Source organism: Manis pentadactyla, chromosome X (genome assembly GCF_030020395.1).
Source record: "Manis pentadactyla isolate mManPen7 chromosome X, mManPen7.hap1, whole genome shotgun sequence".
Lineage (NCBI taxonomy): Eukaryota > Metazoa > Chordata > Mammalia > Pholidota > Manidae > Manis > Manis pentadactyla.
Genome location: NC_080038.1, coordinates 64,473,557 through 64,596,355, shown reverse-complemented (window position 1 = coordinate 64,596,355; position 122,799 = coordinate 64,473,557). Strand labels below are relative to the sequence as shown.

At 44.9% G+C, this 122,799-nt stretch overlaps 2 protein-coding genes across 5 annotated transcripts; one reads left to right on the top strand and one right to left on the bottom strand.

Moving 5' to 3' along the window:
• Positions 1-17,527: 17,527 nt before the first annotated feature.
• On the bottom strand, positions 17,528-110,844 carry NHSL2 (NHS like 2). The gene is made up of 8 exons (XM_036890960.2): positions 110,208-110,844; positions 38,278-38,433; positions 35,371-35,498; positions 34,871-35,066; positions 32,823-32,954; positions 29,287-31,611; positions 27,692-27,824; positions 17,528-26,839 (listed from the first exon to the last, which is right to left on the bottom strand). Exons 1-8 carry the CDS (start codon positions 110,248-110,250, stop codon positions 26,515-26,517), a joined length of 3,438 nt encoding a protein of 1,145 aa, XP_036746855.2. The 5' UTR covers positions 110,251-110,844; the 3' UTR covers positions 17,528-26,514.
• Positions 38,474-43,160, top strand: RTL5 (retrotransposon Gag like 5). 4 transcript variants are annotated; one of them, XM_036890967.2, is made up of 2 exons: positions 38,474-41,096; positions 42,572-43,160. In XM_036890967.2, exon 1 carries the CDS (start codon positions 38,840-38,842, stop codon positions 40,505-40,507), a length of 1,668 nt encoding a protein of 555 aa, XP_036746862.2. In that variant the 5' UTR covers positions 38,474-38,839; the 3' UTR covers positions 40,508-41,096; positions 42,572-43,160. The 4 variants fall into 4 exon arrangements, with proteins under 4 accessions (XP_036746862.2, XP_036746859.2, XP_036746861.2 ...); XM_036890964.2 differs by having other exon boundaries at positions 42,359-43,160; XM_036890966.2 differs by having other exon boundaries at positions 38,474-42,117.
• Positions 110,845-122,799: the final 11,955 nt, after the last annotated feature.

Genomic DNA, 122,799 nt, shown 5'->3' with positions numbered 1-122,799 from the left:
GCACAGGTGTGCTTTCCCCTGCGGTTTTGCATTTTTAAGTTTTATTTTGCCGCGTGGGTCCCAAAAGATAGTGTAAAAGGCTATCACCAACCCTCTGCCTCTTGCAGAACCCTGTCGTGGAGAAAAATTGGAAGCAGTCTAAATGTCCCTCCGTAGGGTATTGCTTCAATAAACAATGATTAGACCACGCAAAAGAATATGCGCCATTTAAAATAACCAGTGTATTGTGACAACATGGATAGACCTAGGGGCTATTATCCTGAGTGACATAAATGAGAGAAAGACAGATACCACATGATTTCACTTATATGTGGAATCTGAAAAACAAAACAAATAAGCAAACCCAGAAACAGACTCACAGAGAACAAACTGGTGATTGCCAGAGGGAAGGTAAGTGGAGGATAAGGAAAATGGGAAGAGGATCAAGAGGTAGAAACTTAACAGTTATGAAGTAAGTCATGGGGAGGAAAGGTACAGCATGGGGAACGTTGGGGGAGCGTTGTGTATTTTCCTCGGTCCTTGTCCCCGCTACAACAAAGAATTGAAGGGCAGAGACACAGTAGTGAAGCAGAGTAAAAGTTTTATTTCAAGTTACTTAAAGAGAGAAAAAGTACAGCAGGCAACCTCAGCAAGGAGAGGCACCCTGAAAGATTGGAGAGAGAAAGTTTAAGATTAAAAGGTTACACACTTAGAAAGTGCAGGCGACCTCACAGAGGAGCACCCCGAAAGGTTGGGGGTTCCCCCTTTTAAGGATTCTTTAGGGATGTGACTAAGGGCTGGGGTGCAGACTTGTTAAGTGGTCTTTGAATACTTAGAATTAACACAAGCAACTTTCTGCTCTGATTTCTCCCAAGGATACTGGCATTCTTGGTCTGGGAACATATCAAACAAGGCTGCCTGCCCAGCCCCCAAGGTGGGCTGAGTTATTGTTTGCTAGAGAGTAAATTTAAAAATCTTACTTCTCAACTTCCTAGGTATTAAAATGCAATCTTTAAGATGGAATCCTTCCTGCCTTTTACTATGTTGTTCACTGCTGGGCCTGCATGCTAAATTAGTAGCCTTCGTTGCAAACTACTTGATTAGGGCTGAAGGAGAAAAAAAAACAGCATATAGGTAAGTTAAAAAATAAGCTGGGCCTGTGTGATTAACACAATAAAGACATGGGCTATGCTAAAATACCCTCCTTTATCTGGGGAATATTCAAACATTCCAGGCTAAGTTACTCCTGGCTTTTGAGTTTTAATTGATTAATGCTGGGTCTTTTTAGGGGACTTTCCTGGCCTTTTTCTCTTTCCACCCCGCTCATATCTATTTTTCTGCCTAACAGTATGGTCTCACATTCATGGGCTCACCCACAGCCAGGAGGCCCAGAAGGCCCCTTTACTTCCTGTCTTCCATAGGGAACAGCCTTTCCTGCAATCACTGGCTGTGCCCATCTTGGAGTGGGATGAAGCGGAGTACAGGTCCCAGTGAAGAGCCAGCGTTACATGGCCAATGTGCCTGGCAAATGCTTAGTGCTTGGAACATTGTGAGAGCTCTGTGTGTTCCAGCAGATAACACAACAATAATAAGCAAGCCTGTGTACTGGTTGAATTTACCCAAAGTGGTGCCTAAAAGCCAATAGCTCAAAGGAGAAAAGGATGGGCATAGATCTGCTGAGGGTTTCAAGATCAAATCACTTTAAGACAGTGAGATACAAAATCCTGCACCATCTCAGCTATGCAGTATGCATCACTAAAAAGGGAGGGAAATACGATAAAATCTCAAGTGGTAGTTCTGGAATGTGAGTTTAAAGCTAACTTACATTTTTTTCCTGTTTATGTTATATTCTGTTTGAGTCAATCAGCATATATAATTTTTTTAGTCAGGAAAAGAAGGCAAGAAATGTTCTTTGTAAAACAAACAACAAAAAAAGCCTAGCTTCTCTACAGGGTTAAGTCTGAACCAGCTTGTGGAGCCCGACTGGGGGGGAGTCTTTGGGGCAGAGTAATGAATGAGGCAGGGGGGCAGTGAGGAGAAAACTTCAGCCTTGAAACCATGGAAACGACTGCGGGAGTGTGCACAGTGAGTCAGAGCCGGGAATGACTGCCAGTTGGCTTTTCTATTAATTATCTCCTCAGACTGAATCTTCCACGCATTTCTTAAACGAGGAATATCAAGAAGGGAAGCTGGCAGCCCCCATGAGGACAGAGGTTCACCAACCTTGACGCGGACTCGCTGTTCCGCCCTCACCTGCTCCACAACCAAAAGGGCTGCGGTTTCTTTTGCATCTGATAACCCAGAAGAACTTATTCTGAAAGAGGAGCTTGAAGCAACAAAAACACAGAGATCTAGTTGTTCTCATTCCAAGCTGGTCCATGCATGTGGAGCTCTAGGCCCCAGACTCTGGGGCAAGGGTAGACAAAGGTCATCTCTGGCAACTGAAACCAGGAAAAATCAGTGCATGGTGGATGAGATCAGCCACCTGCAAAAGCAGTCACCCATCCTGGCAAATCAGTGCTGGTATATCGCTGATGGGATGGATGTATCTCCTGAGCACAGTCAGTGGCCAAAGAACTTCCTATCCCTCTTCATGCTGTTGTAACATGTCTGGCATTAGATAAAGGTTTGAACAACTGGTTTTTGTTCAGAAAGTGGCTGAAAAGGGGAAAATTCCGTCGTTTGTCCAGCATTGTCTAAGCAAAAGAGCTTCAGTTTCTGGAGATGCATGAATTAATCTTCCAGTTTCTAGTGAGGTGCATTTTTTTGGAGGCAGTGTTCATTGGAGGCTGCGGAAAACAACCATCACAAATGGCATATATAGAATGAGCCAGGCACTTTCCCTTCTTGATCTTTTAGTTTTCACTACAGTCTTACTTGCAAAGACTCACCATTGCCATATTAGAGCTGAAGGAAGAGGCTCAGAGAAGTTAAGAAGCATGTTAAAAGTTTCACAGCTAGGGACTGTGCCAGGGTTGGGCTGTGAACTCAGGTCCATCTGACTTTCAGGCTGGCACTCTCTGCATGATGACACTGCCCCAGGCTTTGCCATCCCCTAAATGAAATCCAAGAATACCCAGTTCCCTTTGTTCTGAATGCATGTTCTCCAAGTCTGCTTCCCAAGGACCTGAGGCCTTACAAGGGGTCACTCTGCCCAAGAGGTGCTAGGGCCAAGTTCTGCCCCCACCATAGGACAGAAATAAATTTGCCCCTGGTTCTGAGTAATCTGGAAGGTGATCTCCTCTGGCTACTGTGCCAGACCTCCCAAGCCCAGAAGCACAGAGGCAAGGAGGGGCAAGGAGAAGGAACAGGGTGGGCAGAGCATTTTAGCCAAGGCTGGGGTGGGGGTGGGGGTGGGGAAGAGATATTCTGAGTCCTCACCCTCAGGAATTGTTCCTCATGTTAAGTGGATTCAGCCTCCTAAACAGCTCTTCCTCCCTGCCTCTCATTATTCTACAGTGAATAATGAACTCTGGTTAAGAGTCACCAGTTGTCTCTTGCACTCATTCCCTTCCTTCTTCCCCACTGCCACAGCCTTTTGCACGTTCTCTGGACTATCAAAACAGCCTCCACGTTGGTCTCCCAGCCTCCAGTCTTACCTCCCACCAAACTACCCTCCTCAGCTTCTGACAGAGTGCTCTCAGAAACACAGATCTGACGATTGCTCCCCCAGTTAAGACCCTTCAGTGGCTGCCCACTGTCTGAGAAGCTCCTTAGACTGGATGCCCAAAGGCCTTTCTGCTGACATCTGCAGTCTCATCTCTTGCTAGTCCCTGTTGGTTTCTAGTCATGCTGAGTTACCATTTACAGGCCCTTAGACGTACAGTGCTCTCTTAGGACTCCATGCCTTTGCACATGCTGTTCTCTCTATCTGCAATGCTGTTCCCCCATTTTTGATCTAGCTAACTCTCATTTACCTGTCAAGACCAAGTTCAAATGCTACATATTGAGAATGTACAAGCCTTCCCTGACCTTCTTCTCCACCTTCTTCCAGGCTGGGCTATGTACTCCTCTGCACTCCCAAAGCACCCTATTCTCATCTCTAGCATATGTATGATTTTGAGTAGTCGTCCATGCCATAGATGGGCCACAGCTTGTGTAACTGTTCACTCACTGAAAAACATTTGAGTTGTTTCCAGTTTGGGGCTATTACAAATAAAGTGGTTGTAAACATACATGTACAGGTTTTTGTGTGAATACAAGTTGTCGATGATTTCCACGAATGTAATCGCTGAGTTGTATGGTAAGCATGTTAAGTTCTATAAGAAATTGCCAAATGCTTTTCCACAGTGGCTGTACCATTTCAAATTCCTAGCAGCAGTGTATAGATGACCCAGTTTCTCCACTTACTCACCAGCATTTCCTGTTATGGTAATTTTTTATCCAGCCATTTCAATAAATGTGTACTGATATCTTCTTGTGGCTTTAATTTGCATTCCTTTCATGGTTAATGATGTTGAACATCTTTTCATGTGTAAAATTGCTGTCTTTGTATAGTCTTTGGTGAAATAAATGTCGTATCTTTTGCCCAGTTTCTGATTGGATTTTTTTTTACTGTTGAGTTTCAAAAGTCCTTTATATATTCTAGATATGAGTACTTTGTCAGATACATAGTTTGCAAATATTTTCTCCCAGTCTCTAAGATTCTCTTTTCATCCTCTTAAGAGGATTTTTTTTGCAGAGCAGAAATCCTCAATTTTTTTTCTCTCAATCCAGTTGTTGTCCTAAAAGTTCTGTTATCTCACAATGCTGTAGGTCAGAAGTCTGGATTGGACTTGGCTGGATTCTCTAGTCAGCATCTCACAAGACTAGAAATCAAGATGTCAGCTGGTCTGGGTTCTTATCTGGAGCCTCTAGAGAAGAAATTGCTTCCAAACTCATTCGGGTGATTGATGGCCATGTCCTTGCATCTGTTGGACTGAGGACTCTGTTTTCTTGCTGGCTGACAGTCTTGGGCCACTCTGTTTATCAAGGCCACCTGCATTCCTTGACACTTGACCTTTTCCATCTTCAAGTCAGTAATGGTGTGTTGAATCCTTCCCACATTTGCAATCTCTCTCAGATCCTCCTATTACCAGCCAGAGAAAACTCTCTGCTTTTAAGACCTCAGTGTGATTAGATTGGACCCACCAGGATAATCTCTCTTTTGATTAATTCAAAGCCAACTGATTAGTAATTTAAATTACATCTCCCAAATTGCTTTTGCCTTGAAACTTAACATAATCATGGGCATATTATCAGATCATATTCATAATTCTTGAGATTAGGGCAGGGAGTCTTGTGGAGCCATTTTGGAATTCTGCCTTGCACAATGTTAATACTTGACTGGATGCCACACATTGTGAATTTTATGTTGCATGTGCTAGATATTTGTATTCCTTTAAGGATTCTCGAGCTTTGTTCTGGGATGCAGTTAAGTTACTCGGAAACACTTTGATTCCTTTGAGGCTTATTTTTAAGCTTTGTAAAGTGAGGCTCAGAAAGCCTTCAGTCTGGTTCTAATTCGACCCCATTACTGAGGCAATAGCCTTCTGAGGACTCTAATCAATTCTCCATGGGTTGGAGTTTTTCAGCTCTTATTAGTGGGAAGATGAACTACTTAGAGCCGTATTTGAGCTTCCGTGATTGTTGCCCCTGCTCCTTTCAGGCAGTTTTCTCCAAACTGATCAGTATTCATCTGAATGCGTGAGGAACACCACCTGCAGATCTCCAAAGTTTCTGTCTTTCTGTTCAGTGCACTTCTCTCTGGAATACTATCCTGATAACTCTAGCTGCCTTGGTCTTCCTGAACTCCCAGCTCCTTTTGCTCAACTCAGAAAGTCTATTGGGCTCTGCCTGGGTACCCCCTTGCTGCACCATGGCCTGGAAACTCTCACACAGGGAGGTAAGCTGGGGCAATTGTAGAGCTCACCTAGTTTGTTTCCTGTCTCTCAGGGATCACTGTCCTTCATTTTCTGATATCCAGTATCTTGAAAACCATAATCCATAGCTTCGTATATCCTTTTTTTTTTTTTTAATTTCACACAGGAGGAGAAATCTGGTCCCTGTTACTCCATCTTGGCCAGAAAGGGAAGTTGTGAAGTTCATATAAATGGAGCCATATAGTATGTATTCCTCTGTATCTGGCTTCTTTTTTGAGTAGCAGCAGTTTGTTCTTTTTTCATTACTGGTAGTATGCCACTATATGAATATTTTCTATTTTAAATGGCTGCATAGAATTCCATTGTATGGATTACATCCTAATTTATTGAACTGGTTTACTATTGATTTACATTTAGAGATTATTTCTGGTGACTTGCTATGGCAAATAGTGCTGCAATGAACATCTTGGATGTACATTTTGCACAGATATGAGCTATCTCTAGGATAAATTATCACACGTGGAACAGTTGGGGCAAAGGATATGTGCATTGTGAATTTTGATAGTAATTATCAAACTTTTCTCCAAAGAAAGAGGACCAATGTTCCCAATGACCATGTATAAGGGTGCTTGTTTTTCCACCAACCTGTTATTCTTAAAAGAGCTGCCTGATCTCTTAATTAGCTAATAGTGTAACAAGATCTTCCTATAAAACTTCTCTGTCTCCAGGCCACAGGACTGCCTCAGGAAGGGAAGTTGCCATCTAGGAAGGGTCTCTGATTACTTCATAAATAAACCTCCTTTGAATCCCATCCAAGGCCTCTGGCCTAATAGTAAATTGGCTTTATAGGGAACAGTGCCATGGCAATGTTCCAGTGTGGTAGTCTTTGCTCTACTCTGTTGAAACGGCATTTCTTAAGCAAAGTAAATTAATTACAAGCCTTTGGGGGGGCTTATGTCCTTTGGGACTAGGAATACACCTAAAATATTTCAAGATAATAGATGCTTTTAGCAATGTTAGACATGTTACTCTTTTGTACCCTTAACAAAATGCTTTCTCTAAAAAGGCTGTGAAGTTCATGTGGTCTGATGGGTCATTTTGGTGTCTCAAAGTTTTGCCCCTTCTAACTTAATGATGCTAAAGTATTGCTAGGTGTGCTTTAAGATGTTAGTTAGCATGCACCAGGTAGTAATCAATGTTAACTGACTTAAAACAGTACAAAAAATGAGATACGATGTATCTGTGTATGTGAGTAAGTATAGTGAGTATAGTGAATTGTGGCACTGGAGCCCAACTGTCTGGGTATGAATCCCAATTTTGTCACCTACCAGCTGTAATGTCACAGGTAAGTTATTTAACATTTCTGGACCTCATCTGTAAAACAGGGTAATACTAGTGTCTTCCTCATAAGGTGTTGGTGGGATTAAAATAATTAATTCAAATAAAGCACTTAGAACCATGCTTGACACATGGTACCTGTCAATAAACATAAATAATGATGTTTGAATGAGTCAGTATTTTTTCTTTTTTGGTAAAATGTATCAATTAACATAATCAGAGTTCTTTGAGGTGATGTCCTGGTGGATGGTGAGGTGTTTTATGGTGTAAGGTGCCTTCTCCCAGCGAAACCTGTGAAAACCCCAAACAGTTATTCCAAAAATGAAGAAGCAACAATCACACGCACAGAGACATGTTCATAACAATGAGCAGCTTATGCAAGGCTCAGAGAAATTGCCTCTGGGATGGAAACGCCACTGTAAACTTTCATTCCAGATTCTTGCCTGTGGTGGCATATTTACCCTAATTGGATACATGAATTAAAACTAGTTGGAGGGGCAGAGCTAGGGCTGCAGCTGGAAGCTGGAGGGAACTGACTGGAAACATGAAAGCATAAACAAACAGGAGTCAAAGTTCAGGGACAGACTAAAAAGAAGGACTAGAGGTGAAATGGATTTTGAGGAAAGTTTACACATCCATCTCCCTTTAGACAGTGAGCAACATGAGAGCAGGGGTTCCCTGTAGGAATTATCTCTTTAAGATGGAGATGATTCAATAAATATTTGTTGATAGAACTAAATGGAATTAAAATTAAGCATGCCAGGGATGGCGTAGAGGATTTTAAAATGAGCAGGAGAGAACAGGCAGAGTGGATTTCTATAGGGTATCTGGGAAAAGTACCCCTGAATGCAACAGAGACAGATGAATGCATGGAATTGGCAAAACACCATTAGAAAAAATCAGACAACAAAATAATGCAGAGAATTTGGAAAAACGATCTATAATTATATCTCACTTCTAACAGTGACACCATCTTGTAGTGGTTGAGTTGTGGTTCTTGTCCATATGTATATTACTTGTCATTCATTAATTAATTCAGCAAATGTTTACTAAGCACGCATGCCAGGCATGTTCTGTACATGGTTGTACACAGTTGCAATTATAATTTGCATACCAGTTTGTAGCCTGCCTTTCTGCTTACTGTAGCTTAAGCCAATGTTTTCCTCAGTGCATTTTGCTGGGCACAAACCACCCCATGACGAAACACTTACATGACTAAGGCTGGGGAAGACAGCAGTTTAGAGACCTTCTCTTGGCAGTTCACAGCTCAATTTCCTTGCTTGGTTGTTCCTTCTCTACCAATGTCTAAACATTGGATAGCCCCATGGCCCATCCTGGGCCTTCTCTTCACTGTTTACTTTTGCTCCCTAGGTGAACTCATCCAGTCTCAAGGCTTTAAATTGTCGATGTTCCAAGGACTCCCAAATTTCTCTCCAGCCCTGACCACTGCTCTGAACTGCCAGTCTGTATATCCAGCAGTCCACCTGGCCTCACCACTTGGATGTCTAGTAGGCAACTGAGATTGAATATATATAAAGCATAATCACTCATTCCTCTGTCCCTCCCAAACCCATTCTTTCTGGAATCTTCACTCTCCTACTAGATGCCACCACCATGTATTCAACTGTTGAAACCTAAATCTTGTGAGTCATTCTTGACTCCTCCCTTTTGCTTGTCACCCACTCCCATCCCACCAGCTAGTCCAGTTGGCTAAGTATTCCAACTATATAACTCAACCCCTTCCACTTCTCCCCATCTCTGTGGTCTCCAGGCTAGCCCAAGTCACTGTCCTCTCTGCTTGGCTTGCAGCCCTAGTCTCTTCATTGGTCTCCTGCCTTCATTCTTGCTTCACTTCAGTCCACTCCCTGTAGAGCAGCCAAAATAGTTTTTTAAAAAGCGAATCATGTCAGTGACCCTCCTCAAACCCTCTGATGGCTTTCCCTTGCTCTTAGAATAAAATCTAAACTCCTTACCGTGGTCACTCTGCTTCACTTGGTATTCCCCCAGCCATGCTGGGCTTCTTTCTGTTCCTTAAAAGCAACAAACTTTCTCCCTCCTTGGGAGGGTCTTTGCATTTGGTGTCTACCTGCCTACCTGGAAGATTCTCCCTTCAGGCTCCCTGAGGTCTCAGATCAAAAGTCATCCTAGAGGAACCTTTTGTGATCAACACATCTAGAGTGACTCTCTTCCTAGTTCCCATCTATCATGTCATCCTGTTAATTCCGTGCACAGCACCACCACAGTGTGAAGTAATCTGGGGTATGTGTATTTGTTTCTTTTGACTGGAATATAAGCACCATCATGGTAGGGATCTTATCTCTCTGGTTCACTGCTGTATCCCCAGCAACTAAGTGCCTGAGATACCCAGTAAATACTTGTTGAAGGAACAAATGTGTAATAAAGTTTCTGAGAAATCCAGTAGTAAAGAAACCTTCTTAATCTGGTATTTAAAAAACACTCATTAGTAATGTCCTATGTGTTTTTGGAAAAACTTCAAGAAATGCTAGCAGAAGTATTTTTTTCATTTTGTAGAATAATTGAGTGAAAATAACAGAGGTTCACATTCAGACAGATATGTGCTCAAATCTTGGTTCTGCTCCTTACTAGCTCTGTGATCTTTGGCAAGTTAATCTGTTTCTCTGAGCTTCAGTTTCTCCATATTTAAAGGGAAGTAACAATGAAAGACTTTGGAGGTGGTTGCATTAGAGGAGGTAAAGTAATGCACTTAGAATAATATCTGTCAAAAGTATCACTCAATAAATGTTAGTTTCCTTCCTTATTATCATAATTACGATTTTTATTTAGTGGTGCTTAACAAAGTTGATTCATTGGTTTGCTTGTTGAGGGATACTTGAGTCACATCCAGAGTCATTCATATAGACTTTTCCTTCCTTTGCATAGTTTTCCTAGCATGGTTTCCCAGAAGTAGGATTACTGAGTAAAATAGGGTGAGCACTTAACATTTCTGGAGGCATAGTGCCAGATGTTATTTTAAAGGGATGGTATTTATTCACAGTGTTGGCAGCCAGTAACCATGCGTCAATTTGGTATTCTTTCCAGTGACAGATTGTAATTTCTTCTACCTCCCCTCAATTTTTGCCACTATAATAGGCAAAAAATGGCTATTCAGTTTAAAAATTTTTTGTATGCCTTCACCCATTAAGGGAAAGTAGACATTTTCCCATATGTTTGTCTCTTAATTGTGTTTCTGCTCATCTGTTTGTGCCTTCGCTCATTTTTCTCTCATGCGAGTATGTTTTGGTCATGGCTGCAAAGACACAGACTGCTTGCCAGCTCTCAGCCCTCCTCTGATGTGTCCTGCAGGGTAGGGATGGGTACAGTTGGTGCTGTTGTCCACATTCTTTTGGGAATTTGGGAGCTGTGTCTCTCTTACTTTGCCACCTGCCCTGTTTCCTAGAGAGTTTTTCCTGCAGCCCGTCCCTCAATCTTGGTGTAAAGCAGAATTGCATCCTGGGGCTTAAAGAAAATGTTTTTATTGTAAAATATAACATTCATACAGAAAGGTGCTTAAAATAAAGGTACAGTTCATTTGTACACTTGTAAAAACAATTACAAGTGAACACCAGTGTGACCACCACCTGCATCAAAAAATAGAACTTGGCCAGCACCCCTGTGTCCTCACCAATTGCAACTTACCTTTCCTACAAGGAGCCGCTCTCTTAACTTATTAAAAGTTGAAATACAGTTGATATGCAATATTATATTGGTTTCAAGTTCCCTTTTTATCACAACAATGTCCTTGCTTTTCTTTATAGTTTTAGCATCTACCCGTGCACTTGTAAAAAAGAACTTAGTTGTGCTTGCTTGAGCATGTTGCATAAATGGAATCATCATACTGTATGTGTTCCTTTGCAGCTTGCTACTTCTGCTCAGCGTGATGTATGTATATGCTCTGCACATGCTGCTGCATATGGCTGTCGTTTAACTGTTATTGCTTCTTAGTTTTCCATAGTTTATTCATTTACCTCTTGATAGGTTGGGTTGTTTCCAGTTTGGGCTGGTATGTGCACTGCTGCTATGAATCTTCTGTGTATCTCTTGGGAAAGATATGTACACTTTTCACTAGCATATATAGCTAGAAGTGGAATTGCTGGGTCCTGGGGGATGTGTATTTCAAGTTGAATAGATAAAGACAAACTATTTTCCAAAGTGATATAACCCATTTAGATCCCCACCAAAAATGTATCAGAGTTTCTGTTCCTCCACATCTTCTTGAACACTACTTATTGTCAGACTTAAAAATATGTCACCAGTCCAGTGGATGTGACATGGTATGCCATTGTGTGTGTGTACATGTGTGTATTTTACAGCTTTATTGAGGTATAATTGATGTACAACAAACCACACATATTTAAAGTAACAGCTTGATGAGTAAACACTCATGAAATCAGAACCACAATTGAGATAATGAACAAACCCATGACCCCCCAAAGTTTGCTTGGGTCCCTTTGTAAAATCCATCTCCCTCATTTCTCATTTCTCTGATGATGGATAAGGTTAAATATCTTTTTCCATGCTTATTGGATATTTGGGTTTCTTCTTTTATCATGAGCTCATACAAATCTCTTGCCCATTTTTCTATTGAGTTTTCTACCTTTTAATGATGAATTTGTAGGAGTTCTTTGTATATTCAGAATACTAGTCTTTTGGTGGTTCTATGATATCTTTTCCTTTTCTGTGGCTTGCCTTTTCACTTTTTAGATGGTTTCCTACCTAATTTTAAAGTAGTTGAATTTTATCTTTTCCTTCATGATTAGTGGTTTTATGTCTTAAGAAATCCTTCTCTGCTCTGAGATCATGAAGATATTCTCTTACATTATCTTCAAAAAAGCTTTGCATTTTTGCTGTTCATATTGAAGTTTTTATCTACCTGGAACTGATTTCTTAGTGTGGTATGAGGCTCATTTTTTGTGATGTGACATAAATAAATTAGCACATTAGGCTTCTCAATATTTATTGAGCCCCTATGGCAACAAATAAAATGAGGAGTAAAGGGCTATGAGAGAAATTTACATGGTAGAATGTGCAAACCTTACTGGATGTAGGAGAGAAGACACATCTAGGAAGATGTGTGCAAACGAGTACGTAGTGATGTGTTTCACTGAGGTAGTAATCACAGGGAGAGGAGCAGCGCACATGGATGAGACCACCCAGGGAAAACCTGTAAATGAGAAGGGGAAGAAGGCCTGGGACACAGGCCTGAGGACACTGATGCTTCAAGGAAGAGCAGATGACAAAGCAAAGGGAATCATGAAGGAGCAGTCAGATAAGTGAGTGAGGAAAGCAGGAGAGTGCAATGTCGGCGAGGCCAAAAGAAACTTTTGGAGAAGGGGGTCAATAGTACCAAGTGCTTCAAAGGTGTGAGTTTAAGGACCAAAAGCACCACTGGATCTTTTGACATGGAGGTCCTAGGTTCTCAGGGCAGTGGACCTATTGGAGGGATGGGAGCAGAAGTCAGATCAGGGAGGGTTGTGAGGGAGCAGAACGTGAAGAATGGAGTTGGTCAGTGCAGCAACTCTTTCATGATGTTAGTTTTAAAGAAAGGAGATGAGGCTCATCATGGTAGCAGGAAAGTGACTTGAGGTCCAGGAAGAGTTATCTTTCAGCTGGAGAGATCTAGTCCAACCAGAAGGAATGAGAAGAAAAGAATCCCAGGGCACTGTGTGCACACCATATTGCCTTGTTATTTCTAGAGAGAGTGACCCCTCTCCCAAGAAGGCCATACCACCTCAGCTGATGGCTTTACTTCCTATTTCCCTGAGAAATTAGAAGCAGCCAGATGTGAACTTCTCCAGGCTCTGACAGTCCACACGAGTCCACATATCTGTGCCCAAATACACGGCCTTCTGTCTTGTTACAATGGAAGAACTGCCCTCTTTCCCGTAAAAAGCCAACCAACACTTCCTCCTGTGTTCAGGGTATTACTCAGTCTCACCTTTTCACAGGCTACTGCTTCAACAGTATTCCTTCACTACCAAACTGTTTTCATGTGTATACAAACAAGAGCCCATGTCGCCCACCCTAAAAACCCTCTCTCAACTCTGTTTCCCCCACCAGTTAATGCTCCTACTTCTTTGATCTCCTTCGCAGGAAAAACTCTCACAGGGCTTGTCTGTAATCATTCTCTCCATGCCCTCTCTTCCCATTCTCTATTCAACAAACTCCAATTGAGATTCCATTTTACAGCTCCACTGAAACCACCCTCATCATCTGCCCAACATCCAGTGGTCACTTTTCAGTCCTCATGTTGCTGAATTTCTCTCAGTAGCACTTGACATAGTTGATCACTCTTTCCTTCTTTTAAAGCCTTCCTTCTTGGCTTTCATGACAACACATTCTCTGGGTTTTCTCCTTCTGCTCTGCCTCAGTTTTCTTGGCTGACCCTCTTCTTCTACCCAGCTTCCAGGTGGAGGGGCCCACAGCTCTGCCTTGATTCTCTTCTCTATGTTCTCTCCCTGGGAGAGCTCATTTGGGATCCTGGCACCAGACACACCCATCTGCTTATGGCTCCCAAATTTCTCTAGCCCTGCCTTCTCTCCTAAGCTCCAGGTTCATATAACCTGCTGTCTACTGGATATTTCCATTACATAGTTAATAGGAGTCTCAAACTTAAAGTGTTCAGAACATAATTTTATTCCCCTCAGCCCATATGTCACTTCCTGACAAGTGCCTTTCCCCGCCACCTTTCCAAAATAGTTTTCCCCTATTATTTTCTATCATAACATCCTATTGTACTTCCTTAGTAATTTAAAATATTCTTGCTGGTTTGTTTACTAATGTGTTATCTGTCCCCTCCCACTAGAAGGCAAGCTCCTTAAAGACAGGAACCTTGACTGTTTTGCCTACCATTATAGTCCCAGGTTCTAGCACAGTTCTTGTCATAGTGGGTGCTCATTAGTATTTGTGGAATAAATGTTCATTGAAAGGGAGAAGTTAGAGATACAGGATAGAGAGGGGATAAAGAAGTGTGCACATATAGGTGGGATTGTGGATTTGTTGTTAAGACAGTAAGGGACTTTCTATCTGATGGCTTCTATTTCCTTTGGGGAGCAGGAGGTAAAGTCATCTGTTGGAGAGGTGGCAGGAAGGAGGGACTAGTAGGGGGTTTGGTCCAAGGAGAGTGGAGGTTTGAAGTTGTGAAGAATAGGAAAAAGAGCTAACTGTGAAACCAGAGAAGGATTCTTTTGAGTAAACATGAAGACCACTGTTCAGTAGGAGAACCCCAGTTTGTATGACTGTGTGTGGTCTTCTGCCACTCGGTGTGGGGACAAAGAATGTGGACCACTGGAATCGTACAGGTGGGGTTGTGCCCAATGGGTTGGAGGAAGGACAATGGAACAAACATAGTTGAGGATATTTGCAAGAGAGTCGTCAAAATTCTAGACCTGAACTAATTGGGGGAGAAGTTAAAATAGAGAGAAGGGCTGAGAGATCAAGAAAAACTGGACTGAGCACCAAGAGAGTAGGGATTATGCTTGTCATACTCAAAGCTATACCCCCAGGATTTAAAGCATGCCTGCTGTTATGTCTGCTAAATATCCAGTGAATGAATGGGTTAAGTTATTAGAGGTCTTGATAAAGTTGACCAGTGTAATGGAGTAATCAAATGAGAGCATTGGAAAGATACAAGGTTGTGGGGGATTGAAGATTTCAGTGATTTACCAATTCTGGAGGATAACAAGGTCCATTTGTGACCCTGAGTGTGGGTGACTAGAGCAGAAAAGATCATCAGAAGGGAGTAGGCCAGAGAAATGAGAAGCCAGGAATTTGCAATGGGTCTTTTACAACAATGTCGAAGTGACCCTGGTTTTTGGCGAGTCTAGGGTGGAAAGACAATGAGGGGAGTGACTGAGAGGCTCAGCATTCATGGTCTGAAACATGCACTAGAAAGTGAGGAAGGGACCCACTCCACCTCCAGAGGCAGAAAGATTTGGGGAAGGAAAGAATCTCTGAGGAGAAGCGTACAGGAGAAACGGGGTTCTCAGGAGAGATCAGGGTCTGTTAAGGAAAGGGTTGAGGGGAACTTTCTGTTTGGGTTGTAGGGGTATTTATGAATCCCTAGAATTGGGGTTCCACTGGATACAGCTGAAAAGGATGGGAAGGAGGGGAGCAGAGATTCAAAGCAGTTTGAGGTAAGTACTGAGAGAAAAAAACATGGCCAGCGCTCATATCCAGGGTGTTGGCTCCTAGATAATAGGAACATGAGGCCCAGTGGTCCTTGTCCCCAGCACCACCAAGTGAGCTAGTCTTGGCAGATGCCCAGCTCTGTGAAGAAAAACAGGGTGTCTGTGTTGGTCACTATGCTACCCTTGAAACCTGACACTCTGCCAGGCATGTAGAAGGAGCTTGTTACACTTTTGTTGAGTGGATAAATAAAAGAAGTGGCCAGATGAGCAAACTTGTCTGGCCCATCATAGGTACTTGATAGGTGCAAGTGCCATTTTATGATGGATTCTTACCCTTTGCATATGTGGCATGCCCTCTGTTAAGGAGCATTAATGAGACTTGTGAGACACCAATCTAATGATGGCTACTAGCAGGTATCCTGAGCTGGTGACTCTAATTTAAGAAAGCTATGACCCTAAGCAAATGAACTGTAATCTGTGTCAGGTAAGGAGTGAGAATCAGGAAATATGAATTTATAGGTATTTAACCAGTACTGTTCTTGGGAGAAAGACACTTGTGATGGACACAGAACTGTGTGGCCCAGATCCCCCTTTGAGGGTGGTCTTGTTACCCAGCTGCTGGAAGGGCTGCCAGCAAAGATGCCTCGGACGGACAGGATCACCTTACCCAAGGTCAGGCCCCTGGCAGAGTGGCCCACAGCCTGTGACTGACTGAAATAGATGTGTGTAGGTTCTTGCCTTTGGCTCAGCGCACATCAACTCTGATGGGTCACTTGAGTGCCAGAGCTTGCCATCGAGTCGGCAGGGACTTTGCAGTGCCTGTATTACTGGCCTCTCTCCTGCTGCCTAAGCCTGTCCCCTTCTCTTCCACAATGTCAATCCCTAGGGCACCCCTATAAATACCCTGCATACCCAACTCTACCCCAGAGTCTGCTTCCTGGCAAACCCAACCCACAACGACACCTCGAAGCAGGGGCCACAGGCTCAAATGCTTTCAGGGGCCTGGTAGGTAATAGAAATGAGTGAAGCCAGTTAGGATTAACATAACAGGGAGTGATGGGGAAGTATGTAAATTAGAGAGACTGTGCCCCATCTAAATTTTTAAAAATTGACAAACAACATTGTGTACTCTGGGCAATGTGTGTGAGCTCAGTCCAGCCTACTGGCTTCCGGCTTATGACCTGTGCTTTAAAGGTATACTCTCTCTTTGGTTAATATACCAGACCCTGCCTTTGATATGAGTTTTGTGAGTTGGTTCAGTGTGGGCTGGTCCCTACAAGCTTCCCCAACTCATGGTGCTGTGGCACAAGGAGGCTCTGACCCTGACAGCATGAACACTACACCCTGAATTGCATGGTCCTCAGAGGCACTGTTGGCCGTGAGGCCCACCCTGAGCCAGCCTCTGTCTCTGACCTTTATCTTAAATCTTAACACCTGCTGTTGCCTGAGCTTAGCCCTGGCCCCTCTGCCTTCCCTTGTAAGCTTTCTAGGTTGTTTCCAGCTCTGTTGTGTCTTTTTGGAAGAGCAGCCCAGTGGTGCCAGGAGACCTGAGCTAACATGGGGTCTGAGTGACAAGGACACTGGCTCCAAGAGCCTCAGCCATAGAGGTCTCAGCCAGTTGGGACAGAGGACAAAGCTCATTTTGGATGGGAGTTGACCCTTGAATACAGTTGTCACTACCTGCATGGTAGGCTCATACCCATTTTGAGGGATGGAAGTGATCTGTGCCACATCTGGTCTGCGTTGTTTGCTCCCAGTCCAGACTCACTCTGGTCTGCCCTGCTGGGTGGCTCCATTGAGCCAGAGAACAAAGAGGAAGTGCTTGCCCTGGGCGCAGTTGCTAGGGCAATCTCCTCCTCTCAGGAGCCTGGCAACTGCTGCCCATTTCATCAGAGCCTTGCTTCATCTGCAGTACCCTGCGGCCACCACGAGTGGTTGAATTTGAACCCTTTAGAAGAAGTCTTCCAACACGGATTACCTGCCCATATGGCTCAGGCTCATGGCTTGGTGGGCAGGTTTCTGTAAGACTCAGTATCCCACTTATCTAGTTTGGGCTCTCAGGGGTTAGTGAGCATCAGCTCCTGCGTGTGAGCCCCACACTTGTGTGGTCGGTGAAATGTGCTCAAAACCTGGGCTTAGTGTAGGAATAAAGGCATCATTGCTGCAATGAAAACCAGAGGGTGAAATAGAAAACAATTTTAACAGAAAAAGTTTATTTTAAGAAGACACAAACAGCTTTAGCTATATAAAGAATACAGTTCAATTGCTGGTAACAAGCCAGTAAGGAATACTTTTTAAAAAAAAGAAAAAAAGGACACATTCCTATCACTGGGAGAACTGCCTTATCTCTGCCTTCTAGTTTAGGACATGGGTCTGCAAAGTCCTGCCTCCCTTTTTTTCTCAAGTGCATCATTGGCGCTCAGTAAGCACTGAATGGTAACATAAAGCCCTCTGAACACTGAACATAACAAAAGTCCATCTCCTGACTACGCATAGTAGGACCAGCCAATCCTCCTTCTTCACCTTGCTTTTGGTGAGTGCCGTACTTTAGCTGCTTTTAGACTTCAAGGCATGAGCCTGGTTCCTTTCCTAAGTCTGGAAATCCTAAACAAAAGGCAGAAAGGAAGTGTCTCGTGGATACTTCTAAATAGGGAAATAGTGAAAGTTACTCGTGTCTCTGACTTTTTAAAATTTAGATTTCAGTAAGTGGGTAGATCCCTGGGCTCAAATGATGGAAAGTAAGAGAAAGGTACTAAGAAGCAATTTGCTTAGACAGGAAAAACTGCAACCTGAGAAGCATGTCCGAAGCAAATTAAAGTGCTAGCTGTCTGTTATGCCAGGCTGTGCAGAATTGCCACAGGGGAGCTTCTTCAAATGGCTTCCTGGGAGAAACCAGCACCAGCCCATGGAAAGAAGATTTCAAAAGACAAGAAGAAAGAAGTGCCTCAGGAGCCCCCACCATCCCTTCTCCTTGACCAGCCCCATCAGACCTGGCCGTGGACCAGAGAATTAATGAGAGCACTGGGTGGTGTGTGTGTGTGTGTGTGTGTGTGTGCGCGTGCGTGTGTGAGACACATTAGTCAGCGGTGCCTCCACAGTCCAGGTGGAGAACCCATGCTCGCATACCCAGGCACATACCTGCTCATTCACTCACAGCCACCAATGTTTACACGAGCAAATGTGAAAATGTGAATCTGAGCCTGAGAGGTAGAGATGGGAGCCAGATGGAGAGATAGATGTGAAGAAGCTTTAGGGAATCCTTTTAGAGGTTCAAGGAACAGCAGGCAGTGGTGTGCTGAATGCCTCTGGTTGTGGTGCTACATGGGGCGTCCCAAAGAGTCCATCCTGGGGCCTGGGGGCCCAGGAGGCAGGGGGTTGAGGCAGGGAAAAATGATGGCACACAATATCTTCTGTACGTCTTGATTTTCTTGCTGGGGTTGAGTCTAGAACAGGTCCAAATTGCCTAAGAAAATGGACACATGGGTATTCTGGATTTTAAAACCAGCCACTGGAACCAAGAGAGCTGGTGATTACACTGGGCAATTGTAGACTAGACTGGAATCTCATTGGCCTGGGCCATCAGACTTCCCAGGGACAGCCCTAAACTGGTGATGGCAGTATGGGGCAGGGTGGGACAGATGACCCCAGAGCAGGGCCCCCCGACCATAGTTTGGGGGAGTAACGATGGGATAAAAGAAATAAGAAAACTCCAAAATTCATTCTTCCCTGCCAGCTTGACCCAGGAAGGCAGAGGCACATTGGATAACTAGGACAAGAGAGCTGGAAAAAAGAATGAGGCTTTCTACACTGAGGTAGTCAGTAGTCAGTGAAAGATAGAGAGAGAATCCAGCAGGAAGGGCAACCTACCAAAGAGTAATGGTTGGCATATGCTGCTCCTGTCCTCCCACCTCTGTGCAGGCTGGTCTGACAGTGCAGTGGATGGAAGCGCAGTGAGCTACGTCATCCAGTACACAACCCAATTGTCATATGCAGCTGGTCACAGAAATGTCTGTCCCAGAAAACAGTCTGGACCAGGGGTAAGCTATGACAAGTGGGCTGAATGCAGCCTGCGGTTCTGTATGACCCAAGAGCTAAGAATGGCATTTACATTTTTAAAATATTGTCAAGTAAACAAGCAAACAACAAAGAAGAACATGCTACAGAGACCATGTGTGACCCCCAAAGCCTAAGATAGTTACTATCTGGCCCTTTACAGAAAAAAGTTTGTCAACCCCAAGTCTAGAAGGGGGTGGTGGTAGAAATCCCACCAGTCTCTGAGAATTCCTGAAAAGGGAAGCCAGAGGGGGTCTGGGAGAAGCAGGGGAACAGTGGAAATCACTAGGAATACCACTCCCTGTGACTAGCACAGCCCTAACGTGGCACTGCCTGCAACTCCACACAGCAGTGAGCTCTGCAGGAACCAGGGGGCTCAAGAACAGCTAAAGAGAGAGTCACCCAAAGGAGTATTAAGCAAAGAATGTCCTGGAAAAAAGACTGCATGCAGAGCTCAGAACTATTTAGGGAATTCTGTTATTTGATAAGATAGAGATAGAGTTTGAGCCCAGGGACTGACAAAATATCAAGTTAAATGAAGTTCTAGAACACAACTAAGTATCTCATGAGCATGTAACAGTCTGAAAATAAGTTTAAGAAGGGAAGGATAAAGCAGATTCTAGGAAAGCCTATATTGATTTGCCCTACTTTGCACAAACACCAATTACAAAATTTTACACTAAAAAATAAAGTGAGATATCAGGGGATATTGACAAGAGGATTCTTCATTTTTCAGAAGAAGTCACCAGCAGATTCCCTTACATAGGAAGCTTTTCTACTAAAAAATGGAATCTAATCTGTAAAAATTCATTTTTCAAATGACTTTAAGAGAAATCATCTGTTGTGGAAAGTAGGGTACATATGTTGAATTTGGAGGGAAATGAGTATTTGTAAACTGAAAATCAGATTTGTCTTTTAATTCATGAACTAAAGAACCCTTGAGCATTTTTCCTCAAAGCATATATATTATTACCCTCTAGCTCCATCCATGTTTTTGCAAATGGTAGGATTTGTTTTCAAAGCATATATGTTATTAAATGTAGTTCACTGAAATACTTGGGAAATTCATACGTCATAAAAGTAAAAGCCAGCTATGGGTCTTCTATAAAAGCAGTGGTTTAAATAGAAAAAACACTGGGTCCAGAGGCAGGAGACCCGGAATTAAGGCCTGGCCCTGCCACTGCATGACCTGTGTAAGGTATTTGACCTTTCTGGGCCTCAGTTTCCTCATCTGTAAAATGAGAGGTTGGTCCCTTCCACCTCTAATATTCTGTGACTACAGATAAATACAGAAATAAGATAAATACAACAACCCAGGAATAAGAAATATCCCCCAAAGTAAGCTTTGCAGCCAGTAGAAAAAAGTAGCAATGAAATATAATAAAAAGAGTTAAATTTTAACTACTAGCCAGAGTAAATATATCTCCTTTAAAAATTAATGAAAAGGTTTGTACTTTGTAATTGATCAGGAGAGGGAAGAACATACAGATTGATATCTCTTCACCACCATATATACAGAGGAGGAAATGAGGCTGAGGGGACTTGTACAATGAGCACAATGCTGTGTTTGCATGCATAACATTTTATAAAATTGGACATTAAAAAAAAGCTCAATACCAGATAAGGAACACATTTCTATAAAGCTTGGCATTAAAGAGAGGCTGAGAGGGGTTAACTGCTTGTTCCAGTTCAGATTTTGTTTGTGGATTTGATGATGTCAGATGATTGGGCGAAATCTTACAATCAAATTTACTTCTGCCAGAGCCTTCCTGGAGAGTGGCCGCCATGGTTAAGACAGGTATTTAAGGGTTGGCAATACCAAACAAAACGTTAACACCTTTTCCTTTTTCCTATTTGTGAATTAAAACAAAACTTTTTAAAAACAAAACACAGGCCAGATGTGCTGGCTAAGCCAAATCAAAGGTTTTTCAGGTTGAGCAAGTAGTTGATTTAGTGAGAGTTTCTTAACACCAAGCAAACATATCTGACCATGACAATATACATCACTTGGCCAGAGACTGATCACTGTAATGATGACAGCAGACATGATGGGAAAGGTTGGAATCAGTTGGAGAATCCTGGTTACAGTGAGTCAGAGATCTGAAGAAGAAACATCACTGGAAACACACACACGCACATCCACTCCAGAGAAGCTGCTGCTGGTGCTCCTGCGACCACACTTTGAAAGTCACTGGCCTAGATTCTGGGCTTTACTGAACAAAGTACACACCTATTTCACATAATCCATTACTTATGCAAATCTATTTTTGCCAAACTTACTCAAGTGCCTCAAATGTGTGTCCATGGCCAATTATCACTGTATTCCTCTGTACAGCTCTTTCAGAGTATTCTAAATTTTTATTTCAAGTCATTGTTTAATTCATGATAATTTTTGCTGCCCTTTGACAAAGGCAACTCTTTGTACCTCTTTCCCACCCTCTTGTCCTTTCAAATCCCTAGTTATCTTAGTCCCTTAGAGCTGAAATACACACAAAGGCTTTGGAGGGACTGGGTGTTCTGCTATATGGATCTGGTCTTATTCTCACACTATGCTGAAGTGATAGCACCAAACATAGATAAGGGTGGTGGGGAAAGCAGAGGCTTGCTTATGTTCAGTGAAGCTGTACCTCCAATAAGTTTAATAATCACCACCAATACCAGACAGCTGACATTGATAGGACATTGATTGGACAGTTTCACCTTTGACAAACAGGACACATTTTCACAAACTTTAAATCTTTATGTTCTTTTACTCAAACAATAAGTAGTATTAATTCCATTTATGTAAAAATATTAATGTACAATATGAATTATCTAGGACTTCTCAGTGGCTTTCAGTGGCCATTTCTGAGAGTCCCTTGGTAGTAACCACATTGAATGGCACTAGATAGCAGGACAATTTAATAGACCCTTGGCAATTTACTAAAATAATTTCAGCACATTAAGGTATTTTCTATATTCTGGAGTTAGCTTTCAGGGAATTTAGCCTTTCCATGGTGAAAAATACATGTCTGAAACTAATTGATGCCTAAAAATCTACAAGAAGAACTTCATTCCCTTGGTTTAAGGCTTTTCCCCTGTTAAAATGCAAGCAACCCTCAAAAGAGATAGCATTAAGCCTTATAATCTCAAAGTAAAGGAATTTATCCCTTTCCTGAGAGCATGCTTTTCTTAGTGAGCAGAAGAACAAATTAGGAGGCACTCAGGAGAGTTGGTGCTGGGAAGCAAGGTCTGGGGAGAATGGACTAGAAAGGGAGACCAAGGATCCCAGTTCATTCACTATTTTGCTGAATAGCTGTCTTTGTCCACATCTTTACTGAAATGGGTGCTAACTTGCCACTTGGACCAGGTTACTTAGAAATCAAGCATGTTTTCTAGTACTACTGAAGATTCTTTGATATATAGGCCAAAAAGCTTTATAGCAATGGAAAACAAGTTAGCAATAAAATGTCTGGTGTGACACCAGATAGGTAGTTAGCCCCTAAATCAAAGAAACCACACTTAATTGCTGGAAGCAGATAAACTGATATCACTTCAGAAGAGTGCAAAGCACAGGGCCAGGATGAGGGGAAGGCACTTGCATGACCTCAAGAGCACGTGGGTTCCTCCTTAAATTTTATACCCCACGTACCTCCCTCGCTTCATTCTAGTCCTGGCCCTGACAAATCAAAGTGAAAGCCTACCACTCTGTTGTAGACTCGGTGGTGATGGGAGGCTGCACTGGAGGGGAACAGAGCCTTGACCATGGAACTGTCTCTTTAAGGACTAGTTCGTGTATGAGGCAGAGGGCTGGTGCGTGGACAGACCCGCTCACACTCATAGGTATAGTGGGATCACAAGCCAATGCTTGTTGTTTAGAGTGGAAATGGATGTCTGCTGAAATGCTTGTTGTAAGAGCCTTGTAGAATCTCCTCTGTCTTTGTACATTCAAGGTGATGTCTCTAAATCAACAAGTCGATTTGTGGTCATTAAGCTAACCTGAACTATTCTGCTTCCCAAAGGGTGAGCTGTCAGTTAGGGATGCAGTTTACAGGAGAGTTGGGGCTGAGGGGCAAGTTAGGGCCAGGTGGGAGGCCCAGGTGAGAGACTGACGCAGGCAAAGGAAAGGAGACCCCAATGACGTTCTCTACCCTCAACATCTGAACCACAAATATGGAATGGATACTCACCAAGTGCAAAGCACTTTTAGCTTCCCAGTTAACCTACCTGGGATGGCTCCCCCTCCTGACTAGACTGAAGTCAGTCCAGCAGAGCCACCTGCTCCTATTGGTTTGAATCAGAGGAAACAAAGGGCTAGAAACAATTTGAAATTGGAAGCTGACCTCCTGGGGCCAACTCCATTTCACTGAACCCCACCTGTAATCCACCTTCAAAAATGGTTATCATTATTATTCGCACTAGCAATAGTGGCAGTAGTAGGTTGTCTAGAAGTCTCCCTGGAGGGCCCTTCAGCCTCTCTTCTTCCAGTACGGCCAGAGTAGGTGCCAAAGGCAGCAAACGTTGTAGTATGTGCCTGGGTGGGAGAGAGAGCTGATGTTATGATAATCAAGGGGAGGAGAGAGGTTGAGTGTTAGGAGTAAGAAAGATGTTCAGTGTTGTGCTCATCAATGACTGGTAGAAATTCTACAGTTTGCTTGGTTGTTTGGGACTAGGTCCACCTGTTGCAAACATTAAATGAATATTTCCAGCCTCAGTGTTACCTCTGACCATACGATCTCTGCCCTAAATCTGCCTCTGCTAATGGGAATACCACTGGGCATTTGAGGGCCATAGTGATGATGCAGAAGATGTTCTAAAAATTCCAGGCAGACAGAGTACAGTAAAGGAAAACAAGACTCAAGGTAATTGAAAGACATAAAGGTATCTGGAAATTCAGCTTTCGAATCTTTTGGGAAAGCCACCAGAGGTAGTAGGGTGAGGGGAAAGACAACAACCACTAGAAGTAGCAAACAAGAAGCTTCCCAGAAAATCAGCATTAAGTTACAGGTCCTATACTCTGTGTGAATCTCATATTTGGCTTTAGAGTTCAGCTCTTTGTAATGGCTCCTAGGAAGAAGGCCCTGGCAGAAACTTGCCTCAGAGACAAGTGGATCTTGATTTTCATAAGTCATTTTGTTGGGCAAAAGTACAAAAACGCCTTCATTTCCCTATAAAGGAAAACGTTTCCATCTTTTGGAATTCTGAGTCTGGGGCAGACAAGTGTGGCATTCATACATAAATTCAGGCCGGGAATGAATCTATTTTACTTTGGGCAACCCCCTGAAATTTGGTCAGGACCTTGAAACCAAATAATTCTAATGCTTTCAAAAGCAACTGGGCTTTTGCTGTTTATTATTTGAAGTGGCTTCTCCCTATATCAGGGGGAAGAGCTGATTGCAAGGGAGTTGGTGGGCCTGGCCTGTACTCAGAAGTCTAGAATTCAGAACTGTACAAACCAAGGGCCTAGGCCTGGGCTTCTACATGAGAGGTCCAAGTCCTCTCAGAACTCAGAGTGGTTTTTGAGCGGCTCTATTGGCTGAGCTAAGAGCTTACTTCTCATTAGTGAACACCACCTATCAAAATCAAGATCTGCTTGTCTCCAGGGCAGTTTTCTGTGTCCTTGAGGAGGTTGACCAAGGAATCTGTTGCGTGGGAGGTGAAGGAGGAAGGGGTCAGGGAACCCTCTTTGTGAAGCAGGCTACAATTTCTTTTGACTTTTCTTTTTTCCTCTTGGGAAAGGTGAACAATTAGCCCTCCATTATTGATTACCAGTTTTCTTGTTCAATGCCTTGTCTGTTTTTTTTCCCCAACCTTCTGGAAACCATAAAAATCAAATGAATCACTGCTCTTGCACTGCTTAGAAAACTGAACTGGCAAAAATAGTGCTTGCAAGCTTTATGAGGGGCAGATCGCAGTTTCCCATTTGTTTGGGGCTCTCTTGGTGTCCCATTTCCCAGTGATTACACTCTCCCCCAGCATGGTTAATTGACAGTTGATCAAACAATAGAACCTAAGTGGCAAAAAGTAGCCCTTTTTATGTGTGTTATGTGGGCCACAGCAACTTGGCAAGGCTGCCTTTTGTATTCTGGGTATATCCTTTGAGTCTGTACATTCTTGTTACTCTAGAACAGAGTAAGACCTCCTTTGAACGAAACCAAACAACCACAAACTACAATCTGAACTCAATGGTGGGGGCAAGTTACACGTACTCTCTCTCCTCCTTGAGCCTTTAATGGTGCTGTTCCTTCAGATAATTACATCCTGCAATGAACGTTGTATGCAAAAGAACCAGAGTTCTTAGAATGCAGCATTACCTGGGCACAGATCCTAGTATCATCAGTGACAGACACTTGAAGGACCTCAAGGCGCACGTGCAGGTTACTCTGGATAAACTTGAGTGAGCAAATGGCTGCCTCCTTTGTTGGCTGTGCTTGGTTCATCCAAAGGAGTCCAGTCCTGACCTTTTCTAGCTAAGGGATGGGTTGATGGGGTCCATATGTTTATTGAAACTCATCACCCTGGTCTCCGTATAGACAATCAAACCAAAAAAAGGCAATGAAGTTCAGGACATTCATATTTTACACGACAAAAACTATCCAATCAACCCCATGCTGAAATAACTGCACACCTACAAACCTCTCAGAGGCGAGAGGTGAACTGTGGTTGGGGAGGCATTAGAGTCTTTCTGTTTCTCCACACAGGGCCATGGAGACCTCACCAGGGAAGTGAATCATGAGCCATGAGCAACCGCACTCTACACCTCCCAGGTTTGGAAGCCCCCCGTCTGCTATCACACTGTGCCCCTCAGTGAGAGAAGCCAGCATGGAGCAGCCTGGTCATTGATTGCAAAGATGGCACACGTGCCCTTGCGTCTAAGCATTTCTTCTCAGTACACACCACTGGGGGAAAATAAAGAGAAAATCAGTAGTCAGGAATGGCAAGATTGTAGGTATGAAAACGTAAAATGTCTGAAGATGATTAAAGTGCCTGATTGTAGTTCTAGAGGAAGTGGCCTCTCTCCTGCTCTCCAGAGTGTGAGTTAATATAAAAGAAATGAAGACTCTTCTGTTATTTCAGTGGTTCCTTTTTAAAAACCTTACTCTGCCCCCTTCTCTATTCAAGTTTAGTAGCCAAACCCTGCTTGCTGAAGTCAGGGCTTAGGGACTGGGGTTACCAGTGCTTTCACAGTCTTTTGAAAATTGTGCAATAATTCTCCGAGCCAGTGGGTTAGTGGTCTTCAGCAGTTCGGCTGCTGAGGGGCGGGACCTTGGGGTTGCCTTGCTTCCCTTCTTCTGTAGCAAGGCCTTGAAATCATCATTTCTGCCAGCATCTAGGTTGGCACTGCCACCTGACCCTGCAGAGGCAGCTGACTCACTGACTGGAGAATCAGCCGTGTTCTTTATTGGTGAGTGGGAGCTTGTTCTGCTGCCACCAGCAAAGGCCTCACCAGGCTCCTTCCAGCCAAGCAGCTTTCTTTTGGACCTAAATAAGAGAAAGTTTGCTTTGAGTGAAATCTTGCAGCAGACATTTCCTAATGCTTCCTGTAACTACATGAATGCCCGTGACATGATCTGGGGACTGCTATGCAGCTGCCTTGCAAACAGTCATACTTACCAGCTTTCTCTCTCACCACCTAGTCCTCAGAGTCCCTTCTCTGGGCCCCCATCCCTACATGCCTTTCAGGGCCCACAGCTGCAGTCACTTGGCCTGTGCCTGTAGCTTCTGTCCTACCCAGCTTCTGGGACCAAGGATGAATTTGAGAAGTCAAGGCTAGTTGGTCAGTAACTCTGAACCAAGGCAGCCTGGGGGCTGATCTTGTTCTGAACTGGTGCTTTGGCTCAAATAACTGGGATCTCTCTAGTTATTTCCTCACTGAGCCTCTAATTGGTGCCCCTGTCTGCTAGCTGGGTCTCCAAACGGTCTCTCTTTGCCTAAGCTCCTGCTTTGATACTAGGCCTGGTGCCCCACTTCAATTCCAGGGCAGAGACTCTTAATGTCTCCATTTTGCAGATACAAGGAGTTCTGTGAAGGGTTAAATGTGCCTGACTGTAGACAGGGCTGTGGGAGAGCAGATGGAGCCACAATAAGCCATGCAGTTGCTAGGAGACGAGGGGCCTCTCACTCAGCACCTGGTCCTCCCTTCCCAGCCCCTCCTCCACTTTACCAGAAGATGTCAGTGAATTGGAGATGTGAGGCCCTGGACTGCATTCACCTACATAGGTATCTGAACTTAGTCCCCAGTTTAAATTCTAATGGCTTCCAAGAGGTAGCAGTTTTTCTTCTGGTATGAAAAGGGAAGGCAATGACAAGAGGCATAAGGGAACTGGTCCAGACCTGTGTATCACAGTAAATAAATCTTCAGTTGTGCGTGAAGCTACAAACACATCATCATCTTCTTCTGCAACCCATTCAGCTGTTTTATCACTGATGATGGTTTTCTCTTCAGGGCTTGGTTCCATGGAACTCTCTAGGTATAAGAACCAGAAAGAACTGCTTTGACCACAATAGTTAGGACAGAGTACATTCTCATTAGAGTTTCATGATGTTCAAAGCAACTTTGAAAGGGCAGCAGGGCAGAGACTCTTAATGTCTTCATTTTGCAGAGGAATGTAATGTTCAGAAGGCCAGTGTTTTAGCCAAGGTGGAGTGAGTGATAGAGACTAGCCTGGCTCCCTGTTTTCTCAGGCCTTTTCCATTATAACAGGTTGCCTGCATATTCTCTTCTTTTAAATGCATCATTAAAAAAATCAAGTTGCTGAGAGCAATCTAAAGCAATGACTCAACCAGTGGGTGGGAGTGGGACCTATCTGAATCTCAGAGGGAGCCTGTGGAGTGCAAGGAAGCATAGTCTAAAATTACTCATGGTTTTGATTTGTTTGCTTGCTTTTGTTATGATTTAATGTATGATGAAAGCCTAAATTAGTTTGAGGAAGGCCATAAGATTTTGATGTTTGGTGGGTAGGGTTCAAAACAGGGTGAGAAATGTGGCCAAACCTAGAGGACATTATGCTAAGTGAAATAAGCCAGTTACCAGCAGACAAGTCCTGTTCAATTCCACTTACCTGACATCCCAAAAGGAGTCACATTCGCAGAGACAGAAAGTAGGAGAGTGGTTGCCAGGGACTGGGTGGGGAGCAATAGGGAGTTACTGTTTAATAGGCACACTTCTGTTTTATAAGAGGAAGAGAGCTCTGGTGATGGGTGGTGGTGGTGATGGTGACACAACACTGTGGATATATGTAGCACTACTGAACTATACACTTAAACATGGTTAAGATGGTCAATTTTGTTATTTTTTTTACTTCAATCAAAACAAAAGAAAACAGGAAAACAGAAACAAAACAAAAAAGTATGAGCAAGATTGTCTAGCTTAGTCTTATTGTTCCAGGAAGAGCCTAGCCTCCAACCATCCAAAAAGCGAGCTCCCTTTCTTCTAGAAAGCACTAAGGAAGGCTGCTGCTGGTGACATAGTCCATTGCTTCAGGAGCCTGCAAGCCCACCAAGGTGCTGGAACTCATGCTGGGAGTCCCATGCACAAAATGCAATGCAATGTGGCCAGTAAAAAGTGCTGTATGATGAGGTGGGGAGAGTCCTTAGTGCAGGCAGTGCGTGCCTGACTAGGTAGAGGGGCTCCTAAGGTCCTCGGGTGCTAAGACCAAGTTTAATTTCATTATTTCAGCACTGGGGGTTCCAGGCTGGACTGGCTCAAACTGGGCCTGGGATACCCACCCCTGGGTCAGTGCCCATCCCAAGAGCAGTGAGGCCTCTTGAGAGTAACCCCAACCCTCAAGGGGTGGCCCCTACTGACTTGGCCACCCTAGTGTCATCAGGATCATTATCTGGGGGCATTTTCTTCTGTCCCTGGCACGCCATCCTCACCCTCATCTCTCCTGAGGCTGAAAGGAAGGACCAGCAGACAGTTTACTAACCCAGAGGGCTTGCCTTCCTTTCACCATCAGCATGCAGCATTGAAGTCATCCTCGTACCAGATGATCGCAAGTGGTCGCCAGCTAGGGGACACTTGGTGTCTTCCTCCACGGTGATGATGGGGCTGAAAGGCAGCCTTGGTTCGGCCACATAGGCCTCCATTTGAGCTGTGGGTGAGGTGAGAGGTAGGTACAGCACGCTGGGCTTTTTTGGTACCGGAGGTGGAATCTTGCCTTTCTTTTTCTCAGCTTTTACTTGGCTCTGGAGGCTAATTCTTTCAGGCAGGGCTCTCACCTTGGGGCCCTCCTCCTCCATAGTTCCCTGTGGAGACTGCTGTGTTCCTGAGAAGAAAGCACCAGAAGAACTGGGAAAAGGCGTGAAAACAAGAGATGAGGGTGCTGGCGACTCCCCTGGGCTCCTGCCCTCAGGGAAGCTGGAGGACTTTGGTTTCCACACCGTGTAGATGTCTTGAGGGAGTGACCTCATGTGTTGAGTTGAGCTCTTGGGGGTCATAACCAAGGTAGGCGAAGTTAGTGGGTACTCCTCTGGGACAGATGGTGGCTTATGGACCAAGCTTGGAGGTCTTCGGGCCAGTGGAGGCTTCTCAGCTATGGGAGGTTTCACTTTTCTCTCTGGCAAGGTGAAGACTTCTGCTCCTGATTCGTCGGTGTAGTCAGGGGTCTCGATGTCATCTTCTGGCTCAGACTTGCTGACTGACCTCAGGCGAACAGAACGTAGGTCAGACTGAGTAACCATGGGCATGATTGGCTGGTTGGGGCTTGTTTTCTGGGCCAGCTTGGCCCCAACATTTGCATCTGAGTGATGCCGGCTCACCTTGGTTTTGCTTTGCATGGAGATGCTTATCCCAGACAGATCCAAGTTGGTTGAAGAGGTCAATGGTAGGTCAAACGACAGACGTGACTTGGACATTTTTTCCATTGGTGATGTTGGAGGCAGTGATGACTTCCTCTCAGGTACCGCTGGACGCACCCGGACACTGCTGCTTGAAGGGGGCAAGTGGCCCAGGGTCAAAAACATGGAGACAGTGGGTGTTGGTGTCTCTGATTGGCTGGAGTATCCACTGGAGGGTGACATCAGTCCAGTGGGCCTTCCTGGGGAGGACACTTCCCTGGCCTCCACCTCCATGGAAAGTTGGGAAGGTGTGGTGGCTCGGGAGGCAGAAGGGGAGGCAAGGGACTCAGAGCTTCCCTGAACTGGAGTGCACTCAATGACTGTGGTGCCTGTGGCAGTGCTGGAGCTGGACAAGGACTGGTAGGTGTCACCAGACTTCCAGTCAGGAAGATACCAGTGATGGGAGAATTGTATATCTTCTGAATCTTTGGACATTGGCACGGTTGGATGATTCTGAGCATCTGGGTGGGATAAGTGATGTCCTTGGTGTTCCAAGGAGAGGCAAAGACTCCTGGGCCTCTGGTCCTTGGGGAGTGTGGACCCACCTTTTGGCAAGAGGACTGGCTCATCCTTGACCAGTGAGACACTGCGCATTGGTGGGGAAGGCTTCTTTTTGGCCTTCTTGAGTGAGATACTCTTGGACCTCTGCCTTCTGTGCTGGGCCTCCTGTGGGACACAAAGGGAGGCAATGTTGTCAGCACTGTGACAGCCCTCAGAGCTTGTACTGCCATAAGGCAGGGCACAGGCTTCACTGGCCTTCTGCTCTTCATCATAGTCCACATCCAAGGTGCCTGAGTCTGTGGGCACAGACAGTGACCGCTCTCGAAACCTGCTGGCTGCACCTGGGCCTGTCTCCAGCCTCGAGTTACCCCGAGTCAGAAGGCCAGTCTTGGAAGCTTGTTCCGCAACTTGCCTTTGTTGAGCAGAGTGCCCAGAGTAGCTAGCTGACCCACTGCATCCTGCTGGGCTATCACGTGTGACGAAGAGGGTAGCAGCCTCCTTGGGAGCCAGAGGTGGCAGTGTGTGCAGAGAGAGCCAAGAATTACCAGAGGAAGGATTTTTGCCATTTTCATGGACTTGATTGCTCTGACTGGTGGCACTTGGAGTCACGTAGGTAAAAGCATCTCCCTTCCAGGAAGCAGAGAACATTGATTCTGCTGGTCCATTGCAAGAACTGGAGACACTGTACACTATTCTCATGTTCGCCATGCCAGGAGGGTTTGTGCCACCACACACCTGGAGAGGTTCTTCTGGATCACTAGAAGGATTTCTCAGGACTGGTGAGGTGAGATTTGGGAACCGAGTTTCCTGGCCAACTGCAACTCTTCCATGAACACCTTCTGGCACCGAATGACAGAGCCTGATGTCTGAGGTGGCCGAGTGGACTACACTGCCTGCTGGGCTGTTGCTGTGACCTGGAGGAGGTAGACACAGAGCATTAGTGAGGCAGCCAGGGATCCCCCTGCAGCTGTCTTGAGACAGGAGCACCAAATTTTGCCAAGAGGCATTTGCCAATATCCCGGGCAGAATTCTTGGTTCTTCCTTCCCATAGATGAGGTGCTGGGGACGTGGGGGCCTTGCCTGTCACCTCATGGTGAGTCACAGGCTGCCCTTGTATTGCCCAGCTGGCTGCCAAAGACTTCCCAGCTTTTGATTATTCTTTTCAGAGCTGAAGCGGCATGTGGGAATCTTGGGTTTTTCCTGCAGGTTCATCCCAGGCACATGAGCCCATCTCAGACCTCAGTGTTCATCTCTCCTGAGATGAGAACAGAGGCTTTTGAACTGATAGCAGGCAGAGCCGAGAGACTTCCAGCTCGGCAGTATATCTGCAGTTTGCCACAGCTGTAAAGCTCAGAGTCTAAATGCATTTCAGGCATTTGTCACTGTTTAGCTTTATAACATGAGAAACTTAGGGTAACTTAGAGATGTGAGGAAACCATTCAGATGTTCAAAAGCCCCCAAGATTTTCTGATATACACAATTATTACTATTAGAGCATTCTTATTATTATTGCTATTACTAGTACTGCTATGATGATTTGTAGTAACAGCCACAATTTGTTGAACAGATACCAGGTACCAGGCACATATTAGGCAAATGACACACAGTAACTCTAATCCTCATGACCACTGTATCGGGTTTGTATCATTATCCACACCTTACAGGTGAAGAAGTGGAGGCTCAGAGAGGTTATGTAATTTGGCCAAGGCCTCACAGTTAGTAAGTGAAGAGGCCATGATTTGCGTCCATATCTCTCTGGTTTGTGCTCTTTGGGTGGCATTCATTTAATGGCAGAAATGGTTCCAGTAAGATGGTGCTTTTAGTGATGACTCCCCCCTTTATCCATTTGCCTAAATTTGACATGTATGGTTACATCCCATTTGTAATGAGCAATGATAACATAATGAATTTATTAGCCTGGGAGGCCTGTTCCCCATATTCTGTTGCTCCCCTTGACAAAGGGCCCTTGGTTATCCTTACTTACCACATTGCCTTTTTCAGGACCTCTGAAGCCCCCACTCTCTGAATTAGTCCTGTTCCCCATCATCATGCCACTGCCTGGGGGTCAGGAATGTGGGGAGTGAGCAAGGAGAAGAGTCTGGGGGATAGGCTATGTTTGGGTCACCTTGGTCTCGCTGGGAAAAGTTAGAGAATCCAATAATGGTCCTCCTCCGCCTCAGGGTGGACTTGGGGTTCACGGCTGTCTCTGTGTTAAACAACGAATGTCGCAAACTTGCGTGTTTATCAAACTGCTGCCCTGTAGCCAAAATAAAGACACTTGGGTGCATCCTGGTCTCTACTTAGAGTACAGAGAAAAGTGGCCTGAGGTAGAGGGAAGGAATGACAGCAGCAGCGATGAGCATGAACAGCACCCAGGCAGGTGGCCCTCCTTCCCCAGCCCTCACAGCTTGGCTCCAGGTGCCCACAGCCCCAAGGCACACATGCTGGCTCACGTAGTCCATGCCCTGGGCTACCTGGGAGACTTCAGTGGAGAAGTGCTGTATTTTCAACCCCAGTTACATATCGAAATCAACTGAGTAGCTTTGGAAATACCTGGACCCCACCCCAGAGCATTGAAATCTCAGGTAGAAGTAATTTATTGAGCTCTTCAGGCAATTAGTTCTTCAAATGTATAGCCTGGGGTGAGAGCCACTGGTATAGAGAGATGGGTTGAAACTAGCTGTGGCTTGATGGAAATCTTTTCCCAGAGAAAGCCTTTATGTGGGCTGGTGAGGACACTGTCTCCAAAAAGCTGCCCCTGCCCCATAGCCCCCCTACCATCCAGGAAGCAGCCGGATAGTCTGTTCTCCAGTCACCTGATCACATTTCCTCATAGTTCGTTCTCTGTGATTGAGATCTATTTCTCTTAAAGCTGTAGGTCAGTCTTTGCTGTGTGGACTTGCTGGGGAAGGGGTGGGGTGAGGAATGCTGCTCCCCCACTGTTTCTCATTCAACAGCTGGTTAACCAAACCCCCACCCCCAGCCCCATGGCTGTGGCTGTCCCATTTACCACGTGCTCCCACGACCCAAGCCAGTGGCTCTGTGGACAAACTGAGAGCCAGACTCAAGGAGAGTAAGACAGAAGTGTGAAAACAAAGTGCCTGCCATCACTGTGAATCTCTCCTCTCAGCTCATTCATCTTGGTACACCTCCCTAGGCTCCAGGCTCTATTTCCTGCTTCTGATTTCCTGGGATGACACCAATGGCACCGGATGACAGCATATCCAGGGAGCATTACCACATGTGGCCAGAACTATCCGCATCATTGTCATCCACTTTTCCAGCATACCACAGGCTGGCGCTGGCTCACAAGGGACCTCTGGTCCCTCTGGCTTCTGAGGTCCCGATTTGATTAGGTCGCTGGCCCTGTCTCCTTCCGAAATGACTGACCCTTCTCCTCTTCCACTTATAGCCCGTGGAGTGTGGAGCATGAGTTAATAACAGGCATGGTGGAGAGTGCTACATGTCCCCAAAGTCACAACCAGCTGAGCTACAAACATCATTTTCCCTGCTTTCAAGGTAGCACTGGTCCTCCTTTGCTGTTTTTTGTGTTTTTGTGGGGTTTTTTCTTTGCCTTGGTCCCTTTCTAGTCCCTCCTTGAACACATGCCACACAGTTGAAGAGGCTCAGTTCACTAGAAGACCGAGTGTCTCCTTGAAGTGCCACAAGAGTAGCTTTGAAATACCTAGATCCCACCCCAGAGCATTGAAATCTCAGGTAGAAGTAATTTATTGAGCTCTTCAGGCAATTATTCAGTCTGTACCTTGGGTATATTCCCTCCCTTTCACCAGCAGCACTCTGAACCTACTTTGCCCTCCAACTCCTATCTGTGTTCTCCAAACCCAGCTTCTGGCACAAGGAGTCATCTTTCCCGAAAGCAAACATAACTCACAATGTTTCCACATGCAAGTTCATAATGTTGTAGAGTGTGCTGTTAAGAGAACCTTGTTTGCTATCCAACACCCTCAGTTAAGGTGGCAGTGCCAGCGGAGCGTGAAGGCGGAGCAGCCAGAGCCCCTGCCTCTGCATGACCTTGACAGCACATGACCTTGACAGCGCAGGTGAGCCTGTAGCAAAGAAAGCCTTGCTCCCTCCCCCAGCACCCAGTGCAATTGGAAAGGATGGCCTGCAGTTGGCGTGGAGGGAAGCAGAGGTGGTGCTAAGCAACTCTACCAGAGATGTTGATGGGCACAAGGTCAGAGTGCGTGGAGCAAGCCTGAAGCCACCACTTCTCCTCTAGGATAGGCAGAGGGTAGGGGCTATTCCAGGCAGCTTGCTTGTCGGCTGCGGTTAGCAGGCTCAGGGGGGTCTCAGGGGCCCTCACGTCCTGGGTGGTAGTCTCCTCCTCACTCAGCTGCCGTTTTGTAGGCTGTTGGGAAAGAAGGGGACGGGAAGGGTGTGTTTCCTCCTGGAGATGAGCCGTGCCCACAGGATGGTTGTCTAGGCGGGCTGGTTGGGGCTTCATCTGGGAGGCAGGAAAGCATGGACACTCTGCCAGGCCAGACACCTGCTGAGCAGGGCCCATCTCAGTGGGGCCTCAAGGTAGCTCTGCTGGTAAGCAGAGGTGAACAGCAGCTTCCAGTGGGTAATGTAAGCAGCTTGAGGTCCCCTGTCACTGGGTACAGGGTGAGCTCTGCATGCTGGCCCTCCCAGGTGGGGGACAGGCAACTCACCATCAATACAAACTCCAGATGCCTGGCAGACTGGGGTCTTGGGCTGGGACTGGACTCAGGGGCCTCATCAGCAGAGCGGAAGGTCTGCCCCAGATGTCTGGCCTCCGAGTACTGTTCCTCATATTCTTCTGAAAAACAGCACAGTGGATACACACTCTAGGGGTCCACAGCCAAGCGCCTGGCTGGGGAAGGACCATGAACTGGGGCTCCTGCTCTAACTGCCAGCCTCACTTGCACTGTTTCTGTAGAATATTTCCTGGCTTCTGACCCTCTGGATTCGGAAATGGAAAACTGCCTACTTCTGGGGACTATAAGGGCCAAGGAGAAAAGAGAGTCAATAAATTCGAGCTGCGCCAGTTCTGGGACCATGCCCTTGTCTCGATAGCCCCTACCTTACATGCTCAACAGAGAGAAGAGGCTCAGGATGCAGCCACCTCTTGCCACTTCAGCTGCAAGGTCCTGTCTTTGAAACCCTGTGACTCTTCAGGCTTTCTGCAGCCTTACTGGGGAGATGGCCTGTGTGACCTTGGCATTGAGTGCCAAGAACTCTTACTTGAGCCTTTGAGGGCCTGTTTCCCTGCAGGGTGGTGGGGAGGCTATGGTGAAGGAGCAGGGAGGCAGAGGTAGTGATACAGAAGGAAGGAGAAGTTTGGGGGCATCGTCAGGGAATAAGAAGGCTGCGTAAGATTTGAATTGGCTTCAGTTAAGGGAGGAATTTGAAGCATAAATGAGGGGGAAGTGGGAGCAAAGAACCAACAGGCAGGGCTTTATGCACATTTGGACAAAGACTTTGGGAATCATTGAAACTTGGAGTCAGGAGGGGCCTCAAAGGTTTTCAGGTCCAACATCCCCATTTTGGGTTCAGATTTCCTCCTCAGCAGACCTTCCAGGTGCTTCTTCAGCTTTTGCTCACACCTGCAGAAAAGGGGAGCAGCCTTTCTCCCAAGGCAGCTCATTCCATCCAAGAATGGTTGGGGCTGGCAGGCGTGCCAGAAAAGTTCTTTCTTCTTATGAGGGGAAATCTGCCTCCCTCTAGGTTTCCACCCACCACTACTAATTCTGCAAATGGTGGCAACAGAGTACACTGACTCTCCTTTTTCTGCACAGTAGCTCCTCTCTTATGTGAACACAAGGCTCATGGTGTCCCTGGGAATCATGCTTCCATAAGGTTACCACTGCCCTGATAGGGATGTGGGGGTTATGACTGTAGTCCAGTTGTATGACCCTTCTGCAGTTTTCTATTTTCTGTAAGAGTTAACCATCATTGGTATGGATAAACGGGAGCTGGTCAGGCCTCTTTTCACATTTAATGTTCCCTCAACAAATGTCTGCTGAGCATCTCTTGGGGATCCAGCCCTGTGCCACTACCCAAGAGTAGTAAGAGATGAGAAACTTTACGCTGAGAAGTTCAGTCTCGTTATGTGAATGAACTGTATACCCAGGACTAGCAGGTGAATGAGTAAATGACTGAGAAAGCAGTTCAGAACAATGCAACTCCTCTTGAACTGGGTATGATGCAAAGTGCAAAACCCACCTTAAAAGTTTTTTTATGGGTGAGGTAAGAAGAGAACTTTGAGGAAAGTGTAAGAACTGGAGTGAGGACAAAGGAGGAAGAGGTAATAGCCCTGGAAAAGGGGCCTGAATGGGACAGTGAGAGCCTGGAAGATGTAGGGACCTTACAACCAGCACTGAGGTTTTATTTATATTACTTTATTGAGATGTAACAGGTCAGTGAATTTTGAGACATGCATGCATGCCCCTGGTGACCCTCCACCCAGATACTGAAGCACCCAGGAGTCTCCCATAGCACTGAGTTTTCATCCCTTTGCCACTTACATTGGATAAATTCCTCTGGTCAGTGTGTATGTTTTCCATATTGTAAGGTCCTATCAGGGACCACATTGTTTTTCTTTTATATTAACTTTAATACCATGCCTAGATCAGCCTGTATTCCAGAGGACCTGCACTGGAAGTTGATGCTGCATCCTACCAGGGTCTTTCCAACTGCAAGATACTCTTGCTAAGCAGTTTGCATACACCCCATTTAAATTCTCACAAAAGGGTGCCATGTGAGGAATTGGAATCCCCATTTTTAAAGATGACTGATTAAGCTGAAGCTCAGATAGGGTGGGCAATCTGCATAACATAACACAGCTAGTTAGGTGTGGGATTCTAGTTAAGAGTCTAGCTCTGTCTCATTTCAAAGTCTGGGTTTTCTCACTCTGCCTGTTGTATGCAGTTTGACTGCTCAGGCCCTATGACAGGGCTGTTTCTCCAGATAATCAAAGGATGGACCCAGCTTGGCATGCAACATGCTCATCAGTGTATTTCAAGGACCCTCGGCTGGGAATTGGGGATGGGCAAACTGTGGGTGCTGTGTATTGGGCTTACTTTGGTGAGGCAGTAGCCACCCAGGGGACATGTGGACAAAGCTATGGCAGGAGCAGAGTGAGTGAAGCCCTCAGTGAGAGACCCTGCGGATTGTCTCCTTTGTCTTTGGGTGCCAGGATTCCAAAGGCATGGGGGAATGTCTGACAGACAAACAAGGTCTGAAGGGTATGCGGGCTCACACTGGGGAGACTCATCCAGCTCTCTTTGACCATGGCTTGACTCGTCGCCCTGCCTCAGCCTCAGCCTCTGTCCTTTTTCCCCCAAGGACTACTGAACTAAAAAAAAAAGGTGGGGGTGGGGGTGGGCGCTAAGCAGCCATAGCAACAGAGCCTTCTAGAATCACTAGTCTGGAAGGTGAAAGGTGAAAGGTGGACAACGCATGTTTTGTTTCTCGGTAGGTTTTTAACATTTCTCTCTTTTTTTTCGCCATCCCTGCGCTCTTTCTTCTTCGCCTCCCTCCTGCCACTGCTCCCGTAGCCGGTGGGCTCCGGCTGCAGCCCCCCGCCCTCTCAATACCTTGCAACAGGCTCTGGAGATTGAGCTGCGCCTCGCGAAGCAGCTCCTCTACACTCGGACGCCTGCCCGAGGAGAGGAACACGTTCACTGGCTGTCGCCATGACGACCTCGAGTGGGCAGTCGCTGTCGCATTTTCCCGACTCGAGTTAGCTGCAGCTAGGGAAGGAGAGAGGTAATGAGAGGCGCGGGCGAGGAGGGCGGCGCGCGGCGGCCAGTAAGCACCCGCCGTTCCCCGACACCCGCCCCGCCAGGGGCGGGGAGCGGGCCCAGGCTGCACTTAAAAGGCGACTGCTAAGCAGTCGCAAGATTTTTCCTCGACAGATCCTGCCGCAGTCTGCTCCCTTTCGCCCGCCACCGCCAGCCCGCGTCCTCCGCCGGCGCCTCCCGGTTCCCGCCGCCGCCCTCTCCGATCTCCGGGACAAGGTAACGCGCCCCGGGCCGAGCCTCCGGGCCCTCGGTGCTCGCCCTAGTGGGTGTGGCTCGGCCTCTGCCGCGCACCGCCCCGGCCCCTCGCTCCCTGCCCCCACCCCCGCCTGCAGCTCCGGCGCCCGAGTTCGGCCAGATGTCCGAGGCGGCCGGAAATCTCAATAGCCTCCGCATGGCAAACGTGGCCCTGAGAGAAGAATTAAATGCCCTGCGCGGGGAAAACGCCAATTTGGGCCTTCAGCTCGGAAGGGCCCTGGCCGAGGTGAATTCCCTGCGGGGCAATGTCTCGAGCTATAGCCGCTGGCCGGTGCCGGTGGTGCCGGTCCTTGCCGAGGAGAACTTTGAGTTCCCGCTCAATGAGATTGACGCGGACCCTGAGGGAGATCTGCCCTTCTTGTGCTGGCCTCCCCCGCGCTCCGAGCCCGAGTACGCCCCCGACGAACTGCTGATTAGCGTGATCCAGGATTGTGGCACCTCCGACGGGTCAGCCGACCCTCCCCCGCTGCCCATGCCGCCCGCGCCGGCGCTGCCCTCCACCGCGTCCAAGGAGCTGTCCCGGCAGCCGCCTCTGCCGCCGCTGGAGCGGCCTGCCGTAGGGCCCTTTACCGGCGACCCAGTCTACCTGGCTGAATTCCTGATGCAGCTAGAGACCTTCATAGCTGACCACGAGGATCATTTTCCCAGGGGCGCTGATCGGGTGGCCTTTCTGATCACCTTTTTCACTGGTGTGGCCAAGGACTGGGCGGTCTCGGTCACTCGGGAAGGAAGCCCCCTGCATGCCAACTTCCCACGCTTCCTGGATGAAATCCGGAAGAAATTCCAAGGCCCCATCCCGCGAAGTGTGGCCAAAAGGGCCATCCGCAAGCTCAAGCAGGGAGACTGTACCCTTGGCAGCTATGCAGATGCTTTTCAGTTCCTGGCCCAATTCTTGTCTTGGGATGACTGCCGCCTTCAAAATCAATTCCTTAAAGGCCTGTCAGAATTCTTCCGCAAGGAGCTCTTATGGTCAACTGAAATGGCCGACCTGGACGAGCTGATTCTTGAATGTGTGGAGATAGAAAGAAAAGTGCGCGTACCCAAGCCGATGCCTCTCCCTGGGGTTCGCAATGTCTTTTTCCCTTTTGCGGCAGACCCTAACATCATTGACAGTGATGACGATGATGAGTACTTAAGTGGGGAAGATGAAGAGGCACGCAGGGTCCGACTTTATGACAAGGACCAGCGGAGACGCGTGAGAGCTGTTCAGCGAGAGGAGAAGGAGGAGGATGAGAGGAGGAAGAAGAGGGAGGAAGAGATGAGGAAAAAGCAGGAGAAGATGAAACAGAAGGACGATGACGAGGAGGAGGAGCAGGAAGAAGAGGAGGAGGAAGAGGAGATGAGGAAGAAAAATGAAGAGGAAGAGGAGAACAAGGATGAGGAAGAAGATGAAGAGGAGGATGGGGCCCAGGAACCAGAGCAGGAGCAAGAGTTGGAGGATGAGACCCAAGATGACGATCTAGATGAGATCATGGAGATGGAGCCCACCGTTGCCCACGCTTCATCCCAGACTACTGGCTACTATCATGAAAATTTCCTAGATATATCTCCTCCCATAATACAGCCCAGCAGACGGAGGAACCAGAACCGAGTCCCACTTCTGGAGGGCCTTCCAGGTACCAATTCACCATTCTACAGTTCTCCACCACTGATTCGCCGCGCAGGTCGCCTGGGGCAACGGCAAATTCGAAGACGGCCCCCGGTGCTCTTCCGCCTCACTCCCAGACAGGGGGGCCACCGGGCTGCACGCGGCCGAATTCGTGTGTGAGCACTGGGGCGAGATGGCCACTCAGAACACACCCTTCCACTGCATCCCCTGTCCCTGCTATCGCTGCCACACTTGCCCTGTTTGCTGACCAGTCCTTAGGGGAGTGCCAGACCTGCAGAACCTGAAAAAGACCTGTAGAACCCCAGAACATCTTGCAACCACGACCAGAGTGACATGTGCCCGACCAAGGCCGCCTGGGAAAGGAAAGTGATCAACAAAAGCTGTCCTGTTGGCATACACTCTGCTCAGGCCTGCCACACGCTGGAGAGCAGATTTCTGGGCCTGTTCCTGTTAATGAACTGGTCGCCCTTTTGTAACCCCTCTAGTTGTTCCTAATCCTCACTTCTCCTGCGTTTATTAGCCCTGTGTTCTACGGTTGTGTCCTCTGACTGGCTCACCAGGACTTCACCCAATGCCTCTCTGAGCTGCCCCAGTGAATGAAAGGACAGGCCACACCAAACTCCTAAAGCCACCGAGGCCCCTTACACAGAGAACAAAATGGTATCAAGAAATGTGCCTAGAAGCCTGTACTTGCTTCAAGCTACACCTCCAGCAGAAGGGCCCGGAAGAGGCTCCTACATCTAGTCCAGTGAGTGTGTTCAAAGCCACATTTCAAATTGACAGCTTGGCTGAGATTTGTCCTTGACTGACTGGGCAAGCTGGTTCCACCTTCCCACAGACTTCTGTATCGGGGACCTTGGACCAGCTTGCCAAATCTGGGGCCCTCTCTGACCACACTGCCTCCTGGGGCATCACCAGTGGACGGAGCCCAATGTCACAGGCTCTACCCCTTTCCTAGATGTTGCCTAAAGGGTAGACAGTTGGGTGGGGGAGGAGGAGGAGGAAGAAGCAGCAGCAAGAATTCAGTTTGACATTATAATGAATGATTCCTCCTGAGGGACGGTGTTCTCTACCCCGTGCCAGGCCTTAGACTGCAGCCCTCAGCCAAAGGTCTTTGCAGGAGACTCGCCATCCTTGGGTTCCAGAGGCCTAATTGGCTTTGCTTTCCCAGACTGCCAAAGAAAGAAGGGCCCAAGGCCTGTTCTTTAACTTTGATTTAAAGGATTCCCTAGTTCTGAGAGGAGGGAGGAAGGTTCTCTCTACAGAGACTGTACCCACTGCAGCCTTGCAGCCAAGATGTCCTCATATCTCTCACATGGGGGCCAAGCCATGGCCTGGTGCTGGGCCTTGGTTAGATGGTGAGGCTTGAGAGGGTGACTGCCTCCTAGGACTCCTGGGACTAGGGGTATCTAGTACCTTATAAAGAGTCCCACTGCTTGCCTTGGGTCCAGACAACACTGCTTCTGCAGTGAAATACACACTATGTCATCCTGGCCACAGAAAGCCAGCCAAATCCACTGAGCTGCCCTTGACACTGAGCTTCCCGCACAGTGCCTAGTGGCTGGGCAGGTGCAGCCAAAGTGTCTGTGGCCAGAGGGAAGAAAACAGTAAATTCAACCTCTGTTCCTCACTGAGTCTGACAGATAACCTCAGCCCAGCCTTAGGATTTTGAGCCTGGAGGTAAGAGGAAGGAGCTGGAGGAAGAGGAGTCACAGAGACACCCAGTCCCCTGGCTGGTTTCTCGTGAGGTCTCTATTCATCACTGGGAGGTAAGAGACCCTTTTCTTTATCACACATTGCTCAGCCTTGGGGTCACTGGGGCTGGGTATCTATAACCTGTTGCTACCTTTTAAAAAGCAAGCCCCCACCTTCCACAGAGAAAAGTAATACATAACTTTATAGAAAACTTGGAAAAGAGAGAAAACTATAAAGACAAAAAAACCCTAAACATTCAGAATCCCCCGACACAGATGCAAGTACCGTTAACACTTTGCTGCCTTTTTTTCATAGTGTTTCCTTGCGGCATCTTTTCAAAGCTGAGATCATCCTGTGAACTCTTGATCAGCACCATTTAAAATGGCTGCCACCTATGCAGTCGTGCATACTAAATAATTTATTGAAGCATTCTTCTAATTTGCTGGACATTGCAATTGCCTAGTTTTCTCCATCCCTGCCAGGTCAGGCATGAACAACCCTGTAAAGAAAATTTTGTTTGTTTTTCAGCTATATCCTCAGGAGAGAGTTCCAGAAGGGGAACTACTATTCTTCAAGGCTGTGGACCCTGTTTGCTGATGTTCAACATGCTGGCTCTGCTGCCCATGTCCCTGCCAGAGAAGTGCAAAGGACAGGTGCCTTGCACCCCCACCTCCAGGGACCCCTCAGCAGGACAGCTGCCCGTTCCCATGGTGCTTCTCACCCTGAGCCCTTGTATCCTCAGCTGGGGAAAGAGTAGATGAGCAGTGAGCTGTTTTCTGGCCCTATGGTGGCAAGGGGGCTTGGGCTCCCATTTGACCCTCTTCCCCACTTTCCCAGATCTTCAGTATTTGTTATGATGTAACAGCCACGAGAGCTGTAAGAGGAACTATGGGCTTTGGGTGCCTGCTTGGGTTGAAAGAGGGATGGGGGATGGGGGGAGAAATGCATGCAGGGGTTTGAAGGCAGCCCAAGGATTCCCAGAGACTCGGGAGGAAACCCGTTTGAATTAAATGTGTTATTGTTATTGTGATATTGTTGCCTTACTGTGTTGTGAAGATAAGAAATTGTTGTGTATGCTAAAGCTTTCTCCTCAATAAAAATATAAAGGGTGTGTCAAGCCTGTGTCTGTCTGGGTTAGTGAGCAAGCATAGATGGGTAACAGTAGGCATCAGTTATTTTCCAGGCACCTTGCCTGAGTTAACCCTATCCTGAAGCCTTGCAATCCTGGGGCTTAAGGGAGCTACGTAGGGTCCTCCAAATTTGCAGATGGCAGAAAATGCTGGGAGGGAAGTGGAGGGACTACGCATCTTGAAAGACAGCATTTATTCTCCATTTACTGGGATATAAAGGTATAAGTGGCCCAGTCCTACCATGCTATAACAGCGCCTAAACACACACACACACGCACGCACGCACGCACGCACGCACGCACGCGCGACAGGGACAGGGAGGGAGGCCGGCCGAGCAGAATGAGGAGGGAGGGCCCTTCTACTTGTTGACACTAGGTGGTGCAATGGGACCCTAGTGAGCTGCCTGGTGAAGATTTTTTGACATCCCCAGGGCAGTCCACGCAGAGACCCTCCCAGCAGGATTTCACTGCTCCTTGAAAACTGCGGGGTCAGAAGAAACTGAATCCCATTCTGGGATTTGCTCAAATTCCCCACCCGTGAACTGGAAACCTTTTTCCTGGGACTGTGGGTGGGAACACGTATTGAGTGTGCTGTGCCAGGCACTTGATAGCCATTCTCCCATTTCATCTTACCCTCATCTTACAGATGAGGAAACTGAGGCTCAGAAGTCACTGGCCCACAGCTTACAGATGTTAAGTGGCTCTTCCACAGCCCCATGGCTGCCTTGTAGTCAGCTCCAGGGACACTTTCCCCCTCTCTGCCCCTAGTGTCTGGCCCCCCATCTGTCTCCTGGGTCTGCTTTGTCCTGCCCACACTGCCCTCCACCCCCTGCTCGCTTCCAAGAGTGCTATGAGAACAAAGCCCGGTTTCAGAGGCACACTTGCTTTGTCCCTTTCAGGGGAATGGAGGGAGAGGAAGGAAAGCAGTGTGTTTCTGACCATGTGCCAGGCACTTTGACCCAGCATCTCATTTTATTCCCATAACAGCTCAGTAAGGCAGGAAGACCTAAATCACAGTGATACTAGGCTCCATTGGGGACTCAGGTCTTGGTGACTCCCAAATCCAAACTCTCTTAACTCTACTACACTATGCTGCTTTCCAGAAAAGCCCCCCAGTGAGCTCAAGCCTCAGCCTGCCTGGATTTGGGGTCATCGCCAAAGCAACCAGGTGTGCATCAGGCACACCATCCCTGGGGTGGTCTGGGAGAACTAGCCAGGGGGCAAGTCTGCCCTGCAGGGAAGGGCCTGCAGAACAAGGCAGGCTGGTGGCACTGCTGAGGTTATGGCAATGAGTATGTATGAGTATGTGGCTGACTGCCCCTTCTGGGGAGGGACAGGGCTGAGGGGCTGTATGCTGCATTCATGAGCACTTGGGCTGTTTTGCTTCAGGGGCTCAGAGAAGGTCTCCAGCACCCCTGGAGTTTCTCATGCCATCACAGGTGGGAATAGGTGAGCCCAGACTGTGTCATGGCCCATCAGAGCAGGTGGGAGAAAGTAAGAAGCAAAGGGTGAGCTTTTCTCCAACTCTGTAGCCAAAAGCCCTGTAAGTATAGGGAAGAGAGCCCTGGATTCCATCCAGTCCAGCCCTGCCATTGACTCAATTTGGGACCTTGTATGAGTCTCATTCCTGCTCTTTCCACAGCTTTCTCATCCCTCTAGTCACTGTGAAGTCCCTGAGGCCCAGCACACGTCTGGGTGCACAGCAGGATCTCAACCCTAGTTTGGTATCTATATGAAGAAGGGAGTGAATAATGGGCAGCTGGATGGAAACCTACAGGCACCCTGCTAAGGGCATCTGCAGTTGGCATGAAGCTTGGGGGACTTGAGGACCTCCTCTAAAATGGAATCGGGAGCCCCCAAATCTCCCCAACCTGGAAAGATGTGCTGAAATGGCCTTTACTAGGTTTTACACGTGTGATTGTGAAATCAGTTTCAGAAAACCAACTGCAGAAGCCTGAGTAGGGGGAGATGTGGCTCTGAAGAAATCTGCGAAAAAACCATCTGAGAACTGATTTGATGGGGGGTCAGGATGAATCAGCGGACTGCAGTGGCTGCCATAGATGCTAATGCCTTCCTGGGCTGCTGCGACAGAGCGGGATGGGGTCCTGGCTGCCCAATGGCAGGTGACCAGATTACACCTCTCAGAAGCCCTGCACATTCTGGAAGCAAGGAAATATTGTAATACAATATTTGGAATACAATACAAGGAAGGAAGAAGAAAGGTAACGAGTGGGGGCAGTAAAAGGGTGAGAAGTATGGTGAGAATCATATAAACCCTGTTCCTGAGGGATGAAGGCAGAGAAAATCTTGCCCCTGAAGCGGGCCCCACTATTCCCCTTATTCAATCTGTGTGGAAACTAGCAGCTCAAGGTCACTTGCTCCATTTGTGGAGTTTGTGAACTTCAGCAGTTTGACATCCAGAGCTCTTCACCTCCACCCTCCATTCACACCCACACTGATGGAATCAGCATCTCCAGAAATTTCTATTTCTAAAAATTAGCTTCCTAGGCAACTGTAATGCCCAGCCCAGCCCAGCTCAGTGCTGAAAATAGCCTTGGGGACTAACTAGCCCAGGTGACATTTAAACAGCCAGTTTGGTTCAGAGCCTTCCCCATAGAGCTCCCTGGAGCAGGAATCAGACTGGAGATCCCAGAACAGCAACATTGTAAGTGATCGAGAAATATCTGTGCAGTGATCCCCCAGCAGGTTCCATGGTCTGGTGAGAGCTCCCTCCTCCTGGACACTTGCTCAGAATGCATGAAGCTTGGAGGACTATCCCTCCTGAGAGGCGGGTGCCATAGGATGGGGAGAAGTCTGGCTTTGAGAAACCAGGTCCATTGCAGCCTCAGCTTTTACCCTTTACTGCCTGAACTGACTCAAGTGGGGCCTTGGCCCCAGTCAGGGGTAATGGCAGGCATTAACAAGGCAAAAGGCTACCCCCAAATTGGTGGGGCGGAGGCTCCACCTCCAGCTAGCACTTCCTGCATCCTGCCCAGACTAGGAAAACTCTGCAGGCCAATTCTCTCCAGGGATTCAACAGACACACAAACCCAAAGCCTAGGGTTCTTGGTTGCCCTGGTAACTGCGGGACTTACTTGGAGGAAACCAGTTTATGAAAGGCTTAGGAGGGTGGATATTTCCTTTGACAGAGGGCAGGCTCTGACCTGCTCCTGGCATCCCCTCTCCCCTTCCTGCCTGCCACACATACAAATAGAGCTGGGGCCTCTCACCTCAGCAACTCTACTGGGGTAGGAATACCAGAAAGTAGGAGCCCTGGCTTTTTATTGTGCTCTTGCTGTGGGCTGTTACTATGAGAAAGAGGCTAAGATGGAAGGTGTTAGTGTGTGAATTCATGGCAATTGTCCTTCGGCCCAAGGAAGCCTTGCCACCTAGGACCCATATACAACCAAACTTAAGGAGGGCTAGTGTCCCCTGCAATTGCAGTCCTACCTCTTCCTTACCACTTATGATGGAGATATGAGCAAGAGAAAATATCCAGCAGTTCCAGGCCCTCCTCATCTCTCACCTGAACTACTAAAGGAGCCTCTCTCCTGGTCTAGACAGCCTTTAGCCTCTACTCCTTCTCATCAAGCCACCTTCTGCAAGCTTGCAGGATGGGGGCAGCCGTGGTCCTTTGAACACACCAGTCTGGTCCTATTGCTCCCTTACAAAAACCCTCCCTTCAGTGGCTCTCCTTCCTCTGACCCCACTGCTCTGTGAGGCTTGACTTCTACCTGGGAGCAGAGGCTGGTTCATGACTCCAAATGAGTTTGTTGCTGCAAGGCTGCTGTTCAGTGTGAGAACATGCACTTGACCCCTTTGCAGGTGGGGCTTCTTTGGCAGCAGTGGCCTTTGGGAGGAGCACTGGCCTCCTAAGATCTGGCTGAAGGCTGAAGGGAATGGAAGTGGAGCTGGGAGCAACTCCGTACACATCAAGGTGGAGGCATAGGCAGTAGGAGCAAGTTGGTGAAGAGAAAGCAGGAGCTTGTAGAACTGGTTGTTCATTCCCAAATGAGCACTTTGCTGGTGGTCTCCATCTCTTTGGGAGGCCATCACTCCCTCTCAGTGGTGTGGTGAAGAGTGATCTCCACTGGGATTGACAGTCACACAGACATGGCTTTGAACCCTAGCTCTGCCACTTCCTTGTTGTGTCCCTTTTTGTGCTCATTTTTACCTCCCTAAGTCCCCATTTCCTTTTTCTAAAAATAGAGACAATAATAGTATATATTAGTGAGATAATTGATGTGAAACAATAATAACAATAAAAATAGCTAATACTTACTAGCTCTTACTGTTTGTTGGGTACTAAGTGCTTTACAGTTATTAACTCATTGAGTCATCCATTACAACAAGCCTATAAAGTACGTAGTGTTATTATTCCCCATTGGCATGGAAAGTTTAACTTGGCAGTGTCATGGGACTAGCAGCTAGCATGTAAGTGCTTTTGAACTCTCCAGTAAAATAGGGAATGTTCTGTGGATCACAAATGAGTCCAGTGGAACAGGAGTGTGCCAAGATCAAGGACAGGGCTCTTAATTTCTTTTAGCTCACAGATTCCTCTAGCAGTTTGTTGAAACCTCTGGACCCCTTCTCAGAATAACGTTTTCAGGTCCATAAAAGAAAATACACAAAATTGCAAAGGAAACCAATCATACTGAAGTAGTTATAAAATATTTTAAAGAAATTGTGATCTAGTTATATGATTACTTACATAATGCATTAACACATAAGGTTTAATGGCAAGTCTATAGATAAGAGTTTTAAAGTGATGGTGAACATAAGCAACTTTTTTGAGATACAACTATAATGTGATATGAAAACATTTGTGATTTCTATTGGGGATAAAGTCACAGATACTGCTAATACTATTATGGCTTGTTGCCTACATTCCTAATTCAAGGAAACGCTAAATTTCTGTTAGAGGTTAGTGGAAAAAAGATCAAATGATTTTCCCATCTAAGTTCAGAGACCCCCTAAATTTTCTCCACATACCTCTTGGGGGTCCAATGGAGCTCAACTTAAGGAGCCCTGCCCTTGGGGGTTGGAGAAAAGACAATAGCTGCACTGTCAGCTGTGAGGAGGAGCTGGTGGCTGGCAGAAAGACAGGTGTGTGGTTTCTCTTTCAAGAACTGTTTACAGAAATGGTGAAGTCTGGCAGCTCCCTCTTCCTCTTGGTCCTGAGTCAGCAGCTGAGGGTGGGGCTGAGGCTGTCATACTTGGTTTGAGTTTCAAGCTCACCACACACCTATCTCTAAGAGTTGACTTGTTGCCACTTCCTAACAGTGAAATCTTGGTGGGTATTGCTCCATTTTAAAATTTGGACCTGCTCGCACACACAGATTTCCCATTCATCTGGAAATAATTTTTAAGAGGACATTTCATTGGCCTTAAGACATTTTCTGAGCTAATGGATGCTTCTACTCCAGCACTCCAGCCAGGCTAAGGGCTGCCAGAGAAAGGGGGAAAGATGAACAGCTGTGCCTTGCACCCCAGAACACCAGTCAGACTTGACACTTTCCCAAGATACCAAATGCTTTTTCCTGACTTCCTGATTTTGCCACCTGTCAGCTGAGACCCTGCCAACCAGGGCAGCCAGGTTCTGGGTGCCATGGCCAAGGAAACAAATGGTCAAAACAGCAGTAGGTCTCCGCTTTTCTAATTTGCCTCTGTTCACATCGAGAACTCAAAGAGAGCATTGTTCATAAAGACCAGGCCCCAGGCCTACTCACAGTGCCTTGACTGGGGGTGGGGAGTCACAGCCGGCCAGGGTCCACTGCTTTCTGCTCCTCCCAAGACCCCCATATTTACTCAGAAATGAGTAATACTTGGCTGATGGCCATGTGCTAAAATGGTTGCAGCTTAATTTCCAAAGCAAGAGAGTACAATTGTGATAGCCTTATGAACTATAGTCATTGGTTAATAAAGAGGCTGGCTGGTTCAAAATGAATTTGCCTCAGTTAGTCAAGGGAACAGAAAAATATGTTTTGGGGGTTCAGGCAGAGAGCTTCACACACTGGAATGTGAATAACACTTGTTTTCTTGAATATTAAAAAAATATATGTATGTTCTTAGGTTGGCCAAAGCTCCCAAACATAGGCAGAAGGAGACTGAGGTCCAAATGAGAATTCAAAAAAACTTTGGTTAGCTAGATTGACCAAAAATAAAACAGAAAACTCCAATGACTAAAATGAAACAGGGGACATTGCAATCGACCTTACAGAAATACAAAGGATAAGAAAGGAATACTATGAATGACAATCAACTATGTAATTTAAATGAAATGCCTAAATTCCTAGAAAGACACAAACTATTAAAAATGACTGAAGAAGAGGGGGGCAGAGCCAAGATGGCGGCATGAGTACAGCAGCGGAAATCTCCTCCCAAAACCATATAAATTTTTGAAAATACAACAAATACAACTATTCCTAAAAGAGAGACTAGAAGATACGGGACAACAGCCAGATCACATGTACACCTACGAGAACCCAGCACCTCACGAAGGGGGTAAGATACAAGCCATGGGCCAACGGGACCTGAGCGCCCTTCACCCCAGCTCCCCAGCAGGAGGAGTTGGAACGGGGAGGGAGAGGGAGCCCAGGACTGCTAAACACCCAGTCCTAGCCATCCGCACCAGAGCACAGACACACAGTGAGTGGAGTGCTGGGTATTAGGGAAACGGTACAAAAAAACCTGCGAGCAGGTCCACGCAGCCAGCGCCCCTGGGACAAAAGAAAAGTGAGTGTTTTTTGAAAGTCTTAAAGGGACAGGGGCCTCACAGCTGGGGTCCCAGAGCACACAGCCTAGCAGCTGGGAGTCCTGGGGAACTCCGGGCGCCATAACCTCCTAGGCAACAGTGCAGCTCTGAGAAACCCTCATGGCGATAAACAGCCCCCCACCCGTTACCCCTCCTGTGCGGCCCCGCCATAGCAGACCAGCACCCTGAGGCTGGCCGCACCCTCAACAAGGGAGCTTTCTCCATACTGGTGGGAAAGAAACAGAGACCCTGACTACGTGTAACTGCCCAACACAAGCCGCTAGGGGTCGCCGTTGCCCCAGGAAAGAAAGTCCAGGAGCAAGTGGAAATGTTCTTGGTTCTCCCAGCTGACAGACGAGCCAACAGCATACCCCTGCAACTATCGACATGAGAAAGCAGAAGAATTTGATACAAACCAGACTAACCCAGACTTCCTCCACAACCTCCCTTGAGAAGAAATCTGGGGAGATATATTTAACCAATCTTCCTGAAAAAGAATTCAAAATAAAAGTCGTAACCAGGCTGATGGACTTGCAGAGAAATATGCAAGAGCTAAGGAGGGAGAATACAGAAATAAAACAATCTCTGGAAGGACTTCAAAGCAGAACGGACAAGATGGAAGAGACTATTAATGGACTAGAAATCAGAGAACAGGAACGCAGAGAAGCTGATGCAGAGAGAGATAAAGGGATCTCCAGGAATGAAAGAATATTAAGAGAACTGTATGACCAATCGAAACGGAACAATATCCACATTATAGGAGTACCAGAAGAAGAAGAGAGAGAAAAAGGGATAGACAGTGACTTTGAAGAAATAATTGCTAAAAATTCCCCAAGCTGGGGGAGGAAATGGCCTCTCAGACTACGGAAGCACACAGAACTCCCATGACAAGGGACCCAAAGAGGGCAACACCAACACACATAATAATTAAAATGGGAAATATCAAAGACAAGAATAGTGTATTAAAGGCAGCCAGAGAGGAAAAAAAACGACACCTACAAAGGAAAACCCATCAGACTATCATCAGACTTCTCAACAGAAAACTTACAGGGAAGAAGAGAATGGCATGATATATTTAATGCCATGAAACAGAAGGGCCTTGAACCAAGGATACTGTATCCAGCACGATAATCATTTAAATATGAAGGAGGGATTAAACAATTCCCAGACAAGCAAAAGTTGAGGGAATTTGCTTCCCAAAACCCACCTCTATAGGGTATTTTAGAGGGACTACACTAGAGGAGCACACTCCTAAAGAGAGCGCAGAACAAAACACCCAACATAAGAAGAAAGGAGGAGGAGGAATAAGAAAGGAGAGAAATAAAGAATCAACAGACAGTATGTATAACAGCTCAATAAGCAAGTTAAGTTAGACAGTAAGATAGAAAAGAAGCTAACTTTGAACCCTTGGTAACCACGAATCTAAAGCCTGCAATGGCAATAAGCACATATCTTTCAATGATCACCCTAAATGTAAATGGGCTGAATGCACCAATCAAAAGACACAGAGGAATGGAATGGATGAAAAAGCAACACACATTTATATGCTGCTTACAAGAAACTCACCTCAAATCCAAAGAAATGTACAGACTAAAAGTCAAGGGAAGGAAAAAGATATTTCATGCAAACAATAGGGAGAAAAAAGCAGGTGTTGCAGTACTAGTATCAGACAAAATAGACTTCAAAATAAAGAAATTCACAAGAGATAAAGAAGGACATTACATAATGATAAAGGGCTAAGTCCAACAAGAGGATATAACCATTATAAATATATATGCACCCAATACAGGAGCACCAGCATATGTGAAACAAATACTAACAGAATTAAAGAAGGAAATAGAATGTAATGCATTCATTTTTGGAGACATTAACACACCACTCACTACAAAGGACAGATCCACCAGACAGAAAATAAGTAAGGACACAGAGGCACTGAACAACACACGAGAACAGATGGACATAATAGACATCTACAGAACTCTACATCCAAAAGCAATAGGATATACACTGTTCTCAAGTGGACATGGAACATTCTCCAGAATAGACCACATACTAGACCACAAAAAGAGCCTAGTAAATTCAAAAAATTGAAATCCTACCAACCAACTTCTCAGACCACAAAGGTATAAAACTAGAACTAAATTGTACAAAGAAAGCAAAAAGGCTCACAAAGACATGGAGGTTTAACAACAAGCTCCTTAATAATCAATGGATCAACGACCAAATTAAAATAGAGATCAAGCAACATAGGAAACAAATGACAACAACAACACAAAGCCCCAACTTCTGTGGGACGCAGCAAAAGCAGTCTTAAGAGGAAAGTATATAGCAATCCAAGCATCTTTAAAAAAGGAAGAACAATGCCAAATGAATGGTCTAATGTCACAATTATCGAAATTGGAAAAAGAAGAACAAATGAGGCCTAAGGTCAGCAGAAGGAGGGACATAATAAAGATCAGAGAAGAAATAAATAAAATTGAGAAGAATAACACAATAGCAAAAATCAATGAAACCAAGAGATGGTTCTTCAAGAAAATAAACACAATAGATAAGCCTCTGGCCAGACTTATTAAGAAGAAAAGAGAGTCAACACAAATCAACAGTATCAGAAATGAGAAAGGAAAAATCACGACGGAACCCACAGAAATACAAAGAATTATTAGAGAATACTATGAAAACCTATATGCTAACAAGCTGGGAAACCTAGGAGAAATGGACAACTTCCTAGAAAAATACAACCTTCCATGATTGACCCAGAAAGAAACAGAAAATCTAAACAGACCAATTACCAGCAACGAAATTGAAGCGGTAATCAAAAAACTACCAAAGAACAAAACCCCCGGGCCAGATGGATTTACCTCGGAATTTTATCAGACATACAGGGAAGAAATAATACCCATTCTCCTCAGAGTTTTCCAAAAAATAGAGGAGGAGGGGATACTTCCAAACTCATTCTATGAAGCTAACATCACCCTAATACCAAAACCAGGCAAAGACCCCACCAAAAAAGAAAACTACAGACCAATATCCCTAATGAACGTAGATGCAAAAATACTCAACAAAATATTAGCAAAACGAATTCAAAAATACATCAAAAGGATCATACACCATGACCAAGTGGGATTCATCCCAGGTATGCAAGGATGGTACAACATTCGAAAATCCATCAACATCATCCACGACATCAACAAAAAGAAGGACAAAAACCACATGATCATCTCCATAGATGCTGAAAAAGCATTCGACAAAATTCAATATCCATTCATGATAAAAACTCTCAACAAAATGGGCACAGAGGGCGAGTACCTCAACATAATAAAGACCACATATGATAAACCCACAGCTAACATCATACTGAACAGCGAGAGGCTGAAAGCTTTTCCTCTGAGATCGGGAGCAAGACAGGGATGCCCACTCTCCCCACTGTTATTCAACATAGTACTGGAGGTCCTAGCCACGGCAGTCAGACAAAACAAAGAAATACAAGGAATCCAGATTGGTAAAGAAGAAGTCAAACTGTCACTATTTGCAGATGACATGATATTGTACATAAAAAACCCTAAAGACTCCACTGCAAACCTACTAGAACTAATATTGGAATTCAGCAAAGTTGCAGGATACAAAATTAACACACAGAAATCTGTAGCTTTCCTATACACTAACAATGAACTAATAGAAGGAGAAATCAGGAAAACAATTCCATTCACAATAGCATTAAAAAGAAGAAAATACCTAGGAATATACCTAACCAAGGAAGTGAAAGACCTATACCCTGAAAACTACAAGACACTCTTAAGAGAAATTAAAGAGGTCACTAACAAATGGAAACTCATCCCATGCTCCTGGCTAGGAAGAATTAATATCATCAAAATGGATATCCTGCCCAAAGCAATATACGGATTCAATGTAATTCCTATCAAATTACCAACAGCATTCTTCAATGAACTGGAACAAATAGTTCAAAAATTCATATGGAACCGCCAAAGAACCCCAATAGCCAAAGCAATCCTGAGAAGGAAGAATAAAGTGGGGGGGATCTCGCTCCCCAACTTCAAGCTCTACTACAAAACCACAGTAATCAAGACAATTTGGTACTGGCACAAGAAGAGAGCCACAGACCAGTGGAAAAGAATAGAGACTCCAGACATTAACCCAAACATATATGGCCAATTAATATATGATAAAGGAGCCATGGACATACAATGGGGAAATGACAGTCTCTTCAACAGATGGTGCTGGCAAAACTGGACAGCTACATGTAAGGGAATGAAACTGGATCACTGTATAACACCATTCACAAGAGTAAATTCGAATGGACCAAAGACCTGAATGTAAGTCATGAAAACATAAAACTCTTAGAAAAGAACATAGGCAAAAATCTCATGGACATAAACATGAGTGACTTCATGAACATGTCTCCCTGGGCAAGGGAAACAAAAGCAAAAATGAACAAGTGGGACTATATCAAGCTAAAAAGCATCTGTATGGCAAAGGACACCATCAATAGAACAAAAAGGTATCCTACAGTATGGTAGAATATATTCATAAATGACAGATCCAATAAAGGATTGAAATCCAAAATATATAAAGAGCCCACACACCTCAAGAAACAAAAAGCAAATAATCCAATTAAAAAAAGGGCAGAGGAGCTGAATAGACAGTTCTCTAAAGATGAAAGCCAGACAGCCAACAGGCACATGAAAAGATGCTCCACATCACTAGTTATCAAAGAAATGCAAATTAAAACCAGAATGACATATCACCTCACACCAGTAAGGATCGCCATCATCGAATAGACAAACAGCAACAAATGTTGGTGTGGTTGTGGAGAAAGGGGAACCCTCCTACACTGCTGGTGGGAATGTAAATTAGTTCAACCACTGTGGAAAGCAGTATGGAGGTTCCTCAGAATGCTCAAAATAGAAATACCATTTGACCCAGGAATTCCACTTCTGGGAATTTACCCCAAGAATGCAGCACTCCAGTTAGGAAAAGACAGATGCACCCCTATGTTTATCGCTGCACTATTTACAATAGCCAAGATAAGGAAGCAACCTAAATGTCCACCAGTAGATGAATGGATAAAGAAGATGTGGTACATATACACAATGGAATATTACTCAGTCATAAGAAAGAAACAGATCCTACGATTCGCAACAACATGGATGGAGCTAGAGGGTATTATGCTCAGTGAAATAAGCCAGGCGGAGAAAGACAAGGACAAGTACCAAATGATTTCACTCATATGTGGAGTATAAGAACAAAGGAGATAGAGGAGGGGCGGAAGATGGCGGCATGAGTAGAGCAGCGGAAATCTCCTCCCAAAACAACATATATCTATGAAAATATAACAAAGACAACCCTTCATAGAATAAAGACCAGAGGACACAGGACAATATCGGGACCACATCCGCACCTGAGAGAACCCAGGACCTCGCAAAGGGGGTAAGATACAAGCCCCAGCCCGGCGGCAGCCGAGCGCCCATCCCCCCCAACTCCCGGCGGGAGAAGAATAGGCAGAGCGGGAGGGAGACGGAGCCCAGGGCTGCCGAACACTCAGTCCCATCCATCTGGGCCAGAGTGCAGGGCCCTGGATACTAGGAAAACAGGGCAGCAAGAACAGTGAGCGGGCACCGGTGGCCTGGCGTTGGAGGACACCAGAAAAGCGAGTGACCATTTTTTTTTTTTTTTGCTGTTTTGTTTTGGCGAGCACTTTTTGGAAGTCTTAAAGGGAAAGGGACCCCAATACTAGGGAAACAGGGCAGCAAGACCGGTGAGCAGATGCCTGAGGCTGGCGCCGGAGAATAAAGAAAAACGAGCAGCCACTTTTTTTTTTTTTTTAATCAAAAAAAAAATTTTTTTTTTTTGTGGTCATTCTTTTGTTTTGACGGGTGCTTTTTGGAAGTCTTAAAGGGGCAGGGGGGGGACACTTAATTCAGAGGAAGGGAATCGGGGATCTCTGGGCACCCTAACCCCTGGGCTGCAGGGAGCAGGGAGGCCCCTTACGGAGATAAAAAGCCTCCAGGCAGCTCCCCCTCCAACATGACTCCACCACTTTGGAGCAGGGGCCCGAACCAGGCCACGCCCACAGTAACAGTGGAGATAAACTCCATAGTAGCCGGGCAGGAAGCAGAAACCCTGTCTGCGCACAGCTGCGCAGCACAAGCCACTAGAGGCCGCTGTTCTCCCAGGAGAGGAGGGCCACAAACCAACAAGAGGGGAAGTCCTTCCAGCCGTCACTCGTCCCAGCTCTGCAAACTATTCCTATCACCATGAAAAGGCAAAGCTACAGGCAGACAAAGATCACAGAGACAACACCAGAGAAGGAGACAGACCTAACCAGTCTTCCTGACAAAGAATTCAAAATAAGAATCATAAACATGCTGACAGAGATGCAGAGAAATACGCAAGAGAAATGGGATGAAGTCCGGAGGGAGATCACAGATGGCAGAAAGGAGATTGCAGAAATGAAACAAACTCTGGAAGGGTTTATAAGCAGAATGGATAGGATACAAGAGGCCATTGATGGAATTGAAGCCAGAGAACAGGAATGCATAGAAGCTGACATAGAGAGAGACAAAAGGATCTCCAGGAATGAAACAATGTTAAGAGAACTGTGTGACCAATCCAAAAGGAACAATATCCGTATTATAGGGGTTCCAGAAGAAGAAGAGAGAGGAAAAGAGATGGAAAGTATCTTAGAAGAAATAATTGTGAAAACTTCCCCATACTGGGGGAGGAAATAATCGAACAGACCACAGAAATACATAGAACCCCCAACAGAAAGGATCCAAGGAGGGCAACACCAAGACACATAATAATTAAAATGGCAAAGATCAAGGAGAAAGAAAGAGTTTTAAAGGCAGCTAGAGAGAAAAAGGTCACCTATAAAGGAAAACCCATCAGGCTAACATCAGAGTTCTCAACAGAAACCCTACAGGCCAGAAGAGAATGGCATGATATATTTAATGCAATGAAACAGAAGGGCCTTGAACCAAGGACACTGTACCCAGCACGACAATCATTGAAATATGATGGTGGGATTAAACAATTCCCAGACAAACAAAAGCTAAGGGAATTTGCTTCCCACAAACCACCTCCACAGGACATCTTACAGGAACTGCTCTAGATGGGAGCACTCCTAGAAAGAGCACAGCACAAAACCCCCAACATATGAAGAACGGAGGAGGAGGAATAAGAAGGGAGAGAAGAAAAGAATCTCCAGACAGTGTATATAACAGCTCAATAAGCGAGCTAAGTTAGGCAGTAAGATACTAAAGAGGCTAACCTTGAACCTTTGGTAACCACGAATTTAAAGCCTGCAATGGCAATAAGTACATATCTTTCAATAGTCACCCTAAATGTTAATGGGCTGAATGCACCAATAAAACGACATAGAGTAATAGAATAGATAAAAAAGCAAGACCCATCTATATGCTGCTTACAAGAAACTCACCTCAAACCGAAAGACATGGACAGACTAAAAGTCAAGGGATGGAAAAACATATTTCAAGCAAACAACACCGAGAAGAATGCAGGGGTTGCAGTACTAATATCAGACAAAATAGACTTCAAAACAAAGAAAGTAACAAGACATAAAGAAGGACACTACATAATGATAAAGGGCTCAGTCCAACAAGAGGATATAACCATTCTAAATATATATGCACCCAACACAGGAGCACCAGCATATGTGAAACAAATATTAACAGAACTAAATGGGGAAATAGACTGCAATGCATTCATTCTAGGAGACTTCAACACGCCACTCACCGCAAAGGATAGATCCACTGGGCAGAAAATAAGTAAGGACACGGAAGCACTGAACAACACAGTAGAGCAGATGGACCTAATAGACATCTAAAGAACTCTACATCCAAAAGCAACAGGATATACATTCTTCTCAAGTGCACATGGAACATTCTCCAGAATAGACCACATACTAGGCCACAAAAAGAGCCTCAGAAAATTCCAAAAGATTGAAATCCTTCCAACCAACTTTTCAGACCATAAAGGCATAAAACTAGAAATAAACTGTACAAAGAAAGCAAAAAGGCTCACAAACACATGGAGGCTTAACAACACGCTCCTAAATAATCAATGGATCAATGACCAAATCAAAATGGAGATCCAGCAATATATGGAAACAAATGACAACAACAACACTAAGCCCCAACTTCTGTGGGACGCAGCAAAAGCAGTCTTAAGAGGAAAGTATATAGCAATCCAAGCATCTTTAAAAAAGGAAGAACAATCCCAAATGAATGGTCTGATGTCACAATTATCGAAATTGGAAAAAGAAGAACAAATGAGGCCTAAGGTCAGCAGAAGGAGGGACATAATAAAGATCAGAGAAGAAATAAATAAAATTGAGAAGAATAACACAATAGCAAAAATCAATGAAACCAAGAGCTGGTTCTTCAAGAAAATAAACACAATAGATAAGCCTCTAGCCAGACTTATTAAGAAGAAAAGAGAGTCCACACAAATCAACAGTATCAGAAACGAGAAAGGAAAAATCACGACGGACCCCACAGAAATACAAAAGAATTATTAGAGAATACTATGAAAACCTATATGCTAACAAGCTGAGAAACCTAGGAGAAATGGACAACTTCCTAGAAAAATACAACCTTCCATGATTGACCCAGAAAGAAACAGAAAATCTAAACAGACCAATTACCAGCAACGAAATTGAAGCGGTAATCAAAAAACTACCAAAGAACAAAACCCCCAGGCCAGATGGATTTACCTCGGAATTTTATCAGACATACAGGGAAGAAATAATACCCATTCTCCTCAGAGTTTTCCAAAAAATAGAGGAGGAGGGGATACTTCCAAACTCATTCTATGAAGCTAACATCACCCTAATACCAAAACCAGGCAAAGACCCCACCAAAAAAGAAAACTACAGACCAATATCCCTGATGAACGTAGATGCAAAAATGCTCAACAAAATATTAGCAAACCGAATTCAAAAATACATCAAAAGGATCTTACACCATGACCAAGTGGGATTCATCCCAGGGATGCAAGGATGGTACAACATTCGAAAGCCCATCAACATCATCCACCACATCAACAAAAAGAAAGACAAAAACCACATGATCATCTCCATAGATGCTGAAAAAGCATTTGACAAAGTTCAACATCCATTCATGATAAAAACTCTCAGGAAAGTGGGAATAGAGGGCAAGAACCTCAACATAATAAAGGCCATCTATGATAAACCCACAGCCAACATTATATTGAACAGATAGAAGCTGAAATCATTTCCTCTGAGATCGGGAACTAGACAGGGATGCCCACTCTCTCCACTGTTATTTAACATAGTACTGGAGGTCCTAGCCACGGCAATCAGACAAAACAAAGAAATACAAGGAATCCAGATTGGTAAAGAAGAAGTTAAACTGTCACTATTTGCAGATGACATGTTACTGTACATAAAAAACCCTAAAGACTCCACCCCAACACTAGTAGAACTGATATCGGAATACAGCAAAGTTGCAGGATACAAAATCAACACACAGAAATCTGTGGCTTTCCTATACACTAACCATGAACAAACAGAAAGAGAAATCAGGAAAACAAGTCCACTTAGAATTGCATAAAAAAAAAAAATACCTAGGAATTAACCTAACCAAGGAAGTGAAAGACTTATACTCTGAAAACTACAAGTCACTCTTAAGGGAAATTAAAGGGGACACTAACAGATGGAAACTCATCCCATGCTCGTGGCTAGGAAGAATTAATATCGACAAAATGGCCATCCTGCCCAAAGCAATATACAGATTTGATGCAATCCCTATGAAACTACCAGCAACATTCTTCAATGAACTGGAACAAATAATTCAAAAATTCATATGGAAACACCAAAGACCCCGAATAGCCAAAGCAATCCTGAGAAAGAAGAATAAAGTAGGGGGGATCTCACTCCCCAACTTCAAGCTCTACTGCAAAGCCATAGTAATCAAGACAATTTGGTACTGGCACAAGAGCAGAGCCACAGACCAATGGAACAGACTAGACAATCCAGACATTAACCCAGACATATATGGTCAATTAATATTTGATAAAGGAGCCATGGACATACAATGGCGAAATGACAGTCTTTTCAACAGATGGTGCTGGCAAAACTGGACAGCTACATGTAGGAGAATGAAACTGGACCATTGTCTAACCCCATACACAAAAGTAAACTCAGAATGGATCAAAGACGTGAATGTAAGTCATTAAACCATTAAACTCTTGGAAGAAAACATAGGCAAAAACCTCTTAGACATAAACATGAGTGACCTCTTCTTGAACATATCTTCCCGGGCAAGGAAAACAACAGCAAAAATGAACAAGTGGGACTATATTAAGCTAAAAAGCTTCTGTACAGCAAAAGACACCATCAATAGAACAAAAAGGAACCCTACAGTATGGGAGAACATATTTGAAAATGACACATCCGATAAAGGCTTGACGTCCAGAATATATAAAGAGCTCACATGCCTCAACAAACAAAAAACAAATAACCCAATTAAAAAATGGGCAGAGGAACTGAACAGACAGTTCTCCAAAAAAGAAATACAGATGGCCAACAGACACATGAAAAGATGCTCCACATCGCTAATTATCAGAGAAATGCAAATTAAAACTACAATGAGATATCACCTCACACCAGTAAGGATGGCTGCCATCCAAAAGACAGAGAACAACAAATGTTGGCGAGGCTGTGGAGAAAGGGGAACCCTCCTACACTGCTGGTGGGAATGTAAGTTAGTTCAACCATTGTGGAAAGCACTATGGAGGTACATCAAAATGTTCAAAACAGACCTACCATTTGACCCAGAAATTGCACTCCTAGGAATTTACCCTAAGAATGCAGCAATCAAGTATGAGAAAGATCAGTGCACCCCTATGTTTATCGCAGCACTATTTACAATAGCCAAGAATTGGAAGCAACCTAAATGTCCATCGATAGATGAATGGATAAAGAAGATGTGGTACATATACACAATGGAATACTACTCAGCCATAAGAAAAGGGCAAATCCAACCATTTGCAGCAACATGGATGGAGCTGGAGGGTATTATGCTCAGTGAAACAAGCCAAGCAGAGAAAGAGAAATACCAAATGATTTCACTTATCTGTGGAATATAAGAACAAAGGAAAAACTGAACGAACAAAACAGCAGCAGAAGCACAGAACTCAAAAATGGACTAACAGGTACCAAAGGGAAAGGGACTGGAGTGGATGGGTGGGTAGGGAGGGATAAGGGCGGGGAGAAGTAGGGGGGTATTAAGATTAGCATGCATGGGGGGGGTAGGAGAAAAGGGAGGGCTGTACAACACAGAGAAGGCAAGTAGTGATTCTACAATATTTTGCTATGCTGATGGACAGTGACTGTAAAGGGGTTTATAGGGCAGACCTGGTATAGGGGAGAGCCTAATAAACATAATATTCATCATGTAAGTGTAGATTACTGATACCAAAAAAAAAAGGGGGCAGTTCCTGTGTAGTAACCTCCAATGAGTTCTACACAAGAGTATAAAGGGCATATAAAAGTGTAGGCAAAGGGTCTGTTTGTGTTTATACAGAGGATCTAAGCCTAATTGGGCTACCCCGAAAATGAATTAAGATACGATATGAAAAACAACTTCCAACATCAGCACTCTCTGGAAGACTCATGCCAGAATATGATCATCAAAAAACCCCAACAAAGATCCACGCACTGCTACAGCTGCAGATGCACTCATCCCACCAGTTCCTGGACTTGCCATGGGAATGAGGAAGGAGATATCTAAGCTGGCCTGTGCATACAGTAAAACAACAAATTTGACTGGATCTATACTGTTGGAACTCAACCAAGAATTAGGAGAAGTGCAAATTGTAGCACTCCAAAATCTTACAACTACAGACTATCTACTGTTAAAAGAACATAAGGAACAACACACTAGAACAGATGGACCTAATAGACATCTACAGAACTCTACATCCAAAAGCAACAGGATACACGTTCTTCTCAAGTGCACATGGAACATTCTCCAGAATAGACCACATACTAGGACACAAAAAGAGCCTCAGTAAATTCCAAAAGATTGAAATCCTACCAACCAACTTTTCAGACCACAAAGGCATTAAATTAGAAATAAACTGTTCAAAGAAAGCAAAAAGGCTCACAAACACATGGAGGCTAAACAACACGCTCCTAAATAATCAATGGATCAATGACCAAATCAAAATGGAGATCCAGCAATATATGGAAACAAATGACAACAACAACACTAAGCCCCAACTTCTGTGGGACGCAGCAAAAGCAGTCTTAAGAGGAAAGTATATAGCACTCCAAGCATATATAAAAAAGGAAGAGCAATCCCAAATGAACGGTCTAATGTCACAACTATCAAAATTGGAAAAAGAAGAACAAATGAGGCCTAAGGTCAGCAGAAGGAGGGACATAATAAAGATCAGAGAAGAAATAAATAAAATTGAGAAGAATAAAACAATAGCAAAAATCAATGAAACCAAGAGCTGGTTCTTCGAGAAAATAAACAAAATAGATAAGCCTCTAGCCAGACTTATTAAGAGGAAAAGAGAGTCAACACAAATCAACAGTATCAGAAATGAGAAAGGAAAAATCACAACAGATCCCGCAGAAATACAAAGAATTATTAGAGACTACTATGAAAACCTATATGCTAACAAGCTGGGAAACCTAGGAGAAATGGACAACTTCCTAGAAAAATACAACCTTCCAAGACTGACCCAAAAAGAAACAGAAAATCTAAACAGACCAATTACCAGCAACGAAATTGAAGCGGTAATCAAAAAACTACCAAAGAACAAAACCCCCGGGCCAGATGGATTTACCTCGGAATTTTATCAGACATACAGGGAAGACATAATACCCATTCTCCTTAAAGATTTCCAAGAAATAGAAGAGGAGGGGATACTCCCAAACTCATTCTATGAAGCTAACATCACCCTAATACCAAAACCAGGCAAAGACACCACCAAAAAAGAAAACTATAGACCAATATCCCTGATGAACGTAGACGCAAAAATACTCAACAAAATTTTAGCAAACCGAATTCAAAAATACATCAAAACCATCGTACACCATGACCAAGTGGGATTCATCCCAGGGATGCACGGATGGCACAACATTCGAAAGTCCATCAATATCATCCACCACATCAACAAAAAGAAAGACAAAAACCACATGATCATCTCCATAGATGCTGAAAAAGCATTTGACAAAGTTCAACATCCATTCATGATAAAAACTCTCAGCAAAATGGGAATAGAGGGCAAGTACCTCAACATAATAAAGGCCATCTATGAAAAACCCACAGGCAACATTATATTGAATAGCGAGAAGCTGAAAGCATTTCCGCTGAGATCGGGAACTAGACAGGGATGCCCACTCTCCCCACTGTTATTTAACATTGTACTAGAGGTCCTAGCCACGGCAATCAGACAAAACAAAAAAATACAAGGAATCCAGATTGGCAAAGAAGAAGTCAAACTGTCACTATTTGCAGATGACATGATACTGTACATAAAAAACCCTAAAGACTCCACCCCAGAACTACTAGAACTGATATCGGAATACAGCAAAGTTGCAGGATACAAAATCAACACACAGAAATCTGTGGCTTTCCTATATACCAACAATGAACCAACAGAAAGAGAAATCAGGAAAACAACTCCATTCACAATTGCATCAAAAAAAATAAAATACCTAGGAATAAACCTAACCAAAGAAGTGAAAGACTTATATTCTGAAAACTACAAGTCACTCTTAAAAGAAATTAAAGGGGACACTAACAGATGGAAACGCATCCCATGCTCATGGCTAGGAAGAATTAATATCATCAAAATGGCCATCCTGCCCAAAGCAATATACAGATTTGATGCAATCCCTATGAAACTACCAGCAACATTCTTCAATGAACTGGATAAAATAATTCAAAAATTCATATGGAACCACCAAAGACCCCGAATAGCCAAAGCAATCCTGAGAAAGAAGAATAAAGTAGGGGGGATCTCACTCCCCAACTTCAAGCTCTATTATAAAGCCATAGTAATCAAGACAATTTGGTACTGGCACAAGAGCAGAGCCACAGACCAATGGAACAGACTAGAGAATCCAGACATTAACTCAGACATATATGGTCAATTAATATTTGATAAAGGAGCCATGGACATACAATGGCGAAATGACAGTCTCTTCAACAGATGGTGCTGGCAAAACTGGACAGCTACATGCAGGAGAATGAAACTGGACCATCGTCTAACCCCATATACAAAAGTAAACTCAAAATGGATCAAAGACCTGAATGTAAGTCATGAAACCATTAAATTCTTGGAAGAAAACATAGGCACAAACCTCTTAGACATAAACATGAGTGACCTCTTCTTGAACATATCTCCCCGGGCAAGGGAAACAACAGCAAAAATGAACAAGTGGGACTATATTAAGCTGAAAAGCTTCTGTACAGCAAAAGACACCATCAATAGAACAAAAAGAAACCCTACAGTATGGGAGAATATCTTTGAAAATGACACATCCGATAAAGGCTTGACGTCCAGAATATATAAAGAGCTCACACGCCTCAACAAACAAAAAACAAATAACCCAATTAAAAAATGGGCAAAGGAACTGAACAGATGGTTCTCCAAAAAAGAAATACAGATGGCCAACAGACACATGAAAAGATGCTCCACATCGCTAATTATCAGAGAAATGCAAATTAAAACTACAATGAGGTATCACCTCACACCAGTAAGGATGGCTGCCATCCAAAAGACAAACAACAACAAATGTTGGCGAGGCTGTGGAGAAAGGGGAACCCTCCTACACTGCTGGTGGGAATGTAAGTTAGTTCAACCATTGTGGAAAGCAGTATGGAGGTTCATCAAAATGCTCAAAACAGACCTACCATGTGACCCAGGAATTGCACTCCTAGGAATTTACCCTAAGAATGCAGCAATCAAGTATGAGAAAGATCAGTGCACCCCTATGTTTATCGCAGCACTATTTACAATAGCCAAGAATTGGAAGCAACCTAAATGTCCATCGATAGATGAATGGATAAAGAAGATGTGGTACATATACACAATGGAATACTACTCAGCCATAAGAAAAGGGCAAATCCAACCATTTGCAGCAACATGGATGGAGCTGGAGGGTATTTTGCTCAGTGAAACAAGCCAAGCAGAGAAAGAGAAATACCAAATGATTTCAGTCATCTGTGGAATATAAGAACAAAGGAAAAACTGAAGGAACAAAACAGCAGCAGAATCACAGAACTCAAGAATGGACTAACAGGTACCAAAGGGAAAGGGACTGGGGAGGATGGGTGGGTAGGGAGGGATAAGGGGGGGAGAAGTAGGGGGGTATTAAGATTAGCATCCATAGCGGGGTGGGAGAAAGGGGAGGGCTGTACAACACAGAGAAGACAAGTAGTGATTCTACAACAGGTTGCTACGCTGATGGACAGTGACTGTAAAGGAGTATATAGGGGGGACCTGGTATAGGGGAGAGCCTAGTAAACAAAGTATTCGTCATGTAAGTGTAGATTAATGATTAAAAAAAAAAATGCAGTTCCTATGTGGTGACCTCTAATGAGTTCTACACAATGATATAAAGGACATATAAAAGGGTAGGCAAAGGGTCTGTTTGTGTTTATACAGAGGATCAAAGCCTAATTTGGCTACCCCGAAAATGAACTAAGATACGATATGAAAGAGAACTTCCAACATCAGCACTCTCGGGAAGACTCATGCCAGAAGATGATCATCAAAAAACCCCAACAAAGATCCACGCACTGCTACAGCTGTAGATGCACTCATCCCACCAGTTCCTGGACTTGCCATGGGAATGAAGGAGATATCTAAGCTGGCCTGTGCATACAGTAAAACAACAAATTTGACTGGATCTATACTGTTGGAACTCAACCAAGAATTAGGAGAAGTGCAAATTGTAGCGCTCCAAAATCTTACAACTACAGACGATTTACTGTTAAAAGAACATATGGGATGTGAACAGTGCCCAGGAATGGGTTGTTTTAATTTGTCTGATTTTTCTCAAACTACTCAAATTCAGTTAGATAATAACCATCATATCATTGATAAGTTTTCACAGATGCCTAGGGTGCCTAACTGGTTTTCTTGGTTTCACTGGAGATGGCTGGTAATTACAGGTATGCTTTGGTTATGTAACTATACTCCTATTATGTTAATGTGTGTGCGCAATTTAAGTAGTAGCTTAAAATCTATACATGCTGAAGTTACTCTACAAGAAGATATGTCAAAGAAATAATCAATCTTCCCATGTTTTCTCCCGCCTGCTACTTCTATAGCTTTTCTTCTTTCTTCCTAATTACAACGAATTCTTAAATAGAATTCGTGCCTCATATCAAATTTACCGAGTATCATAACTCCTCCAAGTGGTAAAGATACCTCAAGACAAATGCTGGGCATAGAAGCCACAGGGCATAAATATGCAAAGAAATAAAAAGCTAACCATTTCAAACAATAAGGCTTCTCTCTCACTTACCAACTTAACATTTCCCTGTATGGCCCCGGAAGATGACTGGTTAGCCAGAGACGGGTAAGATTCCTCAAGGGAGGAACAACCTAAGACAGGCACAGTCGCAGGGGGGTCATCAGGTGAGAAATTGGGGATCAACAGAGGTGAGGCTTAGAACCTCACCCCCCCTGTTCTGAGAGAAATCTTCTGCATATGTGGATGTTTTATTGCCCTTGTCTAGCTTGGATTAACACATAGTCTACAGGCACACACCTGATCATCTACATTTGCTCTCTTACAACACTAAACTATGTTTTCTACCTTTATGTTGTATCTACCTACCACTTCAGCATCTTATTAAAAATAATAAAGAGAGAAATGTGGTATCCACATATAAATCAAGTATAAAAATCAAATGGGTATTCATATTTGAACTGTTTATAGTTCATAATGCATGAGCAAAACCAAAAGTTTCTGTGATGACTGCCCTTGTACTGTTCACCATGTAACTTATTCACTATGTAAGAATTTGTTCTCCATGTAAGAACTTGTTCGTTATGCTTCAGAAGATTGGAGACTGATGAAAATTAGGCTTGGGGTGGATTAATGATTGTGCATTGAGCATTGACTCCCCTATACAGAATTTTATTGTTGTTAACAACCATTTGATCAATAAATATGAGAGATGCCCTAACAACAACAACCAAGAAAAAGTACACACTTCCAATTGTAAAATAAATAAGCAACCTGGATGTAATGTATAGCATAAGGAATATAGTCAAAATATTGTAACAACTTGGTATGGTGATAGCTGGTACTTAGAATTATCATGTATATAAATGTTGAATCACTGTGTTGTACACCTGAAACTAATGTAATGTAATACTGTGTGTCAACTACCCTTCAATAAAAAATAATTATCTAAAAAAAAAAAGAACATAAGGGATGTGAACATTCCCCAGGAATGGGTTGTTTTCATTTGTCTGATTTCTCTCAGACTGTTCAAGTTCAGTTGGACAATATCCACCATATCATAGATAAGTTTTCACAAATGCCTAAGGTGTCTAACTGGTTTTCTTGGTTTCACTGGAGATGGCTGGTAATTACAGGTATGCTTTGGTTATGTAACTATACTCCTATTATGTTAATGTGTGTGCGCAATTTAAGTAGTAGCTTAAAACCTATACATGCTGAAGTTACTCTACAAGAAGATATGTCAAAGAAATAATCAATCTTCCCATGTTTTCTGCTGACTGTACTTCTATAGCTTTTCTTCTTCCTTCCTAATTACAACCCTTAAATAGAATTCGTGCCTCATATCAAATTTACCGAGTATCATAATTCTTCCAAGTGGTAAAGATACCTCAAGACAAATGATGGGCATGGAAGCCACAGGGCATAAATATGCAAAGAAATAAAAAGCTAACCATTTCAAACAATAAGGCTTCTCTCTCACTGACCAACTTTACATTTCCCTGTATGGCCCTGGAAGATGACTGGTTAGCCAGAGATGGGTAAGATTCCTCAAGGGAGGAACAACCTAAGACAGGCACAGTCACAGGGGGGCCATCAGGTGAGAAATTGGGGATCAACAGAGGTGAGGCTTAGAACCTCACCCCCCCTGTTCTGAGAGAAATCTTCTGCATCCGTGGATGTTTTATTGCCCTTGTCTAGCTTGGATTAACACATAGTCTACAGGCACACACCTGATCATCTACATTTGCTCTCTTACAACACTAAACTATGTTTTCTACCTTTATCTTGTATCTACCTACCACTTCAGCATTTTATTAAAAATAATAATAATAAAGAGAGAAATGTGGTATCCACATATAAATCAAGTATAAAAATCAAATGAGTTTTCATATTTGAACTGACTGTTTATAGTTCATGATGCATGAGCAAAACCGAAGGTTTCTGTGATGGCTGCCCTTGTATTGTTCACCATGTAAGAACTTATTCACTATGTAAAAATTTGTTCTCCATGTAAGAACTTGTTTGTTATGCCTCAGAAGATTGGAGACTGATGAAAATTAGGCTTGGGGTGGATTAATGATTGTGCATTGAGCATTGACTCCCCTATACAGAATTTTATTGTTGTTAACAACCATTTGATCAATAAGTATGAGAGATGCCCTCAGAAAAAAAAAAAAAAAGTACACACTTCCAATGGTAAAATAATAAGTAACCGGGATGTAATGAATATAGTCAAGATATTGTAACAGCTTGGTATGGTGATAGCTGTTACCTAGAATTGTCATGTATATAAATGTTGAATCACTATGTTGTACACCTGAAACTAATGTAATGTAATACTGTGTGTCAACTACCCTTCAATAAAAAATAATTATCTACAAAAAAATAGAAAAAAAAAAAGAACAAAGGAAAACTGAAGGAACCAAACAGCAGCACAATCACAGAACCCAAGAATGGACTAAGAGTTACAAAGGGAAAGGGACTGGGGAGGATGGGTGGGTAGGGAGGGATAAGGGGGGGGAAGCAGAAGGGGGTATTAAGATTAGCAAGCATGGGGGGTGGGAGAAAGGGGAGGGCTCTACAACACAGAGAAGACAAGTAGTGATTCTACAACATTTTGCTATGGGGATGGACAGTGACTGTAAAGGGGTTTATAGGGGGGACCTGGTATAGGGGAGAGCCTAGTAAACATAATATTCGTCATGTAAGTGTAGATTAATGATAACAACAACAACAAAAAAAGCAGTTCCTGTGTGGTTACCTCCAATGAGCTCTGCACAATGGTACAAAGGGCATATAGAAGTGTAGGCAAAGGGTCTGTTTGTGTTTATACAGAGGATCAAGGCCTAGTTTGGCTACCCCAAAAATGGACTAAGATACGATATGAAAAAGAACTTCCAACATCAGCACTCTCTGGAAGACTCATACCAGAAGATGATCATCAAAAAACCCCAACAAAGATCCACGTGCTGCTACAGCTGTAGATGCACTCATCCCACCAGTTCCTGGACTTGCCATGGGAATGAAGAAGGAGATATATAAGCTGGCCTGTGCATACAGTAAAACAACAAATTTGACTGGATCTATACTGTTGGAACTCAACCAAGAATTAGGAGAAGTGCAAATTGTAGCACTCCAAAATCTTACAACTACAGACTATCTACTGTTAAAAGAACATATGGGATGTGAACAGTCCCCAGGAATGGGTTGTTTTAATTTGTCTGATTTCTCTCAGACTGTTCACGTTCAGTGGGACAATATCCACTATATCATAGATAAGTTTTCACATATGCCTAAGGTGCCTAACTGGTTTTCTTGGTTTCACTGGAGATGGCAGGTAATTATAGGTCTGCTTTGGTTATGTAACTGTACTCCTGTTATGTTAATGTGTGTGCGCAATTTAATTAGTGGTTTAAAACCTATATATGCTGAAGTTACTCTACAAGAAGATATGTCAAAGAAATAATCAATCTTCCCAAGTTTTCTTCCGCCTGCTACTTCTATAGCTTTTCTTCTTCCTTCCTAATTACAACCCTTAAATAGAATTCGTGCCTCATATCAAATTAACTGAGTATCATAATTCTTCCAAGTGGTAAAGATACCTCAAGACAAATGCTGGGCATGGAAGCCACAGGGCATAAATCTTCAAATAAGTAAAAAGCTAACCTTTTCAAACAATAAGGCTTCTCTCTCACTTACCAACTTTACATTTCCTTGTATGGCCCCGGAAGATGACTGGTTAGCCAGAGACGGGTAAGATTCCTCAAGGGAGGAACAACCTAAGACAGGCACAGTCGCAGGGGGACCATCAGGTGAGAAACTGGGGATCAACAGAGGTGAGGCTTAGAACCTCACCCCCCCTGTTCTGAGAGAAATCTTCTGCATCCGTGGATGTTTTATTGCCCTTGTCTAGCTTGGATTAACACATAGTCTACAGGCACATACCTGATCATCTACATTTGCTCTCTTACAACACTAAACTATGTTTTCTACCTTTATCTTGTATCTACCTACCACTTCAGCATTTTACTAAAAATAATAATAATAAAGAGAGAAATGTGGTATCCACATATAAGTCAAGTATAAAAAATCAAATGAATATTTATATTTGAACTGATTGTTTATAGTTCATAGTGCATGAGCAAAACCGAAAGTTTCTGTGATGACTGCCCTTGTACTGTTCACCATGTAACTTATTCACTATGTAAGAATTTGTTCTCCATGTAAGAACTTGTTTGTTATGCTTCAGAAGATTGGAGACTGATGAAAATTAGGCTTGGGGTGGATTAATGATTGTGCATTGAGCATTGACTCCCCTATACAGAATTTTATTGTTGTTAACAACCATTTGATCAATAAATATGAGAGATGCCATCTCAAAAAAAAAAGAGTACACACTTCCAATTGTAAAATAAATAAGTAACCGAAATGTAATGTATAGCATAAGGAATATAGTCAAAATATTGTAGCAACTTTGTATGGTGATAGCTGGTAGCTAGAATTATCATGTATATAAATGTTGAATCACTGTGTTGTACACCTGAAGCTAATGTAATACTGTGTGTCAACTACCCTTCAATAAAAAATAATTATCTACAAAAAGAAAAAAAACAGATCCTACCATTCGCAACAACATGGATGGAGCTAGAGGGTATTATGCTCAGTGAAATAAGCCAAGCAGAGAAAGAGAAGTACCAAATGATTTCACTGATATGTGGAGTATAAGAACAAAGGAAAACTGAACAAACCAAACAGCAGCAGAATCACAGAACCCAAGAATGGACTAACAGTTACCAAAGGGAAAGGGACTAGGGAGGATGGGTGGGAAGGGAGGGATAAGGGTAGGGAAAAGGAAAGAGGGCATTACAATTAGCATGTATAGTGTGGGGGGGCACGGGGAGGGCTGTGCAGCACAGAGAATACAAGTAGTGATTTTACAGCATCTTACTACACTGATGGACAGTGACTGTGAAGGGGTATGTGGGGGGGACTTGGTGAAGGGGGGAGCCTAGTAAACATAATGTTCTTTATGTAATTGTAGATTAATGATACCAAAATAAAACAAACAAATAAATAAATAAAAGGAATAAGTCAGACAGAGAAAGGCAAATACGCATGATCTCACTTATATGTAGAACCTAAAACAATGACAAACTCATAGAAAAAGAGTTCAGACTTACAGAGGTGGGGGGAGGTAGAAGGGAAATTGGAGTAAGGTGGTTAAAAGGTACAAACTTCCAGTTATAATGTAAATAAGGACTAAGGATGCAGTGCCCAGCATGATGGCTACAGCTCACACCGCTGTATGATATATAGGAAAATAGTTAAGAGAGTAAATCCTAAGGGTTCTCATCACAAGGAAACATTTTTTTTCTTCTTTTTCTTTCTTTTCTTTTTATTGTATTTATATGAGAAGATGGATGTTAGCTGAACCTGCTGGGGCAATGGGTAACCATTTCACAGTATATATAAATCAAACCATCATGCTGTATGCCTTAGACTTCTACAGTGATGCATGCGGATTATTTTTCAATGAAAATGATTATTGTTCAATAATACTGGAAAAATGTTAAAAAAAAGTTAATGATTTATATTGTCACTAGATAATCAGATTAAAACTGACACGGCCCTTGCACATATTAAAAAAAATAAGTGTAATATGCCTATGCTGCGTGCCTCATGGCCTGGCACAGAGTAGATGGTCAGTAAAGGATTTTTAACTGAATAAATGAATGAATGAGGGCATAAGATAATAGGCTGGTTTCCCTTGTCAGCTTAATAGTCCCTTGACTTTGCAGCATAGGCCACAAGTGGAGCCTATGAGTCCAATCCCAGCTATGCATTTACTGTGTGACCTTGGACAAGTCAATCCACCGACCTAAGACTCAATCTCCCTATTTGCGAAATTGAGGTAATAATAATGCCTGGCAGGGTTGCTGTGAGGATTGAACTTGACTGTGTCAAGGACTCAGCTCAGTGCCTGGAACACAGTAAAGACCTAATCAGGAGGAACTGTTGTTACTTTTCTTCAACTTTGCCACCTCAAAATTCCGGGCACTTGGGGTGCTCCTGTTACACCTGAGTGGGAAGCCTGCTTGCATATGCAGAGAGTGCTGAACTCTGGGGCTGGACATCCTCTTCCCCATTAGCTTCCTTTTCCACATGTCCTTTATGACCCCAGCCCGCATGGCCACAGGCAGGGCCCCTGACAGCGGGTCTCCAACCAAAGGGGATGGGCCACTCTTTGGCTGGCCCTCATCCTCCTTCTCTGGGCAGAGCCAGGGGATGGTGTTTTCCACCATTCTGAATACTCAGCCCAAAACATCGCACATAACCTCCTCGGCCAAGTTACTTCCCTCATCCTGGTTGCCATAACAATGTGACTTAATGAAGGAGCAATTTCTTTTCTTAAAATAATTCAACCTGTTTCCATGTCAACAGGGGTTTATTTTGGTTTCATGCTCAGTGAGGGCTTGGTAGGCATCACCTGGTGGCACCGTGGAAAGGACTTGGATTTTCAGGGGGCCATTTGAGAAATGACACAGGGATTGTGGTGGCCACAAGTGCTGAGAAGTCTGTGCCCTCAGTGACGAGAGCAACAAACAGTGTACACATTGCAGAATTTCCTCCCTGAGGTTTTCAGGGTGGGAGGCCTGATGGAACAGAGGGGACAAGCCTGTTCAGGATCTTGTCCAAAGTCTAAGGCCTGTATAGATAAACGCCCCATTTCTCTACCTCCCTCATAAGGCCCCAGGCCTGGAGAGAGTCGCAGGCTGGGCCTCTGCATTGGGCAGCTTGCAGGAGCAGGTGACAGGAGGAGGCAAGGTTGCATAATGTACCTAGTAAATGATTTTACCAATGCCTAAACTGGCTGCATGTGATTTTGATTCTCTCACAAATGTACTCATTTGACAAACATTCCTGAGTATCCATAAGTGGCCGGCACTCTGCCAGGGCCCTGGGGATACAATGACAAGACCTAGGCATGCCCTCAGAGATCTGTGCCAAGATTCTGCATTCCTAACTAGCTTCCAGGTGCTGCTGTGGCAGCTGGTCCTCCGAGCACACTCCAAGGAGCAAGAAGTTAGTGGAGAAAATACACTGGGGCTGGACAGAAGTATTTTGCCTCTCTGTTTCCAGCATCCTTCCGGGGATGCCCAATCTTGGGACTCATCTCCCACTGGCTGCGGATGATTTTCTCACTGTGCCAAGACTCTGCTTTGCTGTCTGAGGTACTTTTCTAAATCTGTGGTGTTTTTAATAAACAAGAATGAAAAAGTGGAACAACCAGGGTAGCTAACAACCCCAGCTGAGAGACCATCCAAATTGCTTCAATTCTTTCCTGGGGAAGACCAAGTCAGCTATCTGGAACTGTACATGGGAGGACAGAGCCCTGGACCTTGCCAATTAAGAGCCTGATTGACTGCACATTTTGGAACAATGTGCTGTATGGGAGCCAGCACAAGCCACAAGTCAAGTCCCAGCTCTGTCTCATCCTAAACCTTGTGACCTTGGGCAAGTCACTCCATTTCTCTGTACATCATTTGCCTTATCTACAAAATGAGGCTAGTAATCATACCTAACTCATAGGGATGGTTTGAAGATTAAATGAATTAATATTTTCAAAGTACCTGACATATAGTAGGTGCCAAAAAATTCATTCATTCATTCATCAAATATTGTGTCTTTTGTGTATACTGGCCACAAGGGCATTAGAACCTGACCTCATGGACGTTGCACTTAAGTAGAGGAGACCTGAATGCTGAGCAGGAATCAGCCATGCAAAAATGTAGGGGTGGGAGTGGGAGAGCATGCCCAGCAGGAGAAATGGCAAATGCAAAGGCCCTGGGGTGGGAAAGACAGACTGAAAGGAGCCAGCGGACCTGGAGGGTAGTGAGTAAAGGAAGTGTGGTAAGAAAATACATTGGACAAGTGGGCAGGAGCCAGATTACTTCAGAGTCTTGCAGGTCATGGCCAGGAATTTGGATTTGATTGGCTGTACCACAGAAAGCTATTGGAGGGTTTATGACTTGGGTTAAGGACAGGGTGTGGTATGACCCGACTGCTCTCCTTCACTTCCTATGGTGCTCAGTGTTTGCCTTCCCCACTTGGCCTGAACCTCCTCAAGTTCTCAGGACCTGAAATCCTAGCCAGCCCCTGGAGGCTCCCAGTCTGGATGCGCACTGAGGCAGTGTGGAGTCTCAGGTGCTACCAGGCTGATGCAGCCAGCTCATGCCAGTCTGCACTAGGCCTGTGTGCTCGGTGACAGCTCTTCTGGCCTGTGTGGGCAGCAGAATGTAGGCCTGGAGCTGACCGAAGGGGGTCAAATGCTTACTCTCTCACCTAGCAGCTATGTGACCCTGGGAGAGTCATGTTGCCTTGACAGGCTTCAGCGTCCTCATCTGTGAAAAGCTGTAAGAGTGTCTCTACTTCCTGGGACAGCTGGATGATCCAGTGAGTGACTCCGTGTTTCCCACTCAGGCTGGCACATAGCGAGTACTGCTTGAAGCCTTGCTGTCCTTATGGCTAAGGTCAGGGTGGGTACCCTGGGCCAGGGTGCCAGGAGGGAAGGTAGAGAGCTTGCCAAGGAGCCAAGTGCCTTGTGGACAGACAGTAGGTTGGCTGTCTTTGGCTTTGAGACTGAAGTGTTAATGGATGGGCAAGTGCAAACGTGACAGGACCCTGACTCCTCCTGGCACCAGGGCTCACTGGTGTGCCAAGTGCAGGTGCTCCTTGCACTCTGAGGAATTTCCAGGACCTGCCAATCTGACTTCCTGAATCCCTTTTGAATCTGTCCCTTCCTCCACTCACTGGCACATCCCCAAATCAAAGTTCCATTACTTCTCAGCTAAACGATTGCCAAGCATCCCCTGTCCTTCTTGCCTCAGATCTTGCCTTCCATGGGGCCACAGTACCATCTTCTAGTCATACAAGTCACATCAGCTTATGTTCTCTGCCTCAACATGTCCAGGATAAAATGCCAGCTCCTCAGCCTGGGTGAAAGGTTCTCCTCTATGTGGCCTCTGCTCCTCTCCCCGTCACACATGCCACATCCTTTAGAAGAGCCATTCTCTGGTACCTAGTATTCCTTTGCACTGACATGCCTCTTCCCCCCACCCCTGCCCCTTTCCCACCCATCATAAGTCTGTCTGTCCTCCTGGAATTTCTGTCAAGTTTCCCCAGCTTCTCTTGACCACCTTTGGGCTCCCTCCCCTTGAAGCCCCATAGGACTCTGTCTTGTCTATTGGTGCACATGGGTTTGCAGCATCTCTGTTGGCGGGTCAAAGTACCAGAATAGGTGGTGAGCAGAGGAGGGTAGGTGAGCCAGTCCTGTGAGCAGAGTCAGAACTCCACCCACCATCTTAGCCCCAGCATGCAGCCTCGCAGGTCTAGCGCTCTTGAGCACAAACGCTGATGAGAAAGGGCCCAGGCTAATGAGAGATGCAGGCGGAATCAGGTCTGCAATGAACTGGAAGACTCCATGGCCACCCACAAGGGGGCAGAATGCCTCAATTTTCCCTGACATGGTCCATCCTGGTGAGATCTTAAAATTGTTTTAAAAGTGAATTGGCGGGAGAGGAGCCAAGATGGTGGTGTGAGTAGGACAGTGGAAATCTCCTCCTCAAAACATATATATTTTTGAAAATACAACAAATACAACTATTTCTAAAAGAGAGACCAGAAGACAGAAGACAACAGCCAGGCTACATCTACATCTGCAAGAACCCAGTGCCTCACAAAGGGGGTAAGATAAAAGCCGCGTCCTGGCGGGACCTGAGCACCCCCCACCCCAGCTCCCGGTGGGAGGAGAGGAGTCAGAGCGGGGAGGGAGAGGGAGCCCAGGACTGCTAAATACCCAGCGCTAGTCATCCACACTGGGAGCGCAGACATACAGTGCGTGCTGTGCTGGATACTAGGGAAAAAGAACAGTAAAACCTGCGAGCAGGTTCCCACAGCCGGTGTCCCGGGGACAAAAGAAAAGTGAGTGCTTTATGAAAATATTAAAGGGACAGGGACCTCACAGCTGGACAGAAGCATCCCAGCGGACTCAGCCCAGCAGCTGGGAATCCTGGGGAACACCGGGCGCCCTAACCCTCTGGGCGGCAGTGCAGCTTGGAGGCCCCTCACAATGATAAACAGCCTCCCGCCCGTTCCCCTCCAGCGTGGCCCCGCCATAGCGAAGCAGCGGCCTGAGGATGGCAATGCCCACAGCAACTGCGCAGAGCTACACAGAGACCTGGGCAAGAATCAGAGATCCCATCTGCTCGCAGCGGCCCAGCACAAGCTGCTAGGTGTTGCTGTTCTTCCAGGAAAGGAAGGCCAGGAGCAAGTAGAAAGGTTCTTGGTTCTCCCAGCTGATACACGCGCCAACTGCCTACGACTACCTCTATCGCCACGAAAAGGCAGAAGAATTTGATACACACCAGACTATCCCAGACATCCTCCACAACTTCCCTTGAGAAGAAATCTGGGGAGATAGATTTAACCAATCTTCCTGAAAAAGAATTCAATATAAAAGTTGTAACCATGCTGATGGACTTGCAGAGAAATATGCAAGAGCTAAGGAGGGAGAATACAGAAATAAAACAATCTCTGGAAGGACTTCGAAGCAGAATGGACAAGATGCAAGAGACTATTAATGGACTAGAAATCAGAGAACAGGAATGCAGAGAAGCTGACGCAGAGAGAGATAAAGGGATCTCCAGGAATGAAATAGAACTGTGTGACCAATTGAAACAGAACAATATCTGCATTATAGGAGTACCAGAAGAAGAAGAGAGAGAAAAAGGGACATAAAGTGTCTTTGAAGAAATAATTGCTGAAAACTTCCCCAAGCTTGGGGAGGAAATGGCCTCTCAGACCACGGAAGCACACAGAACTCCCATGACAAGGGACCCAAGAGGGCAACACCAAGACATATAATAATTAAAATGGTAAAGATCAAAGACAAGAACAGCATATTAAAGGAAGCCAGAGAGGAAAGAAAAGGTCACCTACAAAGGAAAACCCATCAGGCTATCATCAGACTTCTCAACAGAAACCTTACAGGCCAGAAGAGGATGGCATGATATATTTAATGCCATGAAACACAAGGGCCTTGAACCAAGGATACTGTATCCAGCACGATTATCATTTAAATATGAAGGAGGGATTAAACAATTCCCAGACAAGCAAAAGTTGAGGGAATTTGCCTCCCACAAACCACCTCTACAGGGAATTTTAGAGGGACTGCTCTAGATAGAAGCACTCCTAAGGCTAATCAGATGTCACCAGAGAAAATAGAATAACAGCAAAGAAAGTGGAACAATCAAATACTAACTAATGACAAAAAATAAAATCAGCTACATACAAAAGCAGTCAAAGGAAACACAAAAGAACACAAAATAAAACACCTAGCATGCAAAGAATTGAGGAGGAGGAATAAGAAAGGAGAGAAATAAAGAATCATCAGACTGTGTTTATAATAGCTCAATAAACGAGGTAAGTTAGACAGTAAGATAGTAAAGAAGCTAAACTTGAACATTTGGTAACCACGAACCTAGAGCCTGCAATGGCAATAAGTACATATCTTTCAAGAATTATCCTGAATGTAAATGGACAATGCACCAATCAATACACACAGAGTAATAGAATGGATAAAAAAGCAAGACCCATCTATATGCTGCTTACAAGAGACTCACCTCAAACCCAAAGACATGCACAGACTAAAAGTCAAGGGAAGGAAAAAGATATTTCATGCAAACAATAGGAAGAAAAAAGCAGGTGTTGCAGTACTAGTATCAGACAAAATAGACTTCAAAACAAAGAAAGTCACAAGACATAAAGAAGAACATTATACAATGATAAAGGGGTCAATCCAAGAAGAGGATATAACCTTTATAAATATACATGCACCCAATACAGGAGCACCAACATATGTGAAACAAACACTAGAAGAATTAAAGAGGGAAATAGAATGCAATGCATTTATTTTAGGAGACTTCAACACACCTCTCATTCCAAAGGACAGATCCACCAGACAGAAAATAAGTAAAGACAGAGAGGCACTGAACAACACACTAGAACAGATGGACCTAATAGACATCTATAGAACTTTACACCCAAAAGCAACGGGATACACATTCTTCTCTAGTGCACATGGAACATTCTCCAAAATAGACCATATACTAGGCCACAAAAAGAGCCTCAGTAAATTCAAAAAGATTGAAATTCTACCAACCAACTTCTCAGACCACAAAGGTATAAAACTAGAAATAAATTGTACAAAGAAAGCAAAAAGGCTCATAAACACATGGAGGCTTACCAACATGCTCCTAAATAATCAATTGATCAATGACCAAAACAAATAGAGATCAAGCAATATATGGAAACAAATGACAACAACAACACAAAGCCCCGACTTCTGTGGGATGCAGCGAAAGCAGTTCTAAGAGGAAAGTATATAGCTATCCAGGCATATTTAAAGAAGGAAGAACAATCCGAAATGAATAGTCTAAGGACACAATTATTGAAATTGGAAAAAGACGAACAAATGAGGCCCAAAGTCAGCAGAAGGAGGGACATAATAAAGATCAGAGAAGAAATAAATAAAATTGAGAAGAATAAAACAATAGAAAAAATCAATGAAACCAAGAGCTGGTTCTTTGAGAAAATAAACAAAATAGATAAGCCCCTAGCCAGACTTATAAAAAGAAAAAGAGAATATGCACACATCAACAGTATCAGAAATGAGAAAGGAAAAATCACGACAGACCCCACAGAAATACAAAGAATTATTAGAGAATACTATGAAAATCTATATGCTAACAAGCTGGAAAACCTAGACAAAATGGACAACTTCCTACAAAGTTACAACCTTCCAAGACTGACCAAGGAAGAAACAGAAAATCTAAACAGACCATTTACCAGCAAAGAAACTGAATCGGTAATCAAAAAACTACCCAAGAGCAAAACTCCCAGGCCACATGGATTTACCGCAGAGTTTTATCAGACATATGGAGAAGACATAATACCCATTCTCCTTAAAGTTTTCCAAACAACTGAAGAATACGAAATACTTCCAGACTCATTCTATGAAGCCAGCATCTCCCTCATACCAAAACCAGGCAAAGATCCCACCAAAAAAGAAAATTACAGACCAACATCCCTGATGAATATAGATGCAAAAATACTCAACAAAATATTAGCAAACCGAATTCAAAAGTACATCAAGAGGATCATACACCATGATCAACTGAGATTAATCTCAGGGATGCAAGGATGGTACAACATTCGAAAATCCATCAACGTCATCCACAACATCAACAAAAAGAATGACAAAAATCACATGATCATCTCCATAGACGCTGAAAAAGCATTCGACAAAATTCAAAATCCATTCATGATAAAAACTCTCTGCAAAATAGGTAAAGAGGGGAAGTACCTCAATATAATAAAGGCCATATTTGAAAAAACCACAGCCAACATCACACTGAACTGCAAGAAGCTGAAAGCTTTTCCTCTAAGATCGGGAACAAGACAGGGATGTCCACTCTCCCCACTGTTATTCAACATAGTACTGGAGGTCCTAGCCACAGCAATTAGACAAAACAAAGAAATACAAAGAATCCAGATCAGTAAAGAAAAAGTCAAACTGTAACTATGTACAGATGACATGATATTGTACATAAGAAATCCTAAAAACTCCACTCCAAAACTACTGGAACTGATATCAGAATACAGCAAAGTTGCAGGATACAAAATTAATACACAGAAATCTGAGGCCTAATAGAAAGAGAAACCAGGAAAACAATTCCATTCACAAATGCTTCAAAAAGAATAAAATACCTAGCAATAAATCTAACCAAGGAAATGAAAGACCTATACCCCGAAAACTACAAGACATTCTTAAGAGAAATTAAAGAGGACACTAACAAATGGAAACTCATCCCATGCTCTTGGCTAGGAAGCATTAATATTGTCAAAATGGCCATCCTGCCCAAAGCAATATACGGATTTAATGCAATCCCTATCAAATTACCAACAACATTCTTCAACGAACTGGAACAAATAGTTCACAAATTCATATGGAAACACCAAAGACCCTGAATAGCCAAAGCAATCCTGAGAAAGAAGAATAAAGTGGCGGGGATCTCACTCCCCAACTTCAAGCTCTACTACAAAGCCATAGTTATCAAGACAATTTGGTACTGGCACAAGAACAAAGCCACAGACCAGTGGAACAGATTAGAGACTCCAGACATTAACCCAAACGTATATGGTCAATTAATATTCGATAAAGGAGCCATGGACATACAATGGGGAAATGACAGTCTCTTCAACAGATGGTGCTGGCAAAACTGGACAGCTACATGTAAGAGAATGAAACTGGATCACTGTCTAACCCCATACACAAAAGTTAATTCAAATGGACCAAAGACCTGAATGTAAGTCATGAAACCATAAAACTCTTAGAAAAAAACATAGGCAAAAATCTCCTGGATGTGAACATTAGTGACATCTTCATGAATATATCTCTCCGGGCAAGGAAAACAAAAGCAAAAATGAACAAGTGGGACTATATCAAGCTGAAAAGCTTCTGTACAGCAACGGACACCATCAATAGAACAAAAAGGCACCCTAGAGTATGGGAGAATATTTTCGTAAATGACAGATCTGATCAAGGCTTGACATCCAAAATATATAAAGAGCTCACGCTCCTCAACAAACAAAAAGCAAATAATCCAATTAAAAAATGAGCAGAGGAGCTGAACAGACTGTTCTCCAAAGAAGAAATTCAGATGGCAAACAGACACATGAAAAGATGCTCCACATCACTAGTTATCAGAGAAATGCAAATTAAAACCACAGTGACATATCACCTCACACCAGTAAGGATGGCCACCATCCAAAAGACAAACAACAACAAATGTTGGCGAGGTTGTGGAGAAAGGGGAACCCTCCTACACTGTTGGTGGGAATGTAAATTAGTTCAACCATTGTGGAAAGCAGTATGGAGGTTCCCCAAAATGCTCAAAATAGACTTACCATTTGACCCAGGAATTCCACTTCTAGGAATTTGCCCTAAGAATGCAGCACTCCAGTTTGAAAAAGACAGATGCACCCCTATGTTTATTGCAGCACTATTTACAATAGCCAAGAAATGGAAGCAACCTAAATGTCCATCAGTAGATGAATGGATAAAGAAGATGTGGTATATATACACAATGGAATATTATTCAGCCATAAGAAGAAAACAAATCCTACCATTTGCAACAACATGGATGGAGCTAGAGGGTATTATGCTCAGTGAAATAAGCCAAGCGGAGAAAAACAAATACCAAATGATTTCACTCATCTGTGGAGTATAAGAACAAAAGAAAAACTGAATGAACAAAACAGCAGCAGAATCACAGAACCCAAGAATGGACTAACAGTTACCGAAGGTAAAGAGACTGGGGAGAATGGGAGGGTAGGGAGGGATAAGGGTGGGGAAGAAGAAAGGAGGTATTATGATTAGCATGTATAATGTGGGGGATGGGGGAAAGGGGAGGGCTTTGCAACACAGAGAAGACAGTGATTCTACAACATCTTACTATGCTGATGGACAGTGACTGTAATGGGGTTTGTGGGGGGGGACTTGGAGTAGGGGAGGGCCTAGTAAACAATGTTCTTCAAAAAAATATAAATAAATAAACAAATTTAAGAAAAAGAATAAAATACCTAGGAATAAACCTAACCAAGGAAATGAAAGACCTATACCCCAAAAACTACAAGACATTGTTAAGTGAAATTAAAGAGGACACTAACAAATGGAAACTCATCCCACGCTCTTGGCTAGGAAGAATTAATATTGTCAAAATGGCCATCCTGCCCAAAGCAATCTACAGATTTAATGCAATCCCTATCAAATTACCAACAGCATTCTTCAACGTACTGGAAGAAATAGTTCAAAAATTCATATGGAATCACCAAAGACCCTGAATAGCTAAAGCAATCCTGAGAAGGAAGAATAAAGTGGTGGTGGGGGATCTCGCTCCCCAGCTTCAATCTCTACTACAAAGCCACAGTAATCAAGACAATTTGGTACTGGCACAAGAACAGAGTCTCAGACCAGTGGACAGAATGGAGTCTCCAGACATTAACCCAAACATATACGGTCAATTAATATACAACAAAGGAGCCATGGACATACAATGGGGAAATGACAGCCTCTTCAACAGCTGGTGCTGGCAAAACTGGATAGCTACACGTAAGAGAATGAAACTGGATCACTGTCTTACCCCATTCACAAAAGTAAATTTGAAATGGATCAAAGACCTGAATGTAAGTCATGAAACCATAAAACTCTTAGAAGAAAACATAGGCAAAAATCTCTTGGATGTGAACATTAGCGACATCTTCATGAACATATCTCCCTGGGCAAGGGAAACAAAAGCAAAAATAAACAAGTGGGACTATATCAAGCTGAAAAGCTTCTGTACAGCAATGGACACCATCAATAGAACAAAAAGGCATCCTACAGTATGGGCAAATATATTCATAAATGACAGATCCGATAAAGGGTTGACATCCAAAACATATAAAGAGCTCATGCATTTCAACAAACAAAAAGTGAACAATCCAATTAAAAAATGGTCAGAGGAGCTGAACAGACAGTTCACCAAAGAAGAAATTCAGATGGCCAACAGGCACATGAAAAGATGCTCCATATCGCTAATCATCAGAGAAATGCAAATTAAAACCACAGTGAGATATCACCTCACACCAGTAAGGATCTCCACCATCCAAAAGACAAACAACAACAAATGTTGGTGAGGATGTGCAGAAAGGGGAACCCTCCTACACTGCTGGTGGGAATGTAAATTAGTTCAACTATTGTGGAAAACAGTATGGAGGTTCCTCAAAAAGCTCAAAATAGAAATACCATTTGACCCAGGAATCCCACTTCTAGGAATTTGCCCTAAGAATGCAGCAGCCCAATTTGAAAAAGACCCTATGTTTATTGCAGCACTATTTACAATAGCCAAGAAATGGAAGCAACCTAATTGTCCATCAGTAGATGAATGGATAAAGAAGATGTGGTACATATACACAATGGAATATTATTCAGCCATAAGAAGAAAACAAATCCTACCATTTGCAACAACATGGATGGAGCTAGAGGGTATTATGCTCAGTGAAATAAGCCAGGTGGAGAAAGACAAGTAACAAATGATTTCACTCATATGTGGAATATAAGAACAAAGGAAAAACTGAAGGAACAAAACAGCAGCAGAATCACAGAACCCAGGAAAGGAACAGTTACCAAAGGGAAAGGGACTGGGGAGGATGGGTGGGAAGGGAGGGATAAGGGTGGGGAAGAAGAAAGGGGGCCTTATGATTAGCATGTATAATGGGGGGGGCACAGGGATGGCTGTGCAACACAGAGAAGGCAAGTAGTGATTTTACAGCATCTTACTGCACTGATGGACAGTGACTAATGGGGATGTTGGGGGGACATGGTGAACGGGGGAGCCTAGTAAACATAATGTTCCTCATGTAATTGTAAATTAATGATACCAAAATTAAAAAAAAATTGAATGCCTAAAAAAAGAAAAAGTGCATTGACAACTAACTTAAATTATTTTTCGAAACAACAAACAAAAAACTGGCCTTTGCACCACGTTGGGGCTTTTGGCCTAGTATTTCGCAAACCCAGAACCTGTTATTTTTTGGTGGAATGAAATAATGAACAAATGAATTTTTCTGGATTCAGTTTTCCTACAGCTACTTGGAATTTCAAAGTTTGAGGAGAGTTTATGCCTAGCCAGTTTGGTTGCTATTTGGTATAAGGACATGAAAGTCAAAATCAAAAGTCAAGTTTTTACATTTCTCTCTTTCAAAATGATGCCCAACCTTCTGTCACCTGGCAACTCTAAGAGTTTCATTTCCTGGGCAGCCTGCAGGCCTTGTGAGCAGTGCTCTAATCTCAATTGTGGTGACATCCCCTTTTTGAGATGTGGGTCACCCTAGAAGGAAGGGAGGACACAGCGGCCACAGAACCTGTTTCTGCAGTGGCAATTTGCTTTGTTTGGTAACCTCTTCAAAACAAACTGCAGATGATGGCAACTGCTTGGCTCCCTCCAACTTCCATCTGCCCCATCCCACCCAGATCACCTCCAAATGTGAGAGGCTGGAGGAGATACTGAGGACTCTCAATTGCAGGCATCAAGGACTCAAATTCCTCTTAGGTCTGGGCTCCCTAGCCCTCTAACTGGGACTCCTCTAACTGGCTCTGCACTGCAGGGTGGGACTTCTTCAGAGGCTTGCTGTGGAGGTAGCCAGCTGCACTTTCTGCAGGGCTGATACAGCAGATCTTGAGCTGACTGACCCGCTCCACGACCATTGCCATTCAAGACCAAGGCACTCACTCCCCCAGCCCCCAGCCCTCAGGGACATTGGCTCATGGCTCACAGTTGAGTCCCTCTCCAAGGTAATGCCCATTCCTGGAAGACAGCCTGAATCCAAAGACTAGTCAATAGATGGAGATAGGGAGAAGGGTGGGGAGAAAGACCCCAGCCTCCTGGCCTCAGTTGGGACCATCTGGAGGATGATCCCAGCTCAGAACTTGCCGTGGGATCGTCTGGCTCCAGTGTGCCCGTATGGCACGTCAGTTCTTGCCTTTGACCAATCCTGCTTCTTACTCCCTCAAGTGTGATGTTCTAGAAGGCAGTCCCTAACAAACCTGCATGCAAATCTGTCTCTGAAACTGTTTCCTGGAGAGGCTGGTCTATGACAGCCCATTGCCTTGGATTATTTTCTCTTACTGCCCTTGTCGCCGTTAGTGACTGCAGTAACTCCAGATGCTTCCATGACTGTCTTGCAGAATGACCCCCAAATATTTCCTGTTGCTACAGCTGCTCTCCCAGTCTGTCCAGTTGCATTTCCGAGAACCTGATGGACAGCTTCACCCGGATGACCATTTTTTTAAGCCCCAAATTTAAGGTATTTAAAACAGAACCCTCTCCCCCTACCCTAATCAGCCTTTCCTCCTGACTTCTCTGTTTCTATTAATGCCACCACCATCACTGGAATTCCACGGTGGAAACCTCAGCAGCCTCTTGGGCAGCCTCCTGCTTGGAAACCTTTAGCATCCTTTCAGTGCCTACAGAACACCAGTCCACACTGCCTCTCCTTGCATTCCAGACCTTCCCTGGTGACCCCAATTGGCCTGATTTCCTGCCAGTTCTCTAATCTGGGAGTTCGTAACATACTTATGGCTTAGACTCCTTTGGGAGTCTGATGATACCTATGGACCCCTTCTTGGAATGTTTTTTTTTTTTTTTTATTGAAGGGTAGTTGACAACAGTATTGCATTACATTAGTTTCAGGTGTACAACACAGTGATTCAACATTTATATACATGATAATTCTAGGTACCAGGTATCACCATACCAAGTTGTTACAATATTTTGACTATATTCCTTATGCTATACATTACATCCCGGTTACTTATTTATTTTACAATTGGAAGTGTGTTTATATATATATTTTGTGAGGGCATCTCTCATATTTATTGATCAAGTAGTTGTTAACCACAATAAATTTCTGTATAGGGGGGTCAATACTCAATGCACAATCATTAATCCACCCCAAGCCTAATTTTCGTCAGTCTCCAATCTTCTGTTGCATAACGAACAAATTCTTACATGGAGTACAAATTCTTACATAGTGAATAAGTTACATGGTGAACAGTGCAAGGGCAGTCATCACAGAAGCTTTCGGTTTTGTTCATGCATTATGAACTATACACAGTCAGTTCAAATATGAATACTCATTTGATTTTTAAACTTGATTTATATGTGGATACCACATTTCTCTATTATTATTATTATTTTTAATAAAATGCTGAAGTGGTAGGTAGATACGAGATAAAGGTAGAAAACAGAGTTTAGTGTTGTAAGAGAGCAAATGTAGATGATCAGGTGTGTGCCTGTAGACTATGTGTTAATCTGAGCTAGACGAGGGCAATAAACATCCATGTATGCAGAAGATTTCTCTCAGAACATGAGGGGGGAGGTTCTAAGCCTCACCTCTGCTGCTCCCCATTTTCTCTCCAGATGGCCCCCTGCGACTGTGCCTGTCTTAGGTTGTTCCTCCCTTGAGGAATCTTACCCGTCTCTGGCTAAACAGTCATCTTCCGGGGCCATACAGGGAAATGTTAAGTTGGTAAGTGAGAGAGAAGCCTTATTGTTTGAAAAGGTTAGCTTTTTACTTCTTTGCATATTTATGCCCTGTGGCTTCTATGCCCAGCATTTGTCTTGAGGTGTCTTTACCACTTGGAAGAATTATGATACTAGGTAAATTCGACATGTGGCACGAGTTCTATTTAAAGGTTGTGATTAGGTAGGAAGAAGAAAAGCTATAGAAGTAGCAGGCAGAAGAAAACCTGGGAAGATTGATTATTTCTTTGACATATCTTCTTGTAGAGTAACTTCAGCATGGATAGGTTTTAAACTACTAATTAAATTGTGCACACACATTAACATAATAGGAATATAGTTACCTAACCAAAGCATACCTGTAATTACCAGCCATCTCCAGTGAAACCAAGAAAACCAGTTAGGCACCTTAGGCATTTGTGAAAACTTATCTATGATATGGTGGGAATGTTTTTATAAACATAAAATAAGATGCTTAGAGTTACAAAGGAAGACAATTATATTTAAAGACAATTATTAACATACATGTTTTTAAATTTGTGGTATAGTAATATATGTTTCAATATTAGCACATTTAGTGACCTGAGGTAGTGGTGGGTCCAGTAACTACCATACATTCAAAGTACTTATGAATGTAATGAGATTTCAAGATATCTGCAGCAACAGTAATGAGATATAAAATCTCTTTTTCCTATTGGAGATAAAATCACAGGTACCGCTGACACTACGGTGGCCTGCTGCCTGCATCCCTACTGAAAGGAAAGGTAAAATTTCAATTAGAGGTTAGTAATGATAAAGTTGTCATTGTTTTTCCCCACCCAAGTACACGGATTCCTGGTCAAGCACCTGAGGGCTATGTGGAGTCTATACTGTAGCTCAAGCTGGAGATTCACACCTCCTTGAACAAATTTCATGCATCCCACTCCCACCCTGGCCTGAAACAGGCATTAGGGCACTGAGCCTCTCCATGTGGACTCTCTGGCACAGGTCGGCCAGCGTGTGGGGCCCTGAGCAGAGCAGCTCACTGCCAACCAGGGGAAGAAACTCCATTTGGGCAGCTCCTCGGGGCTGCCTTTCCTGGCTTTCCTCCCCTCAGGTGCCAAGCCTTGTCTGAGTGACTTTACATGTCTCCGCTGGCCCAACCAAGATCACCCAGACACCAGGCTCCTGGGGGCACTCACGGCCATCAGGCCACACATAGTTATGGAGCATCTACTTGATGAAGTCACCTCCAAGATGCCATCTGGAGCAGTGGAGAGGCCACCACTCTGCTAGGGCCCTTCTCCTGACTTTTGGCAGCTAGGACTCATCTGGCTCTCAGGCTTCCAGGGTGCACCCACCCCTACCTTGCTGCCAGTTGCTAAACATCCTGCAATGTGTGGGATAGTCCTGTATAATGAAGAATTGTCCCGCCCCAAGTGACAATCATGTCCTCAGTGAAAAGCATGGACTAGGCACTCTATAAATGCCTGTTTGGTGCCCCAGTGGTCCTTGTTGGCTTGGGGTGCCTGAGTCTGAGGCACAGCCAGTTGATGGGCACTTCTCTTGACTCCTCCATCCCCCTCCAGCCAAAAATCCCAGTGATGTTTATAGCTAGGGTTGGGATTGAGTAGCAGGTATACAGACTGGTGAAATGGGTCCCCCTACCATGGCCACCACAGTTACTGGTTCCAAACTGGAGCTCTGTCAGGCCTGGGTCTTTGCTGGGTCAAGAGGAGCTGGGCTGGACAGCTGCCATTAGGGAGACAAAAGTTGGCAGGCAGCTGCTTTCAATTTCCTCTGAGTTCCTGGTGGCCTGCAGCTCTGTAGCTCTGCCCATGAGAAGGAAGGCCGTCCTAGGCTGTCTCTGCCTTGGAGCTTGAGCAAGGGAGTGGGCACTCCCACTCAGGTCAGAAGCCCAACTTCTACTGGGCTTTTGTGGGTAAATCATTTCCAGGTAGGAGCTGCCACAAGTCACCCTCCTTCTTACATCCTTTGCTTTCCATGAACCAGGCTAGTCTCCTAAAAATACCTGGTCACATTTCCCAGGCAAAACTGCTCCAAGAAATGCCTGCAGCCAGAACTGGTGGAGGAGTGGCTGCTTCTGTTAGTTTGACCTATGTTCTGCTGAAAAGGGATTAATCACTTGTTGCTAAAATAATATTCTGACTTACAAATTATATCTCTTAAGAATAATGAATGTTAACTTGGAGTTGCTTATTACAGGGCTTCATAGTTTATAAAGCACTTTATATATTAAGTTGAACCATACAAAACTGCTGGTATTCAATGTTCTGGGGCAATTTCATAGAAGTCAGTCTAATACATTTTCTTATTCCTTACCACAATCCATTTGACAGAACAGTACTAAATCTTGGAGAGATGAAGTGACTTTTGACTAAGGTTATATAGATAGAAAATAGCAGACTGAGACTTGAACCCAGCTCCGTCTCTTGATTCTTGAGGTAGGATGATTCAGCCCAGAAGACCCAAAGAGCAATAATGAGAGGAATCAAGGCTCTGAGACCATTCTCCCAGCCTCTCCTCAGGAATCCCCAGTCTAGTTGTACTTACTGGAGATTAGTAGGAGCCAAGGTGCCTGGAGTACAGGGCACCAAAGTCATGATGGGACAAACTTTAGTTTTAAGGCTTTGGGAGCAAGTGCTACAGTAAAGACAATATGCACAGCATGCCCATCCATCCATCCATCCATCCATCCATCCAAGAGAACTCTACTGGGTAGCTTCCACATATGCCAGGCCCTGCACCAGGTGCTGAGCTACCAACAGTCAGGGAAGAGTCTTGAGAAGCAGGGCTTCCACCCTTTGACCAGCTGGGAGGAGGCTGGCGTGGTGGAAGCTGGGGTGAAGCCACTACATGCATATGGGATTTTGATTCACTGTGAAGCTGCTCTGTCTTCCTAGTCCTTCTCCTCTGGCCCCAGGCTCTACTTTTTTGGGAGGCTCCAGCTTATGTGACCAGGCAGGGAGCAGCTGGATTTTGCCTGGTACTTCGGGAGTCTGAGACTACGATGTGTCTAGGCAGCAGGGCTGGGTCAGACGGCAGTGGGCATGCTGGTGCTCCACTCCCCTGCAAGGCAACGGGTCCCTGCGGGGCAGGGCCAGTGAAGAAGAGCTCCCTCCCAGCTGCCACAGGCAGAAATTCCTTCCCCCTGCCCCTGATCCATTGCCATGTGCTTGGTTCTTGTGGCCGGCCAGCCGGGGAAGGGTTGGCTGGGGTAGGGCTGGTTTGGAAATCAGACAGTGGGCATGGGGCCACCACCTTTGCCCAGGGACAGCACATTGCCCTGCAAGGGACAATCACATTTCTCAGTTTCTTGCCAACTCAGGAGCGAATCCCTCAAGCCTGTTGTGGAATCCAAATGCTTCCCAAACCTGGCTCGGCTCAGGCCTGGCCAAAGCTAGCTTCCCCGTCCCCAGTGCTCTCCAGCCGCCTGCCTCTCCCCGCACTGCCGGCAGCTATCCAGGGGCCAAGCCCCACCCTCCAAGCCCAGTGCCAATGCATGCAGCCATGCCCTCACTCACCACTGCAGGCTCTCAGCTGTGCCGCCATGACCATCACCACTGTTGCCAGGGACCACAGCAGCTCTAGGGCCGCTGGGTCAAGATCTGGCGGTTGAGTAAGCCACAGTGTGGTTCCACCCACCACACCCTCCAAACTCTGGTGCCAGGGCTTTCCTCAGCGCCCCATTGCCACACCACTCTGCTTTTGAAAAAAGGAAACGGGGCATCAGGTCTTCAGTACAATGAGATGTACAACGAGAAGCTGTGAACAGAGGCACCTCTGGATGCAAAGAAAGGGGAAGCTGTGACAGGCCCCAGTGATCACCTCCTGAGCACTTGGGACCCTTTCCTTACCTCTGTGGCCAGCAGGGCTGAAACCCACGACAGGTAGAAGAACGGGGTCTGTATGTAATATGTATATTGCCCATGGGCCGCCTGTCCTGCCCTGCACAGGGCCAGTGTGCAGTGAGTGTATGGGGGTCCACACACCAAGGCCCCCATAGGCCCCAGGAGTTGCCCTGAGTGGTGAAGTTGAGGTTTCGGTCCCTTCCTACCCACCACACAGACTTACAGCTTAGGGGACATTTTGCCTTAGGTCTGCCTGCTAGACCTCCACTGTCCAAAACAATCACCACCAGCCACATGTGGCTCTTGATCACTTGATATTGGCTAGTCTGAACTGAAATGGGCTGTAAGTGTAAACTGCACACCAGATTCTGAAGGCTTAATATGAAGCAAAGAACGTAAAATGTCTCATTCATAATTTTTAATATTGATTTCATGTTTAAATAATCTTTCTGATATCTTGGATTAAATATAAAATTAATTTCATCTCTTTCTTTTCATTTTTAAAATGTGGCTACTGGCAGTGGAGAATACTGGTGTAGAAATTGGCAAATTGGTGACTGAAATAAAATATTCCAAATCAAACTCATGTGGATACAGGCACTTAGAGTATATAATGGTGGCATTTCCAAATCAGTAGGGGGAAATAGGGCTACTAGTTGAAAATTCAAAATTCCACAGGTGACTCATATTTGTGGTTCATATTCTATTTCTATTGGATAGTGTTGCGCTGGGTTTTCTATTTTATTTAAATGTCCATGAACAGGGGATGGGTTCTACACACCACAGGGCACCCATACAAAGGGATGCCATGCAGCCATTAAGAAGAATGAAGCTGATCCCTATGAGGAGAAATGGGAAAACTTCAGAGAGTTATTGTTAAGGTTATGACAAAAAGGACATGTAATGGGCCAGCATGTACAGTGTGACCTCAGTCGTGCACATAGAAAGCACACCTACATTTATCTATGCACACGGACCAAGTCTGCCAAGGACACACGGGGGGCTGTTACCATTGATGGCCTCTAGAAGGGCTGAGGGGGGCTTTGACAGGGAGCAGGTAGGATTTTGACCCGTACTTTTCACATTAAAGCCTCCAGTACTATTTGACTTTTTAACAACAGATGTGGTTTTGTTTACAATAATAAAATTATTACATATATTTATATTTTATATATTGGAATATAATTTATTACAATAGTTCACATAATAGTATAAAAGTATGAATGTTCTTCCATAAAAATCAGAGGTTTTATTATTCTTTCCATAGCTTTATTTCTACTTGCAAACATGACTGTCACCTTCCTCTTTCTTATTCCTCTATTTCTGCTCTCTTCTTTCTTCCCCTTCTCTTTCCTCTCACCTTCCAAACCCACAAGGATCTGTGAATGGGGAGCCGTTGCCTTTGTTGGCTCTGTGCTCAGCTCGAACGGGAGGCATTGGCATCTCCAGCTACCTCTGTCTTCCCATAGAAGCAGAAGGCACCATACTGGACACTACTCAACCACAGACACCATTATCTAAGATGGCCATGTCCACCCTATCCACTGTGGAGAGAAACACCTATCCAGTGGAAATACAACCTCCCATTTCTCCTGAGCAATTCTGCCTCATTCATGTTAAGACCACTGAGAAAGAGAAAAATAACAACTTAGGAAAATATGCATGTGATTGTTTTCTTTCCAAGTTCAGGGATGGGTGGAGGCAGAGTAAAAGCGATGGGCTTTGGAGAAAAGGCTCACTCCAAGTTTGGGAAACCTACTTAATTTGCCATCTGCAGTGAAAAATCACTAAGAGGGTCAAGTGTTTTGAAAAGAGAACTATAATGGGTTAGAAAAGGGCCAAAAAAACCTCTCCAGCTTCTGGGAAACACATATAACAAAGGATTTGTTTGCTCCAAGGCAGATGGGCACCTCAGTCCTTAGAGTTTAATTGAGAGAAGAAAAAAGACAAGAGGTCTCAGCGATTGTCAAGCAGATAATAGCTTCTGAAGGGTAGGCCTGCAAACAGTGACAAATGAAAGCCCTGTCAATGTAAGTAGGGAACAAATAGTGTGGGAAAATACCAAATTTTCTTTTAACAACCATCCTCAATGCAAATGGAATAAATGGCTTCAATAAGAAAGGTCTCAAATGTCTATTGTAACTTCTTCATGTTCTTGGAGAGGCCTCCCCCCCCCCTCCGCCTTCCCCCTCAATGTGTAAGGATCTGGCAGTGTGGAAGTAGCAAAAGCACTGGACTTGGAGTCAGGCCACAGCTCTGGTCCTGAATCTACAAAATACGACACCAAACAATTGGTGTTAAACTCCTTTGAAAACTATAACTTGTGGTTAACTATTCTTATGAAATTCAACCTTGTCTTTGGCCCTTCCTGTCTCCCCCTCCCCTTCAGGGCCCTCTTCTCTTCTAGTCTTTCAGAACACAAAATTCTTCAAATCAAAAGGTTTGAAAGGAATCCGATTTAAAGAACATATAGTGGTCCCTGAAGAGACTGAAGAACTTTTTCAGCATCCTACGTTAATGGAAACTATGTTGTTTTAAAAGTAACATCCCATTTGAAACTTGGAGGCAAAGAATTTACCTTTGAGGGGAAATCCTTGTTCGTCAGAAAGATGAAACGCCATATGTTTGGCTTTTTTATCTATGCAAAAGCAAAATTTTAAACACTAAATGCTTACTTAAGATCAAGTCTGGCAAACTGATTTCCAGACTAAGGGACTGGAATCTCGCTACTGTACAGAAGGGAGAAGAGAAGAAAGACAGCCTCCACACTGTGGCCCCCAGCAGCCTTGGGACTGTCTTTGAGGCACCAGTGGCCCAAGGCCTGGGGACACAGTTAGCTAAGATGCCTCCTTGCCTCTTCCTTGCTGCCAAACATCAGTCCATCATCAAGTTCTGTTGCTTCTGCCTCCAAAATAGATCCAGAATCTGATCATTCCTCCCTAGCAGTGCCACCACCCTCGTCCAAGCCACCATGGATGGCAGAAGCGTAAGTGGCCTGCAGCCCTAACTCCTGTCCATTTGCTCTACACAGCAGCCAGAGTCAGCTTTTAAAAAGAGCAGCTCTACCTAGTAAACATAATATTCTTCATGTAATTGTAGATTAAGGATAACAAAAAAAAAGAAAGAAAAGGGGGATTACTCCCTGATAGGATAAAACTAACTGTAAACCAACGATTAATGCATGCTTTAAATATCCTTAATTTTGATCATTTAAAGGGTGTCAGATGATCAGCTATGGAAGTACATTTTTCTGATAATATTCCTTTCTCTTAAAAAAAAAAAAAGCAGTTCCTGTGTGGTGATCTCCAATAAGCTCTTCACGATGATATAAAGGGCATATCAAAGGGTGGGCAAAGGGTTTGTTTGTGTTTATACAGAGGATCAAAGCCTAATTTGGCTACCCGGAAAACGAATTAAGATACAATATGAAGAAGAACTTCTAACATCAACATTCTCTGGAAGAGTCATTCCAGAAGATGATCATCAAAAAACTTCAACAAAGATCCTGACGCTGTTGCAGTTGTAGCTGCATTCATCCCACCGGTTCCTGGACTTGCCATTGGAATGAAGAAGGAGATATCTAAGCTGGCCTGTGCATACAGTAAAACAACAAATTTGACTGGATCTATACTGTCGGAACTCAACCAAGAATTAGGAGAAGTGCAAGCTGCAGCGCTCCAAAATCTTGCGACTACAGACTATCTACTGTTAAAAGAACATATGGGATGTGAACAGTTCCCAGGAATGTGTTGTTTTAATTTGTCTGATTTTTCTCAAACTATTCAAATTCAGTCAGACAATATCCATCATATCATTGATAAGTTTTCACAAATGCCTAGGGTGCCTGTTTTCTTGGTTTCACTGGAGATGGCTGGTAATTGTAGGTCTGCTTTGGTTATGTAGCGGTATTCCTATTATGTTAATGTGTGTGTGCAATTTAATTAGTAGTTTAAAACCTATACACGCTTATGTTACTCTACAAGAAGATATGTCAAAGAAATAACCAATCTTCCCATGTTTTCTTCCATCTGCTACTTCTATAGCTTTTCTTCTTCCTTCCTAATTACAACCCTTAAGTAGAATTTGTGCCTCATATCGAAATTACCGAGTATCATAATTCTTCCAAGTGGTAAAGATACCTCAAGACAAATGCTGGGCATGAAAGCCACAGGGTATAAATCTGCAAAGAAGTAAAAAGCTAACCTTTTCAAACAATATTGCTTCTCTCTCACTTACCAACTTTACATTTCCCTGTATGGCCCTGGAAGATGACTGGTTAGCCGGAGATGGGTAAGATTCCTCAAGGGAGGAACAACCTAAGACAGGCACAGTTGCAGGGGGGCCATCAGGTGAGAAATTGGGGATGAACAGAGGTGAGGCTTAGAACCTCATCCCCCCTGTTTTGAGAGAAATCTTCTGCATCCGTGGATGTTTTGTTGCCCTTTTCTAGCTTGGATTAATACTTAGTCTATAGGCACACACCTGATCATCTAAATTTGCCCTCTTACAGCACTAAACTATGTTTTCTACCTTTATCTTGCATCTACCTACCACTTCAGCATTTTATTAAACATAATAATAATAATAATAATAATAATAATAATAATAATAATGGAGAAATGTGGGATTCACATATAAATAAAGTATAAAAATCAAACGAATATTCATATTTGACCTGATTGTTTATAGTTCATAATGCATGATCAAAACCGAAAGTTTCTGTGATGACTGCCCTTGCACTGTTCACCATGTAAGAACTTACTCACTATGTAAGAATTTGTTCACCATGTAAGAACTTGTTCATTATGCTTCAGAAGATTGGAGACTGTTGAGAATTAGGCTTGGGGTTGATTAATGATTGTGCATTGAGTCCCCTATAGAGAATTTTATTGTTGTTAACAACCATTTGATCAATAAATATGAGAGATGCCCTCTCAAAAAAAAAAAAAGAGCAGCTCTATACTGCATCTCTTCTGTAGACTTTGGATGGGTGATTCTTTGGCTAATGTCTGCAGACCCCTCTTGGATGACAGGTCCCTGCTAGCAGGAAGCTTGTCCATTTTGCTCATTTCTGCACCCCCCAGGACGGGCCTCATGCCCGGCATGTGTGGACACTTACTTGTTGAATGAATGAATTTTAACAACTAACACTTGTAAACTTTAAAGGTAAACATCTCATTTGATGCTCAGAATAACCTGTGTCATAGGTATTATTGTTCTCATTTTACAGATGAGGAAATTTAGGCTCAGAGCACTGTCCAAATTGACAGTTAATGCAGAGCATACTGAAGCCCAGGTCTGTGGGGATCAAAACCTACACCTTTCTGGCTCTATCCCCCTGGAGAGCTACAGGGGTGTGGAGGGGCCTGACATCCAGGCACACTTTGAGTTTCTTGGTTGTATGAAGGGCCACTCTGCTCAGGCCTTTGGGGCCCAGGGCAAGTCCTGTGGGGATTCCCTGCCAACCAGTGAGGACAGAGTGAATTCTAGATCAGCCTTTCCTGGATGACTTAGAGAGGTCCTGTAACTACACTGACCTTATTTTCCAAATCTCAGATCAGAATTCTTGGTCTGACAAGCAAAACTGAATACCTGAAACTGGGACTTTCCTGGAAAATCCAGGATGCAGACTTGCCGTATTCATGTAGCACATGGCAGTTACTTAATTCTCAGCTAATTCTAATCCAGCCACCTGGGCCATCACATCTCAAGAAGATTCCTTAAAAATAAACTGTTTTCTGGGACTCATGTTTCTGTACAACACTCTTTCCAGCCACTCTTTTTGTTTGCTTAATTACTCCCCTACTCTCTCTTATCTCTTCTGTTAACCACTCTCTCCCGGTCTCCCTCAAAGAGTTTCTAGGTCTGCTTGTTGGTGGATGCCATGAATGGTTGAGAGAAATAATAAGCCAAAGTGGTTGGGGACAATGGCAACAGGGGCTGTAGCAACAGGGCAAGCACTGAGGACAGCCCTTCTTATCCCTCCTCATTTCTGCTTTAGACCAAGTGCTGCTGATAAGGCCTGATTGTCCCATTGTGTCACCATTGCCCTAATCAGGGCAATGCTGCTTGCGGGAGGCATCTTGGCAAAATTTCCATTCCAGAAAGAGCTTTGCAGTGCTGCTGCTTTGTTGCACCTCTGTCACAGTGGGGGACAACTGTAAAGGCTGTTGCCAAATGAGGACTGGATCTAACATTTGCCCTAAGCACTCATCTCACTCAGTTCAGGTACATCCAGCACCCTTAGATGGGCCAGCAGGCCCCAGCATTAGGGTAACAATAGAAAAAATTCAGTGGTCTCCTTTTGGGCCTGGGAGCCCAGAATCATGATGTTACTCAAGCAATCCACTCGAAGGATTTACACGGGAGCCTGGGAGAGAAGGGGGTTCTAAGTAAATCAGGGTGCTAGGTCTCTTCCCACAGAAGTTACTGGTCTCTCTGGTTTTGTCCAGGAGCTCCTGGACAAAAGGGTGGACTTCTGAGGGGCTGTGAACCTGTCTGAGCCTCAGTTTCTCCATCTGCAAAAAAAGAAGCAGCAGGGATCTCTGCCCAGCTTTTCTTTACTCCTTTTTTTTAGATGATGAACTATTTCACACATATGGAAAAGGATTAGTAACAAACACATTTACCCATATTTTCCCCAGAACCTTTTTTTGAAAGAAATAAAACATTACAGATTCAGTTGAAGTCCTTATGTACCTCCCAGTGACATTCTCCTCCCCCACACAGGCAGCCCTTCCTCTGCATTTGGTGCCTGTCATTTGCATTGTGTTTTTCAATGTACTGTGCAGATGCTTATAAACAATATATGACATACAGTAATGCTATGTATGCTTTTAAACTTTAATATAAATTGTAGAGAACTGTATGCATCTTTTTTCAGTTTGCTTTCTTTGTTCAATGTCAGGTTTGTGAGAAATATTCATGTTCTACAGGTCGCTCTGGTTCAGACATTTTCATGCTGTGCAGTATTCCACTGTTTGAATCTATAATGATTTTATCTATTTTTCCTCAACTGTTTTCCTCTTATAAGCAATGGTGTCATGAACATTATGTTATATGTACCATTGTTCACCTGTATGACAGGTTTCTCTATGATATATACATAGTAGTACAATAGTTGAGGTAAAGAGTGGAAGTATAAAATTTTAAGCCTTTTTTTTGAGGGCAATATTCTGGTTTTATCTGAAGTGACTATTCATACACTATTTGATCCAGTAATATACTTTCACACGGCTATACTAGGGGAATAGTCATACATGTACACACAGATATAAGTACAAGAATGCTCATTGCCCCATTGTTAGTAATGTGGTGGAACTGGAAACATTCTCAGCATCCACCAGTGGAGAGCAGGACAGATGAATAACCTGCAGGACACCCACTCTGGAGAATACCTGGGACATTGGAAGACAGCAATGCTCAGCACGTCCTTTCTCACCTACTACTTTGATTCCTGGCTTGAAGAAATAACGCTGCTCACAGTACAGGGCCAGGTACCCAGGAGGTGACTTGTAACTGCTTGTACATTAGATGGAGACACCCTCACTATTGCCAAGTGGGGACCTGGCCAGGGTCCCACATGTGCAGGGAAGGTGCCTTTCCTGGCAATGAGCTCCAATAAAATTAGGGAAATAGTCCAGGGAATAATTCAGAATTCAGGTTGTGGAATTATCAGAGAGAGACAGAATTCATAAGTATTTGAAGGAACATTAGCAAACTGATGCGATGGCTTGCCATCTCAAAGCTAAATGATGAGCAGAAAGAAAGGAAAGAAAAGGCATTTTCCTTTGGTAATGAACATTAATAAAGAGGAAGTGTTTGGGGTGCCTGGTGGTGTTTGACTTGAGAAATTCAATTGTATCTCTAGAAGTGCGAGCCCACTCTCATTTACTGGGAGCTTAATGGATAAAGCCAGAAAGGTTTAAGTTTAAAAAATGACTTTAATAATCACAATAGATGATACCTCTTGAACATTTTTACGTGCTATGACTGCAGCAGGCACTCTGCATCCTTTGTCTACACTAGTTTTCCCAACAGCAGTGCAAGGTAGCTATTCTAAGGTAGTATCTTTGGTAGGGACGTGGAGAGGTCAAGGAATTTGCCCAAAGCTGCAGAGTTAGTGACAGTCAGGATTTGAACTCAGGTCTGTCTGGTGACAACGCCTGTATTCTTCTCCATACAATATGCTGCCACCTCTACATTTGGAGACAAAACCCAGGCAATCAGTTTACTAACTTTGGCCTTAAGCCTAAAGTATTAGTGAGGACTTCCACAATGCTCTGCATGCCTGCCTCACCCATAGTCCCCTTCTGAACAAAGTGGACCGAAGTGACTCCTTGATTCAGAGTTACTATTTACTCACTCAATAAATATTTTGTTGAGTGGCTATTCTGTGCCAGGCACTGTTCTTTTGGTCACAACTGAATGGACTATGAAGCCTGTGCCTGAGTCAAAGGTAGCCATCTTGCAGCTGGGCCTGAGGGTGCCTAGTGGCCTTTGAGTGTTCTGCAGTGAGGACCCAGGGGACCGACAGGGATGTTCTGGACTGCAGAGTGACCAGTTGACCCTATCTGAGTCCTTCCATGGGAATGCAATGTGATACACACATATGGAGGAGCACATGCAGTGGGGTGGCCCAGGTGCCAGGAGTTGTCCAGGGAGACAGCTGTAATCAGAAGCCATGGGGAGTGGGCAAAGCAAGGTGTGGGGAGCAGCAGGAGAGGCAATGATGGAGAGAAGTTGAGTGGTAGAAGGGCCAGATGCTCTGCTTGTCTTGTCTGGCACTCCTGGAAAATGCTTCCTCCCCTTCACTCACACACAAATCCTTATACTCATGCCCTGCCACCCCAAGAAACTGAAGCACAACCTTGGTCTCCCAACCTGAAAGAGGCCAAGTAACCTGCAGTCTCTGGGAACCCAGACCACACAAGAGCTGTGCCTCACAAGGCCCAGATTTGCCCTTCAGAACCTAGGTCTTGAGTTCTATGTTTGGTCCTCTTGGTGTGTGTGTGTGTGTGTGTGTGTGTGTGAGACGAGAGAGAGACAGGAGAGAATGTGGGGGCAATGGGTGAAAATACACTTTATTGGAGGCCCTGCTGTCCAGCAGAATGTCCTCCAGGCTTCTCAGTCCTGGCTGGTGACACATATAAGAAGGGCCAGGAAGAGGTTCTGTGTGAAGCTGGATGAGGATGGAGAGAACCCAAAGATCCCTTTTGGCAGCCAAGGACCTGCACCACACGGGCTTGCAGATTCTGGGTAATTCCTAGGTGCTGCTAGATACCTAAGGTCTTGAGGACACAATATTTATGGGTTACATCTGTCATTGGGCTGTTATGAGAGCCTCAACCGTACCCATGGGACCAACTGGGTAATCTCTCTGTCTTCCTTGACCACACTCCCACCCCACCTCCTCAGGTTTTCATCCTGTTCCGACACAGATGAAAAAGTTTGATTACAAGCCCTGATAAGGAGAGAGGGTATGAATGGACAGGTGCTCTCATGGCTAGTGGGAGGCTCAACTGGAACAACTTCTTTGGAGGGAAATTGGGCATTATCTGTCAAAATTTTAATGCACATTCGTTTTTACCAACAGTGCCACTTCTAGGAATTTACACTGCAGATAAAATGTATTCGAAGGTACATGAACAAAGACATACATTATAGGACTATGTGTGATGGCAAAGTTCTGGTGATAACCCCCTTCAATAGAAGATAGGTTAGACAAACTGTGGTTTGGCCAAAATAAGCCAGGCAGAGAAAGATAAGTACCAAATGATTTCACTAATTTGTGGAGTAATACAACAAAGCAAAACTGAAGGAACAAAACAGCAGCAGACTCACAGACTCCAAGAAGGGATTAGCAGTTACCAAGGGGAAGGGGGTGGGGAGGAAGGGAGAAGGGGATTCAGGGGCTTTATGATTACCACACATAATGTAGTGGGGTCATGGGGAAGTCAGTACAGCACAGAGAAGTAGTGACTCTATAACGTCTTACTATGCTGAAGGACAGTGACTGCAGTGGGGTATGTGTGGGGATGACTTGATAATATGGGTGAATGTTGTAACCACAATGTTGCTCATGTGAAACCTTCATAAGATTGTATATCAATGATACCTTAATAAAAAAATTTTGGTTTGGCCACACAATTGAATACTCTGCAGCCATTAAGGAGAATCATTTATGTAATATGTGGAATGTTCTGATGGAATGTTCTCTTTCTCTGGCTCCTCCCTCCCTTTCTCACCACATGCACACACATACTCTCATACACACTTGTATATGCACAGATCATTTCTGGAAGGACACACAAGAAACTGGTTGCCTTTTGAGAGGGGAGCCGTTAAAGTAGGGGTGAGGATTAGAAGTAAGCAGGAGAGTTACTCTTTCACTAAATACTCTTTCATACTGTTGGATTTCTTCTGCTGCATGCACATATTACTTTAAGGACATAAAAGCAAAATTAATTGCAGATGTCTTCACCAATAGGGAATTGGTTAAATAAATTGTGGCATAGTCTTACTAAGGACTGTTCTACAGCCATTCAAAAGAAGAGATATTCTGCCAGAGAAAGAGGTCCATAGCCATACTAAGTTAAAAAAATCAAGGTTCTGTATAAAATGTATAACAGAATCCCATTTATGTAAAAGATAGATTTGTACACATATACATAAAAGTAGGCATATTCACAGAAAAATATCTGGAATGAGTCACAGCATGCTGATACCAGGTATAGTCTTGGGCCAGGAGGAGGGGAAGAGGGAAGTTAAAGGTGGACTTTCATTTTTTACTCCAAGTACTTGTTGAGTTGTTTTATTTTTTTGAATAATGAGTCTGTTTTATTTTGTAACAGAAAACATAAATAGTAAATCAATTATGAGGAGAACAAGAAGTCTAGTCTTAGTGGAATCTGCCTTCTATAGCTTGATTTCCTCACACACTTCTGCATTCAAGAGCTGCTCAGGGATTTCTCATAGAAGGAAGAGCCAGTGCCTCAGCCTGGCACCAGAGATCCTCCCCATTTCTCCCACTGCTCCTCTACACTTTCCTCTGTGCCAGTCAGTCGGCCTCCTCACCAGCCCCAAGCAGGTGTCCATATCACTTCCCTTACTCAATTTGCTTCCCTCATGCTCCGTATCTTGATAGGCCACTCACCCCAGTTCCACCCTTACTGGACTTCTGCTTGTGCTTAATAATCCATCTCAAGCAAGCTTTCTGGAATCCTTCCACTGTTAGTGAATATCACTGGGAGTCATTTGGAATTTGGAAAACTGCCTATTCTCTATTTGGCCATCTCGTATTGTTATTTAATGTTCATGGACAATCTAAAACATGGACATCATTTCCTAGTTTGCAAAGTGCTTGTACAACCAGGGCTTCACTGGGGCTTCCCGTCCATTCTATGAGGTACACCAAGGCAGGTATTATCATTCTTATTCCCATTTCATTTGATGAGGAAACTGAGGGGCTGGGAGGCTTAAGGTAACACAACTAGAAAGTGACCAAAGGGGGCCAAGTCTGCCTAACTCACCAAGAACACCTGCTTTTATTCCCTCAGCCAGAATATAAGTCCCTGGAGGACAGGGAGTACATTTCCAACATTTCTGTGCACACTAAAGGTGAAAGGGAAAGCCATTAGCATTCTGAAGAGAAGCTTACCAAAGAAGATAGGACACTTAGTCAACCAAAGGGTATGTGGTGGGGACCCGCCAAGCACTTAGGTCAGTGCTGTGGGCAGGAGGGACACCAAAGCCATAGTTCCTGTCCTCAAGGAGCTTATCGTCTTCAAGTGAGGCCGAACACACCCAACAATTAGAACACAATCAAGTATGACATAAATATGATTTGAGGTCATACACAGATTAGCTTCTTTCTTTAAATAGCATCTCAAACCTGCAGCTTTGGGCAAGTAAAGACTTTTAAAAGGGCATATTTTTTCAAAATTAGAAAACAGTACAGATAGCAAATGAAATTTGTGACAGTGGTACATGGAAGATTGAACTTTGGGGAACACTGCCAGAGGCCATTTAAGATAAGAGATGGGCCAGGGACAAAAGTGGGAGGAACAGCCTAAGCCAAAAAGGTCTGAAACGCAGCAAGGAGTTGGGAGAAACCAACCTGGCTGAGACTGAAGGCAATGAGATTTGAAAGCTCCTTTCCAAATCTCTAGCCAGGCTGGATTCCAGAGTCTTCTGCAAGCTAGTGTGGGCAGCATAGGCTAGATTGGGGCAATTTCAATTCTGTGCGTGGGAGGAACACAGTGAAAGTGGTGCTTTGAAAGATCCACCTGGCAGTGATGGGCAATATGGACTGAAGTGGCTCTAACAAGTGGCCCAGTACTCTGCTTGCTGAGTGCCACACAGGAGACACCACCAACGTGTTAATGCCACATGAGAGTCTGGCCCTGAAGCTAAAGCTAAGGTTCTTTCATGGAGATCCACATGGGCATTGTGGTTTGTCATGTATTATTTGAGGGATTAAGAAAAATTATCTAAAACTTGACCACAAGGCAAAAAAGAGTACTTACTGAATGCTCCTTCAAGAACATATGAGAGCATCATCCATGTGGTTGCTTGACTATTCACTACTGATTAAGCCCAGTCTGTGAAATTTAAAAGTGAACTTTAGAAGGTTTATAAATCATGGATGATTTTTGTCTGGTAGAAATGAAAATTATTTCTGTCCAATAGGAAATATAGCCCCAAAGGCAACAGTTTTATTATCCTGTAGAACTACTCAGTTTTGGATCCAAGTTTTTTATCTTATTCCAGCATTTTTTGAAGTCTCTCATGTCTTTTTTAAATTATTTTTTTATTGTGGTAAAACATATGTAAACATACAATTGGCCATTTTCATCATTTTAAGTGCACAATTCACTGCCACTAATTACATTCCCAATGTTGTACAACAATCACCACTATCCATTTCCAAAAGTTTTCATCACCCCAAATGGAAACATTAAGCAGTAATTTCCTGTTCTTCCTTCCTCTTGGCTCCTGGTAAGTTCCAGTCTACTTTCTGTCTATATGAATTTGCGTATTGTTGATATTTCTTGTAAGTGGAATCATACAATATTTGTTCTTTTGTGTCTGGCTTCTTTCACTTAGCAAAATACCTTTAAGACTCGTCCACACAATAGCATGGGTTAGAACTGCACTCCCTCTTATGGAAGAATACTGTTTCACTGTATGGATAGGCCACATTTTGTTTGTCCATTCATCCATTGATGGGCATTTGGGTTGTTTCAACATTTTGGCTTTTGTGAATAATGATGCTATGAACATTTGTGCACAAATATCTGTTCAAGTCCCTGTTTTCAGTTCTTTTGGGTTTCTACCTAGCAGTGGAATCGCTGGGTCATATGGTAATTCTGTGTTCAACTTTTTGAGGAGTCACCAAACTCTCTTATCTTTTTTAAAACCAGCTTTACCACGATGCTGGTTCCCTCATCAATGAGTTAAATCAGTCTTGATATATGGTCACTATATATTTCAATGAAAGTCATATTTCTTTGAAAATTACATTTTGATTAGTGTGATTTATATACCTTACTAATTTTCAAAGCATAAAGCTGACTTCTATGCCCCACTTTGGCCTCCATTGTCCATTGCAGGCCCCTTAACAAGGAATTCAAGGAAATGAGAAGAAATGAGGGCTCCCTTGCTTAACCCATAGGCCAGTGTGGTATTTTGGTAGTTATAAGGAGAGAGGAGATTTTAATTATGGCTCTGTGATACTGATGGCAAATGAAGTCACATGGGCCTAGGCACAGACACAGAGCATGTACTTCTTTACTTTCGCTGGGAACATATGGAGACTTCTCTCCCCTGGAACACAGAGCAACTGTTGGTTCTCTGTAGTGTGACAGCTTCTGCTAGGAAAACTCTAGAAAAAAGTTTTGATTTCAGAGAACTCCGGGAACAGACAGACCACAGTGGAACCCATGAGAAGAGACGCTAGGATTCTTTTCATATGGCCTCAAAATTTGCCTTCATTGGCATCTGACAGGAAATGTTTTAGGCAGGGAATGAGGAGAAGAAAGAGACTCGGCCAGAAGTTTGAGGAAGAGGGTGGCACAAAGGTGGGGAGAGGGCACACCAGGAGTGGTGAGGAGGGGAGAAGGGGCAACCACCCTGCCCTAGACCCAGCTCCTCAAGGGGGTTTTGTAGTTGACTCTAGGTGGTCTTTTATTCAGAATATACAATCCTCCCACTAGCCCAGAATCTCTCCTAGAGTATTAATCACACATAAAACCACAGGTATTCTTGGTTTCATGCATTTTTAATGTTTCAAACCAAGAAAGTTTGTCTTTTTGAGTTAAGGCTGAAATTAAAATGAAAAACAACATGTATGTCCCCCCTCACAGCTCAAAAGGAACTAATTGGATTTTTATCACAATTTTCTCACTTTTGAGACAAGATATGGAAGAACAGATGAGTGTAATGGAAGAATTTCACAGGTGGTTAAGAATATGTAGGAAAAAGAAAGCCAGAATAAAAAAGGATGTCGCTGTTATAAATATGATCAGAATGTATCTATTTCTGAAAGCATACTAGGCAGGTTAAGGAAATAAAAGTAAAAGCCTACTTTCTTCTGACATCCTTGTTTTGCTCTCTCACTGGGCTGTGACAAGATGAAATATATATAACAAGCACTTTGCAATTTGCAAACCACACATGGTTCTGAGAGGGGCTGGGTAGTGTAAGGAGAGAGCACAGGCTATGCAGGCTGACTGTGCAGGGGCTGGCCTGGTGTGGAGGATCTGGCCAGCAGTGAGGTCTAAGGCAAACCCCTGGATCTCTGTCTCACATATGTAGAGTGAGGACAGTAATTCGTGTCTTAGATGGGTGTTGGAAGCCTCCTATGATAAAGCCTCCAAGAGAAGCAAGAACAAAGTGTTGTTGAAGCATGGTCTCTGGTACACATTCTAGCACTAACTCCGCTGTTCATTATGTTTCTGTCACCCAATCACACCATAAGTTCCCTGTGTGTTGGCCTCTGTATCCTCCTTGCTTCTAAGCAAAGTGCCCTGAACATCATCCTCACCATTCATTGTGCTAACACACATTTACTAGGCTCTTCCAGCCACCAACTCTTGACAGCCACACTCTGCCCTCCGAATCACTATTCCCTACCCCCTACCAACTAAGCACTGAAGCCCCAGAGGGCCTGAGGGGGCCCCTGTACTGGACACAGTGATGCCCCACCCACCCAGGTGTCCCCAGGACTGAGTGCTGCTGGCAGAGAGTCTTCTTTGGGAATTGTCCACCTTGCCTAAGGCCATGCTCCCTCCCTGGGAGCAGCCTTCATCTAATGACTGGTCAGTGTGCAGTGGTATGATGCCCCGTCTCTTTACCCTACCTCAGAGCAACCCTGAAGGGCCAACCCAGGTCTGGAACTCCTTACAGGGTCAGCTGGGGTTGTTATTAGGACAGTATCACAGCCCAACTTCTCCCTGGAACCAATCCTGCCTCCTTCCCTCAGATCCCAGGTGTCGATCCCAAAGGCACCCAATAAACTTCCTACATGTGCCCTGCACCAGCCCCGCAGGGACAGTTCACAGGGTAGCTTTGTGGCCTGTGTAGCCTCTGGCTCAGCATCTGGGAGCCTCAATTCCAAGTGATCCCAGGAGCTGTGACAGTTCCCAGGGCCCAGTCACTATGCACAACCCTCACTAACAATTACATTTTTATTCCTTTCTCTCTCTCTCTCTCTCTCTCTCTCTCTGTTTTTTTATTAAATGCATTGGAACCAATAGGGTGGAAAACGTCAGCCTGTAAGCAAATAATTACAGCCATGGAAGAGACATTATGATACAGAAATAAATGAACCTAGAACTTGACTGAAGGTAAGCGTCCTAGAGGAGGTGCCATTTAGACTTGAGTCTTGAAGGATGAGTTTGGGTTTGATGGGTAGACAAGGGATGCGGGGCAGGCATTCCAGACAGAGGGTACTGCATGCTCAAGAGTTGGCAAGCATGAGAAAGCATAGCACATGGGAAGGAAGGAAGTAAGGGACAATGAAGTCTGGGTCACTGGCAGGGGCAGACCATGCAGGGCCCTCTGGGTCATGCTGAGGAGCTTGGTGCTGAACGAATGCCACATTCCATTGTTGTCCAAGCTTCAGCCATTTACGTACCACTTTAACAAGTTTTGCCCTATCTGGGCACCACTTGTTCTATTTACTATTCACTTCATCTTTTTCTTGAAGTGAAGGTATTTTTTTTGCTTAAATAATTTTATATGAAAGGAAATTTTATATGGCAAATAAAAAATCAAACAAAAGGAGTATCACTTGCTATAAATAGGAAGTAACTGTAAAAAGAAATACAATGGAAACAGAGCTGAGTAATTAAATTCTACGTAGTTACTGAGGCCTGCTCTAGCCCTGATCCAAAAGAAATTAGCAAGCATTACAGAGGCTGAAGAATAGCACCACACTGAGACTTTCTCCTTGACAGAAAGCTGGAAAGAGAAGGAGGCGAGAATCATTTTCTCACCATGTAATTCAATGTTCTCTAAAGCCGTACTAGGTACCATTCAGATCACCTTGAGGTCCCCCACGCTGTCATCCCACTGACTGTGCCCTACACATGTGGTTGTTATTACCACTCTATTGCTTTGTCCATTGGCTCTGGGGCAGTCTCTTCGATGTAGCTGCTTCTTTGTTGGCTCAGTGAAGGTTTCCAAACCAGTGCCTGTGGTGACCCTCACTCCCCACACTGTGGGGGAGAAAGCAGCAAGGGTGGGGCTGGGGAAAGGGGCCCCTGGGCTCAGACTCTTAGAATCAGGAGGGCCCTGACAGAGTATCCTATCTTCCCATTTCACAGCTGGTGAAAGTAGGATCAGAGAAAGGACACAATTTGTCCAAGGCCACAGAGGGGGTTAGCAGTCTAGCAGACCCACATAGTAAAAAGAAGAGTTTAGCTTGTTGTCTGAGGATCCTGGCCCCCAGTAGCTGCTATCTGCAGGGCAGAAGGGAACAGAATATGGAAGTGGAGGCGGGGAGAGGTCAGCCCATCAGGCCTGAGAGCACAGGGGCACCATCAAAAAGCCCACGTGCTAGGCGGGGCTCCACAGCAGGGGACAGATGCTGAGGTGGGCCTGGGGTCTGGGTGGTACAAAATGTCTATGAGGGGCTCAAGTGTTTGCCAAAGACACTCAGGCAAATGAAGGTGCTCAGCACATCAGAACTGCTCCAAACTGTGGTGGCAACTCAGTCAGGGATTTCCTGGGACTGTGCAAAGCAGCCAGTCTTTGGAGTTTGACAGGCATGGGCTCAAACCTGGTTCTGTCACTTTCTCGCTGTGTATGACTTTGGGGAAGTCACTGAACTGTTCTGAGCCCCGGTCTCCTCACTGAAGTATGAGGGGAATAATAGCACCTGCCTCCTAGAATTGTCGTAAGGATCTCATGAGGCCATACAGCTGCCCTTGAACACCACGACTTGAAACTGCCTGGGTCCACTTACACGTGGATGTTTTTCAATAAATATGGTGGAAAATTTTTTGGAGTTAGTGACAATTTGAAAAGGCATTTTCTTTTCTCTAGCTTTCTTTACTGTAAGAATACAGTGTCTAATACATATAATACACAAAATGTGTTAATCAACTGCTTATGTTATCAGTAAGGCTTCTGCTCAACAGAAGGCTATCAGTAAAGTTTTGAGGGAGTGAAGAGTTGTATGTAGAATTTTGAGTGAACACTTGCGGGGAGTGTTCTGGAAACCCCCATTTATTCAAGGATCAACTGTATACCAAAAGCTTTGCATACAGGGTCTGGCCCACTACTTAGCATTACTTCCTCTGCCCCTCCTATGGCCACAACCAGACAGGCCCCCTGCCCCCCACAATACAGTTTCTTCTCTCGTGACTCCTCCCCTAGCCCAGCCCATGCGTCTGGGCCCTGTCCTTCCTCCTGTTCTTGTGCTCCCCTGCTGTCCTACTTAGCTGTCTATGGGGTTCCTAAAGAGTGTTTCAAGTATTTGCCATAAGAAAGCTGAGGGACACCTTCCAGTGGTGGAACAGGGACTTCCTTCACCGGGAGACAGAGGGGAGGGTGGGTGCTGTGGGGCAGCTGGCTGACCAAGCAGCCTGCACCATCCCACTGGAGGCAGAGGCGGGCTCTGGCCTGGGTGAGAACAAAGGAAAGGTTCTGGTCTCCCATGGTGTTAGAAAGCACTGCCTGAGGCAAGTCCCTCCACTAAAAGCTAGGAGGCGGAAGGTTAAATACAGCCCTTTCCAGTTGTCTAGGACATAGATTTATGAAATGTAATAACTGTGTTAGAGAGAGAAACAATCTTTGCTCTGCTCTGTTTTTAGAGAGTAGAAAGGAGGCAATGGAGAAGAGAAATAAATCTGGATTTTCACCAGTGGGCAGTGGGCGGCCGCTGGAGGCTTTTGAACAAGGTGGGTTTGTTTTATGAAGTCGCGCTCTGGAGAATGGGCTGCAGAGGAGCAAGAGTGGAAGCAGGGAGCCCAGTAGGAGGGAGAGAGATTGGAGTGCAGGTTGGGGGTGGCTGTGGAGCGGGGTGGAGGGAGCCAGCTGCGGGTGGAGCCAGGCCTACATACCCGCTGAGGCTGGCACCTCCTCCCTCTCTCCCTCAGAATAGAAAAGCCAGCTCCCACTTCCCCTTGTCTTCTCAAGGGCTCACCTTGTGCCTGTGAGAAAGGCAACCTGTCCAGACACACAGAACCCTCACTCCTTTTCAAGGCAGCCCAGGCATGTCTGTGAGAAAGTTTCTCCTTGTCCACAGGTCCCAGCTTTGCAACCTGAGCCCCTCTCAAACGCCGTCTACTCCCTTCCTGGTGTGACAGCCCTTCAAGGACCTGAAGACCAGAGACCACTTTCCTCGCCTGCTTCTCCATGCCAAACAGCACATAGGCCTCACTGCAGTTAGTTCTCCATCCCATCACTCTGCTTTTCAGATTCCTTTAGCTCATAAACTCCTGCCACAAAGGACCAAATAGAAGCCCCAAGCCACAGCATGGACTCACAACCTGCCCTGCCAGATGCCTCTGCAGCCATAACTCTGACTTCCAGTACATTCTCCACAGTAGGCAACTGCAATGGCACCTCCCCCACCCCAGCTCACCCCCTTCACACAAGCTAGAGAGGGATCCTGGTACGGCTCAGCACCCTGAACTTGATTCCACCCTCCTGCCAGGAGGTCTGGCTCAAACTGCAATTACAAAGCACTTGGTCCCTTGGTAGCAACCTGTGTGACCAGATGACCAGTGATAGCCACCCCCTTTCCTGCCCCTCCCTGCCCTCCTGCCCTCATGCCTTGGGATTGAAAAAAAACCCAGAATCTTAGCAGGAGTCCACAGAAGACTGACTGTGACAGCATTTACCCCATCCAAGGGACAAGGCCTCAGAAACCATGTTAAGTTGATTTATAGAAAATAAGAGAGATGGGATTTCTTACACACAGACTTACAATTCCTTGGTCACTGTTATTATCCCTTTAGAATCCCAGATTATCAGGGGTTGGGATGTGATCACATCCACCCTCTCTTCCTCCAGAGCCAAGCAATTCTGAGTTGCTTTTACAGCGCCTCTGCCAAGTGGTCATCCTGCCCCTCCTTATACTAAGGGAAGGCGCTTCCCCCAGGAGGATCCAGGCTGCCTCAGCACAGCTCTGAGTGCAGGAAGCCCATAGCAGGAAGCCCGTCCTCCTCAGTGAGCCCCCATTCATCCCCTTCTCCCTTCTGCTGAGCACGCCACCCTCCTCCCGCAAAGACTCACCTCCCCGGTTCCAGAAGAGGGTGATAGACTCGGCTCTCTCCATCCTAGCAGTGTGGACGACCACTGCTCCACAGCCAGCAAATCCCCAGTGGTGGGGCCACACAGGGGCAGGGAGACAAGGAGCTCCACCCTGTCCTGAACCCCTTCCCCAGGCTCCTCAATGATACCCAGGGGCTCTTCCTGAACCCGTTTCCCAGCACCCTGGCCAGGTCAGTTTGGCCCCATTGGTCACATGCTCCATTGCCAGTAAAGTTGTTCCTGGATTGCCCAGCCCAGGGAAAGTGATGTAGAGTTCAAAAGTGAGTTTCCGATCTCTCTCTCTCTCACTCTCCCACACCCTGATGCCCCTACCACCTGCCCACAGCCACACTGGTCCAGTTGGTCCTGTCACAGTGGACTGGTGAGGGCAGCTGTCTGTGAGTTAGTCTTGTCTTTCTCTAGGTGAGGTTCTCAGCCAAAGGCCGGAGTCAGAGTCCCATGGAGGACTGACCTCCCACTCAGCTGCTGTCCTGTGGCAAGGGGAAATGAGCAGGAACTGGCTGTCTGAGTCAGCGCCCCTAGTCTATTGTCACTGCTCGGGCCCCTTCCTTCCCAGAGAGACGTGCAGGCCTTGTTTTTTGCAAGTCTCTCTTGGACACACACACTTTCTCTCTTGGCCTGGAATGAGTCTGTGCACTATGGCTGAAGGCAGTTCAATGCAGCTCCCCTAACTGCTAGAGGGTGCCTACTCTGACAGAGGAACAGGTCTACAGCATGTACAGATGGTTCCCAGGCATCCCCACCATAGACAGAGTTGCTAAAGATGATGAGTCCTGGTAACAGGAGAGGAAAGTGAGGCTCAGAGAGGGAAAGGGACTTTCCAAGTTCCACCAGCTAGAGACCAGTAAAATTCTGAGTCCAGCCGTGTTCTCCACAGCTTCTGGTGGAGAGCCATGCTGACCTTCCTCACTGCCTCTCGCACTCCCAGCTGCCAGGGTATTGCAGATTCTAGCAAAGCCTAGTTCCCAGGGCACAAAGCATGAGAAAATCGCTGCTCTAAAACATTTAAAACATTTCTTGTTCAAATTTGGTTCTGTGTGTTTAGAAAGACATTTTTGAAGGGATGCCCTCCTGAGCCTTAGGCAGAGGTCCAGGGAGCCCAGAAGGGATACTAGAGGACACAGGCCAGCCCCAGCACAGCTGGGAAACAGAAGCTATTACAGAAGGTAATTACAAAGGGCTGGAAGCTCATTACAGAGTGCCTCTATGACCACCATACCAGCCATACAAGCACAGGCTAATGGACCATACCTTGTCCCAGTAACTGGCTTCTGATTGGAGAGAGAGGTGTCACAGGTTCTTGCTCACAGCATGAAAAGAGGCCCAGCTGGAGCTCTGTTCTCTTTCACACTCTTTGCAGAGATACAGAGAAACAGGGAAGCAGCTTGAGGGGAGGAGTTGGGGGACCTACCCCAGAGGAACCACCTCATTGCCTCAAAGACACTGAGCATCTCTTGTGCTGCCCAGACTCTCAACTCCCCAAGAGCAGGGTAGTCCCAGGGGTCCCTGGAGGCCCCAACTTCAGAACATATTTGTATGGCTTGGTACAAAAAGCCATCTAAAAAGACCAAGGTGAAACTTACAGGCAGGGAGAATGTATGGTGCCCCCAAGGATGGGAGAGAGGGTCAGTTTATAGGAGCAGTGGCCAATCGATGTTATCAACTGCATTCAAGAATATAAGTAGGCTGAGGCCAAGCAATGAATGTCTGCTGTGGCAACACCAAGAAGGTAACCTTGGCAAGGCCGGCTTTCCAGAGGCCAGACTGCAGCTTGTTAAGGAGGGAAATGGGAGGCAAGTGGATACACCTCTCAGGAAGTCTGGTTGTGTTAGACAGGAAGGAGAGAGAGCCATAGCTGGAGAGAGAGGCAGAGCTACAGCTGGGAGCTGGGTGTATGTCAGGATGAGAGAGATGCTGTGTGCTTTTCAGTTGAGGAGCTGCCACAAAACTGCTGTTCTCCCTGCCCCCGCACTCGCTGTAGGCTGGACCACATCTTAGACCAGTTAAGGCAGAGTTTCTCAGGGGTGGGCCCAGGCACTGAGAGTGTTTTAAATATCCCCAAGATGAGCACCACAGCACTAATTCTTGGTAGAGACTGAAGTCCAGTCTTAGCCCAACTAGTGGGTGGAGGGCAAAGACTGCCTGTCTTAGCTCCCTTGTTTTGGCAGACTAGCATAGTGACTACGGAGACAGACTTGCTCGAATCCCAGGCTCACCTTTGTGCCTCTGGGCAAGTTAGCTTAACTTCCCTGAGCCTCCGTTTCTAATCTACAGATTCGTTATATAATTTACAGCTTCTAATCTGTATGTCTCCTTTAGGAGATAATAAAAGTACCTGCACCGTAGGTTGTGTAGATAGAATGAGTTAATATCTGCAAAGTGCTCTGAACACTGCCTGGCTCCATAGAGGATGTGCTGGGGCTAGCCTGTGTCCTCTGGTTTCCCTCCTGGGCTCCCTGGACCTCTGCCTAAGGCTCAGGAGGGCATCCCTTTGAAAATGTTGTTGGCCCTACCCTCAGTTTGGTCTCCTATCGGCTGTCATCCATGGCCTGCCTCGCATAGGCGTGAGTTTGTCAGGCCCCTCAACAGCCACTTCTCACTTGGGCCCCTCTGGGCTGGAGCAGGCTTGTTGCTGTGACAGGAGCTGCCATTGCACATGACCAGAGCCACAATGTCAGGGGTGGGAAGACTCCAAAAATTAGAGTCTCAGCTGATATTTGTCTTTTGTTCTCCTGACTCAGGTTTTTGAGTTCTTTTGGCTGGAGTCAGGGTAAACTACTGTCCCCACTTAGGGAAATGGTTGGTGTGTGTCAGTTTCCATAATGCAGATTTCATGGGTCTCATGGGTTGGAGGCCTGATTATGGTGAAGGTGGAGGTTGTCTTCATCCTCAGAACCAAAAGCATGACCCTGGGCAATGTGGATCAGCACTCAGGACAGCCACCAAAAGAAATCTCGACCTTTTCACTTTTGCCCTTTACCCAGAGCAGACAGCTCCCATCCCCAAAGCCAGATCCTGAAACACCCAGAGACTAGAAGGGAGCTGGTGACAGAACCAAATGTACAGGAAGACAGTCCTGGTGCAGGGGTTGGAGTGACCAAGAGTCCAGAAAGGAAGAGGGTAGAAACATTGGTGTTTGGCAATGCAACCCAGGACAGAAGTGTGTGGAGCTGAGCCACAGAAGTCAGATATCCCAGAAGCCAGGTCCCCAGAGTCAGGTCCCTAAAGAGGAGCAAGGTCCCAGTCTGCTGAGAGGGTCAGAATATTTCAGAGGAGGAGTGTGCTGGAGATGGTATGTGTAGCATGCGAGTGGGGGCACATCTTTTCTGAGGCAGACCTAACAGGCCTAAACACCACCCCTCTGACCACCAGGTCTCCAAGTTCTGCAAAAGGAATTCATAGAGGTGGCTCTGTGTCACCCTCCCTAATACCAAAAACCAGACTCAGAGAACACACTCCACCTGAATGGGAACAATTGGGAGCCCCATTCTGCACCCAGGACCCCACACCCCTCCATCTGCACCCTTGGAGAATTTGACAGGAGATTCACTTTTTAAATAAAAAAATCTACTGTTGGAAGAAATGAAGGTTTCGTCAAAGACAATTTACTCCACAGGGATCTAGACAGCACTTAGGAGGCCACATTAGCTAGATTGTTTAGAAGTACTGTCTGGGGGTGGGGGGGCATACAGAGCTGACCTGTCAGTGTAGAGGGTCCCCTACCAGGGACATCTTTCCTTGTCATCTCAACCATCATTTTTGCCTCTTGTCAATGTCAGAGCCTCATCTGGTTTCTCCCTGCTTGGTGGACATATGGATGTGGACATGTGGTACAGGGTGTCTCCGTCATGGCCATGAAGAAATCCCAGGGTACATGAGAACAACTCTTGGGCAGTGGTGATGGCAGGTGGGGTAGGGGAGCAGCTGGACTGTGGCCCTCATTAACCTCTGTAGCTGGTGACCTTGGGCTCATCACCTCACTTCTGTGGGTCTATAAAATGAAAGGGTTGTGGGAGATAAGTGGTTTCCAAGCACATACCTCACCTTTATTAAAATACCTAGGTCCCACCATGATGGACAAAAAGTCTACTTTTTCCACAGAAGGCTTTTCAACACTGACAGGAAATAATAATAACATATATATACATGGTGCTCCCCCAAGACTCCCTCCACCGCTCTCTCAGCATCCATTGAGAAGCCCTGGATCAGGGCGATCCCTAGAGATCCCTCCTACTCTGACAGTTTTAAGCAGTAATAGGGGCAGCACACCCCTGTGCTCCTTGCTTGCCACATGCCAGCACCTCATATCATCCTGTGAGGCAGGCACTATCAAGCCCACCAGACCAAGGAGGCAATGGACGCTCCGAGAGCTTAGGTCACTTGCCTAAAGGCACACAGCTTGTAAGTGGCTGCCGCATCTGGCTGAGAACTGGAGCAGTGGTGGAAGGCTTTGCCACATTCTTCATTAGTTATTCTAGTGTTTTCTGCATGAAGTTTAAGCATTTTAGAGGAGGAGAAAAACCCACGACATTTTCCAATTATTCCCCAACCATGGCTAAAAACAGAAAGTTTCACTTGCTTCATCAAATTTCAGAAGAACCCAGCGCTCAGAGAAGACAAGGCGGCTGCTGCCTGAAGCCACCCAGTAGCACAGGCCTAGCCTGGTTACAGTACCTAATACTTTGGTTTCAAAACATTTGTATGTACACCATGGTAAGGCTTTAAACCAGGCAGCATTCTGTGCCTCACAGAGCCCTTTAGAACATCCTTCATCATTTGCTACTCACCACAGCCCCGTGAGGTAGTGGTTATTATTATCCTCGCACTGCAGGTGAAGAAACTGAGAATGCAAGGGGTGAAATGACTTACCCCAAAGACCCAAAGTAAGGGTCAGAGCTGGGATTCAAACCCAGGCCTTCCCACACATTTCCCCAGTCCCTGTGACTGCCTCTTTCCATAAGAGGAGGCCCTTAGTTTTGCACTGCTGTCTCTCAAATGTGTTTGCTGACTCAGGAAAATATGATTTGGTCTCTCAGCTTGACAGAATGATTTGCTAGCATAATTGTTCTATATGATTATGGTTTTTATTTGTTTTTGCACAAACAACATTATGACAACTTTAATGAAAATCTAAGGGAAAGAAAAATTCACCAGCAAGCCTGCCACCCACAATAGATTAAGTTTCGCTTTTCCCACAGTTCCCTTCCAGTCCTTGCTCATGTGCAGACCTACTTTTTCATAGGGTTTGTTAAGCTCAGCATAGGTACAATTTTGTATTGTGCCTTTTGTGCATCATATTTTATTATAAGCATTGTCTGTGTTGCTCAACCACCTTTCTACTTGGCTCTTCAGTGGGTCCACTGCACTTCAATGAGCCTGGGTACCTCAGATTTACTTAGCCATTCTCTTGTTATTCAACGGTAGGGTGGCCACTGCACTTTTTGGACCCACTTTTTGCTTCCTTCTAATTCTGGCCCAGGGAATGGGGGAATATCGTGATTGGCCTTAAGCCCCAGGGCCCATGCCTTTACCTCCAAAATGTCCCTCAGTTGTGGGAGGTGCGGAGCACCAGGAAATATTTTGTATGGTGGCCTAGAGTTTCAACTTCTTCCAAAACTTCCAAGAGGCTCATTTAATTGGGTTAGGAAATATGTCTTTGAGAGCAAGGCCCCCGGGGGGATAGGGACCACTTGACCCCCTTATAAGTCTCTGCCACTTTAATATTCATCATATTGATGTTAACGATTGTGAGATTCTAATAACCTTGTGAATATGAAAGGGCCAGGTCAACTATGACAATGCCTAATGTGATGAGATGATTTCTTCATTTTGTTTAGGCACAGAGAAGAGAACAGTTAATTTATTTTCCTCTTGAAGCCCATAGCACTGGTGTGACTACTTGGAGCGGGGAACTGGAAAGCACTATGATACCAGTTCTCTCTGCATCTGAAACTCCTCTCAACACCTGGTTTAGGCTTAAACTCAAGGATCCCCCACTTCCTTGCTAGTCCAGGAATCCTCAGCTCTAGCTTCTGGACCCAACCCAGACCCTCCAACAAGTTCAATTATTCTAACACTACAAACGTGCCATCAAACACATACAGTGGGACTTCTACAAGGCTGGGAATTTGCAGTCCTTATTGCTATAGAGATTTGCTAGCCCTGCCAGGACAGAGCCACAGAACCCTCCTTTCACCACACTGTACCTCCAGGGTTACTAACTCCTGCCACAGGTGCAAAGATCCTATTGCCACAAGCTTGACAGTCAGACAGACTTGGGCTCAAATCTTGGCTCTGCAACCTCCTTGTTCTCAGGCCATGGGGCAGCACTCCTCCTGAGTCTCAGTTTTCACATCTGTAAAATGGCATCAACAATCCTTGCCTGGAGATTGTTCTGAGGGTTAAGTAAAGTTGTGGATGAAAGTGCTGGCATAAAATAGGTGTGTGATACTGGTTCCCTTTCTCTTCTCTGTGGGATGCTTCTATGTGGGTTCCAATAGATGGTTCATACATGCACAGCTGTGCACATGCTGTGTATTTAGGGCAGCACTAGCACGTATCTCTCCCCACCCCATACAGAGTCACAGGGCAACATGACTACACTCACTCAAGAGTGTGAAAGTTGGTGAGAAGTCAGTTGCAACTCATGAGCTTGGCAAAGAAGCATTTCCAGTGTCAAAGCAGCCTATGCTCTAAGGTTGTATTGGTCTTCACATGTTGTGACTAGCCCACCACTACCCCCAGCCCCACCGCATCCACTTTGTGGCTCTTCTGGCTGTCCCCCAAACATGCGAAGCTCACTTCTGGTGCCATTCTCAGGGCAAGACCCATGGTGTTCCCCCATCTGCAATCACAATCACTCTTCTCTCACTTGAAAAACACTTGCAACTTTCTAAAAGCTTTCCTAGCTATCTCACACCACATCTTCCCAACCACCCTGTTTGGAGAGGGTGTGTGTGTGCTAAGGACCCCCTTTAAGAATTTGTAGCTTTTGGGCTGCCCTTGTACTGTTCACCATGTAAGAATTTATTCACTATGTAAGAATTTGTTCTCCATGTAAGAACTTGTTTGTTATGCCTCAGAAGATTGGAGACTGACGAAAATTAGGCTTGGGGTGGATTAATGATTGTGCATCGAGCATTGACTCCCCTATACAGAATTTTATTGTTGTTAACAACCATTTGATCAATAAATATGAGAGATGCCCTCACAAAAAAAAAAAGTATACACTTCCAATGGTAAAATAATAAGTAACCGGGATGTAATGAATATAGTCAAGATATTGTAACAGCTTGGTATGGTGATAGCTGGTACCTAGAATTGTCATGTATATAAATGTTGAATCACTATGTTGTACACCTGAAACTAATGTAATGTGATACTGTGTGTCAACTACCCTTCAATAAAAAATAATTATCTACAAAAAAAAATTTTTTTTAAATAAAAAATTACACCGATAAAAAAAAAAAAAGAATTTGTAGCTTTCTATAGCCAAGGGATGGAGGTGGCAGAGGTGAATGACTTACCCAAGATCACCCTGCTGGTTCACAGGCAAGAGAGACCTGAACCCAAGCCTTCTAAGGCCTGGCCAATGGCTCTTTCCCACCCTTTGATAAACATGTTTTAGCCCTTGCCCTTGAAAAGCTCGCATTTTATTAGAGGAAATATGCACGTAGTAACAATGACCCTAACAATGACAGTGCCTAAAAGAAGCCAGTCTGAAAAGGCTACATATTGCATGATTCCAATTATACAACATTCTGGAAAAGGCAGAACTACGGACACAGTAAAAACATCAGTGGTTGCCAAAGGCTAGTGGGAGGGTAGGGGAGGGCGAAGCACAGAGGAAGTTTAGGGCAGTGACAAAACTCTGTATGATACCATAACGATGAATATACATCACTATGCATTTGTCCAAACCCATAGAATGTACAAGACCAAGACTGAAGTGTCCTCAGTGTAGGTTCATCAATTGTAACAAATGTATTATTCTCAGGGCAGGGATGTTGATTGTGGGAGAAGCTGTGCCTGTGTGCAGGCAGGGATATTTAGGAAATTACCTTCTCTTCAATTTTGCTGTGAACCTAAAACTGCTCTTAAAAATTAAAGACTTAATTTTTTTTTTAAAAACACAGATGAAAAACACATTGAAAATAAAAGACAATGGGCAGCAATGATAAAATTATGTACAAGGCACCAAATTGTACAAAGGAGGGAAGGACATACTCTGTTAATTAATTTTGGATGGAGGAAGGAGGGCAGTCAGGGAAGGCTTCAGAGAGAGATGACACTCAGTCAGGGTTTCGAAGGATAAAGAGGAAATTGCAGAGAGAAGATGGGGTGTCAGAGTGGGGGTTCCAGTCAGAAGAAAGTATATTTGTGAAAGCATGGAAGTGTTGAATGAGCATAGTGTATTTGGGAAACCACAAATCATTCAAGATGGCTGGATCATCAAGTTCAACAAGAAGTGACAGGAGGTAATCCTGGAGAAGTAGATGGGGCCCAATTATGGAAGGTCTCTAAGTTGTGCTAAGGAGCACATAATTTACCCTAGAAACCAGTGCTTCCCAAACCTAGGGCAATCGTGTCTCACATTCTCATCTTTTCCCATTTCCATGTACCACCTATACTACAATTTACTTCACCATTTTATTTAAAAAGAGTCACTTTTAAAATACTTAATCTTGCCTTAATAAAAATATGAGAAACCATGGGTTGGATTTTACCAGGTATTTTTTCTAATACACACTAAAATATATATATAAACCTGAAAGGCTAAAAACAAAGTTTTCTCTAGGCCACCTGGGACAAGCAGGGCACACTTTGAGAGCAATCCTGATCTCCCTTCCCCAAATTAGCAAGGCTTGGGTTCATAGCAAGGGAGAGCAGGGGCAGATCACTCTGGGGGCTGTGCTAGGCACAGCCAGGGGAAAGGCAAAAGCAGAGGCAGGGAGCCCAGTTCTGGAATGGGCCTGAGTTAACAAAGGTCCAGACTCAGACATTGACAGTGGGATAAGAGGAGGGGCTTCCAGGTCTCAGAGGAAGACTCACCAATAAATACTTATTGAATGAATGAATGGATAGATGAGTGAAAGCTGCAAGTGTGAGGTGGGAGAGAGAAGAGTGCAGGATGACTCCCAGGTTTTTAGTTTGAGTTATGGATAGAAGGTGGTGTCACCAGGAGAAAATGGCAGAAAGAAAGGGAGCCTCTCTGAAGGGGTAGAAGGGCAAGATGTGCTTAGCTGAGCATGAGGTCTTTGTGGGTCACTCAGGTGGAGATGGAACAGTTGACTGTTAGTCTGAGCTGGAGGCCAACCTTATGGAGGTGAGCTCCGGGTGTGGCCTTGACCACCAGGGAGAGGGTATAGAGTGAGAGGAGACACAGGCCTAAGACAGAGCTCTGTGGAAAGGACATTTGCTTGTATGGGTGGGCAATGGAAGAGGTGTTTTCTTCCTCCATGAAGTCTTTCCTGGTGACCTCAGGACAGACCTACATCCCACGGTCTCAGGGCCTCAGCTCCTCCTTTACACCATCAGCTGTTCCCTGTACTTGTACCCTCTCTTTGGCCAGTCTGTGGGCAGCCTGAGGCTAGGAGGCTAGCTAGCCTTTCTCTAGTTAGCCCAGGGCCTTGAGTGTTCAACCAAGGCTTTTGGAACAACCTTGGGGTGAGGAATGAGCAGGTGCAGTGCTAGGGGAAGGCGAGGGCCAGAAGGCCAAGTGGGGTCAGGACATGGGGTGGGAGAGGGAAAAATCATCATGAGGCCACCTCCTCGTGCTGCCAGAAGCTACTGCCTCCAGGATGAAGGGTCCTGGATTGGAGCTGGCCCTGAAGTTGCAGAGCAATCTCTAAGACGTGGTAGCCAGCAACTGCCCTGGCAGTTATGCAGAAAGTTTGCCTCAAGCTCCTGTATGGGACTGTACAGACTGTCTGCATTTAACAGCAGTGGGGCCTGAGCCTCCGGCTGAGCGGCAAAATACTATGAGGTGGAGGTTGGGCCATTCACCTAATGGTGGCCTTGAAAGGGTGTGTCCCCAAGAGACTCCAAAGAAATTTTAAAGCCCAGAATCTTTGCCAGTGGCTCAGTCTACCACAGGGGGCCAAATTCAGCCCACCCAGGAAGCCAAACCAGGCCCGGCTCTGCAGGTGGGCCCAGCGGCAGTCACCCTGCCTGCCCACACATCTCAAGTCACTTTCCCATAGCTTCTCTCCCCCCACACTCTGTGAGGCCCCCGTTTAGGGGCAGTCTAGGGCTGCCCCTAAGCTGGCCAGCTCTGGGAAACTCCCCTCACACACAGTCCGGTGAGTCACCAGGAAAAGGCAGAGGCAATCCTCTGGACCTGAGCATGACAGACTTTTGTCAAGACACCAGTCCATTCATTGCTCTCTTACGGTAAACTTGAGTTAAACTTGGCAAAAACTTTCCCTTCCTTCCCATTGGCCTGAACGGTGGATGAGGGCCTCCCAAACAGGTACAGAGAAAACCAAAGGCTTCTCTGTGAGGAGGGGCACTGAGAAAGAGAAGAGGGTCCCCATGAGGATGGAGGGACGAGGGCAAGGAAGGTGCCCCTGGACCTAGTACATGTGGCCTAATCTGAGGCAGCAGCAAAAGGTGCTTCCTGGTGGCCAAGGAGTAGGCAGGAGGAAAAAGAGTTGGTGGGAGGTGAATGGGACAGAGAAGTTTGTCCATATGGCTCCCACACTGCCTGGGAAGGCAAGCTGGGAAAAGTTGTCTCCAGATTTTGTCTCCCTGATTTCCATACTGTCAGCATCCAGGAAGAGGTTGTTGGGGGAAACTATGCCAGCGCCTTTGAGTCCATGTCTGGAGAGGACAAAGGGGCAAAGCAGGGCACACCCAGGGTAGGAAGGCAACAAGCTTAAGGCTGGCACATGCTCCTCTCCCACAGGCAGTGAGGAGAGCTCCCTGCCTGGACTGGGGCAGGAAGTGGGGGCAGGGCATTACACAGCAAGAAACAGATTCGTCTGGATCATTCTGTGCATGCAGCATATGAGGTAGAGCCAGGAGAGGTGTAGGTGTACAGTGGGGGGGCGGGGGGTGGGGGCTGCTGAGGGAGATGAAGGTTTGAATAACAAAGGAGGCTCATAGAGGATAAGCCATGCATCGTTCTAGGTCTCTGCCTACTGGATCCAGACAGAAAGCACAGTCCTAGCAATAAACTTCAGTCCACAGCACGTTGTTCACTTCCCTGATGCTCCAGCCACCCTCCAGAGGCTACACAGGGTTGCTGGCAAAGAGGCCAGCCCCTGGCAGCTCAGGGAGCGCTGACTTACGCAATTCAGGCTGGTGCATGAGCAGGGGAGCTGTGAGTTCATCCGCATCCCCCTCGGGCTCTCTCCCCGCCCCCTGCCAGCCCCTGCAAGTCACGCCAAGGGTCAGGGGCCCTGCAGCTGCAGCTGGGGCAGCCCTGGCTGTGGGAGCCCCGGGAAAGAGGAGGGAAGGGAAGAGAGTACCTGTTGCTGAATGCATCCTGCTTTGGCTCCTACTCCTCGGTTGCTTGTGGTGAGAGTTGCCCATCATTCTGTTCTGGACTGGCAGCCACCCTGTGGCTGCCGCTGCTGCCGCCGCCGCCTCCTCCTCCTCCTCCTCCTCCTCCTCCTCCTCCTCCTCCTCCTCCTTCTCCTCCTCGGCCTGTGCTCCTCCCCAGGTGCTTACATCACCTCACCTCAGCTTTGCTTCTTACACACATGGCTCATCAAAATCCCACTTGTGCCCCTGGCACACAGTTGTCCCTAGACCTGACCCTCTCACTTGGAGTCGAGCCTGCTAGGAGCTTCTCTCAGCTTCTCTCTCTCTCCCCCCACCCCTCTCCCTCCCTCCCTCCATCCCTCCTTCTTCCCTACCTCCCTCTGACTCTCTTCCTCCCTCTGACTCTCTTCCTCCCTCCCTCTCCCTTCCCCTTGTTCAGCGCTCCACTCAGGTCGAGCAGCCCAGGTTCCAGGAGAACCCTAGCAAGCCCTAAGTGTGGCCCCCGCCTCAACTGCCTCTGCAGATGGGGACAGTAGGGGTGCCCTCAGGGACCCAACTCGCCAGCCCTCACCGCCCCTGGCTGCCTCGGCTCTCCTCTCTTGGCGCTGTCATTTTTGCTGCTGCTCGCTTGCCTGCTCAGTCTGCAGAAGCTGGCAGGAGTGAGGGGCCAATAACAGAGCCTAATCCAGGAGTGTGACAGGGACCAGTGAGGGAATGTGTGATCCAGGAATTCTAAGTGACACAACTCTCTGATCCACTGGGGGATGGATCCTGTTCTGTAAGTGACAGCTGCCAAAGGACTCTGGGCTCCAGTTCTGACAGAGACCCGGGGAAATCTGGGCAGAGTACAAGGCTGCCAGGCAGCAGGCTTGGAGCTAGTACAGCTAGATGCTTCTTGCATGCCCAGTGTGGCCACCAGACACGCCTACCTCCTTTCAGACATACCTGAAGTCTCACTCCACTCTCCCCTCCCTTGCCTGCTTTGCCTTCCTTGGGGGGAGGGCAGAGCTGGCAGCCAAGAGATTCACAGACTGGAACTGGGGCCCTCAGCAGCCAATGAGTGGGC

What these genes read in the sequence shown, in the direction of transcription:
- RTL5 (XM_036890967.2), top strand. Translation starts at nt 38,840, where the DNA reads ATGTCCGAGGCGGCCGGAAATCTCAATAGCCTCCGCATGGCAAACGTG.
- NHSL2 (XM_036890960.2), bottom strand. Translation starts at nt 110,250, where the DNA reads ATGGAGAGAGCCGAGTCTATCACCCTCTTCTGGAACCGGGGAG. An exon ending in CCTCTTCTGGAACCGGGGAG is followed by an intron (nt 38,434 to 110,207) that starts GTGAGTCTTTGC and finishes CTCCTTCCCTAG; the next exon opens with CTGCAGCTAACTCGAGTCGG. An exon ending in ATCTGGAGTTTGTATTGATG is followed by an intron (nt 35,067 to 35,370) that starts GTGAGTTGCCTG and finishes CTTTCCCAACAG; the next exon opens with CCTACAAAACGGCAGCTGAG.